At 38.6% G+C, this 144,179-nt stretch overlaps 1 protein-coding gene across 1 annotated transcript; it reads right to left on the bottom strand.

The window, feature by feature from the left end:
• Window positions 1-67,346: 67,346 nt before the first annotated feature.
• On the bottom strand, window positions 67,347-125,935 carry LOC128635916 (uncharacterized). Its single transcript, XM_053689012.1, has 3 exons — window positions 125,738-125,935; window positions 111,515-111,657; window positions 67,347-67,648 (listed from the first exon to the last, which is right to left on the bottom strand). Exons 1-3 carry the CDS (start codon window positions 125,928-125,930, stop codon window positions 67,355-67,357), a joined length of 630 nt encoding a protein of 209 aa, XP_053544987.1. The 5' UTR covers window positions 125,931-125,935; the 3' UTR covers window positions 67,347-67,354.
• Between the last annotated feature and the right edge of the window lie 18,244 nt (window positions 125,936-144,179).

Genomic DNA, 144,179 nt, shown 5'->3' with positions numbered 1-144,179 from the left:
CTGACAGGGGCGTGACCTGCTGCGAGACACAGCACACAGAGTAAGGCTTGCAGCGTGGAAAACTGAACACAGACTAGTGATTGTAAATGAAGCTGTGAGACACGCTGAGTTGTAAGGAGCTGTATGGCACGCTGAGATGTATGAGGCTGTGTGACGTCACATAAAGTCCGTTACTGTCCGGTATGAGAATGTATTCAAAGGAAGTTCATAGAATTAAATAAAACATTCGTTGCAATCAAAGTAATTTCTGAGAGACAAAGTCAGTTTACAAAAGTTCAAAAAGGAAACATGAAATTTGTAATTAGCCGTTACCTAAGGCATCCAAGGTAAATTAGATTTGATACTAATACCGTAGTAGTAGTTGGTAGAATCCTCCTGTTGGAAATTAGATAGCAATTCCTGTAGAGATGAGGAGTTGAATAACTTAATACTTCTTGGAATAGCAATCTTCAGGATGAATGAGACTAGTTGTTATTAGTCCCTTTGTGACCTAACTGCAGCTGGTATTTGTAAATCCAAATGTTAAAGTAGTAGAAGTAAAACTTCTTTTGATAAGTATATAGCTTATAAGAAAGGGAGCACTGGTTTCAGCAAACAATACTCAACAACTAAGCACTTGTTTGGGGCGGGGTGATGCCTTAAGTACAGGTGAGGAAGGTAAGTTGAGGCAAAAAGTAAAAGCAGGACTGGAATCCTTACACTTTCACTGAAAGCGGATAGTGTGCAACTACTGAAAAACAGCTGATACAGCTCCACACAATCAGATGTCGTGGATAGGAGGAGTATTCTTACTATAGACGCCAGCGGAGGCTCAGTTTGGTCCGCAAGCACACCACTCTGTGTAGTTTGGAGGAAGCGGTAAATCGACACAGATACAGTATGGACTAGAGACCGCGAGGACCGCCCAGCTTGAAAAAACAGTCAGCTGCCTTTTTCTTTTCAGCAGTCATTAACTAAGGTACCACTCTCAAATGTGATAAGCTTTGATCCAATACTCATGTGAGCACGATCAACTGCATTTGAGAGCACTAAGATAATAGACCGAGTTCCATTTGCTACACTGGTGGTACACATTATTAACGTTGTTACGCAATCAAGATATGTTTACACAGCTATCTATAATTAACTGCTTGTTTTAACGGGTCATTTTTTACTTTTTTATTTTTCACTTATACATTTATACTTGTACTGGACGTCCAGATTTTAAGTGTTGTGATATACTTTAAGTGTTTTCTATAGTATGTTTAGATTTTATCTTGTTCAGCCTTATCTATTTGGATATATTTAATAGGGAACCGTTCTGCAAGCTACTGTACCTCTCTACTGCAATCTGCTTTTTTGAGCTCATCGTTAGAGTTAGGTTTAACTGCCCTGCATACCCTTTCCCTACTCCCAATATATCTAACGTCATTTTGACTTTTGTTATTAACTCTTAGATTTGATTTTTAGACATTGTTTAGAAGGTAATTATTTTAACTGTGCTCTGTATTGTACTATCATACCCCTATTAAAAATTATTTTAAAGTTATATTTGGACTAGAGTGATGTCTCACTATCTAATTTAGTATAATATAAAGGTATATAAAAGACCTCTGAGTTACTCTTATTAATATACTCACCCTGCTCTTATATTTATGGAATTTCCCCTTAAATTATAGATCATTACCTAGCTGTTAGCGCCAATACTTATTTCGTCCTTTCTGTTCTACACCCAAGGGATTTTTTTGAGAGGGTCCCTACATGTATTTGGAATTAGGTTATAAAACTCATCGGACCACAGGACATGGTTCCAGTAATCCATGTCCTTAGTCTGCTTGTCTTCCGCAAACTGTTTGCGGGCTTTCTTGTGCATCATCTTTAGAAGAGGCTTCTTTCTGGGACGACAGCCATGCAGACCCATTTGATGCAGTATGCAGCGTATGGTCTGAGCACTGACAGACTGACCCCCCACCCCTTCAACCTCTGCGGCAATGCTGGCAGCACTCATACGTCTATTTTTCAAAGACAACCTCTGGATATGACGCTGAGCATGTGCACTCAACTTCTTTGGTCGACCATGGCGAGGCCTGTTCTGAGTAGAACCTGTCCTGTGAAACCGCTGTATGGTCTTGCCCACCATGGTGCAGCTCAGTTTCAGGGTCTTGGCAATCTTCTTATAGCCTAGGCCATCTTTATGTAGAGCAACAATTCTTTTTTTCAGATACTCAGAGTTCTTTGCCATGAAGTGCCATGTTGAGCTTCTATTGACCAGTATGAGAGAGTGTGAGAGCGATAACACCAAATTTAATGCACCTGCTCCCCATTTATACCTGAGAACTTGTAACACTAACGAGTCACATGACACCGGGGAGGAAAATGGCTAATTGAGCCCAATTTGGACATTTCCACTTAGGGGTGTACTCACTTTTGTTGCCAACGGTTTAGACATTAATGGCTGTGTGTTGAGTTATTTTGAGGGAACAGCACATTTACACTGTTATACAGGCTGTACACTCACTACTTTACATTGTAGCAAAGTGTAATTTCTTCAGTGTTGTCACATGAAAAGTTATAATAAAATATTTCCAAAAATGTGAGGGAAAAACTCACTTTTGTGAGATACTGTATATAGATAGAAAGATAGATAGATAGATAGATAGATAGATAGCTGAATAGATATACATACATATATATCCATCTTTAGACATGTATATGTATGTATCTCTGTGTTAAAACCCTTTGCCTGCGGGGGCGGAGCCAACTCTCGCTGAGAGGACGCATATTCCAAGAGCTCTTATATTATTTAATAATTTCTAAATAGATCTATGCCCTAATCTGCTAATTTCTATCCCACATCGGAGACCCAACTAGAGAGGTGTCTTTCTGCTATTTTGGAGTCACTTTGGTAGCGCTATCTACTTTGGCGGTTCCTACTTTCTGACCCATGCAAGCACCCCAGATGGAGGACAATGTGGCCGAGCTCATCGCGCAAATGAAGGAGTTGTTGGGCAGTTATGTTGGAGCTTGTATGGTAGAGAGGATTGTTCCTCTTCAGATCCCCATTGCTCACACTATTGCTCCGGTCACTCTACCACACTGGGAAGTGAAGTGTGCAACAGGCATACAACACCCGCGGCTGTCGCCATCTTTGGAGCCTCAAGCAGCAAGTCCACTACTGCCCTGCGCTGCAGGGATAATAGCTGAGCTAAATGATCAGGACACACTAGCCGGAGTCCCTAAGCCATCCGCATTACAACGGGCTAAGACTTATAGAGGAGCAAAACTATTGCCTGAGTCACTTCAACATGTTACTGGAGGGCCCCGGGGGAGAGCACTGTGTAAGTTGAGAGAGACATTGCTAGTGACCCGCATGTCAGAAGGTATCTTATGCGAGCTTCAGAACAGATGTGATGACATTACAGCCCTCTACCTCCCTGTGCATTCAGACCTACTCGGCTGGCTAGCGTGGTACACTGGAGAGGTAAGCTTGCACAAACGTAACCGCCATCGGAGTTACCTCAAGCCCAGTTATTTCTGGCTTCGGGCCAGATGCATCACACCATCGGCTCAACAACCCTGCTGCTCGATACCTAGAGGCATAGGCTAAAAGGTTAACCCTGAAATCTACTAAGCCCTTTGCACTTATTATGGACTTTTGCAGCGACTAAAACTTCCTTGTTATATATCAACATTTTAGAGGTTTAATGCATAGGCATTTATTCTACTCAGCGTTCTCATTCCTCCAATCTATGTTACTACCAAGCCTTATAAGAGCTCTCTATCTGTTATGCACAAACACCCCTATGCTTATGAAGGCACCAAGAAACCGGCTGAGAGACTGAACTCCTTGGACTATTTAACCCTTTGGGACACTCTGTTGGTGTGATGGACATTTCACCTATAAGTGATATTTATACATATACTCATACATAGGATGTATTATGGTCCTCCCCTTTTAGTTTTAATGCATTATATAGTAGGCATGTTTTACTGCATGATAGACCCTGCAAAGCACAGGATTTTCTCATATTACTGAATATGTAAATGGAGTCTTCGTACATAGCTTGATTACAGTTACATAGTCTGTAACAAATAAACAGCACATGTAAAACGGCAGTTTTGTACACACTGTTTACTGTTCCTCAAATTTTACTTTCTTTAAGGAGGTCATCAATAACATACACCTTATGCTGACGTTTATGGCAGGGATCCCTCATTTCTTTTATTAACCCCTACTAGTATTTGGCACATTTTAGTTGTTGGGGAACTGCTAGGTGTAGACTTACATATCTGTAATACTCATATTGAATCGGTATGGCTACTGAGATATGTCTGCTTTTAACATAGGTGTTGCCTGCGGCCGAGGCGGCGCCATTTTATCACACACTGTCCAGTAGCACTGGCTTCTACAGCGTATATTTTCTTCAGTCTCCTTCCCACAACAAAGATAAATTTAGCTTAATGCTTTGGTATGCATTTTCATAGATCTAGAGCCCAATTAATATCGCTGACTATCTACAAGCTCTAGTCGTGAGCCGTATTCTGTAATACTCGCAATTTTTTCACAGACAATTTCACATCTTATAATAACAACGTGTTTCTAATTGTTTGAACTGGGCTAATATTACTGCAACTAACATATAGTGGCTGTCCAATTTAGTATATATGTTGTGCTCCTGTGAATTAGACCATGAGGCTTAGACCGTACACATACTGGGTGTTTGTTTCTATGCATGGTGTGATGTACTATATTCTATAACTGTTATATTGTCTTGTTGGTACCCCACATCAGTTTTTTTTATGTTCCTCAATATGATAATAACAGCAATGCCTCAGAACCCAAGAATAGATTGCTCACCTAACCATATCTACAGCCGTTGAGCTGCACTTATGATCACACTGACTATCCAGCCCCTGGGGTTCACAAAAGTAACCACTAGTATCACAATAATTAGAGTAGCATGTTGCATTTAAACCTCACAGCAAGTGATGCATGTTTTCCCTCTAGTCATTGGGTATTTACCTAAGGCTAAGACATACTTGTACTGGGTATGGGGCCCGTACCCAGCCAGTAGAGTTGACCATGTTACACCATGTTTGGATATGGACACGCTAATATCCTGTTTGCTTTCATAATCTACATTCTACGGCATCCTGCTGATGCATTGATTCCTGCTCTATTACATTCTGGCTAACAATCCCTTACAAGGGGAATGATTTATGTGAACCCGAGTGCTAGGCAAAAATACCCATTTAACTAGCCCTTCCTTGAAGGCCCTATATAGCCCAGGTTCTAGTGCATCTCCCATACTAGCTGGGGCGCTTCACTTATCTATCTTGCCTACCATACTTTCCCTATCACCTTCTCCCATCGGGTCATAACTTATGTTTCATGGGGGTGGGCTGCGTGGTTTTCCTAACCAATACTATACCTTAGTTTAATACAGGGTCTTTAGAGCAGGCAGGTCCTGCATTATTATTATTCCCATTTATTATTCGAGACATTATCCCAATTCAGACGCTGCGAACACAATTACACATCTAATATACCCACTCCACCACCTCCCCGGCTCCCACCCATTCCTTTTTCTTTTTTATAATATTCCTCTTAATTTAGGAGGTTGAATGGAGCGATCTATCTAGCCTATATCACATCTTGCCTTCCTTTCTTAGACATGTAATTTACAGTGTTATACAACATTGACTATCCCACTTCTATATACATAATTTATCCCCTATCCCCTATTTCCCAATTTGTCCACTGTATGTAACTTACCACCTCCCCCCCCCCCCTCAACATACCTCCTATTTCTAGGAGAGTGAATTATGTGGTTTTTCTTGTCAATACCACACCTTATTTTCCCCTTTCTACAATTATATCTTGCACTACAAATTTCTATCGATACTACTTTTCCCTCCAAGCTGTGCAGGATTGTTTAGTACTATTTTTTGTAGAGTCTTACTTACAGTTTTCTATTACTATACCACCTTGTCAAATTAGATTAACTTACTTAAGTGCATTTTATACCAATCCTATAGCACAACTATACTAAAATTTGAGGTTTTCATGATGAGGTCCAACATGGGCCTCTTATCCTTGGAGCTACCTTCTGTTATAATTGATTAATATTGTTTATTATGTGGCCCAAGAGCAGCCCCTTAGATAAATATGAAGGTACTATACTTTTTTTTTATTTTTTTGGCATTACCGTGAACTACTGTATTACTTGTCTTTTATCCATGTGACAGATGAAGATGTTTTACGTCTTGCTTAGCGCGATTGAGACCACATGTACTGTTTATTATAATAGAATTCACACATTGTACCCCGTTATAAGCAATTCTATTTTTCCTATTGTATACTGCTGCAATTTTTTTTCTGTTTGTATGCCAACTTTTCACCTCAATAAAAATTATTATAAAAAAAACAAAAAAAACCTTTGCCTGCCTTTTTTTTCTAACACCTGAGACCTCATATCTGTGAGCCCTTATAACTTTTGTGTGCAATATATTTGTTAAACAGTTTTCATTAGATGCTGTTGTATTGAGTGTAACTGTACTTTGTAATGTATCTTTCATGTGTTTTGTGCAACTTTTATGTTTTGCAAATCAGTTAACCAGAGCTCTGCAGTCGCAGTAATCATTCTAGCGTAAATCGTGATTGTGCTCAGTAGATGCAACCTGTAATACCAGTAGTAAGCCTGATGCGTGCAAACCCCCGATAAACCACTTATCGCTCGGGCATAAACGTTTACGCTCCACTCGTTATCTGGCCTATTATCTGTTATTGATATTATAATAATCTAATTACCTGATATATTATGGCTGTGCGCAAGTTCGAATGAGCATTCTTTGTTAAACCTTGTGCAAAGCCAATAGGTGCCCAGTGTCTGGATGATGTTCATATGTAGTGGCTCTGGCAAGTGAGAAGTGTAATTATTCCAGCCAATGTCAGAGTCTGCAGACAGCAACTTGCATGGTGAAGTTACAATACACAGCAATAGGGAGTTAAGTAGAGAGCTGAATATAAATGTTCAGTTGTTTAGAGGCTTAAGGATTAAATTACTCCCATTAACCCTTTCTTTACCTAACCATTATAAATAAATTAGACCAACAACAGATTAGGAAATAACTGTTTGGGTTGTATTTATTGAATTAACACAGTAAATAAAGGTAGCAACAATGTCCAGATGGTCAGTGGCTATTTGTTGTCATTTAACTCTCCTTCTTCCATTCTGGAGACGTCATCTTTCATCATCTTCCTTAATTTGAAATATCTGTACCTGCAGAAAAGTATGAGAATTTTATTGTTTTTAAAGAGTGATTTCCATTAAAAAAAATACTAGAAATTTCCTTATATAATTTATTTATTCGCCCGTTTCTGAGCACTGACACCAAAAAAGAGAATAACTCACTCACATGTAATTTCCCAACTTGACTACTGCAATAACCTACTCACTGGCCTTCCTCTCTCCTACCTATCCCCATTCAATCCATCCCAAATTGCCCCTGCCAGGCTAATCCACATTTCCCATCACTCTGTATCTGCTGTCCCTTCACTGGTTCCACAATCACAGGAGAATTAAATTCAATATTCTCCCCCTGACCTACAAAGCACTTACCAATTCCACTCCCCACTACCTATCCTCACTAATCAACAAATATACTCCAACCCACCCACTAAAATCCAACAATGACCTGCTCCTTGCATCTTCTACCATCACCTCTTCCCATGCTAAACAGCAGGACTTCTCTCATGTGCCACCTACCCTCTGGAGCGCACTCCCTCACACTGTCAGACTTTCCCCTAATCTGCCTTCTTTTAAATGCTCCCTAAAGATATTTTTGTTCAGGGACAACTATCACCAACTCAGTAACAAATTAATCCCACTTACCTAATAATTACCCTCATCTAACTCTATATAAACATCACTCTCACCCTTGCAGTCATCTCCTGTTTTTCCCCCTCCTACCCTTCTACATTGTAAATTCCCACAGGAATAGGGCCCTTAATTCCTCCAGGATTTGTTTGTCAAAATTTGTCTTTTCTGTTACAAGTTTTGCATAATTGTTTTATATAAATACATTTTACCCATGGACAGCGCTGCACTTTATAAATAAAGTATTATAATAATCGTAATAATAAGAAGCATTATTAATTTGGCTTAAATGTATGGCTTTAACTTACCCAAAATATATTCCTAACACAATTACTGCTATGACGATGATAATGGGAAGTCCATAAGAAACCAGTAGTAAGTTTATCCTGGAACCTTTCTTCAGTTGCTGGTAAAGTTTTACCAAAGGAAAGTAATCTGGGGTCAGAACATCACCGTTATCTGGTTGTCTGGCCCTGGACTTCACTTCTTTACTTTCCATTTGTTCTTTGTTGTCATTGTCTGTAAAGTTCTCATGAAGTTCTGCAGCAGAAACAAAGATTGTTAGATGAAATAACCCTGCAGGATACCTGACTGTCCCTCTATACAACACATAATGAGATTATTAGAAAAAGTCCAAATTTAAAGGCCCATGAAACTCAACATTTTTCCTTCATGATTTTTAGTGAAGGAACAATTTTAAAACCTTTCCCTTTATCTCTATGATCAACTTTATTCTCTCTGAAACCTTTGTTGAATTATATATATATTGTTGTAAGTTTGGCTTTTTGTGCGTAAAAATCATACTTCTAATGGAAATGCTAAACGCTATTAAGCGGGTGTCTTAAATATTACTTCACTTGTAATCTGGCCCAAAATCAGGTATTTGTTAGATATTTTAATGCACAGATGTTTCGTGTATGTATGTTCGCTTGCTGATTTTTTTATCGTCAGAGACATTTTTACTATAAACAATTTTATAGATACCCATAGAGCAAATCTATACAGATAATGTTTGTTCTGTAGGTGACTGTGTGTGTTTTGTTGCTTATTATCTGTATTATATTGTGCAGCCGCTACCAGTACTGTATAGCAAGGTATAATGATTACATGTATGTCAGTGCCTAACTGTACTCCCACACCGAGATTTCCCTGATTAGCTTTTTCTTTTAATGTTTGTTCATCTGACACTCAAATGACTGAATTAAATAAATAAAAAAAATACATTTGGCACTAATGAGAATATAGATAGCAGAACAGCATTAGTGTCAAATCCATATATGTCTTAGTGTCCTACATAAAGCTTATAACTTATAATAAAACTAACATGTATCACTGTAACTCTCCTAATCCATATCAAATAATCTGGTAATTTGTTAATTATGTTAACAATTGCATCTCTAGAACTTACCTTCATGTAGAACTTTAAGGGTGGCATTTAATGATCCTATAAAAGGTACCTCATCAGCAATAACACGCACCCCATAAGTGCCTGAATCATTGAGGTACACAGGATCAATCACCAGAGAGCAGTTGCCAGCAATAAGTAGAGACTCAAACATATGAGCTCTTTCATTGGGTGTCACCATCTGCTCCTCCCTGGTGGCATACAGTATCAGAACTGGTGGAGATGTTACTGTCCTCTGGGGTAAATTCCCATGCCACAAACATAGATTTGGGCAGTTCAGTTGAGTTGTTCATGGAAAATGAACAAGGGATCATAATCCCTGATCCAGAATGAGCAACCATCTCCGTCTGCTGCAGGGTCAGGTTTGTAATCACCAGTGCTAGAAGAAAAAACAAAAAGGACATTTACTATGTGTGCAGGTTAACTCTGAGTGTTTGTGTTTTATGTGTTAGAAGAAAAAAAATGGAAACCAATAATAGTTCCAAGCAACTCACCTGATGCCAGCTGCACACACAGAAGTCCATACAAGATTAAGAACATTGTAGCAAATCTCTGAAGCATTCTTCTCCTAGACTATAACTAGACTCACAGTAAAATCAACTCTTTCCAAGCAGGAAAAGAACAAGAATAAGGAACTTTCGGCTAGATTTAGAGTTTGGCGTTAGCCGTCAAAACCAGCGTTAGAGGCTCCTAACGCTGGTTTTGGGCTACCGCTGGTATTTAGAGTCAGTCAGGAAAGGGTCTAACGCTCACTTTGCAGCCACGACTTTTCAATACCGCAGATCCCCCTACGCCATTTGCGTATCCTATCTTTTCAATGGGATCTTTCTAATGCCGGTATTTAGAGTCTTGGCTGAAGTGGGCGTTAGAAATCTAACGACAAAACTCCAGCTGCAGAAAAAAGTCAGTAGTTAAGAGCTTTTTGGGCTAACGCCGGTTTATAAAGCTCTTAACTACTGTGCTCTAATGTACACTAACACCCATAAACTACCTATGTACCCCTAAATCGAGGCCCCCCCACATCGCCGCCACTCTATTAAAATTTTTTAACCCCTAATCTGCCGACCGCACACCGCCGCCAGCTACGTTATCCCTATGTACCCCTAATCTGCTTCCCCTAACACCGCTGACCCCTATATTATATTTATTAACCCCTAATCTGCCGCCCCCAACGTCGCCTCCACCTACCTACAATTATTAACCCCTAATCTGACGACCGGACCTCACCGCCACTATAATAAATGTATTAACCCCTAATCCGCCTCACTCCCACCTCAATAACCCTATAATAAATAGTATTAACCCCTAATCTGCCCTCCTTAACATCGCTGACACCTAACTTCAAGTATTAACCCCTAATCTGCCGACCGGACCTCACCACTACTCTAATAAATTTATTAACCCCTAAAGCTAATTCTAACCCTAACACTAACACCCCCCTAAATTAAATATAATTTAAATCTAACGAAATAAATTAACTCTTATTAAATAAATTATTCCTATTTAAAGCTAAATACTTACCTGTAAAATAAACCCTAATATAGCTACAATATAAATTATAATTATATTGTAGCTATTTTAAGATTAATATTTATTTTACAGGCAACTTTGTAATTATCTTAACCAGGTACAATAGCTATTAAATAGTTAATAACTATTTAATAGCTACCTAGTTAAAATAATTACAAAATTACCTGTAAAATAAATCCTAACCTAAGTTACAATTAAACCTAACACTACACTATCAATAAATTAATTAAATAAAATACCTACAATTATCTACAATTAAACCTAACACTACACTATCAATAAATTAATTAAATACAATACAATTAAATAAATTAACTAAAGTACAAAAAATAAAAAAGAACTAAGTTACAAAAAATAAAAAAATATTTACAAACATTAGAAAAATATTACAACAATTTTAAACTAATTACACCTACTCTAAGCCCCCTAATAAAATAACAAAGCCCCCAAAATAAAAAAATGCCCTACCCTATTCTAAAATTAAAATAGAAAAGCTCTTTTACCTTACCAGCCCTTAAAAGGGCCCTTTGCGTGGCATGCCCCAAAGAATTCAGCTCTTTTGCCTGTAAAAAAAAACATACAATACCCCCCCAACATTACAACCCACCACCCACATACCCTTAATCTAACCCAAACCCCCTTAAATAAACCTAACACTAAGCCCCTGAAGATCTTCCTACCTTGTCTTCACCACGCCGGGTTCACGATCCGTCCACCGAAGTCTTGATCCAAGCCTCCGAAGTCTTGATCCAAGCCCAAGCGGGGGCTGAAGAGTGACGTCCATCCTCCGGCTGAAGTCTTGATCCAAGCGGCGGCTAAAGAATTCCATCTTCGGACAGAAGTCTTCATCCTATCCGGGCAGAGGAGTCGATCCGGACCGGCAAACATCTTCATCCAAGCCGCATCTTCTATGTTCTTCCATCCGATGACGAGCGGCTCCATCTTGAAGACCTCCGGCGCAGATCCATCCTCTTCTTCCGACGACTAGACGACGAATGAAGGTTCCTTTAAGGGACGTCATCCAAGATGGCGTCCCTCGAATTCCGATTGGCTGATAGGATTCTATCAGCCAATCGGAATTAAGGTAGGAAAATTCTGATTGGCTGATGGAATCAGCCAATCAGATTCAAGTTCAATCCGATTGGCTGATCCGATCAGCCAATCAGATTGAGCTCGCATTCTATTGGCTATTGGAATTCTTTAGCCGCCGCTTGGATCAAGACTTTAGCCGGAGGATGGACGTCACTCTTCAGCCCCTGCTTGGGCTTGGATGAAGACTTCGGAGGCTCTTCTGGACCGATCGGGACCCGGTGTGGTGAAGACAAGGTAGGGAGATCTTCAGGGGCTTAGTGTTAGGTTTATTTAAGGGGGGTTTGGGTTAGATTAGGGGTATGTGGGTGGTGGGTTGTAATGTTGGGGGGGTATTGTATGTTTTTTTTTACAGGCAAAAGAGCTGAATTCTTTGGGGCATGCCCCGCAAAGGGCCCTTTTAAGGGCTGGTAAGGTAAAAGAGCTTTTCTATTTTAATTTTAGAATAGGGTAGGGCATTTTTTTATTTTGGGGGTCTTTGTTATTTTATTAGGGGGCTTAGAGTAGGTGTAATTAGTTTAAAATTGTAATATTTTTCTAATGTTTGTAAATATTTTTTTATTTTTTGTAACTTAGTTATTTTTTATTTTTTGTACTTTAGTTAGTTTATTTCATTGTATTTATTTGTAGGTATTGTATTTAATTCATTTATTGATAGTGTAGTGTTAGGTTTAATTGTAGATAATTGTAGGTATTTTATTTAATGAATTTATTGATAGTGTAGTGTTAAGTTTAATTGTAACTTAGGTTAGGATTTATTTTACAGGTATTTTTTTAATTATTTTAACTAGGTAGCCATTAAATAGTTATTAACTATTTAATAGCTATTGTACCTGGTTAAAATAATTACAAAGTTGCCTGTAAAATAAATATTAATCCTAAAATAGCTACAATATAATTATAATTTATATTGTAGCTATATTAGGGTTTATTTTACAGGTAAGTATTTAGCTTTAAATAGGAATAAGTTATTTAATAAGAGTTAATTTATTTTGTTCTATTTAAATTATATTTAATTTAGGGGGGTGTTAGTGTTAGGGTTAGACTTAGCTTTAGGGGTTAATACATTTATTAGAGTAGCGGTGAGGTTCGGTTGGCAGATTAGGGGTTAATACTTGAAGTTAGGTGTCAGCGATGTTAGGGAGGGCAGATTAGGGGTTAATACTATTTATTATAGGGTTATTGAGGCGGGAGTGAGGCGGATTAGGGGTTAATACATTTATTATAGTAGCGGTGAGGTCCGGTCAGCAGATTAGGGGTTAATAATTGTAGGTAGGTGGAGGCGACGTTGTGGGGGGCAGATTAGGGGTTAATAAATATAATATAGGGGTCGGCGGTGTTATGGGCAGCAGATTAGGGGTACATAGGTATAATGTAGGTTGCAGCGGTGTACGGAGCGGCAGATTAGGGGTTAATAATAATATGCAGGGGGCAGCGATAGCGGGGGCGGCAGATTAGAGGTTAATAAGTGTAAGGCTAGGGGTGTTTAGACTCGGGGTACATGTTAGGGTGTTAGGTGCAGACTTAGAAACTGTTTCCCCATAGGAAACAATGGGGCTGCGTTAGGAGCTGAACGCTGCTTTTTTGCAGGTGTTAGGTGTTTTTTCAGCTCAAAATGCCCTATTGTTTTCTATGGGGGAATCGTGCACGAGCACGTTTTTGAAGCTGGCCGCGTCCGTAAGCACCGCTGGTATTGAGAGTTGCAGTGGCGGTAAATTATGCTCTACGCTCCCTTTTTGGAGCCTAACGCAGCCATTCTGTGAACTCTAAATACCAACGGTATTTAAAAGGTGCGGGGAAAAAAAAGCCAGCGTTAGCTACGCGGGTCGTTACCGACAAAACTCTAAATCTAGGCGTTTGTGTGTTGTCCCAGTAAAAATATAGAGTCACTGTGATGTCATAAATATGATGTCATAATACAACAGAGAAGGTGTATAGAATGTTCAGTAAAATATACATTTTGGTTTGCTATTTAGCTGTTAATGGAACAGTTCAGTAAGATTTGTAGTCATACGTGAAAGAGTAAGCGTTAGCACAAAATTAATACTGCTATATTCATGTTCAGCCACTGTTAGGGACAAGTCAATATTGTTGGGAGGGGATAAGATTCTACAAGGATAACTAGAAAATTAGTAATCAGTCCAGGACATGAACATTTAAAAAAAAAAAAAAAAAAAAAAAAAAAGCCTGAAATTCATATTAAGTTCATTGATTTTATTGGACTTGTTCTCTAGATGCCTTTTTCCCAAGTAGCCTCTGCAACCAAATTTTCCTGCTCCACAAGGGTTGGTGGGAGAGAAATATTTAACCTTAATGTGTAAAAAAGTGCCTAAACAGCAATCAATCACCAGGAAACTTTGCACAAGCAAAAGTTTATCACTGCCCAAACATGTGCTAGAAGTTTCACGAGTTTCCCACACTGAAAATAAATCACATTAAGCACATTTTTTGCTTGCTTAATGTTGCTTAAAGGGACAGTCTACACCAGAATTTTTATTGTTTATAAAGATAGATAATACCTTTATTACCCTTTCCCCAGTTTTGCATAACCAACACTGTTATATTAATATATGTTTTACATCTGTGATTACCTTATATCTAAGCTTCTGCCCCCTTATCTCAGTTCTTTTGATGGACATTTTATTATTATTATTCTTTATTTATAAAGCACTGACAGATTCCGCAACGCTGGCCATGGGTACAAGGATAACAGTACAATGGAGAAACAATACGATAAAAGACAAAAATGTAGCCAATCAGTGCAGACTCCTAAATAGCTCCACGGGAGTGAGCACAATGTTATCTATATAACACACATGAACTAGTACTGTCTAACTGTGAAAAACTTTCAAAATGCTCTGAGCTATGAGGCGGTTTTCAACAGTTTAGATATCAGTTGGAGCCTACCTAGGTTTAGCTTTTCAAAAATACCACCAAGGGAACAAAGCAAGCTTAATGATAAAAGTCAATTGGAAAGTTGTTTAAAATTGCATTACAATTCTCACCAACTGAAAAGAAAGATGGCCGACTCCTTATTTCACATTATAATGATTGTAATATTAATAATAGATATATATGTGCAATGGGAAGATGTGCAAAGGAACCATTAATGGAGCTAAGTGGTGTATTTTTAACTACTTTCTGGACTAAATCATCATTCTATGGCTTATGTCAATAATAAATTAGCTGCCTTGTACAGTTCTTTAGGGTGAGAGAGACTGAACAGACCTGTGATTTTTCGTTTGTTTTCTTTTATTTAACCCCTTAATGACCACAGCACTTTTCCATTTTCTGTCCGTTTGGGACCAAGGCTATTTTTAAATTTCTGCGGTGTTTGTGTTTAGCTGTAATTTTCCTCTTACTCATTTACTGTACCCACACATATTATATACCGTTTTTCTCGCCATTAAATGGACTTTCTAAAGATATAATTATTTTCATCATATCTTATAATTTACTATAAAAGAAATGATAAAATATGAGGAAAAAATTGAAAAAAAACACACTTTTTTTTAACTTTGACCCCCAAAATCTGTTACACATCTACAACCACCAAAAAACACCCATGCTAAATAGTTTCTAAATTTTGTCCTGAGTTTAGAAATACCCAATGTTTACATGTTCTTTGCTTTTTTTGTAAGTTATAGGGCCATAAATACAAGTAGCACTTTGCTATTTCCAAACCATTATTTTTCAAAATTAGCGCTAGTTACATTAGAACACTAATATCTTTCAGGAATCTCTGAATATCCATTGACATGTATATATTGGTTTCTCACTGAAATTATTTACAAACAGCTTGTGCAATTATGGCTTAAATGGTTGTAAATTCTTCTCTGGGATCCCCTTTGTTCAGAAATAGCAGACATATATGGCTTTGGCGTTGCTTTTTAGTAATTAGAAGGCTGCTAAATGCCACTGCGCACTACACGTGTATTATGCCCAACAGTGAAGGGGTTAATTATGGAGCATGTAGGGAGCTTTTAGAGATAATTTTAGCTTTAGTGTAGTGTAGTAGACAACCCCAAGTATTGATCTAGGCCAATTTTGGTATATTTCATGCCACCATTTCACCGCCAAATGCGATCAAATAAAAAAAAACATTCCCTATTTCACAAACTTTTTCACAAACTTTAGGTTTCTCACTGAAATTATTTACAAACAGCTTGTGCAATTATGGCACAAATGGTTGTAAATGCTTCTCTGGGATCCCCTTTGTTCAGAAATAGCAGACATATATGGCTTTGGCGTTGCTTTTTGGTAATTAGAAGGCCGCCAAATGCCGCTGCATTTCACATGTGTATTATGGCTCGCAGTGAAGGGGTTAATTATGTAGCTTGTAGGGAGCTTGCAGGGTTAATTTTAGCTTTAGTGTAGAGCTCAGCCTCCCACCTGAAACATGAGACCCCCTGATCCCTCCCAAACAGCTCTCTTCCCTCCCCCACCCCACAATTGTCCCCGCCATCTTAAGTACTGGCAGAAACTCTGCCAGTATTAAAATAAAATCTATATTTGGGCTTTTTTTGTGGGTTTTTTAAGCATATTTACATATGCTGTTGTGTAGGATCCCCCCTTAGCCCCCAACCTCACTGATCCCCCACCAAACAGCTCTCTAACCCTCCCCCTCTGCCTTAATGGGTGCCATCTTGGGTACTGGCAGCTGTCTGCCAGTACCCAGTTTAGTAAAAAATGTGACTTTTTTTTAAAAAAATTCCCTTTTCTGTAGTGTAGCTTTCCCTCCCCCCCAAGACCAACCCCCCACCCCTTCCAGATCCCTTAGCTGTTTATTTACAGCTTTCAAAACTTTTTTTTTTTTACTTTTTACAGCTTTATTTTTCTGCAGTGTAGCAGTTCCCTCCCGCCCCCGCCCCGTGCGCGCGCCCGCCCGCCGCCCCCGTGCACGCGCGCGCTCCCGTGCACGCTCCCGTGCACGCTCCCGTGTGCGCTCCCGTCTGTCCCGCCCCCCTCCACTCCACTCTGCACATCGATGGCCGCCCACCCGCCTCCCAGACTTGCTCCCACCCACCAACGATACCGGCCACCGATGTCTTGGGCTCTCTCTGCATCGGATGGACAAGGGGGGTTATTGCAGGATGCCTCGATATCGAGGCATCACTGCAATAACCGGAAAGCAGCTGGAAGCGAGCAGGATCGATTCCAGCTGCTTTTCAGACCAACAACGTACGCCACACGTCCTTGGTCATTAACTGTATTTTTTTTGAGGACATGTGGCGTACGTCCTTGGTCATTAAGGGGTTAAATAAAAAAAAAAGTCTATGTGAAATCTCTTTCCAAAGAATCTGTGCCACTGATATTTTGTTCATTCTATTGTCAAATATAAGGATAATTTGCTGTAAAGAACATAAAAAGGAACATATGATTTATTCTTTTTTTGGCAAGAATTAAGCTGTAAATAAAATATCAAATATATTTATAAAAAATAAAAAAAATAAAAAATTGCATGTCCTTTCTGAATCATGAAAGTTTAATTTTGACTAGACTGTCCCTTTAACTTACAAAAATGACCTTTCATTTCATTCAATTGCCACCACATTACAATATTTCAATGATACTCATGTGTACAGAAAATGTGAGACCTTTAGGCGAAATATACTTAAAGTTATACATATTTTATTTTTTTTGCCAATTCTAAAATGTTTAAGGAATACTGCACCCGATTTTTTTCTTTAATGGTTCAGATAGAGCAGGCAATTTTAAGTAACTTTTGAATTTATTCCTATTATAATTTTTTCTTCGTTGTCTTGGTATCTCTATTTGGAAAAGTAACGGCTAGATTTAGAGTTTGGCGTTAGCCGTCAAAACCAGGGTTAGAGGCTCCTAACGCTGGTTTTGGGCTACCGCTGATATTTAGAGTCGTGTAGGTAAGGGTCTAACGCTCACTTTCCAGCCGCAACTTTTCCATACCGCAGATCCCCCTACGCCATTTGCGTATCCTATCTTTTCAATGGGATCTTTCTAATGCCGGTATTTAGAGTCTTGGCTGAAGTGAGCGTTAGAAATCTAACGACAAAACTCCAGCCGCAGAGAAAAGCCAGGAGTTAAGAGCTTTCTGGGCTAACGCCGGTTCATAAAGCTCTTAACTACTGTGCTCTAAAGTACACTAACACCCATAAACTACCTATGTACCCCTAAACCGAGGCCCCCCCACATTGCCGCCACTCTATTAAAATTTTTTAACCCCTAATCTGCCGACCGCACACCGCCGCCACCTACGTTATACTTATGTACCCCTAATCTGCTGCCCCTAACACCGCCGACCCCTATATTATATTTATTAACCCCTAATCTGTCGCCCCCAATGTCGCTGCTACCTTACCTACAATTATTAACCCCTAATCTGCCGACCGGACCTCACCGCTACTCTATTAAATTTATTAACCCCTAAAGCTAAGTCTAACCCTAACACTAACACCCCCCTAAGTTAAATATAATTTTTATCTAACTAAATAAATTAACTCTAATTAAATAAATTAATCCTAATTAAAGCTAAATACTTACCTGTAATAGCTACAATATAAATTATAATTATATTGTAGCTATTTTAGGATTAATATTTATTTTACAGGCAACTTTGTATTTATTTTAACCAGGTACAATAGCTATTAAATAGTTAATAACTATTTAATAGCTACCTAGTTAAAATAATTACAAAATTACCTTTAAAATAAATCCTAACCTAAGTTACAATTAAACCTAACACTACACTATCAATAAATTAATTAAATAAAATACCTACAATTATCTACAATTAAACCTAACACTACACTATCAATAAATTAATTACATAAAATACCTACAAATAAATATAAATAAATAAACTAACTAAAGTACAAAAAATAAAAAAGAACTAAGTTACAAAAATAACAAAATAATTTACAAACATTAGAAAAATATTACAACAATTTTAAGCTAATTACACCTACTCTAAGCCCCCTAACAAAATAACAAAGCCCCCCAAAATAAAAAAATGCCCTATCCTATTCTAAAATACAAATAGAAAAGCTCTTTTACCTTACCAGCCCTTAAAAGGGCCTTTTGTGGGGCATGCCCCAAAGAAAACAGCACTTTTGCCTGAAAAAAAAACATACAATACCCCCCCCAACATTACAACCCACCACCCACATACCCCTAATCTAACCCAAACCCCCCTTAAATAAAACTAACACTAAACCCATGAAGATCATCCTACCTTATCAACTACTGGATCAGCCAATCAGATTAGGGCTGGTAAGGTAAAAGAGCTTTTCAATTTTAATTTTAGAATAGGGTAGGGCATTTTTTATTTTGGGGGGCTTTGTTATTTTATTAGGGGGCTTAGAATAGGTGTAATTAGCTTAAAATTGTTGTAATATTTTTATAATGTTTGTAAATTATTTTTTTATTTTTTGTAACTTAGTTCTTTTTTTATTTTTTGTACTTTAGTTAGTTTATTTAATTGTATTTATTTGTAGGGATTTGTATGTAATTTATTGCTAGTGTAGTGTTAGGTTTAATTGTAACTTAGGTTAGGATTTATTTTACAGGTAATTTTGTAATTATTTTAACTAATAATTATGAACTATTTAATAGCTATTGTGCCTGGTTAAAATAAATACAAAGTTGCCTGTAAAATAAATATTAATCCTAAAATAGCTACAATATAATTATTATTTATATTGTAGCTATATTAGGGTTTATTTTACAGGTAAGTATTTAGCTTTAAATAGGAATAATTTATTTAATAAGAGTTAATTTATTTCGTTAGATTTAAATTATATTTAACTTAGGGGGGTGTTAGGGTTCGGGTTAGAGTTAGCTTTAGGGGTTAATACATTTATTATAGTAGCGGTGAGGTCCGGTCGGCAGATTAGGGGTTAATTATTGTAGGTAGCTGGCGGCGACGTTGTGGGGGGCAGATTAGGGGTTAATAAATATAATATAGGGGTCGGCGGTGTTAGGGGCAGCAGAATAGGGGTACATAGGTATAATGTAGGTTGCGGCGGTGTACGGAGCGGCAGATTAGGGGTTAAAAAAATATGCAGGTGTCAGCGATAGCGGGGGTGGCAGATTAGGGGTTAATAAGTGTAAGGTTAGGGGTGTTTAGACTCGGGGTACATGTTAGGGTGTTAGGTGCAGACTTAGGAAGTGTTTCCCCATAGGAAACAATGGGGCTGCGTTAGGAGCTGAACGCTGCTTTTTTGCAGGTGTTAGGTTTTTTTTCAGCTCAAACTGCCCCATTGTTTCCTATGGGGGAATCATGCACAAGCACGTTTTTGAAGCTGGCCGTGTCCGTAAACACCGCTGGTATTGAGAGTTGCAGTGGCGGTAAATTATGCTCTACACTCCTTTTTTGGAGCCTAACGCAGCCATTCTGTGAACTCTAAATACCAGCGGTATTTAAAAGGTGCAGGGAAAAAAACAGCGTTAGCTACGTGGGTCGTTACCGACAAAACTCTAAAACTAGCCGTAAGAATGTAAGCTTAGGACCCGGCCCATTTTTTCCCAGCACCCTGCATAGTGGTTGCTGATTGGTGGCTACATTTAGAACAAATAAAAATGTATAATTGAGTAAATTAGAAAGTTGCTTAAAATTGTATGCTCTGGGGCCGAATCAAGCTCTGAACTACGCTGTCAGCATTTATCGATGTGCAGCGGACATGACACGCTACATTGCATCATGTCCGCTCACACTATGCTCCTTTATCTTATTCACACTGCAATTAATTTAAATGTAATTTGCTTAATGTAAAAAAAAACCTTAATGAGCCAAATAATTCCTAAACAGCAATCAATTGCCACAAAGCTTTGAACAAGCAAAGTTTACCACTGCCCAAACCTATTCTATAAGTTAAGTGAGTTTTGGATTTCCACAGTGCAAATAAATTGCATTAAGCATATTTTTAAGGCTATTTAATGTTGCTTAACATACAAAAATGACTTTTAATATCACTCAATTGACGCCAAATTTTCCACATTACAGTATTCCAAAGAGTATCACTGCCCAAGTCTATTCTAGTCTATTCATTAGTTTTTTTAATTCCCACACTACAAATAAGCTTGCAGTAGCAATTAGCACTCCAAAAATTATCTCTGGTTAATTTTAAAAACGTCCCATAATTGCCCCCAAAATACCGTGTAGTGTGTCTTGATAAAATAAAAAAGTAGCTTTAGTTCATTAAAAAATAACTGCACAAAGCAGTTATAAGGGGTTAATATAAGCCTTTACATTGTGGTTTATGGGAACTGTGTTTTTTTGCATAAATATATATGTATATGCTTATGTACATATATATTTATGTGTTAATATGTGTATAAACACATAAATATATATACTGTATGTATATATTCATATACATATACAGTATATTTAAAATGTGCTGCCTATTGCAACGTGATTTACACCCTTCGCTGCGCTAGATTCTCTGCCATGTCTCACAGCATGAGAACGAGACTCCCATTGGAGACTATGGAAGCGAGCTTTCGTGACCGCAAAGCTTCCCTGCAACGCGAACGCAACCTCGTGTTCGCATTGCGCTGAACCTGTAATACCAGCACAAATTTGCGTGCGCAGGTATTACAGAGTGAAGTGCAAATATCGTGCTTGTGAAAGCGCAATTTTGAGCTCCAATTGTAATATTGCCCTAAACGTTATAGAATTGTCAAAAAGAGTAAAATATGTATAACTTTGAGTGTGTTTTACCTAAACATCTGAAATCTTTTGTGCACATGTTTGAGGTTGAAGTATTGTAATGTGAGAAAATTGGTGGCAATTGAGTAATGTTAAAGGCAATTTTTGTATGTTAAGCAACATTAAGCAAGCAAAAAATGCGCTTAATGCTATTTACTTGCAGTGTGGGAAACTTCTAGAATAGACTTGGGAAGTGATCATTTTTGCTTGTGCAACTTTTCTGGGCAATTGATAGTTGTTTAGGTAATTTTTTATTTATTAAGTAGATATGTGCATGATCGAAAAATTTGTTTCGTTTCGGTTCGGATCGATTCAGAGTTTTTCGAATTTTGTTTCAGATCGATTCGAATTCGGAAAACTTTGAATTAATTAGTTTCAGATTCGTTTCGGATTCATTCGGATTCGAAAAAATTTGTCTGGATTCGGTTCGGAAATTCGGAATTTCGGTATGTGTGCTGTGTATTAGACTAGTATTATGTACTGTATATTAGGTGTAACCCATAGCAGAGTGATATAACCTAATATACTGTACAATACTAGTGTAATCCATGCCATCCGAATTTACCGAATAAATCCGAACTAATTCGGATTTATTCGGTAAATTCGGCAGTATTTTAATTCAGAAATTCGGATCGATCCGAATCTCCGAATTTTCCGAATTTCCGAACCAAATTGCACATGTCTATTATTAAGCGCTATTTTCCCATTAAGCAAATTACATTAAGGGCTAGATTACAAGTGTAGTGCTAATTTATTTCACACACGCAAATGGGCAAATTCACCCGTTTGCCGCGCACAATAAATAACCAGCCATTACAAGTGGCTGATTATTGCTAACACAAGTTCGTGGTAGCAATTAGCGCTCAGAAAATTAACCAGAGATCAGATCTCTGGTTAATTTTCTAAAATTGTAATGTGGAAAATTTAGTGGCCATTCAGTGATATTAAAGGACATTTTTGTACGTTAAGCAACATTAAACAAGCAAAAAATTAGCTTAAGGTGATTTACTTGATGATTTACTTGCAGTGTGGGAATTTAAAACTCATAAACTTTTAGAATAGGTTAGGGCTTGTGCAAAATTTTGTGGTAATTGATTGCTGTTTAGGCACATTTTTGCACGTTAAGCAACATTAAGCAATTTCTACATTAAGAGCTAGATTACACATATAAATACATAAATACATATATACAAATATATATATATATATATATATATATATACATACACAAACACATCCATCTTTAGTCATGTATGTATGTCTACATTAAAGCCCTTTCCCAGGTTTATTCCCAAATCTAAAATATTTACCTGAATTTTTTTAATGATTCTTCTGTGGCTTTATCCATTAAATAGATATCTATTTCCTTTTTAATTTTAAGGAACTCTTTCTTATTTTGGGAAGAAGGTCTCTCACAAAACTTAATGTATTCTTTAGTTAATCTTTCCTTTAACTCTTCAGGCTCCATTTATGAAGCAAACCTGAAACGGAAGTTAAGAAGCAGCGGTCATAAAACCGCTGCTCCTTAACCTGTCTACCACCTTTTAGGTGGCGGATTGAAATCATCCTGATCCGATCAGGATTATTGACAGCCCCTGCTAGCGGCCGATTGTGAACAGGGGGCAGTATTTAGCATGTGCTTTTGGCATTTAGTGATGTCGAGCGGACATGATTCCCTATAACGAATCATGTCAACTCGACATATGGTAAATTTAACCCCTTTATCTTTTTGAGCCCATTTTTTTCCTAATTGTTGCTGCATATGCTATTATATCAGATTGTAATGTAACTAGCTGCTTCCCAATGAACAATTGGATCTCTACAAGATTGTTCATTATTCATTTTATATTCCTCCCACTTTTTTTCTAAATATTGTAAAAATTATTTTGAGGAACTTAAATGTCTCGGATATATAAAATAATTACCAAGAGGTCTATTTTTTTGCTCCCAAATTTAATAAAACTAGAGATCAGATATTGTAATATTTTCAATTTCAATGACTTTCTGTACTTAGTGACTAGTAGGGATGGGCGAATGTTTCGCAACATTCGAAAAATCAAACAAATTTTAACACATTCGTTCATTTGAATCGAATTTTGAATGTTTACATAACAATATAATATTCGATTTTCGAATGTTCGGTTTCTAATTTTACGATTACATTTGAAAATATTCGTTTTGAAAAATTTGAATTTATATATTTGTAATAGTATTTCTAATGCGTTCTTTAAATGTCATATTCCAATTATGCAATATCCGAATTCGAAAAATTTTAATTTATATATTTGTTATAGTATTTCTATAATGCTTTATTTAAATGTCATATTCGAATTATGCAATATTCAATCAAAATAGAAACATTCAAATTGATATATTTGTATCTATTATGTATCAATTTACTAGATTTCCTACCACATGAACTATTGAACTTAGAATAGAATGTTAAATTAGAAATTTCGAATGTGGACATTCGATCTAATTATAAACATATGAATTCAAAAGTGACATTAGAAAACTGTAAATAGCATTCGATTATAGAATTTTTAAGAATATTTGTTCGTATCGGCATTCGTATTTATAATTTGAATTTCAGTAATAACATTCATTCTAACATTCGAATTTGGAAATTTACACATTTGTCCATCCCTAGTGACTAGCTCATTTGAAATTAATATTAAATCCATTTGAGACATTGTTAAATGGAAATATAAGTATATTCTCTTTTAATTGGATATAATAATCTCCATATAGCGATTGTGTTCAATGAATTGTTTGCTACCTTAAAGGGACACTAAATACTAAATAAATGCCAGATAGAATGATGCATTCAAAGAAAAGATTAGTCTGAGAATAACATGTAAATGAATTTTTTAAAGTTTCAATAGCTGTTTAAATATTGACAAAATAAGTGCAAAGTTTTAGAGGCTATAAAACAATGTAAGCTGCCATGTTGTAACTTAGGTTTGTGCAGCCAATAGCTGTGTGGAATATAACAAGAAATTACAGGAAAATTGGACAAAATAAATAATTAAAGTATATTGCAGACTTTTTTAATACATACAATTTATCATTTTATATGACCATCTGAAAGTGTTTAATGTCCATTTTTTAATATATTTTCTTCAAATCTTTTTTTTTTTTTAAATATATTTTTATTTTTCAAACAGAGAAATACAACAAATCATACATGCAAACAAGTACAGAATTATTACAAATTTGGCTTAAGAATTATTTAGCAGAAATAGACAAATGCCCATATAGCTAACATATCAATCCTTCATTGACATTTCATAGCAGTGGAAAATCAACTTAGAAATAGCTATTACATCCTAGCAAATACATCAAAAATTACACTTCTTGTCAATCTTCAGAATAGAAAGAGAGAGAAAAAGAAAAAAGAAAGAAAGAAAAAAAGCAATTTGATATGATTCAACATTGATTACTCCTATCTATTCCTGCCTGGAAGCTGTACATATCATCTATATTTTAGATTATAGTGCTTTACTGGATTGTATTATGCTAAAACTATGCATATCATCCATTCACCATATCCTGCACATAAAATTAAGAGATTAAAAACTCAGAAGAAAGAAAAAAAAAAAAAAGGGGAAAAAAGTCCCTTCCCTCACCCCCCCCCCCCTCTACCCAATAGAATCCTTTATCCAACATCCAGGGAAACGACCCACAAGAATGTTTTGGATAACGAAGATAGAGGTACTAAGTGGTTTAACCAATTGGATTTGAATATTATTCGGAAGAGATTTGATAACTCTCTCCCATTTTAGAAAAAACATCTGGACCTGATCCACATTTAGATTCTGTATGCTATATTGTTCAATTGTGATTTGCATAATAACTGCTTTCTTGTATTCTGGGAATTTTGGGGCATACGTCGCTTTCCACGTTTTAAGTATCAAGTTACGAGCAAGTATTATTAAGGTATTAACAAGTTTATATTCCTTACCTCCAGTTGCATATCTTAACAGAAAAACAATATCTTGGGGTCCTATGCTTATTCTTATATTAAGTATCCAGTTAAGCCAATAAATTATTTTGCTCCAAAATTGAAAGATCTTGGGGCATGACCATAAACAGTGCAGTATATCTGCCTTCTCTTGATTGCATCGTGTACAGAAATAGGTATTCCCTGACCATTTCGACCTTTTACTTGGCGTAATATAAACATTATATAGTATTTTGATGTGTGATTTGCGCTATGCTGTAGGTACCCAAGACTCGTTGGATACTCTAATACTTCCCTGTACATCTACTATGGATATGCTTGAAAAATACCTTAACCATGTCAACTGTATATATGTAATTTGTTTTAAATTACTATTGGTGTTTAATATATTATAGAAGGTTGCAATTGAGAATCTCCCGGCTTGATATATTTTGATTCCAGCCATTATAGGGCCCAGAGACAGTCTGGTCTAAATTCTTTTTGAATATCTGCTATATAATGTCTGATCTGTAGATATGCGAAGAAGTCTTTGCTATGTATTCCATATTTAGAGCAAATAGAATTAAAGGCGTCAATCACGCCATCTGGTAACAGAAGTTGCTTCACATATTTTAAGCCTTTCTCCTCCCACCCCTGAAAAACTCGAGAATCATAACCTGGTTGGAATTCAGAATTGCCCTGGATTGTTAAAAATTCTGTTGCGTAGGGATTAATCTGAATTTCAAAACAAAACTTCTGCCATGCATGGATAATGTTCTTAAATGTCATTAAATTATTAACATTGCAGGGTAGTTTCCTGATTGGGCAGTGCAGCAATGCGTTCAGAGAGAATGGGGCAATGATGTTAGATTCACACTGATATAGAGTGAGATAGTCTTTTTGTGTGATCCAATCCACAGCAAATTTAACTAGAGAGACCCAATTATAAAATTTAATATTGGGGAATGATAATCCTGCTGCCATCTTATTATTCATTAACCTAGTTAAGGCGACCCGTGGTTTCCCCCCTTTCCATATGAACTTAGTGCACATGGAATTGAATTTCCTGATATCCCTGTTTTTGAGCATTACAGGAATATTTTGCAAAAGATACAAGATTTTAGGGAATATTATTGTTTTTATCAACATAATGCGTGGTATCAGCGATATCGGTAAATTAATCCAACTGTCCAATTGTTTCTTGCACTTCCCCTAGACAGGGTGAGATATTCATCTCATACCAATCTGATGGATTATTAGTTAGGACAATGCCTAAATAGGTTATATGCTTTGTTTCTTTAAAGGGATGTTTCGTATAACTATTTGTTGGTTTAGTTATCCACAGTAGTTCTGATTTATTGAAATTAATTCTATATCCTGGCACTGCGCCAAAAAGCCGCATGATTACTATAAGCTTCGGCAGATTAACTTCAAGATTATTTAGAAAGACTAGTAAGTCGTCCGCATACAGTGAGAGGATAAACTTTTGCTTTCCAATACTGATACCATCTAGCTGGTCACGAAGTAATATGGCCAGCGGTTCAAGTGAGATATTGAACAACAGGGGAGATAATGGACAGCCTTGCCTGGTGCCTCTATGCAGAGGAATAGACTCTGTAATTGTGTTATTTATGATAAGGGCAGAAACTGGGTTGCTATATAGTGACTGAATAAAATTGCTGAAATGTCCCCTAAACCCAAATTTTTCTATTGTCTCGAACAAGTGACCCCAACCTATGTAGTCGAATGCTTTTTCTGCGTCTAAAGATAAAATAGCTGTATCAACTCCCTTTCGATTTATTGCTAGTGAGTTATTACAAAGATAATCCAGAATGATCATGGTCTTCCTTAGATTCTTTATTGGGCTTCTCCCCTGCATGAAACCTACTTGGTTTTCATGTATAATATCTTTGATTACTGGCTGTAATCTGCTAGCTATTATTGATGTTAATAATTTATAATCTGCATTTAGCAGGGAAATAGGTCTGTAAGACTCTACTAGTTCTGGGTCCTTTTTTTAAAAAAAAAATTAGGACAACATTGGATGCAGTAAAGTATCTAGAGCATCTTACTTGTGAGCTAAAGTATTTATTAAATAGACGACACAATGTTGGGGTCACTTCCTCCTGGACAATTCTATAGAACTCTGTGGGGAGGCAATCTGGTCCTGGGGCTTTGTTAAGTTTAGCCTGTTTAATAGCCAGCTTAATTTCCTGCTCTGTAATTGGTGAGTTTAATTGCTGCAAATCTTCTTGCGAGATCCTGGGAAGGGTTAACTTAGACCAGAATGTCTCCCTATCTATTTGACTAGGGGTTTCTGTATTGTATATTCCCGTGAAATAATTATAGAAAACTTTTTTAATCTCCTCAGTCTGGATATATCTAACCCCATTCTGTCTGATAGCAGCTATCATATTGCTGTCTTTTGGTTTAGCAATTCTAGATAGATATTTAGCAGCCCTACCGGAAAACCCCCTGTAGAGGGCTTTTTGTTTTAATCCCTCTTGTATAGACTTTTGTTTTAAGAAGATATCCCAGTGTGTTTTGGCATGTCTGTATCTATTCCAATTTTTGCTTGATCTAGAGGAAATATAGGCATTATACATATTTCTGACTGTATTTGAAAGTTGTAATTCTTTTTGCCTAATTTTTTTTTTAATCTGCACATATATTCCTTTATTTGCCCCCGGAGTACAGCCTTAGCGGCTTCCCAATAGATTTCTGTATTCTCCTGATATTGCCCATTAAAAGTTTGATATTCTTTCCATTTAATTTTTAAGAAATTTTGGAATTGACTATTCATTGCTAAATATTTAGGAAAGAATAAGATGTTATTATCCCTTTTCTTGAATATCTGCCCGCCAAATTCTAAGGATATAATTGCATGATCTGACAAAACTATATCTTTGATATCAGTCCTGCATTCAAGCCCCATCAAGACCTCTGCTACTAGGAATAGATCAATCCTGGATAAGCTATGGTGTCTTGACGACATACAGGTATATGCCTTAGTGTCCGGGTGTTGGACCCTCCATATGTCTATAACCCCCAATTGGCTGCATATTTTTTGGAATATGCGAGTCTTCGTATCACTCCTGTATAAATCCTTCCTACCAGTCCTATCCATATTAGGGACAGGTGTGAGATTGAGGTCCCCGACTATTATCAAGTTTTTCCCCACATATTCAAATAATTTATCTATAAATCTATTCCAGAATTGGATATCTACTCCATTGGGCCCATATACATTACAGATAATAAACAAGATAGAATTAATTCTTATTTTAAGTATTTGGAATCTGCCTCCAGGATCCTCATCCAAGCCAATTAGTTCATAGACTAGATGTTTCTTGATTAAGATTGCCAAACCTTTCTTCCTATCCTCCCCAGCTATTGCAATGATGTCCCCAACCCACTTCCCTTTTAGCTTCATTATTTCTGGTTCTTTTAGGTGGATTTCCTGGAGCATTGCAAGATCAGGTTTATACAGACCTAATTGTTTAATAATGGCTTTCCTCTTTATCGGCGAGGTTATTCCGCCCACATTCCAAGATAGAAGATTTAAGGAATTTACATCAAGGCTTTTTCTGGCTGTTATAACACTAGGAGCAGGTATCTGGATATCTTAGACTTAAAACCGAATAATATATTGAGTGGGGAATAGTAAGCTGAACCAGCGGAGGGAAGGAGAGGGAGGGGAAGAGAAGAAGAAAGAAAAAAAAAAAAAAAGGAATAGCGACGAAGCCCCTATAAAAATGTGGCAAGAGCCCATTAAGTGTATCTTCATCTCAATTATAGTACAAATTCTTAACAAGTTTGAGATAACTACTGCTGAGATTCCTTTATCATTGTATGCCCTGCTCATTACAGAAAGCCTGCGCCTCTTTACTTGAATTTAGAATAAATTGTGTCTCATCTATCATTACAACCAACTTTGCAGGATATATCATTTTGACATCATAATTTGCATTTAATAATTTAGAGCAAAATGGGGACATTTCCTTTCTGCTTGCTGCCGTCTCACTGGAGAAGTCTTGAAAAATTAAGATTTTATGTTGGTCTATGATGAGTGGGTATACTTTTCTATATTGTCTGAGAAAATGTACTTTATCTTGGAAGTTCAAAAACTTTAATACAATAGGTCGTGTGGAAATATTATCTTTTCTCATGTGTCGCACTGGGCCAATTCTGTGTACCCTCTCAATAGGTATCGTGACATCAGTATTAATTTTTAGACTCTGAGGGAGGGTAACCATGGCAAAATGCATCAGGTCAAGATATTTACTACCTTCTGGAAGACCGATAATTCTAAGGTTATTGCGTCTAGATCGGTCTTCCAGATCCTCCACTCTGCTCTGTAATTTGGCAATTTTCTTGATATGTTCAGCATTGTTAGCTTCAACTATGTTTAATTTGTCCTCAGTCTCAGATATTCTAGCCTCTGCTTCGATCAGCCTTGTGGAAAACTGTCTTACTTCTACCACAAGGGAGTTTATGTCCTGCTTGATCTCTGTTTTCATGCTATCTAGTTGTGGTGTAAAAATCTTAGTTATCTGTGTAATCAATTCTTGTATGTCAAAATGAGGTTCATTTTGTATTTGCGATGTCTCTAATACCTGTTCAGTGCGTTTTGTCATTTTTTTTTCTCTTTGCTTGGCAGGCATAGTAGGAGAATTCCTGACTGATGCCATGAATTTGTCCATATGTAATGGAATTCTGAATCCCACTGTGTGGGCCAGGTGCGAATCAAGTGCTTGTGAACCAAAGAAAAACAAGACAAATAAGGAAAATAAAAAAATAAAGATAAAAAATATAAGAGGTGAAGTATATTGTGCTTGTGATTCTGTCTTCTGATCCCTGAGATCCGGGAATAGATATGGATAAGAAAGAAGAAAGATAGCGCTGAGAGCAGGGGGAAAAAGGTGTGAGGGGACTAAGAGTGATGAGTGCAAGTGATTGTGTGAACTGAACTTAGAAAATTCAGCGTGAAGTCTAGTGAAAGAAAGAAAAAAGGAAAAAAAAGGTGTTCAAATAGAGGGGTGAAAAAATGGCCTATACAGTAGGAGCTATACTCTAATTATTTAGGACTTAATATACAATCCGGCAAGATCTATACGTATCCCTTCCAAAGCAATTCTACATATTCCTTGATTAATAACAAGGGAGAATGATTACAGACATACAATCCACATTGTTAGCATTAGGCATTTCTTAGTGTCTTATAATTTCTGAATATCCTCCTAACACTTAAGAGCTCTTATGCACAACCCTATTGGAGAGATTCATACTCCCTTATCTGCTTCACTTGAAACCAACAGTATCAGGCCAAAAATAAACACGAGAGGTTTTTTGTTTCGTTACCTCAGCATAAATAGGCTCATACTCCATTAGGAGTCCATAAACATATCATACATTTGTATTTATCAAATCATAGCCACATTTTCTATCATTGTCCCAATGTCCAACTGTTAGTATGTAGATAATTATAGAAATCTTTTTAAGCATATATAATTAGCCAGCAAGAACAAAAAGAAATAAATAAAATAGTGGTACTTAACGTGAGTTGCAAATCTTCGATCAAGTTCCATAAAGCGCCTTGACAGTTTAGGCCGCTTAGGCAGAAGTTATACCTTGTCTTGTGGGGGCCCAACTGGCTTTAAGAACCGCAACCCTTCTGGTAGTACGCCGGCGGAGTAATACTCGGGAGTATCTAACAGATACCCGCTAGCGTGCGTCCGTACACTGCCGACGTGCCTGAGCTCCTCTCCAGTCACATGCCAAGGTCGTGAACAATCCTTCTTCCCGTGACTGCTAGTCGAAAATAGGCCCTCCGGACTTGAAAACCACCGCTACATCCACCCTCAGGTCTCCCGGCTCACCCACAATCACGAATATTCTGCTCACAATCCCGGAGACGTCAGCGGCGCCGGCACTCTCCTCAGCCAGCCACCGCTCAATCCCAGGTATGTCCTTTAAGACAGGGCTCTATGTGCTCGCCAGGGAGCAATCATAAGCCTCCAATTCAAGTTTGCGGGTTAAGCGGGGCTCTGTGTACTCATCAGGGAGCAATCGGGTACGTTGAGATCAGATATGTCAATTAAGCAGGGCTTTGTATGCTCACCAGTCAAGTGCCTCCGATTCAGATTCGCTTGTGATGGGTCAAGCGGAGCCCTGTGTGCTCACCAGGGAGCGATCAGGTATCTCCGGTTTGGCTGTATCAATCCAATAGGCGTCTGTATGCTCACCAGGGAGCGGTCGAGTGCTACAGGTTCAGGTGAATTAATTAAGCGGGGCTCTGCTCGCTCAACAGGGAACTCTCCGGTCTCTAGGTAAGACGCTGGTATAGATAATATATGTTGAGAGCCTGTTAAAGCATGGGATATTTCGAGTTGCAGTTTCCCTTTGATACCCAGAATTAGATTCGGCGCCAGCTCAGCCTTTTCCGGCTTTAATTTGGAACTTAAATACTTTCTGCGAGTATACAATGTATCTTATGTTCCTTCTGATACAAATTGATTGACTTTGTATCTTTACAGGGGCAATACTTAGGACATGTTGCCAAGATTACTGCAGATTTGTAAAGTTTGTGCAGCAAATTGCTTCAGCCACGAAGCTAGTAGTTGCCTGGATAGGACTTCCACTTCATGGGCCAAGCAGCCCAGTGTCTGGGCCGGTAAACTCTTCGGCCAAAGAACGCTTGAAGTCGGGAGTAGGTGGATAGAGTTACAAGCATGGGAGCCACAGCGTGCAGCACCTTACTTGCTCCTCCCTCTAACGGAAGTGTATTTTCTTCAAATCTTGAAGCATAATCTAATTTCTTACCCCTAGAATTATTTAGATACTTAGATCGCTCCAGTATTGAATTAGGGGAAATTTTAAAATTGCCTGCTAATATGATTTTAGAATCCAAATATCTTGATTTTAGTCCACATTTTTTTATGTTGGGGCCATACATATTGTAGATTGTATAGATTTGATCCTGAACCTGAATTTGTAATATTAAATATCTTTTTCCTTCATCTGTTTTAACCTTTATTATATTAAGCTCAAAATGTTACTAAAAAGTCTCTTTTTGTTTTGGTACAGGACAATGATATTACTTTTTTAACCCATTTTGACTTCAGTTTGCTATGTTCATTTATACTCAGATGTTTTTCTTGTAAGGATGCGAAGTCAACATTAAATTTATCTAATTGTTTTTTAGAGACTTTCTCTTTATGTGGAAATGAATTCCTCCAACATTTCAAGTTACAAAATTAAATGTCAAAAATATAAACAAAAATCAAGACCAATAAAACCTCCACTAAAAACAATTATTTCCCGTCTACATTTAAGTAATCAGCAGCAGCTTTGGGATTTAAAAAATATACAAAACCTTTCTTAGTCATAAGCTTCAATTTAGCAGGATACAGCAATGGACAATACATTCCCCTCATTATATTACTGTGTACAAATCTGTGAAAAAGATTTTCTTTTTTTAGGGAGTTCAGTTGTATAATCTAAACAAATAAATAAACGTTGCTTTTCATGAAGTACATACATTTTTATTAAATTGTGTATTACTGGCAGCCGAGGGATAAAATAACTGCTTAGTTGTGAAAAATATACAGAGTAAGATAAAGAATGGAACCTAAGGTAGAGCTTTGGTTGGGGGGGGCCATATGTGACTCCACAAGCCAATATGTCCAGTCACCTATAGATTGATCAGTATTTTTTCTAAGGGCAGCTGGCAACCCTACACTACGTTTTGTAACAAACTTTGTCTTCAATTTTGAGAGGTTAAATAATCCCTTTAAAATATTCTCCCTTTAGGTAAAGCACCTAAACACCCCCTGAGTTTGGGTGATCAAAATGAAATAAAATTATGTTTACACCACAAAAAATGACATAATATTTCTGCTGCCATTTTAACTTTAAAAAACTGTTATCTCTGGAGGACATTCACTCTGATGGTTAAAGGGACACTTTCATGATTCAGATGGAGCAACAATTTTAAACAACTTTCCAATTTATTTCCATTAACAAAACGTACACAGACTTTTTACATTTACACTTTTTGAGTCGCCAGCTCCTACTGAGCATGTGCAAGAATTCCCAGAATATACGTATATGCATTTGTCATTGGCTGATGGCTGTCACATGATACGTAATTAAAAAATTTCAGAAAAAAATCTAAAACTGATTTGAAGTTTAGACTAAGTGCTATTGCATTGTCTTTTTTTATCATGTATTTGTTGATTATACAAACCTACTGTATTTACTGTCCTTTAAGAATACTGATGATGAAGATTAAAGGGACATGAAACCCCAAAAATGTATTTCATGATTCAGACAGAGCATGCAGTTTTTGAACACCTTTCCAATTTACTGTTATTCCCAAATGTAGCAATCTTTTCATATTTTTTATTGATGGAGCACAATTGGGAGATAGCTGGACATTAGATGAGTCATTAACAAAAGGCATATATGTGCAGTCACCAATCGCCAGCTAGCTCCCAGGAGTGCATTGCTGCGTCTGAGCCTACCTAAGTATGCTTTTAAAAAGAAATTACTCCAAGAGATCAAAAGCAATTAGATAGCAAAAGTTAACTGGAAAGTTGTTTAAAATTGCATGTGCTATCTGATTCATGAAAGTTTAATTTTACTTATTCATCCCTTTACGTTTCTGTGGAAGATTTCCGGAATAATTTTTAACATCAAGAAAGTTGCAACATGTAGCCGCAGATGTTTTACAGACTTGCAATAAGGGAGTCTAGAAACAGATCTGAGTCTCCTGGTTTAGACCTTGACATTAAATTTAAAGGGACAGTCTACTTGAACATGTTTAAAAAAAAAAATGTTTTTTGTTCAAAAAGATAGATAATCCCTTTATTACCCATCCCCCAGGTTTGTATAACCAACACAGTTATATTAATACACTTCTTACCTCTGTGATTACCTTGTATCTAAGCCTCTGCAGACTGCCCCCTTATCTCAGGGCTTTTTTATTATTATTATTATTATACTTTATATATAAAGCGCCAAAAAAGTGCTGTCCATGGGCGAGATTACATATGCAGTGTCGCCCGCAAAAGCCGGCGATGCCAGTTTTTAGTCCGGTATTGCTATCACATATACAGTGCCGCATATAAATGCAGAGCGTATATTTTACCCGTCGCCCGCTATTTTTACTCCTATAAACTAGCATAGAACTGCCTCACAAGTCGGTATCACATATTCAGTGCAAGGACTTACGCAGCAAAAATGGAGAAATACTTACATTTTCACCTCGCCACTCATAGGTAGGCGCAGCAAGCCTTGCTCTGAAAATGTGAGCACCGAAACCCCCTGAAAATATTAACTAACACCTAATGCATGCGCAATATCTATCTACCTGTCAATCACCATCCCCCACCGCAATAACTAATAAAGTATATTAACCCCTAAACCGCCAACCACCACATCACAAATTACCTAATAAATTTATTAACGCAAATATATATATTAAAACTATTAACCCCTAATCCGCCATCCCCCCACATCACAATCTACCTATAAAAACTATTAACCCATAAACCTCCATCCCCCACCAACGCATTAAACCTAATTAACCTATTAACCCCTAAACCGCCAACCCCCCACAACGCAAATAACTAATTTAATTACTAAGCCCCCTAACCTTACACCCCCTAAATTAAACCCCAATTACATAAAATAAAGAAAATACTAAGTTACAATTAAAATAAAAAACCTGGGGGCATGTCCGGGCGGCGACCATACTAGGACGCAAAATTAGGAGCTCCTCACACTATTTCAATAATCCGCCGATTATTACAATATAAAACTGACATCGCTACTATATCTATCACCCTCGAGCTACAACAGAAATTACTTCAACGATTGATACAGATATTGAGCAAATCGCCCTGTGTGGAGTCCTAATCCGGATCATTGAAGACTTAGGGAGTGGCCTTCATATTGCCTTTAATTCCAACACGGTCACCCGGGTAAAGCATTACAATACGATAACAAGACTACAACCAGTATTTGCTAGGATATTACATATTTGCTAGCCCACTATCATTAAGATAACTATTACCCTATACTTCAAGCACTCTTGGATGACTTAGAAAAAAAATTCTATGATCAGATGGATACCCTGATTCTAACCCTGAAGATGGGTGAAGAGAATACAGATCAATCATTCCCAGAATCGGCGACAAAAGGTTCACCTTTGGCTGCAGATTGTATTGTGAAGCTGGGAGGATTAAAAACTTCTGTCCCATTCCCGCTGGGTAGCCTTGCATGAATGGGAGAGGGGTGGAGTAAAATCCCCCATGGCGATCACACCATAAAAAATTCAAAAGACAGCAGGGTCTCATGTAAACAATACCAGAAGTAGTCTTTTCCTGAAACTTGCTCAGGTGGATGCGGCCGGTCTGCTGTGGCAAGATGTCAAACAACCGATGAGAGGAACCCTGCATGGAAGTATTATGGAGATGCCACTTACCCCTTCTCACACTCGCAGAACCCACTATGACATTGACGATGACAACTCCACACGGAGACTAAAGGAGATATTTCTGTCTGACCGCTCTTTATAGATCTCTTCTAGTCTAGTGGGTGCCTACCCGGCAATACCTGAAACCAGAACTCTCCTTGGGCTACACTCTAGTCTTATGCAAATTCAGACTCAGTTCACTATCTCTGGAGTGGGATAAATGGGATTTATTGACTTTTGCATTTTGATCTACGTATTATATATTGGTCTGTTCTTCATACTAATTATGCTTATTATGTGATCCGTTATACATGTTTAATTTTCTTTCCTAATCAGGTTGATAGGGGCACAGAGTAAATGGCAAACAATTTGAATTAGCACCAGTGGCATATAGTTTTGCTATTCATACATATATACACGGTTGTACCTTTATTTACTCTGCAACAAACATACTGTATACTTTTGGCTTTTGCTTTTTGTTCTTTTCTTCTCCCTATATGCATAGTGTGATGACCAAGGTTAACCAACCCTGCGCCAGTCACTTGTTTGGCACAGAAAGGGTTATCAGACCCCTTCTACTGTCACTAATATGTCACAATCTAGCCATGTCAGGCAAGCTTATGACTTAGTTCAGTGGGTGCAAGGGTTAACAACACTCTCTAGTCTGTACTAGATGTAAAAGAAATGCCCCAAACTCCACTTTAATGCCACCCACACTAAAATAAAAACCATATAGCTCCAAGCTGCCACCACTTATGATTTATTAAAGGGAAAATCCTAAGGAAAAACCAAGACTTACACATTAACTCTCAAAATACAATAAAGCAGAAAATAACCTAAAATATACAGTTCTAATACTCCAGTCTCTTTCAGTAATGTGGTTCAAATATTAGACAAAGGCCAAAACTTAATAAATGAATTATTTATTATGCCAAAAATTATTATGCACAATGTATTATTAATAAAAAGTTGTTACAAGTAAACTTACACACAAGCAAACAGTTTTTTAAAATAAAAAGAAGAAAAATAGAAACCATATACTGTACTAGTCTTTGGGATCTGGTGTGCCAGGGAGATGGCATGAAGCAATGGGTCCTTACTCTGTAGAACAGCTTCCCTTGTAAGAATGACAATTTCAGTGTTAAAACACAAGACCCTTATACCTTTTTTCAATAGTTCAGGTTGCCTGACCTCACCCCCTTTGCAGGGGCTGGCTGGGAAACCCCCTATCTTTTACAACAGTCAATAAACTTTAAGTACCTTTGGCTGACTTTAGAGAACACATTATAATTTTCTGCTAGATACATCCATTTTCATATAGACAGAAAGGCAATCTCTTATTTGCATTGTGAGAAACAGTTTAATACCAAATATGACAGGGTTGTCATATTTCCCTTCATCTAATGTCATAACCTGTTTTAAACACACATCTTACATTGTACCAATGTCCTTTTATTGACCTCATCAGGATATGGGGAGAGGGCACTGCTTATTGTCTCTAGAACCAACACTTTTATGGGCTTGCTGCCTTAATGACTATACAATAACAGTTGTTCAAGTGGAACTCTGAAACAATTTATAATGGGGTCTGGATTTATCACAAAAACCAAACAACATAAACACAGGACACAGTTCTTCTCGAAAAAACTAATGTTTTTTTTAGCTCATAGGCTAAAGAGAATTAACCCCTTGGCAGCTAAATCATGAGGTATTCGTGACACCTCCCCCGATAAGAGACGCAAAAGGGGGTGGCCAAAAGCCACTCCAGATGCATATCAAAGGGAGCGTCCCCTTGCGGTGAGAAAACCATTGCCAGACAAGTTGCACATAGCAGTTTTGCCATCATGATGCCCTCCATTTAAAAATCACACACTAGTTGTTCTACCCAGCTGATTTAATATATTGCAGGGACCATCCCATGCAGCCTGTAGCTTGTTCTGCTTCATGGGTGTTAGTACAAGAACATTTTGCCCCATCTCATACACTCCCTCTCTGGCAGTAAAATCCTGCAACTGTTTTTGTAGGAATATGGCATTGGCATCTCTGGGTTTTGCAGGTACCTCCCCCAATAAGGTGTGCATCTTGTCCCTGAATGGTACATAATCCCCTGTTACAGAGGTGTCTGTGAAGCCTAGGGTCCTGCTACATATTGTGTGCTCTCTGAACATATTGTGTGCTGTCAGTTGCTGCTTAACTACCCAGGGCTCTTGCCCTTCCACTGGAGTAGAATTCCTGTACTCCTGCACTTGTTATGGTTGGTAGGGGGTTGCCTAACTGCCCCCCTCTTCTCCACTGTGGGTCCTCTCTGCTGAGCCTGCTGGGGACTCTGATTCTGCACACCTTTTAGTGTATCTGCTGAATGGCACTGTGGGGCTGTGTAAATACATTTCTCTGTACTCCTCCCCCCTGTGTCTGAAGTCTGTGTCTGTCTCTGTCCCCTAGTCTGTGCAGTCTGTTTATAGGTCACAGCTGAGGTTACTGGGGTCTCTGTCACCCACAATCTTTCACACTCACTCTGGGGATCCCTAAAAGAGTGTCCTGTGCCCTCCTCCCCCATACACTCTGGATTCTGGGGCTCTGCTGCTTCTGTTATAGAGGGGGCTACATTCTCCCCCGCTCTCTCTCACATTCATTCTGCCACTTCACATACTCACACAGAAGTTGGGATCCTTCTGACACTGGTGCAGACAAGCACATATCTTCCTTCTGCCATTTATCCCATATATCCTGTCTTTCCACAGGGGACTCAATTGGTTCTGGCACATCTGCCTCCTCTCAAAGACAGTTTCTCCCTGTACAGTTAAACTCGGTTCAGGCACAGATAGACCCACATAGTCTATCTGCCTTTCTCCCCAGTCAGTCTCACACTGTACAGTTAACTTTAATTCTGCAGATGCTGCTGGTTCAATCACAGGCAGATGCACACCATCTATTCGTCTTTCTCTCCAGTCAGTCTCTCCTCTTACAGTTTCATGTCTCAGCACAGACACCCCCAGTTCAGGCACAGCACTTTGCACACATGCACTCTGTCCTCCCTCATGGTCAGAATGTCTCTGAGCATTTTTACACACAGCCCTTTCCACATAAGGGTCTACAGCTAATGTCACTAGGTCACATGTAGCATTGTCAGGCACATAAAGAGATAACAATCTACCCAGATCAGTACCCAGTAAAACATCATTAGGAATATTTTCAGATACCCCCACATTTCTTAAACCTCTCTCCGCTCCCCAATCAAGATATACACGTGCCATAGGCACTGCAAGTTGCATTCCCCCAATCCCTTTAACTGCTACAGTCCTGCCAGGAACAGTGTCCTTAGAGCTCACCAACCCTGGACGTACAAGAGTCACTGCGGCACCTGTGTCTCGGAGCCCAAGTGTTACGTTAGTTCCAACCAGCACAGGTTACAAGTTCTCCTGGTTGCTTTCCTCTGGACATGTAACGAACAAAACAGATGCTGGTACTTCTGAGGGATTGCCCACTCCAGCTGATTGCACCAAGTTAATCTTTTCTGGGCAAGTGGAGCTCATGTGGCCCACTTTGTTGCAAGCAAAACACCTGCGGGTATCCCCCTGCCCAGGTGCAGCACTTGTCCCTCCTTTCCCAGAGGGAGCAGACACATTAAACAATGGCACAACAGGTTTTGTGAAGGGGGGTCATGCAGAAGCTCCTTTCCAGGTGGATCCCCCCTTAACAAAGGATTTTCTCCCATTTCCTGGGGACCTGTTGGCTGTGTAAAAATCGGCCAGCTCACCCGCTTCCAATGCGGTTATGGGTTTACGATCCAAAACCAAACTTGGACTTCTGCTGGGCACAGCTGCATAAATTGCTCCTTCACCATCAGATCTTCCAGCTCTTCTATAGGGTCAAACTTTAGCCCTCTGATCCACTGTTTAAAGGCTGTCATTAGGTTTCCAACAGCTGCAGTATAGCTCTCTGACGTACCTTTCTGCAGAGAACGGAATTTCTTCCTGTACACCTCAGGAGTAAGATTATACCTCCTCTGCAGTGCAGCTTTAATGGCATCATAGTCCTGATCAAACTCTGGGGGTAGTTCAGCAAAAGCCTCCAGTGCAGTACCTTTCAAACCAGGGGTAAGATACTTGGCCCACTGCTCCCTTGGCAGCTGGAACTGTCTGTAAATTTTCTTAAAGCTACGCAGAAATACATCCACATCGCCATCTTTCTCAAGAGTGGGAAAATTCTCTGCACGCACTTTGGGAATAGGTTCACTAACAGGTGAGACCATCTCTCTCTCCAACCGTACAAGCTGCAATTGATGTTCTCTCTCAGATTGGTGTTCAGCAGCCTGTCTTTCAGCTACAGCAGCCTGTCTCTCATAAAATTTTGCAATCAGCTCCATGTGCAAACTTGCATCCACTGAGCCCATATGTTTCAGAACAGTTTGCAAATAACAGTCCAATGGATCCCCAGATCCTGATGAATCACTGCCCACAGCTGCAGTGCAGACACTTCTCCTGAGGCTTCAGCTGGTGTGGCCTGGCTGTTATCATATTCGGTAAGAAGTTGTATTAGTCCCTCTTTGTTCTTTCCACGAGATGGGATATCTCGCTCCTGGCATAACAGTGCCAGTATTTCCTTGGTCCGCTGCTGATATGTCTCCATAGTAAAAATAAAATAGAAAAACAGAATAGGGAAGGGGACTGTTTGCAATGTGTGACTATATAATGCACTGAGTTTTAGCCTTTGGAAATTGTGAGAGTCACAATTTCTTTTTAGTACTGGGATTTTTACACTAGCAAATCCACGAGCACTAAAATCTAATAAATTTTTTTTATCTACACCGCTGCCCACCAATTTGTGACGACCAAGGTTAACCAACCCTGCGCCAGTCACTTGTTTGGCACAGAAAGGGTTATCAGACCCCTTATACTGTCACTAATATGTCACAATCTAGCCATGTCAGGCAAGCTTATAACTTAGCTCAGTTGGTGCAAGGCTTAACAAAACTCTCTAGTCTGTACTAGACGTAAAAGAAATGCCCAAAACTCCACTTTAATGCCACCCACACTAAATTAAAAACCAAATAGCTCCAAGCTGCCACCACTTATGATTTATTAAAGGGAAAATCCTAAGGAAAATCCCAGACTTACACATTAACTCTCAGAATACATTTTAGCAGAAAATAACCTAAAATATACAGTTCTAATACTCCAGTCTCTTTCAGTAACGTGGTTCAAATATTAGACAAAGGCCAAAGCTTAATAAATTAATTATTTATTATGCCAAACCTTATTATGTACAATGCATTATTTATAAAAAGTTGATACAAGTAAAATTACACACAAGCAAACAGTTTTTTAAAATAAAAAGAAGAAAATTAGAAACTGTATACTGTACTAGTCTTTGGAATCTGGTGTGCCAGGGAGATGGCATGAAACAATGTGTCCTTACTCTGTAGAACAGCTTCCCTTGTAAGAATGACAATTCTTATACCTTTTTTCAATAGATCAGGTTGCCTGACCTCACCCCCTTTGCAGGGGCTGGCTGGGAAACCCCCTATCTTTTACAACACTCAAAAAACTTTAAGTACCTTTGGCTGACTTTAGAGAACACAATATAATTGTCTGCTAGATGCATCCATTTTCATAAAGACAGAAAGGCAATCTCTTATTTGCATTGTGAGAAACAGTTTGATACCAAATATGACAGGGTTGTTATATTTCCCTTCATCTAATGTCATAACCTGTTTTAAACACACATCTTTCATTGTACCAATGTCCTTTAATTGACCTCATCAGGATCTGGGGAGAGGGCACTGCTTATTGTTTCTGGAACCAACACTTTTATGGGCTTGCTGCCTTAATGACTATATAATAACAGTTATTCAAGTGGAACTATGAAACAATTTATAATGGGGTCTGGGTTTATCACAAAAACCAAACAACATAAACACAGGACACAGTTCTTCTTGATTTTTTTTAGCTCACAGACTAAAGAGAATTAACCCCTTGGCAGCTAAATCATGAGGTATTTGTGACACATAGGTCTATGTAATCTGGGATATGATGATATAGTGACTATATCTGATAAGATTAACCCCCTATTTACAGACTGACTGTATAGCTATATGCAGATCATGTTAATGTACTTTGAAGCTCTCAACTTATATTTACTATGTCAGAAACCCATAACACCCCTTGTTAGTTAGATATATTAAGGGGTTAACCCTCTCTATTCAACAGTTTAGAATTGCATTTAATTATAGTTGGGCTCACTTTACACTTAGCTATTCAACCACAATGTCTAAAATAATAATACTGGGGGTTGTAGGCTAAAATCATACAGCTCATGTTGGTCAGTTTGTATAATAGACTGTAATATTTACATATATCAATTTATTATATATGTTCATAAAACCTAACCTAGTTCATGATATATGTATTAAAGGGACATAATACTCATATGCTAAATCACTTGAATCTGATGCAGTATAACTGTAAAAAGCTGACAGGAAAATATCACCTGAGCATGTAAAAAAGGAAGATATTTTACCTCACAATCTCCTCAGCTCAGCAGAGTAAGTTCTGTGTAAAAAGTTATACTCAGCTGCTTCCAGCTGCAGGTAAAAATAAAAAAAAAATGAAGAAATGAACAGCAGCCAATCAGCATCAGCAGTGCTGAGGTCATGAACTCTTACTGTGATCTCATGAGATTTGACTTAACTCTCATGAGATTTCATAGTAAGCTTCCTTTACCTGATTGGTGAAATAATATGAGAGTTCACAAGGCTCATCCCCTAAGATGTCCCAGGACAGACACACTAAAATGCTGCTTAGAAATCCTTTACAATGGGAGGTGGCTACTGAGGAACTTTTGAGGTAAAATATCTTTCTTTTTTTACATAGAGATGTTCAGGTGATATTTTCTAGTCAGCTTTTTACAGCTGTGCTGCATCACTTTCAAGTGTTTAAACATTTGGGTATTATGGCCCTTTAAGGTCCAAGAGTGGCCATGTCAACTGCTAATATTCCTTATCTGTATATCATTAAATTGATTTGGTCCAAGAGTGACCTTCTTAGTTGTAGGAAGAACATTTGCCAGGGAAAATGAGGTTTCAGGTATATATGTATTTTACCATATTGTGGATACGTATGTCAAATACTGTTACTACTAGAATTTCAATTAATATATTTTAACCGTAAGATATCACTTTCCCTATTCTAAATGTTGTAGTTTGTCAGGAGGGTATTTATATTCTCAGATAATGTTATATATATATATCCTGTTTCATGATTATTGTTATGTATGAATATTCCTTACATGTTGTATAAAAACCTGAATAAAATAAATATGATCTAAAAAAAATAAAAAAATAAAAATAAAAACCTAACATTATTGAACCCCCCCTAAGATTAAATTAAATCTAAAATTACAAAAAATAAAAAAGCCTACAATTACAGAAAAAAATAAACCAAATTATCAATAATAAAAAAATAAAACCTAATCTAATACCCCCATGAAAATAAAAAAGCCCACCAAAAATAAAAACACCCCTTAATCTAAACCAAACTACCAATAGCCCCTAAAAGGGCCTTTTGTAGGGCATTGCCCTAAGTTAAACATCTCTTTTACATAAAAAATACTAAGTCCCCCCTAACAGTAAAAGCCCCAACCACCAAACCCCATCAAATCAGCCAAAAGGATTTCAGTAGCTCTCATCCTATTGGCTGATTTAAATTTTTCAGCCAATAGGAATGCAATGTACCCCATATTTAAATGGGAACCTTGCATTCAATATTCAGTGTACGCGGCGATCATACGAAGAGGATCCTTCAAGCTGGATGGCTACGCAGTCGCCGGTCCTGTTCCGCAGTCACCTCTGCTTCGCTCCACCTTGATCCTTGAAGATAGAAGAGGTCCTCATTCTAGAAGAAGATATCATTGCTTGGAAGAAGACTTTCTCCGCCGGACTTCAGGAATGGTGAGTACCTATTTGGGGGTTAGACTTAGGCTTTTTTAATTTTTTTTTATTTTTTAGATTAGGGCTTTTAATGGGCGCAAACTAGCTGAATGCCCTTTTAAGGGCAATGCCCATACAAATTTAGGGTCATTGGGTAGTTTAGGTTTTTTTTAGTGTTAGGTTTTTTTTATTTGGGTGGTTTGGTGGGTGGGGGGGTTTACTGTTTGGGGGGACTTTGCATTTTTTTTAATGCAAAAGAGCTGTTTAACTTAGAGCAATGCCATACTAAAGGCCCTTTTAAGGGCTATTGGTAGTTTAATATTAGATTAGGGGGTGTTTTTATTTTGGGGTGGCTTTTTTATTTTCATAGGGGTATTAGATTAGGTTTAATTTTCTGGTTTATTTTTTTCTGTAACTGTAGACTTTTTTTGTGTAATTTTAGATTTATTTAATTTAATCTTAAGTTTTGTTTTTAAGTAATGTTAGATTTTTTATTTTAATTGTAACTAAGTATTTTTTTATTTCATGTAATTGGGGTTAATTTAGTGGGTGTTAGGTTAGGGGGCTTAGCAATTAAATTAGTTATTTGCATTGTGGGGGGTTGGCGGTTTTGGGGTTAATTAGGTTTAATGCATTGTGGGGTTGGCAGTTTAGGGGTTAATGGGGTTAATAGGTTAATTAGGTATATTTGCGTTGTGGGGGGTGGCAGTTTAGCTGTTAATAGTGTTGATAGGTACTTTTGCGTTGTGGAGGGTTAGTGGATTAGGGGTTAATAGTGTAATTAGGTAGTTGGCGTTATGGGTGAATGGCGGGTTAGGGGTTAATACATTTATTAGGTAGATCGCGATGTGGGTGAATGGTGGATTAGGGGTTAATACATTTATGAGGTAGATTGCGATGTGGGTGAATGGCGGATTAGGGGTTAATACATATATTAGGTATATTGTGTTGTGGGGAATGGTGGTTTAGGGGTTAATACATTTATTATTAGTTGCGATATGGGGGGATGGCGGATATAGGGGTTTTGACGTGTCAGTTTATTTTTGGAAGGCGGGTTAGACTTTTACGGGAGAATTAACTTTTTTGTTGAGAAAGCAAAATTGAAGGTTACCGAGCAACAGTACAAAACAGAAGATACATATCACAACAGAAGGGCTCAGCTATCTTACTCGTTTCACGCCGTAATGCGCTTACTCATAGATACTGAGCACAAGTAAAACCTCCAGTACATTTAAAGGCTGGATCACCAATCAGACAGGGTCTATAAATGACGTAATCTACAGATGTCATACAGACAAATATATATGTGGTTGACCACTGCTATTACTTGCTGGCTCCACACTGCCCCTGTACCTGGCTGGGACTGTTTTTCCCTTTTCATCCACACCAACGGAGGTTCTCTGTAGCGGCACTTTTTTTCTTTAATTAACCTTTTTTTGTTATTTTCTTATGCGCCGGCAGTCTCTAAACTGCCGTAAGTCACTGGCGACTCCAGAAATGTGTATTTACTCACATTTCTGGACATCGCTAGTTTATCTTACTTACGGGAGTTTATGAACTGCCAGTGGGGTTTATGTGATTCCCAGATGAGCAGGGTGAAATTACGGGTGACGTGTATTTCAGCAGTTACACACACTCTCATACAACACATACACTTTCATACAACACACACCACACACACTAATACAACACACACCACACACACTCTCATACAACACACACACACACCACACACACTCTCATACAACACACACAGCACACATACTCTCATACACCACACACACCCTCATACAACACACACACTGCACACTCATACAACACACACCACACACACTCTCATACAACACAAACACACCACACACACTCATAAAACACACATACACCACACACACTCTACTACAACACACACACAAGTCATGACCCAGTTAACATCGTTTGAAGAACCCTGGAATAGTACTGTCGTGTAGTAAGGTACCGTTGAGCTGTGTAGTATGGTACTGTTGCTTTGTATAGTATGTTACTGTTGCATTGTATAGATTAGTACTGTTGAATTGTATAGTATGGTACTGTTGAGAGGTATAGTAAGGTACTTTCGAATTGTATAGTATGGTATTTTGTGTATAGTAAGGTGTATAGTAAGGTACTTTTGAGTTGTATAGTATATTACTGTTGGTTGTATAGTATAGTTATGTTGCATTGTATAGTATGGCACTGTTGAGTTTTATAGTACTTTTGTGTTGTTTGGTATGGTACTGCTGAGCTATATAGTATGATACTGTTGAGTTGTATAGTATAGTACTGTTGCGTTGTATAGTATGGTGCTGTTGAGTTGTATAATATAGTACTGTTGTGTCATTTAGTATGGTACTGTTCAGTTGTTTAGTATAGTACTGTTGCATTGTATAGTATGAGACTGTTGAGTTGTATAGTATGGTACTGTTAATTTGTATAGTATAGTACTGTTGCATTGTATAGTATGGTACTGTTGAGTTGTATAGTATGGTACCTTTGCATTGTATAGTATGGTACTGCTGAGTTGTATAGTATGGTACTGTTGAGTTGTATAGTATAGTACTGTTGCATTATATAGTATGGTACATTTGATCTGTATAGTATGGTATTGTTGCATTGTATAGTTTGGTACTGTTGTGTTGTATAGTATGAGACTGTTGAGTTGTATAGTATGGTACTGTTAATTTGTATAGTATAGTACTGTTGTATTATATAGTATGGTACTGTTGAGTTGTATAGTATGGTAATGTTGAGTTGTATAATATAGTACTTTTGCATTGTATAGTATGGTACTGCTGAGTTGTATAATATGGTACTGTTGAGTTGTATAGTATAGTACTGTTGCATTATATAGTATGGTACAGTTTATCTGTATAGTATGGTATTGTTAAGTTGTATAGTATGGTATTGTTGAGTTGTATAGTATGGTACTGTTAATTTGTATAGTATAGTACTGTTGTATTATATAGTATGGTACTGTTGAGTTGTATAGTATGGTAATGTTGAGTTGTATAATATAGTACTTTTGCATTGTATAGTATGGTACTGCTGAGTTGTATAGTATGGTACTGTTGAGTTGTATAGTATGGTACCTTTGCATTGTATAGTATGGTACTGCTGAGTTGTATAGTATGGTACTGTTGAGTTGTATAGTATAGTACTGTTGCATTATATAGTATGGTACAGTTTATCTGTATAGTATGGTATTGTTAAGTTGTATAGTATGGTATTGTTGAGTTGTATAGTATGGTATTGTTAAGTTGTATAGTATGGTATTGTTAAGTTGTATAGTATGGTGCTGTTGAGTTGTATAGTATGGTACTGTTGTGTTGTATATTATGTACTGTTGAGTTGTATAGTATGGTACTGTTGAGTTGTATAGTATAGTACTGTTGCATTATATAGTATGGTACAGTTTATCTGTATAGTATGGTATTGTTAAGTTGTATAGTATGGTATTGTTTAGTTGTATAGTATGGTACTGTTGTGTTGTATATTATGTACTGTTGAGTTGTATAGTATGATGCTTTTGAGTTGAATAATATAGCACAGTATGATGCTGTTGTGTTGTATAGTATGGTACAGTTGTATAGTTAGATACAGTATGTACAGTATGGTACTTTTGTTGTGTAGTATGGCACAGTTGAGTTGCATATTATGACATTGTTGAGTTGTATAGTATGGTACCGTTGAGATGTACAGTGTGGCACTGTTGTGTTGTACAGTATGGCACTGCTGTGTTGTATTGTATAGCACAGTTGAGTTGTATATTATGGCATCGCTGAGTTGTATATTATGGGACTGTACATTTACATTTACTGTAGTAAATGTACATTTGCACTGGTTTATGTCCTGTGACAGTACAATATGTACTGCATGACTTGCAGATGTATTTAAAGGGACATAATACTCATATGCTAAATTACTTGAAACTGATGCAGTATAACTGTAAAAAGCTGACAAGAAAATATCACTTGAGCATCTCTATGTAAAAAAGGAAGATATTTTACCTCACAATCTCCTCAGCTCACCAGAGTAAGTTCTGTGTAAAAAGTTATACTCAGCTGCTCCCAGCTGCAGGTAAACAAATTTAAAAAAATGAAGAAATGAACAGCAGCCAATCAGCATCAGCAGTGCTGAGGTCATGAACTCTTACTGTGATCTCATGAGATTTCACTTAACTCTCATGAGATTTCATAGTAAGCTTCCTTTACCTGATTGGTGAAATAATATGAGAGTGCACGATGCTAGTCCCTTCAGATGTTCCAGGACAAACACACTAAAATGCTGCTTAGAAATCCTTTACAATGGGAGGTGGCTACTGAGGAACTTTTGAGGTAAAATATCTTTCTTTTTTACATAGAGATGTTCAGGTGATATTTTCTAATCAGCTTTTTACAGCTATGCTGCATCACTTTCAAGTGTTTAAACATTTGGGTATTATGGCCCTTTAAGGAAGCAAGTGCTGTCACTATATTACAAACATTTTACTAAACCTACAACATACTTGCATATTTCTACCCGGGTTACAGTACTGTAATGTCTTGCATTGTACTGCATTACTGTATATATTACATTTAATTTAGCAACCTTTTTAATACTTTTGCAAGCATTTAACAACATGATGTGCTCTGCTGACAGTATGTTTACAACTAGTATATGTGTTTCTTTACTTAACCAATGTAACTTTATTAATTAATTTTACCAAACCAATTAACCATATAAAGCGAGAGATACCTAATAGTAATAAAAGTGTTTCCTCATATCTGATCATGGAAAAAGAATAAAAAAGCCATTTAATTCTTATTTTGAGAAGCAGCCCCCTGTGAAAATAGTTATAAGGGGGACACTTCCCAAGGCCCAGCATTGTTGTGGGTGTAGCCATAGCAGGAGGAGTTGAGCTGGCAGTCAGTAGGCGGGTGAGGTTGGTAAGTGGGTGGATTAAGGATGCTTGGTGTGTAATAGGTTGGGATGGCATGAAGCTAGGGAAGCCTGGGCAGTATGTAACATAGTAACATAGTAGATAAGGTTGAAAAAAGACTGAAGTCCATCGAGTTCAACCTATATAAATCTAAAATACTTACAAAAAGCTCCAGTTAAAGTTAAATAATCCCACTATAAGGTGACTTATTTAATACTAGCAATCATATCCATGAATTTTGTTTATATACAGAAATGTATCCAGACTATTTTTAAATGTATCTAGGGTATTGGTATTCACTACCTCCTTTGGTAATGGGTTCCACAATTTTATTGCTCTTACAGTGAAAAAACGTTTCTGTTGCAGGAGATTAAGGCATCTATTTATCAAGCCGTCAACCGCAAATACGCTGGAATTCCGCAGCGTATTTGTGGCGAGCCTGATTCCCCTTAGTTATCAAACCCTACAAACCGGAAAAAGTAGAAATCTGTGATGTAACATACGATCCGCCGGACTCAGTCCGACACAGATCGATGCTTACGTCATTACAGATGTTCCAAATGCAAGTTCGGCACAATCTGACTACTTTTGCTAGTTATCAAATAACTACCAGGTACGCTCTGCACCATTCTGGCCCAGCGTACCTGGTTTTCAATACGCCGCCCTGGAGGATGCCATAGGAATCAATGGGAGTCTGAAAGCAGCGAAAGCTTATGTTCGCTGCTGCCCGATATCCCATTGATTCGTATGGGAACGTTTACACCTAACACCCTAACATGTACCCTGAGTCTAAACACTCCTAATCCGCCGCCACCTACATTATACTTATTAACCCCTAATCTGCCACCCCTACACCGCTGCCACCTAAATAAAAGTTATTAACCCCTATCCCGCCACTCCCGGACCCCGCCGCAACTAAATAAACTTATTAACCCCTAAACCGCCGCTCCCGGACCCCGCTCCAACTAAATAAACTTATTAACCCCTAAACCGCCGCTCCCGGAGCCCACCGCCACCTACATTATACTTATTAACCCCTTATCTGCCCCCCACACCGCCGCCACCTACATTATACTTATTAACCCCTAATCTGACCCCCCTACACCGCCGCCACCTACCTACATTTATTAACCCCTAATCTGCCGCCCCAATGTCGCTGCCACTATATTAAATTTATTAACCCCTAAACCTAAGTCTAACCCTAACACCCCCTAACTTAAATATAATTTAAATAAATCTAAATAAATATTACTATCATTAAATAAATTATTCCTATTTAAAACTAAATACTTACCTGTAAAATAAACCCTAAGATAGATACAATATAACTAATAGTTACATTGTAGCTAGCTTATGGTTTATTTTTATTTTACTGGCAACTTTGTATTTATTTTAACTAGGTACAATAGTTATTAAATAGTTATTAACTATTTAATAACTTCCTAGTTAAAATAAATACAAATATACCTGTAAAACAAAACCTAACCTAAGTTACAATTACACCTAACACTACACTATAATTAAATAAATTCCCTAAACTAAATACAATTAAATAAATTTAAATAAAATTATCTAAAGTACAAAAAAAACAAACACTAAATTACAGAAAATAAAAAACAAATTACAAATTTTTTAAACTAATTACACCTAATCTAATCCCCCTAACAAAATAAAAAAGCCCCCCCAAAATAAAAAAAAGCCCTTACCCTACACATAATTACAAATAGCCCTTAAAAGGGCCTTTTGCGTGGCATTGCCCCAAAGTAATCAGCTCTTTTACCTGTAAAAATAAATTACAACCCCCCAACATTAAAAGTGGTCAAAAAGTGGTCCTCCAGACGGGCAGAAGTCTTCATCCAGATGGCATCTTCTATCTTCATCTATCCGGCGTGGAGCAGCTCCATCTTCAAGACATCCGACGTGGAGCATCCTCTTCTGACGACGTCTTCTTGAACAATGATGGTTCCTTTAAGTGACGTCATCCAAGATGGCGTCCCTTCAATTCCGATTGGCTGATAGAATCCTATCAGCCAATCGGAAATTAAGGTAGGAAAAATCCTATCAGAAAAATCCAATCAGCCAATAGAATGCAAGCTCAATCCTATTGGCTGATTGCATCAGCCAATCGGATTTTTCCTACCTTAATTCCGATTTGCTGATAGAATTCTATCAGCCAATTGGAATTGAAGGGATGCCATCTTGGATGACATCACTTAAAGGACCCGTCATTGTTGAAGAAGACTCCGGATGAAGAGGATGCTCCGCATCGAATGTCTTGAAGATGGACCCGCTCCGCGCCAGATGGATGAAGATAGAAGATGCCATCTGGATGAAGACTTCTGCCCGTCTGGAGGACCACTTCTGCCTGTCTGGAGGACCACTTCTGCTGGCTTTGTTGAGGACTTCAGCCCGGTTGGGTGAAGACTTCTCAAGGTAGGGTGATCTTCAAGGGGTTAGTGTTAGGTTTTTTTAAAGGGGGATTGGGTGGGTTTTAGAGTAGGGTTGGTTGTGTAGGTGGTGGGTTTTAATGTTGGGGGGGTTGTAATTTTTTTTACAGGTAAAAGAGCTGATTACTTTTACCTTTTAAGGGCTATTTGTAATTTAGTGTAGGGTGGGGCTTTTTTTATTTTGGGGGGGCTTTTTTATTTTGTTAGGGGGATTAGATTAGGTGTAATTAGTTTAAAAAACTTGTAATTTGTTTTTTATTTTCTGTAATTTAGTGGGGGGGGGGTTTGTACTTTAGATAATTTTATTTAATTTTATTTAATTGTATTTAGTTTAGGGAATATATTTAATTGTAGTGTAGTGTTAGGTGTAATTGTAACTTAGGTTAGGTTTTATTTTACAGGTAACTTTGTATTTATTTATTTATTTATTTATTTTTTTCAAAAGAGCTTTATTAAAATATAACCGGGTAGATTACAACATGGCATGACATACAATGTATAACAATGTTGAACAATGACAGTTACAAAATCTACTATGTCCATGAACGAAATCCATTTCTTAAATCATCGTAAGCGCTCTTGTCAGTTTTTTCTTTTTTTAAATCAGCAATATAATCTAAAACACTGGTAAGATAAGTGTTTAAGAGTGATCTAAACAGTAATAATAAACAGTTAACATTTAACAATTAACTCAGTGGGTGTCGTCTTTGGGTATATCCCACAAAAAAAAAAAATCACACACCAACACCACTCGATAATATGCGGACGGGAGAAGAAGAAGGGAAAAAAAAAAAAAAAGGGGGAAAGGGGGGAAGAGGGATGAAGAGAGGGTCCAAGGGAGTGGGGTATTATGACAAAGTGTAGAGGGGGGAAACAGCTGTTATGGCCTCAACCAAGGCCTAAGTCCAAGCATAATTCTACCTGGGCATGATGCATGTTCTATGCATCAGCCTCGTTCCTCAGGGCACCCTGCCATTTTACTAGCATTAGTTCATGTGTCTCTGCTCTGTCTGTCTCCAAGTAATGCTTTCTGTCTAGTGTAAGAGTGAGTGTAACCTGAGCTTTCCAGAGATGCAGACTTGGGATCGATGTCAACTTCCACTTTTGGGGGATGAGTGCTTTGGCGCTGTTTAGGAAAATTGTAAGAAGTAATTGAAGGGGAATCTCCCTAACCTCCGGTAAGGAGTGAAAAAGCAGTATGTCCGGTTTTACCGGCAATGTGATTGAGAAAGCCTGTTTAATAAATGCAATAATCTCCAACCAAAAGGGAACTATCCTATCACATCCCCACCAAATGTGTAGTAGATCGGCCTCCTCCCCACATCCCCTCCAGCACTTCCCGTCTGTATATTTGCCTTATCCTGCATGGGGTCATGTACCAGCGGGACAGGAATTTAAAATTCATCTCTTGGGTGGTGACAGAGATGGATGATTTTTTGTGCTTAAGGAAAATAGCTTCCCAGTCTTTTGGGGGTATATCTATGTGCAGATCAGAATGCCATTTATGTGTAAATGTGGGTAAAGCATCAGGTGGTATTAGCAGTTTATATATTTTAGATAGCATGTGTCTTGCAGGAGAGTCTAGCATACAGAGGCTATCGAAAGGTGTGAGATGTCTAGTCAGTAGGGACCTCTTGGCATGGGAGTGGACAAAGTGGGTTACTTGTGCATACGAGAACCAGGAGGTAAAAACAGTATCTTCCATTTCCACTAACTCATTCTGCGGTATCAACACACCATCTCTTATCAGAGATCCTATCGCCCTGCTCCGGATATGTGCTGTCGGCCTGTCTGAGCGAATGCTTGTAAACAAGGGTATCTCAGGGTTCCCTCTGAAGGGTGTCAGGGGAGATGGGGTGGAAGATATATGTATTGAGGTATTCAGTGTCTTATCCCACTGTACAAAAACCTCGTTTATCAGTGGGTATAACTTGATCAAAGGGGATCTATTTTGTGGTAAGAGCCATGCGAGGGCTCCCACATTTCCCACCTCCAAGATATCCGAATCCAGGTGGATCCATTGTTTTTGAGCCGATTGGGTGCACCACTCCGGTATCCTCTGTAGTAAGGTGGCTGTTCTATAGCGCACGAGGTCTGGCACGCCCAAGCCCCCCCTCTCCCTAGGCAAGCAAAGGGTTTTCTTTGAGACTCTAGGTCTGCATTTGTTCCAGATGAAGCTCTCTAACCTAGATTGTAGCTTATCAAGGTATTGGTAGGGCAAGGGTAAGGGAATTGTCTGTAAAAGATAGAGTATTCTAGGTAGAACATTCATCTTTAGTATTTGGATTCTGCCGAACCAAGAGAAAAATTTACTGCTCCATCGTGAGAGATCATTTACTATTTCATTTTGGATGAGATTATAGTTGGCCTCTATCATGTGCGCTGGGTCGGCCGTGAGGTAGATGCCTAAATATTTGAGTTTTCAGGGCTGGATCTTAAGCGGGCAGTAAGTGACAACATTCTCCAACTCAGTGTGTGAGATATTAACATTAAGGACTTCAGACTTGGTAAGGTTGAGATGGAAGTTGGAGTATCTGCCATATAATCGGAATTCGTCCAGTAATGCAGGAATGGAACTATCTATGTCGGTCTGGGTCAGTAAAATGTCATCGGCGTAAAGGGCCGCCTTGTATTCCATGTTGTGTATTGTGACCCCCCTAATCTGCTTATTAAGCCTGATTCGATGTGACAAGATTTCTATGGAGAGGGCAAATAGCAAGGGGGACAAAGGGCACCCCTGGCGTGTACCGTTTCTTATGTGGAAGGGATCTGAGAGTATACCGTTTACTTTAACTCTTGCCGTGGGGTTTGAATATAAAGCAAAAATCTTTTCTATAAATTTATCTCCTATATTCATAGAGGACAGGGCAGTCCTGAGAAACTGGTAACTTTGTATTTATTTTAACTAGGAAGTTATTAAATAGTTAATAACTATTTAATAACTATTTAATAGCTATTGTACCTAGTTAAAATAAATACAAAGTTGCCTGTAAAATAAAAATAAACCTTAAGATAACTACAATGTAACTATTAGTTATATTGTAGCTATCTTAGGGTTTATTTTACAGGTAAGTATTTAGTTTTAAATAATTTATTTAATGATAGTAATATTTATTTAGATTTATTTAAATTATATTTAAGTTAGGGGGTGTTAGGGTTAGGGTTAGACTTAGGTTTAGGGGTTAATAAATTTAATATAGTGGCGGCGACGTTGGGGGCAGCAGATTATGGGTTAATAAATGTAGGTAGGTGGTGGCGGTGTAGGGGGGGCAGATTAGGGGTTAATAAATTTAAATATAATGGCGGCGACGTTGGGGGCAGCAGATTAGGGGTTAATAAATGTAGGTAGGTGTCGGCGGTGTAAGGGGGGGGCAGATTAGGGGTTAATAAATGTAGGTGGCGGCGGTGTAGGGGGGCAGATTAGGGGTTAATAAATTTAATGTAGGTGGCGGCGGTGTAGGGGGGCAGATTAGGGGTTAATAAGTTTAATGTAGGTGGCGGGGGGCGGCGGTTTAGGGGTTAAACACTTTATTTAGTTGCAGCAGGGTCTGTGAGTAATATTTATTTAGATTTATTTAAATTATATTTAAGTTAGGGGGTGTTAGGGTAAGGGTTAGACTTAGGTTTAGGGGTTAATAAATTTAATATAGTGGCGGCGACGTTGGGGGCAGCAGATTATGGGTTAATAAATGTAGGTAGGTGGTGGCGGTGTAGGGGGGGCAGATTAGGGGTTAATAAATTTAAATATAATGGCGGCGACGTTGGGGGCAGCAGATTAGGGGTTAATAAATGTAGGTAGGTGTCGGCGGTGTAAGGGGGGGCAGATTAGGGGTTAATAAATGTAGGTGGCGGCGGTGTAGGGGGGGCAGATTAGGGGTTAATAAATTTAATGTAGGTGGCGGCGGTGTAGGGGGGCAGATTAGGGGTTAATAAGTTTAATGTAGGTGGCGGGGGGCGGCAGTTTAGGGGTTAAACACTTTATTTAGTTGCAGCAGGGTCTGTGAGTGGTGGTTTAGGGGTCAATACATTTATTAGAGTTGTGGCGGGGTCCGTGAGCGGCGGTTTAAGGGTTAATACATTTATTAGAGTTGTGGTGGGGTCCGTGAGCGGCGGTATATGGGTTAATACATTTATTAGAGTTGCGGTGGGCTCCGGGAGTGGCGGTATAGGGGGTAAACAGTATAGTATAGTGTGAGTGTTTAGTGACAGGGTACCAATAAAGCTGTAAAAAAGCCGAAGAGCAGCGAGATCGATGACTGTTAGTTAACAACAGTCCTCTGCTCATCGCACCGTACTTGGTGCACAGCTTTTTGACAGCTTTTTTTATCATTTTGGAGAACGTACTCAGGTCCGCGGCAGCGATGTTAGGCAATCTTAGGCGAGTGTATTGGTGCCGTCGAATGCAAGTAAGTTGACGGCTTGATAAATAGATGCCTAAATCTCCTTTCCTCCAACCTTAAATTGTGACGTCTTGTCAGAAACAATTTTCTTGGAATAAACAGAGCTTCTGCCATCTCTGAATATGGGCCTTGAATATATTTATATAAAGTAATCATGTCACCTCTCAAGCACCTTTTTTCTAAAGAAAACAGACCCAGTTTGGCTAGCCTCTCCTCATAGGTTAATTTCTCCAATCCCCTTATTAGCTTTGTGGCCCTTCTCTGAGCTTTTTCTAGTTCTGCAATATCTTTTTTTGCGATCGGTCCCCAGAACTGCACTCCATACTCAAGGTGAGGTCTTACCAGGGCATTATATAGTGACAGAATTATGCTTTCCTCCCTTGAATCAATGCCTCTTTTAATACATGCTAGTATCTTATTAGCCTTTGAAAGTATGGAGTGGGAAAATAAGGGCCAATCGCAACTGAAGGGCACATGGGGGGCAACTAGTGCCCCCCGATACAGAAACAATGGCTACCCCTCTTGCCATGCCTCCCATTTATCCCAGGATTGTCTGGGTTGGGATGTCTTCCTGCTGTCCATCACAAAGATTGCCCCATTAGGCTAAATATCCTGGTTTCCAAAGACTATTCCTGCTGTCACACCAAGGACACACCCACAGTCCATCCTCTTGTTGTGGCCTAACCCACAAAACACTCCCTGTCCCAAAAAGTCTCAGGAGAAATGTTGGGATAGCTGATATGTTTAGCTTTGATTTGTAATCTGGCCAACAACTCTAATTAATATGAACTCACGCATGAAAATATTATATAGCCGTTTGTGGGGGGTTTTATTACTATTATTAATTTCATATCTATTCTAATCGAAAAGAAGAGTCACTGTTTGAATTAGAAAAAAACTATTGAATTAGAAAGCAATATGAACAAAACAATCCAGCACATGATAAACAACTGTAAAACTATAAGAATAAAAGTGTATTTTGGGTTTGTCATCTGAGTACTTGGAAAGATTTCCACAGACATTCATGGAAGCAAAAGTTACTAGATCAAAGCAACAGTAAAAGATGAAGGGCAATGGGGGTGGGGAACAAACAAAAAATAATTGCCCCAGTACAATTATATAAGGGGAACAGGGGCAGCAAGAGACATTGCTTAAAAGTAGCAGTAAAATAAAAATTAAACTTCAGATAGATGTGATTTTAAACAACTTGCCAATTTACTTCTATTATCTGTTTTGCTTCATTCTTGGTATCCTTTGTTGAAAAGCATACCTAGATATGCTTAGGAGCAGCAATGCACTACTGGGCACTAGCTGCTGTATGGTCGCTGCACATATATTCCTCTTGTCAGTGGCTCACCTGATGTGTTCAGTTAGCTCCCAGTAGTGCATTGCTGCTCCTTCAACAAAGGATATCAAGAGATAGAAGTCAATTTGATAGTAGAAGAAAACTGAAAAGCTGTGTGAAATTGTATGTTCTCTCTAAATCATGGAAGAAGAAATGTGGGTTTTATCTTCCTTTAACGTACAAGTGAGATGCACATGGTTTTACTGAAATATTGGAATGAAACGGTAAATCAAGTTAATACTTACACTTGTATATAAATAACAAATTCCAGGTGTTCATGCAGCTAATTAATTCAATATTGACCATGGCAGTCTAATGTATTTGAATGTAAGTATACCTCAGTATATTTATAGCTATTCTTCATGAGTGCGATTATTACTTTCAAACACTTAAAGGGACATTAAACACTAAATAAATGCTAGCTAAAATGATGCATTCAAAGAAAAGATTAGTCTGAGAATAACATTATTATTATTATTATTATTTATTTATAAAGCGCCAGCAGTTTCCACATCGCTGCCCACTTTGGGTACAAAGATAAAAGTACAATGGAGAAACAATACAATACAAGACAACATTTTACAGATAAATACAGGGGGAGTTGAGGGCCCTATTCCCGTAGGAACTTACGATCTAGATGGGAAGAAGGATGGGAAACAGGAGGTGGGGACTTCAAAGATAAGAATGATGTTAAGCATCGATAGTCCGTTCCTCCCGGTAGGGAAAAAAAACAAACAGACCCCGTGGTAACCCTATGGGATACTTCAATTAGGCGTTCACATAGCAAATATAAATAAGCAAAAATGTGGAGACTCACCCCCTTCTTCACGGCTCTTCGTTGTGTTGTGCACCTGTTGTTTGTAGCCGTTAGGTGTAGCACTCTCTGCGCATTAGCCAGACTCTGTGTATCGGCCTGGAGCCTCCACGCTCTGACAAGCCTCACATCGGTCGCTGTCGCTCTGACTCACCCGGCCTACAGGCGTGACGTCATCCTCCGTAGCCGACTTGCTGGGGGTAAGGAGACTCGGATTATTATGTTCAATCCTCACTCGTCCACCTTGTAAGTATCCAAATTGGAGTTTCTTGTTTTTTATTTTTGGGAACTGAAAGCAAACAATTGCCGACTCCAAAAAACGGTGTTATTCAGAAAGGGAGTCACAATGGGTAATCTATTAGCTCCGACACAATTAAAAAATACACGGAGGGAGCAAAACAGCTCCTGGCTCTGGTTCAAAGGAGTTTATAGGTGCAGTAACCAATCTTGCAAAGCATGTGAACATCTCCTAATAGGAGAGGGATTCAGATGCAGTGCCACCAATGCACTTTTTAATCACAAACAGTGCATGAATTGCAGAAACAGTTTTGTGATTTACCTAGCAGGTTGTGTCATGTGTAACCTACAATATATGGGCATGACTACAAGAGAGACAAGGGAGCGGATCAGGGAAAATTTGTTGGACATCAAAGCGGGCTCTCTGACCACCCCACTCGTCCAGCACTTCAAATTGTTCCATAATAAGGATGGTACACACTTTAAATGGACAATAATAGAAACAGTGGAAGCTGGGCGAAGGGGTGGGAACAGAAAATCCGTACTTGCAAAAAAAGAAGTCTTCTGGATCTTTAAATTAAAGACAAGATACCCTACAGGACTTAATTCAGCCTATGATCTCATTAATCATTGGATCTAAAATAGTTTAATTATATATATTGTCACATAGAAGACTTAGGCAAGGCAAGGTTATATGTCCAAATATATCCCCACTTTTTATCTATTAAATTGATCTTTACTCAGTAGGACTAACTGCTTATAGGTCCCCAAAGATAAAATACTTTTGGTTTAGGCCAGCACCAACACTGATATTAATAATGAGAATTATATAATTAGATCTTATTTTCAATATGAAAGGTGTTAGGAGTACACTATTGATATTAAGAATATGCAGTGATTGCAGCAAGAAGGTACCCCAAAAGAACAAACATAGGATAACGAAATAGGAGACGCAGGAACCTTTAGGGTCAGCAGAAGGGTCTAGCATTTTAGTTGATACACATACTAGGACCCACATAGGATGAGTAAATTAGACATTATAAAAAGTACACTTTGATTAAGTAAGTAAGCAAATAAAATAAAATATATAGATCAATTTAAGTAGATCACACACTGAGCACTGACACACTCAATTATTACAGGCAGCGTAGATAGGTCTTTATTATAGTATAGTATATACAGAGACATCAAGTACACCAGTTAAGGAAGAGTTAAACTGGTCACAGCCTCTCAACCAATAGTTTGTTTTTAACCCCTTTTTAAGCCCAAGGTAGGAAGGGAGTGATTAAGCTATGATTACGGCATAACTGCCGAAACGCGTAAGCTTGTACACCATGGAAGGGCTGTTACTTTTGTGACCTATTTTACCGGATGAAAATAAAAATTGTAACCACTTTACAATTGCGACTCCAGCATCTTTTTTCCCAGTTAAGAATGATGTTAGTGAGGAGTTAGATGAGGACAATTATTAGGTAAATGTAATTAATTTGTTACTGAGTCGGGTGATTAGCTTCCCTGAACAAAATGGTCTTTATGGAGCTTTATGGACTTTAAAAATGCATGGGACAAGCATAGGGCTATCCTACGAACTAGATAAGTTTATACTGTTAGGTAAGGTGGGGCAGACTTGCTGGGCCTATGGCTCTTATCTGCCGTCAATATCTATGTTTCTATGTTTCTATGTTTCATTTAAAGAAGGACAGGTTAGGGGAAAGTCTGACAGCTCGAGAAAGTGCGTTCCAGAAGGTTGGTGCCACACGAGAAGTCCTGTAGTCTAGCATGGGAGGAGGCAAGGAGCAGGTCATTGTTGGATCTTAGTGGGCGGGCAGGAGAATATTTGTTGATGAGTGAGGACAGGTAGGGTGAAGAAGCATCGGTGAGGGTTTTGTAAGTCAGGGTGAAAATGTTGAATTTATCTTTGCTATGAATGGGGAGCCAGTAGAGGGACTCATAGAGAGGTGCAGCAGATACAGAGCATTGGGAGAGGTGGATTAGCCTGGCAGAGGCATTTAGGATGGATTAAAACATACATGTAGAATGGATGTTTTAAAGTTCCATTAGCTGTTTAAATATTGACAAAGTAAGTGTAAAGTTTTATTGACTATAAAGCAATGGGAGCTGCCATGTTGTAACTTAGGTTACTTTCTCTGCTGTGGGCAATTAGGGGCAGTTATAAATAGGTCACTAGAGTGTGCAGCCAATGGCTGCGTGGAATATAACAGTGTTCTGCACTTCAATTTCTAATAGGAACTGAAATGCTTACAAGTTAAGAATGGAATTACAGAAAAAGGAGACAAAATAAATAATGAAAGTATATTGTAGGGTTTTTAATATTTAAAGGAATTGTGTAGTCAAATTTCTTCTTTCATGATTCAGATAGAGCATGCCATTTTAAGCAACTTTCTAATTTACTCCTATTATCAATTTTGATTTGTTCTCTTTATTTGAAAAAGCAGGAATGTACTGTAAGCATAGAAGCCGGCCCATTTTTGGTTCAGCACCTGGGTAGTGCTTTCTGATTGGTGTCTAAATGTAGCCACCAATCAGCAAGCGCTACCCAGGTGCTGAACCAAAACTGGGCTCCTAAACTTACATTTAAATAAAGATACCAAGAGAACAAACATAATATATGTAAGAATTTACCTGATAAATTAATTTCTTTCATATTGGCAAGAGTCCATGAGCTAGTGACGTATGAGATATATAATCCTACCAGGAGGGGCAAAGTTTCCCAAACCTCAAAATGCCTATACATACACCCCTCACCACACTCACAATTCAGTTTAACAAATAGCCAAGTAGTGGGGTGATAAAGTAAAAAGCATCAACAAAGGAATTTGGAAATAATTGTGCTTTATACAAAAATATTATAACTACCATTGAAAGGGTGGGCCTCATGGACTCTTGCCAATATGAAAGAAATGAATTTATCAGGTAAATTCTTACATAAATTATGTTTTCTGTCATGTAATTGGCAAGAGTCCATGAGCTAGTGATGTATGGGATAGTAATACCCAAGATGTGGAACTCCACGCAAGAGTCACTAGAGAGGGAGGGATAAAAGATAGAGAGGGAGGGAAAAAAATTAATCCACAACCCAAAATATAAATTTATTCTCATAAATGAAAAGAAAAACTTAAAACATAAGCAGAAGAATCAAACTGAAACAGCTGCCTGAAGAACTTTTCTACCAAAACTGCTTCCGAAGAAGCAAATACATAAAAACGGTAGAATTTAATAAATGTATGCAAAGAAGACCAAGTTGCTGCTTTGCAAATCTGATCAACTGAAGCTTCATTCGTAAAAGTCCATGAAGTGGAGACAGATCTAGTAGAATGAGCTGTAATTCTATGAGGCAGGGCTTTACCCGACTCCAAATAAGCTTGAAGAATTAAAAGCTTTAACCACGAAGCCAAGGAAACAGCAGAAGCCTTCTGACCTTTCCTAGAACCAGAAAAGATAACAAATAGACTAGAAGTCTTCCTGAAATCTTTAGTAGCTTCAACATAATATTTCAAAGCTCTTACCACAAGAATGCAAGGATCTCTCCTAAGAATTCTTAGGATTAGGACACAAGGAAGGGACAACAATTTCTCTATTAATGTTGTTAGAATTCACAACCTTAGGTAATAATTTAAATGAAGTCTGCAAAACTGCCTTATCCTGATGAAAAATCAGAAAAGGAGATTCACAAGAAAGAGCAGATAATTCAGAAACTCTTCTAGCAGAAGAGATGGCCAAAATAAACAATACTTTCCAAGAAAGTAGTTTAATGTCCAAAGAATGCATAGGCTCAAAAGGAGGAGCCTGTAAGGCCTTCAAAATTCCATGGAGGAGAGATTGATTTAATGACAGGCTTGATATGAACTAAAGCCTGTACAAAACAGTGAATATCAGGAAGCTTAGAAATCTTTCTGTGAAATAAAAGAGAAAGAGCAGAGATTTGTCCCTTCAAGGAACTTGCAGACAAACCCTTATCCAAACCATCCTGAAGAAACTGTAAAATTCTAGTAATTCTGAAAGAATGCCAAGAGAATTTATGAGAACACCATGAAATATAAGTCTTCCAAACTCGATAATAAATCTTTCTAGAAACAGATTTACGAGCCTGTAACATAGTATAAATCACTGAGTCAGAGAAACCTCTCTGACTAAGCACTAGGAGTTCAATTTCCATGCCTTCAAATTTAATGATTTGAGATCCTGATGGAAAAACAGTCTTTGAGACAGAAGGTCCAGCCTTAATGGAAGTGGCCAAGGTTGGCAACTGGACATCCGAACAAGATCCGCATACCAAAACCTGTGAGGCCATGCTGGAGCCACCAGCAACACAAACGATTGCTCCATGATGATTTTGGAGATCACTCTTGGAAGAACTAGAGGCTGGACAATATAAGCAGGTTGATAACACCAAGGAAGTGTCAACGCATCCACTGCTTTTGCCTGAGGATCCCTGGACCTGGACAGGTACCTGGGAAGTTTCTTGGTTAGATGAGAAGCCATCAGATCTATTTCTGGAAGACCCCACATCTGAACAACCTGAGAAAACACATCTGGATGGAGGGACCATTCCCCCGGATGTAAAGTCTGACGGCTGAGATAATCCGCCTCCCAATTGTCTATACCTGGTATATGAACCGCAGAAATTAGACAGGAGCTGGATTCTGCCCAAGCAAGTATCCGAGATACTTCTTTCATAGCTTGGGGACTGTGAGTCCCACCCTGATGATTGACATATGCCACAGTTGTGATATTATCTGTCTGAAAACAAATGAACGGTTCTCTCTTCAACAGAGGCCAAATCTGAAGAGCCCTGAAAATCGCACGGAGTTCCAAAATATTGATTGGTAATCTCGCCTCTTGAGATTTCCAAACCCCTTGTGCTGTCAGAGATCCCCAAACAGCTCCCCAACCTGAAAGATTCACATCTGTTGTGATCACAGCCCAGGTTGGATGAACAAAAGAGGCCCCTTGAACTATACGATGGTGATCTAACCACCAAGTCAGAGATAGTCGAACATTGGGATTTAAGGATATTAATTGTGATATCCTTGTATAATCCCTGCACCATTGGTTCAGCTTACAAAGCTGAAGAGGTCTCATGTGAAGATGATCAAAGGGGATTGCGTCCGATGCTGCAGTCATGAGACCTAAAACTTCCATGCACATAGCTACTGAAGGGAATGATTGAGACTGAAGGTTCCGACAGGCAGCAACCAATTTTAAATTTCTCTTGTCTGTTAGAGACAGAGTCATGGACACTGAATCTATCTAGAAACCTAAAAAGGTGACCCTAAAGGAATCAAATAACTTTTTGGTAAATTGATCCTCCAACCATGTTTTTGAAGAAACAACACTAGTTGATTCATGTGAGATTCTGCAGAACGTAAAGACTGAGCTAGAACCAAGATATCATCCAAATAAGGAAACACCGCAATACCCCGCTCTCTGATTACAGAGAGTAGGTCACCAAGAACCTTTGAAAAGATTCTTGGAGCTGTCGCTAGGCCAAAAGGAAGAGCGACAAATTGGTGATGCTTGTCTAGAAAAAAGAATCTCAGAAATTGATAATGATCTGGATGAATCCGAATATGAAGATATGCATCCTGTAAGTCTATTGTGGACATATAATATCTTTGCTGAACAAAAGGCAGAATAGTCCTTATAGTCCAGCTGAGCTGGAATGAGGTCCGCACCTTCATGCGGACTTGGGGACTGGCTTTGGTTTCTGAAATGGCTTGGATTTATTCCAATTTGAAGAAGGTTTCCAATTGGAAACAGATTCCTTGGGGGAAGGATTAGGTTTCTGTTCCTTATTTTGTCGAAAGGAACGAAAACGGTTAGAAGCAAAAAAACTCCCTTCCCTCCAGTGACAGTTGAAATAATCGAATCCAACTGAGAACCAAATAACTTATTACCTTGGAAAGAAAGAGATAGCAATCTGGACATAGAAGTCATGTCAGCATTCCAAGATTAAAGTCACAATGCTCTTCTAGCTAAAATAGCTGAAGACATAGATTTAACATCAATTTTGATTATATAAAAAAATAAAATGATTAGCATGTTGAAGCAAGGGAACAATGCTAGACAAATCAGAATCCAATTCTTGTTGTGTTAAATTTTCCAACCAAAAAGTTGATGCAGCTGCAACATCAGCCAAAGAAATTGCAGGTCTGAGAAGATGACCCGAATACAAATAGGCTTTCCTTAGATAAGATTCAAGTTTCCTATCTAAAGGATCTTTAAAAGAAGTACTATCTTCCATAGGAATAGTAGTACGTTTAGCAAGTGTAGAGATAGCCCCATCAACTTTGGGGATCTTTCCCCAAAACTCCAATGTAACTGCTGGCAAAGGATACAATTTTTTAAACCTTGAAGAAGGAATGAAAGAAGTACCAGGCCTATTCCATTCCTTAGAAATTATATCAGAAATAGCATCAGGAACTGGAAAAACCTCTGGAGTAACCACAGGAGGTTTATAAACAGAATGTATAAACGTTTACTAGTTTTAATATCAAGAGGACTAAATTCCTCAATATCCAATGTAATCAACACTTCTTTTAACAAAGAACGAATATACTCCATTTTAAATAAATAATTAGATTTGTCAGTGTCAATATCTGAGGAAGGATCTTCTGAATCTGATAGATCCTCATCAGAGGAGGACAATTCAGTATGTTGCAGGTCATTTGAAATTTCATCAACTTTATGAGAAGTTTTAAAAGACCTTTTACGTTTATTAGAAGGCAGGATGGCAGGCAAAGCAATCTGAATAGATATCAGCAATAAATTCTTTTAAATTCACAGGTATATCTTGTACATTAGATGTTGAAGGAACAGCAACAGGCAATGTACTATTACTGATGGACACATTGGGGCATATGTATCAAGCTCCGAATGGACAGTTATGAAGCAGCGTCACAAAGACCGCTGCTCCATATCCTGTCCGCCTGCTCTGAGCAGGCGGACAGACATCGCCGGATATCAACCCGATCGAGTACGATTGGGTTGATTGACACCCCCCTGCTGGAGGCCTATTGGCTGTGAGTCTGCAGGGGGCGGCGTTGCACCAGCAGCTCTTGTAATGCTGAATACGGCGAGCGTATTGCTCGCCGTATTCAGCAAGGTCTGTCGGACCTGATCCGCACTGTCGGATCAGGTCCGACAGACCTTAATAACTAGAGGCCATTATCTGCATGTAAAAGTTTATCATGACAACTATTATAAACCACAGCTGGAGATATAATCTCCACAAGTTTACAACAAATGCACTTAGCTTTGGTAGAACTGTTATCAGACAGCAGGGTTCCAACAGTGATTTCTGAGACAGGATCAGATTGAGACATCTTGCAAATGTAAGAGAAAAAAAACAACATATAAAGCAAAATTATCAATTTCCTTATATGGCAGTTTCAGGAATGGGAATAAATTCAAACAGCATACCCCTCTGATAGAGAAAAAAGGCAAGAGGCATATAGGAATGGGGTTTTAAATAATGAAAATATTTGGCACCAAGAATGACGCACAACACAAACAGAAGAATTTTTTTTTTTTGGCGCTAACAACATCCGGAAATGACACACTCGCGTCATTGAAGACGCAACCTTGTGAAAGGACTCGACGTCAACTAAGACGCCGGAAGTGACGAATTTGCGTCATTGAACGTAACTTTGCGCCAAAAATATATACTTTGGCATTTTGCGCCCTCGCGAGCCTAATTCTGCCCGTGACTTTAAACTGACAGTCAATTGAAAAAAAGACTATACCCCAGGTAAGAATTTAGAACTATATAAATACATAAAGTGCCAAACCATAGCTGAGAGTGTCTTAAGTAATGAAAACATACTTACCAAAAGACACCCATCCACATATAGCAGATAGCCAAACCAGTATTGAAACGGTTATCAGTAGAGGTAATGGAATATGAGAGTATATAATCGATCTGAAAAGGGAGGTAGGAGATGAATCTCTACGACCGATAACAGAGAACCTATGAAATAGATCTCCCATGAGGAAAACCATTGCATTCAATAGGTGATACTCCCTTCACATCCCTCTGACATTCACTGTACTCTGAGAGGAATCGGGCTTCAAAATGCAGAGAAGCGCATATCAACGTAGAAATCTTAGCACAAACTTACTTCACCACATCCATAGGAGGCAAAGTTTGTAAAAACTGAATTGTGGGTGTTGTGAGGGGTGTATTTATAGGCATTTTGAGGTTTGGGAAACTTTGCCCCTCCTGGTAGGATTGTATATCCCATACGTCACTAGCTCATGGACTCTTGCCAATTACATGAAAGAAATATGATGATAGAATTAAATTATAAAGTTGCTTAAAATGACATGCTCTATCTGAATCATGACAGTTTAATTTTCACTAGACTATCCCTTTAATTTAGAGATGTGCAGGGAAGAAAATTTTGTTTAGAACAAATTTTTCGTTTTGAATATTTAGGGAAATTAGTTTCCCTGATTATTCTGCGGCTGCACTATTTGGTTTTTATTTAATTTAAGACGAATGAAAACTGATTTTTCGGCAGTTAAATTTGTTTTCGTTAAATGAATGTAAATGTTTTAAAGCTACAGGTGAAATACATTTTTTTTAATGTTCTGTTTTTTCCTTGGTGCATTGATTTGAATTTTCCTTTTGTTAAAACAAAACAATGTGCATTTTTCCAAAAACGAATGTGCATTTTTCCAAAAACGAATGTGCATTTTTCCAAAAACGAATGTGCTTTTTTCCAAAAACAAATGCACATCTCTAAGAATTATCATTTTACATTACTGTCTCAAAGTTTTTAATGTCTCTTTAAATTCCAATAATGAACACTTCAATGGTTGTAGTTAAATTATATGATTTGAACGATATTTTAAATTTAAAATGTTTAACATGTGAACTGAGCATGTGCAAGTATTTTCTAAATATGGATCATAAAAAAGATCTGGCTAAATATGTTTCTGTCCCAAATAACAAGAATACATAATGCATAACTATATGTTTGTGTACAGTATGTATATATATATATATATATATATATATATATATATATGAAAGAAAATATCCTTTTTTCTTTAATCAGTTTAACAAATATATGAACTAAAACCCATTTATTTTTAACAATTTTTCCTTTTTATTGTTAACATATTTCAATTTGACTAGTCACAAACAAATTGTTGAGTAGAATGGATTATCATGTTTTTATTAAGGATGGTTGTCTCAGTAGAAATGCTGGTGGTGTTATTTGAGAACACAGTCATGGTATAAATAAAGGTTTTACTTCCTCCTTGGCAAAATGTGTCAGGTTATTAACAAGAATATATACATCCTTCAGAATGTCAGTATGCTTGGCCTCAGCTGCCAATTTTCTCAGGGATACCAGTTCACTAATATCAGATTGTGGCTGGTCCTTCACGCAAGGTTCTACTAGATATTCAGAGAGGATGTCCTCATACTTTTTAAGACGGTTCATTATTTCTGTATAGTGTCTTTCCTTGTCAGATCTTTGAAGAAAATCATCCACACTGTTTGTCAGCTGGCAGGAAGTGTCCTGTAGAGAAAAGAAAACAGGGAGTGCTTTAGAACAGGGTTTTTCAAACTTTTTTTCCCCAGGACCCAGTGCCATAATACCTCATACCTTTGCGACCCTATTTTTATGCTTGTTCTGAAAATGGCTGAAGTAATAAACAACAAAATAGCTGCAATTTTACTAAAATGTTTGTGTATTTTATTTCTTGATTGTAGTCAAATTTGAAAGTGTTGTAAAGGGTAATGAAATAAAATTAAAGAAACTGGGCTAAGAAATTGGGCTAATTTTTGTGCACCCTACTCCCTGTACTTCCTGTGTAATAGCACTCAAGCAATGTGGTGCTATTCTTGAGCTGGGACGTTCATAAAGGTTACACATTGGGTACTCTCCCACCTCTATTCGGTTTGCTCTTGGTAAAAGGTAATAACACACACACTCCTACGACACATACATACCACATACTCTCATACAACACACACACATTGGGGCCGATTTATCAAGCCCCGTACGGCCCCATTTCACCTTCAGGCTTGCAGGAAACAGGAGTTAAGAAGCAGCGGTCTTAAGACCGCTGCTCCTTTACTTGTCTGCCACCTCTGAGGCTGCAGACATCAATTCACCCGATCGTATACGATCGAGTTGATTGACACCCCCTGATAGCGACCAATTGGCCGCAAATCTGCAGGGGGCGGCATTGCACAAGTAGTTCACTGGAACTGCTTGTGCAATGATAAATGCAGACAGAGTATGCTGTCAGCATTTATCGATGTCTGTCGGACATGATCGCTACAGCGGATCATGTTTGCCAGACAAATGATAAATCGGCCCCATACTCTCATACAACACACACACTCTCATACAACACACAAAGACACACACGCCACAGCATTCTCACACAACACACACACACCACACACTCTCATACAACACACACCACATACACTCATGAAACACAGACACCACATTCTCATACAACACAAACACAGCACATACACTCTCATATAACACACACACATACAACACAAACACCACACACACTCTCATACAACACAAACACACCACACACTCTCATATAACACACACACTATCATACAACACAAACACCACACACACACTCTCATACAACACACACACACCGCACACGGTCTCATACAACACACAAAGACACACATGCCACACACAATCTCACACAACACACACACACCACACATTCTCATCAGTGACGTGCAGTCACAGGAGGCAGGTGAGGCAGTGCCTCCCCTGGCCAATCTATGTAATTACAGCATTTATTTAAAATAAAAAAATAAAAAAATTAGATTTTTTTTTTTCATATTTTTTTTTTTATAAAATAAGGTGACCCCCCCTACCCCCCCACCCCTCCACCAAAATCAGGATTCTGTTTTTGTCAACACTCACTGTAAATTTTATTAAAACCGACCATAATATACTTATTACATCAATACATTCATATTGCGCAAAACAAGGACAGCCGGCTGTCCTTGCATTGCGCAATATGAATGTATTGACTACTGTGGAAGTGTATGGGACGCTGAGAGACTGCCACCAAGAGGAGAAAAGGTGCTAATGCAGTGCTCTCCAATGCGCCCCATACGCTTCCACAGGAGGCTAGCCTCCGTCCTGGCCGCCTCTCAGTCTCACTACTAGTCTCAGACTCTCAGCCAATCAGATTCAGAATTCAGAACTCGTCTGAATCTGACTGGGGCTGGCTGTCTCTGAGTGCCGGGCGGGAATGAAATAGATCCTTCCGCGTGCGGTCATGTGTCAGAGCAGCTCAACGGCGCAGACTAGAGTCAGACGTGGTGGGTGTCAGTCGATCGCTCGAAGTGCTGCACTGAGCACTCTGCTGTGTTGTGTTGACGGCGTGACCCGGGCCCTGGCCGACTGTGAGTGATACTGGGACAGGAGTGGAGTCAGGGGCGCAGGACCTGGACAGGACGTCACTCAGGACAGGAGCAGGACTAGGAGCCGGAGGAGCGCCAGAGGTAGGTGCCGACTGCCGTTGGAATGTTTATTTAATTAATACAAATACATACACAACAACCTAAGTCATCTAATAAATCTGAGAGCCATCAGCCAGATCGCTATAAACAGGCCCCGACTGACCATGGCATAGGGCATGCATTGCCGGGCATTTGCCCGGTGGGCTGCCAGTTACCAGAGCCCCGCCCACTATTAGAGCACATACTGGGTGCTTTCAAATTTCAATGTGACAAGGGCCGTTTCCAAGCGGGGACAGACTGAGCTGTTTTTTGCTGAGGTGCTGCAGTGGGGAGCGCAGTGACTTGGGAGCTCTCTCTTACTTTTCTTTTTTTATAAGTTTTTTTTTTTATTGTTGTAAATTTGTAATCCAGGGCATTGGGGGCAAGAGAGCTAACCAGGCTGGTCCTTTGAGGCCTCCGCACTCTGCTGCATATGGTTAGGACCAGAGGAGCAAGAATCACGTTAGCTGGCAAGCTGTTTCAGCATTTACACCTAATGGCATCTGCAGAAAATCAAAGCCTCCAGACGCGTAAAGCAGAGAGGTGCACAGACATTACATAGCTAAAGTTACTTTGCAAGTTGGTTAATTGATGGCATGCCGAGAAGGAGAACAGCTAAAAATGTCATAGCAGAGTTTATTACCTCCATGCCGATGCACGGGCTTCTGTGGAGACAAGGAGAAGAAGGTGGGCTGAGCAGAGCAGTGTAGCAGATGCCGGCAATAGAAGAGCTGTCACTTGTGATTTAATACAATTTAAATTGACCCCTCTACATAGGTAAGAGACAATCTTGAGCACTGTTCACTTTTTGTGTACAAATAAATAAGTGCAGCTTGTCAGGTCAGATGTTTGCTTTTTACAGCTTCCCTGTGTGTAATCTATGCATGCTGTGACCCCTGATAACAGAGGGCAGACATTTTATATCATTGTTTTGTTTTTTAACCCCTTGTTTTCAAAAGTGTAAAGTACAGTGAGGCTATTTGCCTACAGGATTTATTTTATTATGTTGCTGTAGGACTAATTATTAATATTTCAAATAGGTCTTTTTTTTTATTATTAAAAAAATGCATTGAAGGTAATGAATTTGTACCCCTGGAAAAAAAATTAAATCTACTATATAAACTTTAAAAAAGCTGAGAGCAAAATGTTAAATGTATACTGTAGAAAGCAGCTGTTGATTTTTAGATGTAATAGTTTTGGGACACAGGTTTTAAAATATATACTTACAACCATGTTTCAAGTGACCTTTGGGTCCTCTGTTTATGTATATCTGATGTAACTTGTGTATATATATATATATATATATATATATATATATGGTATTAATGCATATGAGTGTGTGTGTTGTGTGCGTATCTGGGTGTATGTGTGGTTTGCATGCACATGAGTGTGTGTGTGTATGTGTTGTATGCGTGCGTGTATGTGTGGTGTATGCGCATATGTAAGTATGTGTGCTGTGCTTGTCTATGAGTATATGTATGCGTGGTGTGTGTTTATATGTGTAATGTGCATGCATGTACGTGTTTATATGTGTGGTGTGTGTGCATTTGAGTGTGTGTATGTGGGCGTTTAAATTAAACATGGGGGAGGAGTGGGCTGTTTTGCCTTAAAATGCCCGGGCCTATTTTTGGTCCCAGTCCGGCCCTGGCTATAAATTAAAAATGGCACAGAAATATTTACTTAAATCTGCTGGACGGACCCTGACAAACTGAATGGTATCTGTGAATGTGATTGATTCATTGTGCAATAATAGTACAGAACAGAAGCAGCCATAAACGTGTCAGGGTCAACACAGTCACACAGTCAGTGAGTGGTGCTTGAGTGGTGGTGACAGACTCCAGTGGTCAGTGCTAGCAACAGTCTGCTTAGGTGAAGTGAGTGTTTTTTATTATATAAATTAGAGGGACAATACATGACATCCGAATCCGATCACAGATCAACAGAACATTTGACACTGACAAGTTTCGTGCCCAACTGCTACTGCAGTGCCCACTGCCCACTGCGTCACGTTACTATTAACAGCACTCTAAGCACTGTCTTTTCTGCCACATGGGAATAAGTAAAAAATGAGGTCTCAATTCTCAAAATTGCATTGCAAATATACCTGCTGCTTGAAGCCTTGAATGTGTGTGGGAACAAGGTGACTTTATTAACACTATATGAAGGGGGGGAAATAAATTAAAACATAAATTTTAATATGCAGATAAAGATTAAAGCTGGAATCACTTTATTAAAAACACACTTAGGAATTCTCATTAGCTATGTACTGTTGCATAGTAAAGGTAATAGTGTGCTAGCTTTAGGTGCTTGGTTAAATCACATAAAACTGACATATTGCCATTTGGGTATAGCAAGTTAATGTAAATAACCTGAGAATGTCTAAATAGCAGAATTGACATTGACATTTCTGCTATTTAGACATTCTCATGTTATTTATAAAGGTTATTTACATTAAATTGCTATACCCAAATGGCAATACGTCAGTTTTATGTGATTAACCAAGCAAGCACCTAAAGCACACTATTACCTTTACTATGCAACAGTACATACCTAACAATGAGAAATCCTAAGTGTGTTTTTACTAAAGTGATTCCAGTTTTAATCTTTATCTGCATACTAAGTTATGTTTTAATTTATCCCCCTCCTTTCATATAGTGTTAATAAGGTCACCTTGTTCCCACACATATTCAAGGTATATTTGCAATTTTGAGACCTCTTCATTTTTTAGTTAATCCCATGAGTGCTGTTAATGTAGTCCAACATTTTTATATTTACAGAATAATGAAGGAATCTATAAGCATAATTTGCAGCATTAAAGTAAAAAATATGTTTTAAACATATTTTAATGGGCCTGGATTTCTAGATCTCATAATCAGAGCAAGCATTTTGTTATCTGGCAAGAGTTTCTGTTACAATCCTTTAGAATAAAATCAGATGTTTACTAAGTTGACCAGTTTTCCAAGACACCATTTAAAGGGAGATGAAACCCATATGTTTTCTTTCATGATTTAGAAAGAGCATGCAATTTTAAATAACTTTCCAATTTACATCTAATATCTGTTTTTTGTCATTCTTTTGATATCCTTTGTTGAAAAATCATATCTAAATATGCTCAGTAGCTACTGAGCATATTTAGATATGATTTTCAACAAAGGATATCAAAAGAATGAAGAAAATCATATATCCTTTGTTGAAAATCATATCTAAATATGCTCAGTAGATACTGATTGGTGGCTGCATATAGATTCCTCATGTGATTGGCTCGCCCATGTGCATTGCTATTTCTTCAACAAAGGATATCTAAAGAATGAAGGCGTATCCGATTCCTAGCCACTGGCTCACCAGCCTCTGAAGTCACCGCACATCACTGATTCTCATACAACACAAACACACCACACACACTCTCATATAACACACACACATACAACACAAACACCACACACACTCTCATACAACAAACACACCACACACTCTCATATAACACACACACTATCATACAACACAAACACCACACACACTCTCATACAACACAAACATACCACACGCACTCTCATACAACACATACTATCATACAACACACACACACACTCTCATACAACACACAGACTCTGTCATACAACACACACACCACACACTCTCAAACACACACTCTCATGCAACACACACACACTCTCATTCAACACACACACCACACACACTCTCATACAACACAAACACACCACACACACTCTAATATAACAGACACCACACACACTCTACTGCAATACACACACAAGTCCTGACCCAGTAAGCATGGTATTGCGACCCATTAATATGTCCCGACCCATGGTTTGAAGAATCCTGCTTTAGAATATATAAATATGTAATTATAAGGCACTCCAAATAATTTTATAATGCCATTAACGTATAGGCCTTATTAGAACTTTGTACTCCACATTTTTCTATCATGCTTAAAAGTCAACTAATGTAAAAATAAAATTTTCATGATTCATATGAAGCATGTTTTTTAAAAAACATATATACTTTGATTATCAAAACAGTATATACAGCACGTATGTGCATTTTGTGATATGCTGATGGCTGCCACTTGATACAGGAGGAGAAAAAATTGGATTAACTTCATAATTTGCTAGAAAATATTCTACTCCTCATTTAAACTATTTAGTTATCCTTTAAGAAAAGGCAGCTTTACACTTGTTGAAAATATATTTTGCTTGAAAAAAAATCTTACATAAAAGATTTCTCCAGTCTTATTCTAACAAATAATAACAAGCATCTAACTCTAGGCTTACATGAAGTATTAGCAGGGTTGGACTGGGAATAAAAAGCAGCCCTGGAAAAATATGAAGACCAGCCCTATATTCTGTTGAGTTGGTAGAATGCACAGGCCCCTTTTCTCTCAAAGGGATTACTGGGATACTCCTTCCCCAATATTTTTTTCAGAATTAAATTATATTACTTTGCATTAAATAAAAATTCCAGATTGATATTACAGTATATATGCACCCTAAAACCCAATTGCATCCATTAATCACCCCTTTAAATTGTAGCTTTCCAGCCCCATCTGCTGCAGCCCACCGGGAAATCTCCTGGTATCCTGGTAGGCCAATCCGTCCCTGAGTATTAAGTCTTAGAACTTTATGCTTACATAGGATAGCAAACCATAAATCCTATACTTACAGCAGGCCTTAGTCTCTGTGCCTAAACAAAGCAAGCATCCTCAGACCCATATGATTTAACGAAGCAATAGAGTTAGAATTAATAGGAGATGCAGCAAGAAGTTAAAGATAAAACTTTACTTTTATTTCTCTTTAAAACGTGGTAACATAATTACAGCATACAAACGAAGCCCATAGCAATCTCTTAAGCAGCTTATGCAATTCGGCTACAATGCCCCACTCATAGCTTGCTCTATACACCTCCTGAGCTGTGTGCTTCTTAAAAAGGAGTTAATAACATACTTTTGGTAAATAAGTTAATGATATGGGCTATCCAACTTAGGTACAATTCTTAAAGCTGTATTACCTATATTGGGTTATTACAATTGTGTCTAATTATCTATATGTTTAATTACACTGTAAAACGATACTATTAGTTCCATATTGCTTATAGCCACTTCACAGGTATACAAGGTTATCTACATGTGTGCATAGATATACATACAAGTGGTGTCAGCCTTATCCTATGGGACATACTAGACATGGATAATAATCACATTAACTAATCTAGAATATATCTCCCCAAGTGCTCACCCCTATATTACTTTATAGTCTCAATTAAGCTTATATATGGTCATATATATATATATGCTAGATCTTGTATATACATAAGATGTACATTTTCTGCAAAAAATAATATATATATATATATATATATATATATATATATATATATATATATATCTAACACTTTCATTAATACCAAGAAGTATATCATAAAATATGTCCTAAAATATATTTTTATTTTTAATGCCAGAAATGTATAAGGTCGTACTCTGAGTTAAGACCTTTTGGGTATCTGGTCTGTAGATGGAAAATCCAGAATACCTTCCTCTTGGCTAATGTATGGTCTTTATCACTTCCTCTTTTACCAACACCAATGGTTTCCATTATGGTCCATTTGAAACTGGAGGGATATTTGTTATGGACCCTATTGAAATGTTGAACCAATGGAGTAGTAAGTGTTACGGGAAAAAGAGGTAGCAATAGCACTACACAAATATAGGAGTTGCTCTATATATAATACTGAGACTTGAATTTATTATGAGCTAGAGTGCTTGTGCACAGGAACAATTGCCAAGTTAAGTCTAAAGAACCCTGGAGGGGGTTTGGACTCAAAAGAATGCACTTAATTAGCACTTCTGTTACCCTCTTAAATTAGAAACATCATCCTCGAAAGGCAAACAAAGAGTAGGGGTTTAATAAATTAAAACTTAACTTTTATTATTTGTTTATGTTTCTATAAAATAAATGTGTATGTGTGTGTGTAAAGTGGTTAAAATTACAAAGAGACTCGGATTTGCATCATTTTAATAGAGTTTGAACACTGGAGTTTTACACAATAGTGAAAAGTGAATCCAATATTTAGGATTCACTCCCAGATTAGAAAGGAGAGTTATTTCTTAGCTTCTGCTGATGGTTGATACTATAATGTCCTATATATATTGATGCTAATCACAAGTGTGTGTTTTACACTAGTCCAACTTATAAAATACTTGATAAGTTATAATAAAGGTGTATATTGTGCACTGGTATATCTTTATATTATTGCTTGGTAAGTTGGTGTGCCCAGTTTTGTCATGTCTGTATTTTGCACTAGTCCAACTTATAAATTGCTTACTAAGCTGTAGTATGGGTGTGTAGTGTGTACTTGTGTACTGGTATACCATTATATTATTGTTTGGTAAGTTGGTGTGCCAAAATTAGTCATGTCTCACTTTGTCTTATAATTTGAAGTGTTCTTATAATCGAGCACTTATTTGATTAAAGAAGGTCTTAAAATCTGGCACATTATATTTCCAACGTTAAAGTTTCTGTGATGATTATCAAATTTTATGCAGTACTCTCTCTTAGCTAGCGTAGAGCCTTGTTGTTTCTTAGGGGCTATTATGTTATAGCACCTTTAGCATAAATATGTATATATGGTACTTGGGTACAGGTGGGTCTTATTTAGTAAGTTGGTGTGCCCAAAAATTCTAGAATTAAACACTTATTAAATTGATGAGGATCTTAAAATTTGACACCATATGTTGTTAACGTTCGGATTTCACAAAGCTTGTGTATACATTTAGTAGTCATACATACTCATTGTACAAATAAGGATGCTTTGTTTAATAGGTTCTGTAATCTTTCAGATACTATGCCTGATTTTATTGCAGTTCGTAATTTTGTATTGAGATCAAATATAGAAATATAAAGGGTTGAGTACTGTTGGCTATTTTGACTATCCTAGATTTAAAATTTAATCATACATCAGTTGTACTTTTTATACCCTCTATCGTGTACTTATAAAAATGGTTGGTGTGTACTTTTTCACAAAGTGGATAACAGGAGATTACAGGAGATTACAAAGTCTCAACATTAATTATTGAGACTATATCTATACGCAATTGCACTTGCTAAGTGATGCTTGGCTAGATGCCAATACAGTCATTGCGGTATACACAGTGTGACTAATATCTTGTATCGTTTAGTATTCACACTCTATCAGTGATAATCTATATGGTTTTTCAATTATTCTCTTTATAGTAATTCGTATATTCACTTGTATTTAAGAGTATAGTAATATAATAGTATATTTAACCACAACTGAAGCTTGTCATGTATCAACTCTAATTATTAAAAGTCTATGAGGCCTAGTTATCAAGCCGTCAACCTCAAATACGCTGGAATTCCGCAGCGTATTTGTGGCGAGGCTGATTCGCCTTAGTTATTAAAGGCTAGAGACGGGCACAGATCGATTCTTACGTCACTCCAGATGTTCCGCACACAAGTGCGGCACAATCTGACTACTTTTGCTAGTTATCAAAAAACTAGCAGGTACACTCGGCACTTTTACGGCCCAGCGTACCTGGTTTTCAATCCGCCACCCTGGAGGCGGCGGATCCCATAGGAATCAATGGGAGTCTGACCATAGCGAAAGTACAAGTTCGCTGCTGCCAGACATCTCATTGATTTCTATGGGAGATGTCTGCACCTAACACCCTAACATGTACCCCGAGTCTAAACACCACTAATCTGTGCCCCCTACACCGCCGCAACTAAATAAAGTTATTACCCCCTAAACCGCCGCTCCCGGAACCCACCGCAAGCTACTCTATACATATTAACCCCTAAACCGCCGCTCCCGGAGCCCACCGCAACTATAATATATGTATTAACCCCTAAACCGCCGCTCCCTGACCCTGCCGCAACCTATATTAAATTTATTAACCCCTAATCTGCCCCCCCACACCGTCGCCACCTATAATAAATTTATTAACCCCTATCCTGCCCCCCATTACACCGCCGCCACTGTAATAAATTTATTAACCCCTAAACCTAAGTCTAACACTAACCCTAACACCCCCCTAACTTAAATATTAATTAAATAAATCTAAATAATATTTCTATTATGAACTAAAATAATCCTATTTAAAACTAAATACCTTAAATAAACCCTAATATAGATACAATATAAATAATAATTATATTGTAGCTATCTTATGGCTAGATTTAGAGTTTTGTCGGTAACGACCTGTGTAGCTAACGCTGGCTTTTTTCTGGCCGCACCTTTTAAATAACTCTGGTATTGAGAGTTCACAGAATGGCTGCGTTAGGCTCCAAAAAAGGAGCGTAGAGCATATTTAACGCAACTTCAACTCTCGATACCAGAGTTGCTTACGGACGCGGCCAGCTTCAAAAATGTGCTCGTGCACGATTCCCCCATAGAAAACAATGGGGCTGTTTGAGCTGAAAAAAAACCTAACACCTGCAAAAAAGCCGCGTTCAGCTCCTAACGCAGCCCCATTGTTGTCTATGGGGAAACACTTCCTACGTCTGCACCTAACACCCTAACATGTACCCCGAGTCTAAACACCCCTAACCTTACACTTATTAACCCCTATTCTGCCGCCTCCGCTATCGCTGACCCCTGCATATTATTTTTAACCCCTAATCTGCCGCTCCGTAAACCGCCGCTACTTACATTATCCCTATGTACCCCTAATCTGCTGCCCCTAACACCGCCGACCCCTATATTATATTTATTAACCCCTAATCTGCCCCCCACAACGTTGCCTTCACCTGCCTACACTTATTAACCCCTAATCTGCCGAGCGGACCGCACCGCTATTATAATAAAGTTATTAACCCCTAATCCGCCTCACTAACCCTATAATAAATAGTATTAACCCCTATTCTGCCCTCCCTAACATCGCCGACACCTAACTTCAAACATTAACCCCTAATCTGCCGACTGGAGCTCACCGCTATTCTAATAAATGTATTAACCCCTAAAGCTAAGTCTAACCCTAACACTAACACCCCCCTAAGTTAAATATAATTTAAATCTAACGAAATAAATTAACTCTTATTAAATAAATTATTCCTATTTAAAGCTAAATACTTACCTGTAAAATAAATCCTAATATAGCTACAATATAAATTATATTTATATTATAGCTATTTTAGGATTTATATTTATTTTACAGGCAACTTTGTATTTATTTTAACAAGGTACAATAGCTAAAATAGTTAAAATAATTACAAAATTACCTGTAAAATAAATCCTAACCTAAGTTACAATTAAACCTAACACTACACTATCAATAAATTAATTAAATAAAATACCTACAATTACCTACAATTAAACCTAACACTACACTATCAATACATTAATTAAATACAATATCTACAATTATCTACAATTAAACCTAACACTACACTATCAATAAATTAATTAAATACAATACCTACAATTAAATACAATGAAATAAACTAACTAAAGTACAAAAAATAAAAAAGAACTAAGTTACAAAAAATAAAAAAATATTTACAAACATCAGAAAAATATTACAACAATTTTAAACTAATTACACCTACTCTAAGCCCCCTAATAAAATAACAAAGACCCCCAAAATAAAAAAATTCCCTACCCTATTCTAAATTACTAAAGTTCAAAGCTCTTTTACCTTACCAGCCCTGAACAGGGCCCTTTGCGGGGCATGCCCCAAAGAATTCAGCTCTTTTGCCTGTAAAAAAAACACATACAATACCCCCCCAACATTACAACCCACCACCCACATACTCCTAATCTAACCCAAACCCCCCTTAAATAAACCTAACACTAAGCCCCTGAAGATCTTCCTACCTTATCTTCACCATACCAGGTTCACCGATCGATCCAGAAGAGCTCCTCCGATGTCTTGATCCAAGCCCAAGCGGGGGGCTGAAGATGTTCATGATCCGGCTGAAGTCTTCATCCAAGCGGGAGCTGAAGAGGTCCATGATCCGGCTGAAGTCTTCTATCAACGGCATCTTCAATCTTCTTTCTTCCGGATCCATCTTGCAGACCTCCGACGCGGAACATCCTGCTGGCCCGACGGACTACCGACGAATGAAGGCTCCTTTAAGGGACGTCATCCAAGATGGCGTCCCTCGAATTCCGATTGGCTGATAGGATTCTATCAGCCAATCGGAATTAAGGTAGGAAAATTCTGATTGGCTGATGGAATCAGCCAATCAGAATCAAGTTCAATCCGATTGGCTGATCCGATCAGCCAATCAGATTGAGCTCGCATTCTATTGGCTGTTCCGATCAGCCAATAGAATGCGAGCTCAATCTGATTGGCTGATCGGATCAGCCAATCGAATTGATCTTGATTCTGATTGGCTGATTCCATCAGCCAATCAGAATTTTCCTACCTTAATTCCGATTGGCTGATAGAATCCTATCAGCCAATCGGAATTCGAGGGACGCCATCTTGGATGACGTCCCTTAAAGGAACCGTCATTCTTCAGTTGGACGTCGTCGGAAGAAGATGGGTCCGCGCTGGAGGTCTTCACGATGGAGCCGGTCCTCATCGGATGAAGATAGAAGATGCCGCTTGGAAGAAGATGGTTGCCGGTCCGGATCTACTCTTCTTCCCGGATAGGATGAAGACTTTGGACCCTCTTCTGGACTTCTTCAGCCATCGGATGATGGATGTCTAACCACCGCTTGGGCTTGGATGAAGATTTTGGAGCCAGGACGCATCAGTGATACCCGGTGAGGTGAAGATAAGGTAGGAAGATCTTCAGGGGCTTAGTGTTAGGTTTATTTAAGGGGGGTTTGGGTTATATTAGGGGTATGTGGGTGGTGGGTTGTAATGTTGGGGGGGTATTGTATGTTTTTTTTTACAGGCAAAAGAGCTGAATTTCTTGGGGCATGCCCCGCAAAGGGCCCTGTTCAGGGCTGGTAAGGTAAAAGAGCTTTTCTATTTTAATTTAGAATAGGATAGGGCATTTTTTTATTTTGGGGGGCTTTGTTATTTTATTAGGGGGCTTAGAGTAGGTGTAATTAGTTTAAAATTGTTTTAATATTTTTCTAATGTTTGTAAATATTTTTTTATTTTTTGTAACTTAGTTCTTTTTTATTTTTTGTACTTTAGTTAGTTTATTTCATTGTATTTATTTGTAGATATTGTATTTAATTCATTTATTGATAGTGTAGTGTTAGGTTTAATTGTAGATAATTGTAGGTATTGTATTTAATTCATTTATTGATAGTCTAGTGTTAGGTTTAATTGTAACTTAGGTTAGGATTTATTTTACAGGTAATTTTGTAATTATTTTAACTATTTTAGCTATTAAATAGTTCTTAACTATTTAATAGCTATTGTACCTGGTTAAAATAAATACAAAGTTACCTGTAAAATAAATATAAATCCTAAAATAGCTATAATATAATTATAATTTATATTGTAGCTATATTAGGGTTTATTTTACAGGTAAGTATTTAGCTTTAAATAGGAATAATTTATTTAATAAGAGTTAATTTATTTCGTTAGATTTAAATTATATTTAATTTAGGGGGGTGTTAGTGTTAGGGTTAGACTTAGCTTTAGGGGTTAATACATTTATTAGAATAGCGGTGAGCTCCAGTCGGCAGATTAGGGGTTAATGTTTGAAGTTAGGTGTTGGCGATGTTAGGGAGGGCAGATTAGGGGTTAATACTATTTATTATAGGGTTAGTGAGGCGGATTAGGGGTTAATAACTTTATTATAATAGCGGTGCGGTCCGCTCGGCAGATTAGGGGTTAATAAGTGTAGGCAGGTGGAGGCGACGTTGAGGGGGGCAGATTAGGGGTTAATAAATATAATATAGGGGTCGGCGGTGTTAGGGGCAGCAGATTAGGGTTACATAAGTATAACGTAGGTGGCGGTCGGCAGATTAGGGGTTAATTATTGTAGGTAGCTGGCGGCGACGTTGTGGGGGGCAGGTTAGGGGTTAATAAATATAATATAGGGGTCGGCGGTGTTAGGGGCAGCAGATTAGGGGTACATAAGTATAACGTAGGTGGCGGTCGGCAGATTAGGGGTTAAAAAAAATTAATCGAGTGGCGGCGATGTGGGGGGACCTCGGTTTAGGGGTACATAGGTAGTTTATGGGTGTTAGTGTACTTTATAGCACAGTAGTTAAGAGCTTTATGAACCGGCGTTAGCCCAGAAAGCTCTTAACTACTGACTTTTTTCTGCGGCTGGAGTTTTGTCGTTAGATTTCTAACGCTCACTTCAGCCACAACTCTAAATACCGGAGTTAGAAAGATCCCATTGAAAAGATAGGATACGCAATTGACGTAAGGGGATCTGCGGTATGGAAAAGTCCAAATACCGGCGGTAGCCTAAAACCAGCGTTAGGAGCCTCTAACGCTGGTTTTCACGGCTACCGCCAAACTCTAAATCTAGGCCTTAGGATTTATATTTATTTTACAGGCATCTTTCAATTTATTTTAACTAGGTACAATAGCTATTAAATAGTTATTAACTATTTAATAGCTTACCTAGCTAAAATAAAGAAATGTACCTGTAAAATAAAAACTAACCTAAGTTACAATTACACCTAACACTACACTATACTTTAATAAATTATTCCTATTTAAAACTAAATACTTACCTTTAAAATAAACCCTAATATAGCTACAATATAAATAATAATTATATTGTAGCTATCTTAGGATTTATTTTTATTTTACAGGTAACTTTGTATTTATTTTAGCTAGTTAGAATAGTTATTAAATAGTTATTAACTATTTAATAACTACCTAGCTAAAAGAAATACAAAATTACCTGTAAAATAAATCCTAACCTAAGTTACAATTAAACCTAACACTACACTATCATTAAATAAATTAAATAAATTACCTACAAATAACTACAATTAAATACAATTACATAAACTAACTAAAGTACAAAAAATAAAAAAAGCTAAGTTACAAAAAATAAAAAAAATAGGTTACAAACATTTTAAAAATATTACAACAATTTTAAGCTACTTACACCTAATCTAAGCCCCCTAATAAAATAACAAACCCCCCCAAAATAAAAAAATGCCCTACCCTATTCTAAATTAAAAAAGTTCAAAGCTCTTTTACCTTACCAGCCCTTAAAAGGGCCATTTGTGGGGCATGCCCCAAAGAATTCAGCTCTTTTGCCTGTAAAAGAAAAATACAACCCCTCAAACATTAAAACCCACCACCCACATACCCCTAATCTAACCCAAACCCCCCTTAAAATAACCTAACACTAATCCCCTGAAGATCATCCTACCTTTAGTCGTCTTCACTCAGCCGAGCCACCGATGGAACTGAAGAGGAGACCCGGACCGGCAGAAGTGATCCTCCAAGCGGCGCTGAAGAAATCTTCCATCCGATGAAGTGATCCTCCAAGCGGCGCTGAAAAAGTCTTCCATCCGGGCGATGTCATCTTCCAAGAGGCGCTGAAGAAGTCTTCTATCCGGGCGATGTCATCTTCCAAGCCGGGTCTTGAATCTTCATCCCGCCGACGCGGAACATCCTTCTTTACCGACGGACTGCCGACGAATGAAGGCTCCTTTAAAGGACGTCATCCAAGATGGCGTCCCTTCAATTACGATTGGCTGATAGGATTCTATCAGCCAATCGGAATTAAGGTAGGAAAAATCTGATTGGCTGATTGAATCAGCCAATCCGATTCAAGTTCAATCCGATTGGCTGATCCAATCAGCCAATCAGATTGAGCTCGCATTCTATTGGCTGATCGAAACAGCCAATAGAATGCGAGCTCAATCTGATTGGCTGATTGGATCAGCCAATCGGATTGAACTTGAATCTGATTGGCTGATTCAATCAGCCAATCAGATTTTTCCTACCTTAATTCTGATAGGCTTATAGAATGCTATCAGCCAATCGGAATTGAAGGGACGCCATCTTGGATGACGTCCCTTAAAGGAGCCTTCATTCGTCGGTAGTCCGTCGGTAAAGAAGGATGTTCCGCGTCGGCGGGATGAAGATTCAAGACCTGGCTTGGAAGATGACATCGCCCGGATAGAAGACTTCTTCAGCGCCTCTTGGAAGATGACATCGCCCGGATGGAAGACTTTTTCAGCGCCGCTTGGAGGATCACTTCATCGGATGGAAGATTTCTTCAGCGCCGCTTGGGGGATCACTTCTGCCGGTCCGGGTCTCCTATTCAGTTCCATCGGTGGCTCGGCTGAGTGAAGACGACTAAAGGTAGGATGATCTTCAGGGGATTAGTGTTAGGTTATTTTAAGGGGGGTTTGGGTTAGATTAGGGGTATGTGGGTGGTGGGTTTTAATGTTTGGGGGGGTTGTATTTTTCTTTTACAGGCAAAAGAGCTGAATTCTTTGGGGCATGCCCCACAAATGGCCCTTTTAAGGGCTGGTAAGGTAAAAGAGCTTTGAACTTTTTTAATTTAGAATAGGGTAGGGCATTTTTTTATTTTGGGGGGTTTGTTATTTTATTAGGGGGCTTAGATTAGGTGTAAGTAGCTTAAAATTGTTGTAATATTTTTAAAATGTTTGTAACCTATTTTTTTTATTTTTTGTAACTTAGCTTTTTTTATTTTTTGTACTTTAGTTAGTTTATGTAATTGTATTTAATTGTAGTTATTTGTAGGTAATTTATTTAATTTATTTAATGATAGTGTAGTGTTAGATTTAATTGTAACTTAGGTTAGGATTTATTTTACAGGTAATTTTGTATTTCTTTTAGCTAGGTAGTTATTAAATAGTTAATAACTATTTAATAACTATTCTAACTAGCTAAAATAAATACAAAGTTACCTGTAAAATAAAAATAAATCCTAAGATAGCTACAATATAATTATTATTTATATTGTAGCTATATTAGGGTTTATTTTAAAGGTAAGTATTTAGTTTTAAATAGGAATAATTTATTAAAGTATAGTGCAGTGTTAGGTGTAATTGTAACTTAGGTTAGTTTTTATTTTACAGGTAAATTTCTCTTTATTTTAGCTAGGTAGCTATTAAATAGTTAATAACTATTTAATAGCTATTGTACCTAGTTAAAATAAATTGAAATTTGCCTGTAAAATAAAAATAAATCATAAGATAGCTACAATATAATTATTATTTATATTGTAGCTATATTAGGGTTTATTTTAAAGGTAAGTATTTAGTTTTAAATAGGATTAATTTAGTTCATAATAGAAATATTATTTAGATTTATTTAATTAATATTTAAGTTAGGGGGGTGTTAGGGTTAGTGTTAGGGGTTAATAAATTTATTACAGTGGCGGCGGTGTAGTGGGGGGCAGGATAGGGGTTAATAAATTTATTATAGGTGGCGACGGTGTAGGGGGGGGCAGGATAGGGATTAATAGGTATAATGTAGGTGGCAGCGGGGTCTGGGAGCGGCGGTTTAGGGGTTAATACATTTATAAGAGTTGGGGCGGGATCTAGGAGAGGCGGTTTAGGGGTTAATTCATTTATCAGAGTTGCGGGAGGGTCTAGGAGCGGCGGTTTAGGGGTTAATAACTTTATTTAGTTTCGGGGGCTCCGGGGGCGCCGGTATAGGGGGTAGAACAGTGTAGTTAGTGTGAGTGCTTAGTGACAGGCTAGCAATAAAGCAATAAAGCTGGGAAAAAGCCGAAGAGCAGCGAGATCGGATGAGTGATAACTCTCACAGTTCGCTGCTCATCGCCCTGCGGCTTTTTGACAGCTTTATTTGATAACTTAGGCAAAATTTTTCAGGTCCGCAGCGGCGATGTGAGGCGAGCTTAGGCGGGCGTATTGGGCCGGCGAAGGCAGGAAAGTTGACACGTTGATAACTACCCCCCTGTGTATGTTCGGCTGCATTTGCTAAGCAATGCTTAGCTAGACGCCATTGCAGACGTTACAATATATACAATGTGACGAGTATCTTGCTACATTTGATATTGATACTTAGTCAACAGTATTCTGTATAGTACTGATTTTACAGTGTCTACTTAGTTATTCTTAAATATATTTGCATTACGAGTCTTTTTGCTAATTTAAAATACCCTCCCTTAACATGTTTCGCCGACTTGATCTCGGCTTTTTCAAAAGGTGACGCGCGCCGGTGTCTGCGGGTATTTAAGCATTAAGCTCCACCTTTTTTTTACTTTGCTGCCAATCCATTTCTTAGACGGCTCAGTTATATCTTTCTATTGGACCTTTCGTCTGTGCAAGAGGCGGAGATATCTTGGGAGTAGTAAGTGTACCTGATTTTATATTAGACAGGTGTTCACATATACGTGAACGTACCTCCCTAGTATATCATGTTTAGTTTTTAAGTTGGAGAAATAAAGGCAGTTTTTTACACTTATATGGATCTTGGGACCGCTTTTTCTTTTTTCTATTACACATGCAATTAGGATTACAAGGAATCCTTCATAGGTACCCTCTATCCACGAGTATACAAGACTACCATTGGCGGATCAACTCTGAAAACTCTCACGGAGCTCCACACATTTGGGCGTTAACAGCTGTGCTGAAAGAACGTGCACTGTCTTGGATTGGATTGCCGCCTACCACGTGACCTCGCACTCTGACTCCCATTTGCCTATGGACCTGTTCGTTAGTCCCATAGAGGCAACCCGAAACCGGCTAAACGAAGAGCCGCAAAGCTGTAGTCGCTGCAGGAGCAGGACGTGACTGGCGGTGGCTGAAAAGTTTTGACCGCATCAGGGACCAGAGGACGAGCATTTAGAGCACCTGGTCAGCTCTATCTCTGCGCAGAGTGGATACTCGTCAGAGGCATACACTGGTCAAGTGTGGGTGAGTCCAACATTAGTGGAGACGGAACAAACAAAGTATAGGTGTCACGCTTGTTATGGGAGTATCTAAAATAGAGATAATATACTTTAATATGATATGGGATCACAACTGCTGAGATAGGTTAAAATAACAATTTATAAATTAATTTTGGAATGTAGCAAGAAGATACTGAAAACCACAATAGTCACAATATAAGTGAAGATGGTTTTCATGTATCAGCAGGCTGTAATTTATGTATAGGAAAGGTAAGCGTATTAACCCTATTGCTGCCTGTTGCAATGAATACACTGAAGTGACAGCAGGGAGAAAGTAAGCTTATTTTTCCCTTGGAAAAGAGTAAGGAGGACACTTATGTAGAAACTTACATGTAAGATTATTAAAGTTACTGAACTTATAGAATATAGATGGCACCATAAATAAGTTAGGGTAATAATAAGTACTTAAACTACAAATAGAGAATGAGATATGGATCTAAATGGCGGTAACAGCAGATTATGAGAAACTGATAGCAGGAGCGGCACACAGGCTTTTGAAACAAACAGTCAATGTGAAATAGCTCTGACAAGCATAGGGAGTGTGAGCATCAATATTGCAGGATGAAACTAGTTTCCAAACTTACAGTTTGTAGAGAGGAGCTGGCCACAGGAGTTTGCCGAGCGGGGGAGCAGCTGGCGTGTGACGTCACCGCGATGAGAGCGGAGGTCCGTAGTTGCGCTGTATAGTGTGTAAACAGCAGCGGCAAAGGAGAGGTGAGAGTAAATTCAGAAACCGGATGATCCTTAGTATAGGCAAAGACTTTAGAGTGGATTTAGCAGGGGAAATCCTTCAGGAACAGCGGAGCATATGAGCCCAAATTTTAGATTCAAAAGGAATAAGATTGCAGCAACAGATTGTGAACAGCGTTCACAAAATCAAGGCTCTGGTATTGTAGAGGTAGACTTCAATACTAAGCAAGGTATGAATGCCTGAGGTGTGCCTTAAATAGGGTGGAGACAAGGGTGCAGGCAATGATTTGTTAAAGGGACAGTATAAGATAAGATTGTGTATTTGGTTATGAGCTTAATCGTTACAGGATCCCCCCTTCAAGGGAGCGACTCCGGAGCTCAGGGCCCAGGAGAGTCCGGGTGTTTTTGATGAAAGCGAGAGACCAACCTGGGAGCAGAGATGTTAACAGCGGGTTCCCAGGAGTCATCATCCGGTGGGTATCCTTCCAGCTAACTAGGTACTGTAGGGTACCACGTAGGATACGAGAATCCTTGATAGAACGGACCTCATATTCCATGTTCGGGTCAATAGAGACAGGAGGTAAATAATGAAGCGTAGAAGAATCCCTCACAGCGCGATAGGGTTTAAGCAGAGAGACGTGAAACGTCGGATGGATCCTCAAAGTATCAGGCAAAGTGAGGCGTACAGCGTTTGTATTGATAACATGTTCTATCAGATAAGGACCGACATACAGAGGAGACAGTTTTTTGCAAGGAGTGTTCATTCTCAAATTCTTCGTGGAGAGCCAGACCAAATCACCAACAGCATATTTAGGTGGAGGTGTTCTACGTCTATCATAGTACTGTTTGTATATTTTCTTAGCGTTCTCAATTGAGGATTCAATATGGTTGAAGTTAGAGGAGATGCTGTCAGAAAGCTCAGCGATGATAGGAGAAGAAGAGTCTTGAGAAGGATACAATTGAAATGTAGGATGAAATCCATAATTTGAGTAGAATGGAGTTTGCTTAGTGGTAGAATGTAGAGTGTTGTTATAACAAAATTCAGCGTATGGTAGTAAGTCAGCCCAAATATGTTGTTGAGTGGAACAGAAAGACCTTAGGAACTGTTCCAGCCATTGATTACAGCGTTCAGTTTGTCCATTGCACTGGGGATGGTAGGCAGTTGTGAGGCGTCTATCGATGTGAAAAAGTTTACAGAATTCCAACCAGAGTTTACTGGAGAATTGAGCACCTCTGTCGCTGAGAATAGTCTTTGGTAAACCGTGTAGCTTGATGACATGAGAGATGAGAAGGTGGACAGTTTCTAGCGATGTTGGTAGTTTGTTGTAGGGAACAAAATGACACATCTTTGTGAAAAGATCCACTACAACCATGATAGTATTGTTCTTTGAGGAGAGCGGTAGGTCGACTATAAAATCGAGGGCTATTTCTGACCAGGGTCTCTTAGGAGTTGGTAACGGTAGCAGGAGACCATATGGAGGTTGTTTTTTCCTTTTAGAAACAGTACAAACGGTACATGTGAGTACATGTTCTGCAACATCGGTAGTCATGTTTGGCCACCAGTAATACCTTTTTGCTAATTCCAAGGTTTTTGTGGTACCAGGATGGCCTGCGAGCGGAGATTCATGAATCGATTTTAGTAAGGAGAGTCTAAGTATCGGTGGAATGTATAAGCGGGTGCCATGGTAATAACAACTGTCTGGGTTCAACTTCAATACGTGCATTGGTTTTGTAGCATCCATCTGCTGTTCTTTTCGGATAATGGGTAATGTGTCATACGTGAAACAAAGGAAGTTTTGTGATGGAATGACACTTTGTTGACTTGGCAGAGATGAGGATTCTGATGGAATACGAGATAATGCATCGGCTTTCTGATTCTTACCTGAGGGTCGATAAGTTATGAGAAAATTAAAACGTGAGAAAAACAGATTCCATCTGACTTGTCGAGAGGACAGTGTTCTGGTACTTTTCAAGTATTGAAGGTTACGGTGATCAGTGTAAATGAGAGTTGGGTAGGTCGTGCCTTCTAAAAGATGACGCCTATGTTCAAGGGATAGTTTTATAGCGAGTAATTCTTTATCCCCAATAGGGTAGTTTTGTTCAGAGGTATTTAAGGTCCTGGAGAAGTAGGCAACGGGATGCAAAGGTTTATTTATGTTGTCTCTTTGAGACAATACCGCTCCTATTGCGAAGTTAGATGCGTCAACCTCTAGTATGAATTGGAGTTTGGGATTAGGAAAACGTAGAATGGGTGCAGTAGTGAATTTCTGTTTAAGTGTATCAAAAGCTGTTTGTGAATCTTGGGACCATTTAAATGGGATATTGGCTTTGGTGAGTGTGGTTAAAGGAATAGCTAACCTTGAGAAATTTTTAATGAACTTGCGGTAGAAGTTTGCGAACCCCATATAACATTGCACCTGGCGTTTAGTTTTAGGGGTAGGCCAGTTCAACACTGCATCAATCTTTTTAGTCTCCATACGAATTCCAGAGGGGGATATCTCATATCCAAGGAAAGATATGTACTGCGAATTGAAGACTCATTTTTCAGCTTTTGCGTATAGGTAATTGCTTCTGAGCCGAGATAGAACTTGCCTCACATGTAATATATGTTGTTCGTAGGTTTTCAAATAGATGAGAATATCATCTAGGTATATAACGATGTATACATCGAGGAGGTTTCTAAACAGATAATTTATTAAGTGCTGAAAAGCAGCAGGGGCGTTACACAATCCGAATGGCATGACGACGTATTCTAACAAGCCATAGCGAGTCCGAAACGCAGTCAGCCATTCGTCCCCAGATCTTATTCGGAGAAGATTGTATGCACCCCTTAAGTCCAACTTCGTGAAAAACCTAGCCCCCTCCAATCTCTCTATTAGTTCCGGTATGAGGGGTAAGGGGTAGCGGTTCTTAACAGTAATTTTATTTAACTGACGGTAATCGACTATAGGTCTAAGGGTACCGTCTTTATTCTTTACGAAGAATATACCGGCTCCTGCGGGCGAGGTGGAGGGATGGATAAACCCTTTTCTAAGATTCTCGTCTAGGTAATTTTTTAGATGTGTGAGTTCAGTGTCAGATAAAGGAAATATGTGCCCGAGAGGGATTTCTGACCCAGGGAAAATCTCAATGGGGCAGTCATATTTCCTGTGTGGAGGTAGACTCTCCGCCTCCGTTTTACTGAAAACATCAGCAAAGTCTTTATAAACCTCGGGTATGAGGGGTGTTTCTGGTGAGACAGAAGTTTGTAAGATAGAAGGGGGAAGACAAGTATTTTGGCAATATGTGGAGTTGTAGGTAAGAGTTGAATTAAACCAGTCTATCTGGGGGATATGTGTATGCAACCATTGCATGCCGAGTACCACTGGAGAGATTGGAGAGCATATTACATCAAAAGACACATATTCTCTATGTTGATCTTGAGTGACTACAAGTAAAGGTATTGTATGGAATTCTACAGGCCCTGAGGAAAGGTTTTTTCCATCCATACCTCTCAAGAAGACAAGAGACCGTTTCTGCATCAGTGGTATTTTATTTACAGTGGTAAATTCCTTATCTATATATGATGCTGTAGCACCGGAATCAATTATCGCGGAGGCGTGAAGGCGCAGCTGTTCCCACTGTAACAGAAGAGGGAGTTTTATGTAAGCAACAGAATTTTACTGAGTAGTACAACAATAAGAATCTGAATAGATCTTACCCTTATTTTGTCTCAGAAGGGATGGGAAGTCTCTCACTGTGTGCTCTTCTGAGGCGCAATATAAGCATAGATTATTAGTGCGTCGTCTAAGCTTTTCTTGAGGGGTCAGAGGACCCTTGATGAAAGTGATGTCCATAGGTTCAGGGGAGCTTTTGTTTGAGGAAGAGGCATGTGGACTGTAAGCTGGTTTCTTAAGGTAAGATTCATGGCCTGACTTTTCGTGGTGCCTCTCCCTGAGGCGTCTATCAATTGTAATGCTCAGGGTCATGAGCTCTTCTAGAGTAGTGGGTAAATCTGTGCGTGACAACTCATCCTTAATCCCATCAGATAGTCCCAATCTGAACTGGTTCCTGAGGGAAAGATTGTTCCATTGAGAGTCTTTGCCCATTTTTTAAATTCTGTGATGTAGTCTTCTACTACTCTCTTCTTTTGTCTAAGACTCCGCATTGCATTTTCAGCTGTAAGCTGTTTGTACGGATCTTCATACAATTGACCCATTGCAGCAAAAAAATTATCTAGGGAATTCAATATATCTTCATTATTTTCGAAATAGGTGTTTGCCCATGTACGGGGTTCACCTCTAAGGTAGGATATGGTCGTGAGTACTCTGATTCTATCGTTTGGGTAGGTATGTGGTCTCAATGCAAACATTAATAAGCATGCATTTTTAAATTCTCTGTAGAGAGACCTGTCTCCGTGGAAACAATCTGGAGGACTAACCTGAGGTTCACATATAGGAATTCTTTTGTCGACCACATCCCTAATATATGCTTTGAGGTTATCATTCTCTGCTTTTAATGTATTGAGGCCATTAGTTAATAAATCTACCCTTTGAGTTAAAGCCTGCATATGGGTATTGATCTCAGCTGGATCCATGGTTGTAATTGGGCTTAGTATTCTGTCACGCTCGTTATGGGAGTATCTAAAATAGAGATAACATACTTTAATATGATATGGGATCACAACTGCTGAGATAGGTTAAAATAACAATTTATAAATTAATTTTGGAATGTAGCAAGAAGATACTGAAAACCACAATAGTCACAATATAAGTGAAGATGGTTTTCATGTATCAGCAGGCTGTAATTTATGTATAGGAAAGGTAAGCGTATTAACCCTATTGCTGCCTGTTGCAATGAATACACTGAAGTGACAGCAGGGAGAAAGTAAGCTTATTTTTCCCTTGGAAAAGAGTAAGGAGGACACTTATGTAGAAACTTACATGTAAGCTTATTAAAGTTACTGAACTTATAGAATATAGATGGCACCATAAATAAGTTAGGGTAACAATAAGTACTTAAACTACAAATAGAGAATGAGATATGGATCTAAATGGCGGTAACAGCAGATTATGAGAAACTGATAGCAGGAGCGGCACACAGGCTTTTGAAACAAACAGTCAATGTGAAATAGCTCTGACAAGCATAGGGAGTGTGAGCATCAATATTGCAGGATGAAACTAGTTTCCAAACTTACAGTTTGTAGAGAGGAGCTGGCCACAGGAGTTTGCCGAGCGGGGGAGCAGCTGGCGTGTGACGTCATCGCGATGAGAGCGGAGGTCCTTAGTTGCGCTGTATAGTGTGTAAACAGCAGCGGCAAAGGAGAGATGAGAGTAAATTCAGAAACCGGATGATCCTTAGTATAGGCAAAGACTTTAGAGTGGATTTAGCAGGGGAAATCCTTCAGGAACAGCGGAGCATATGAGCCCAAATTTTAGATTCAAAAGGAATAAGATTGCAGCAACAGATTGTGAACAGCGTTCACAAAATCAAGGCTCTGGTATTGTAGAGGTAGACTTCAATACTAAGCAAGGTATGAATGCCTGAGGTGGAGACAAGGGTGCAAGCAATGATTTGTTAAAGCGACAGTATAAGATAAGATTGTGTATTTGGTTATGAGCTTAATCGTTACAATAGGGTAGCGCTGGAGCAGCTTAGAGACTTATCAGATAATACTAGTGTTCAAATAGCACGGATAAGTATATAATACCACTGGGAAGGGAGGGGACTAAAATACTTTAGGAACACAGTACAAACTATAAATTATCTACTAATGAACAAGGGGTCAGGTAAAGCGTTAATTGTGAAAGCACTAGATGCAAAGAGCGTTGAAATGATCTCTAATATTAAAACTAAATAGAAATGTACACCAAGTCTAACATAACAGTATGTTTTAATCATAAATAAAATCATACACAAATACTGAAGGTGTATAAAAGGTGCCGGCACCAGATTGGAAAGAATTAAAAAAGCATGTTGCAGTCTAACATCAAAAACATAAAAGACTAGAAAATACAATTGGTGATTAGATACAATATGTATCGCGGACAATATCAACAAACATATGTTTCCTAATTAAAGTCTGTCTCGTAAGCAGGATGTTTCAAATGACAAACATATGTTTCCCAATTTTGTTGGTAGTGTTTACCGTACTAGTGTATAGGATGACCGTCCTCAAATGTTAGATAGACTTGTATAGGGAAACAGAAATGTTTATGGCCGTAGATGGTGAATGGAAACCGCTCCGGCGGTAATGTCCGATGCGATGTGGGTGGCAAGCGGTGTTGCTAATAGACTGCAGTTGCAAAGTGCAAAATCCTACTGCGTCTGGATAGCCTGTATGTTGCCGTGGCTAAGTTGCAGGTGAGTCCTGGGGCAGAGGTATTTTGCTGGCAGCCTAGACTTAACTTGCAGGCTGTACCTCCAGGTCCTATTACCTGTTCCGGTGTGGGTGATCACAGGCTTGGAGATCCGTTTAGTAGGTATAATAGTTCATAGATAGACTTAGTGAGAACTCGGTAGATAGATCCTGGGTGAGGAATTACGCACATGTATACACCGCTTACAACTTTAAAACGGCTTTAATGCACCTCACCTACTATAACCGGGTTCTCCAAATAAATGGTGTGCAGATGAGCAAATCTACGCGTTTCAGCCGGGTAGGCCTTTATCAAGATGCTCATTGTGGTGTGGAACAGATTTAAATATCCTCATGTTTTTCTTGATAGGTCAAAATTTGACTCCCACAAGGTGTGTTGTATTTGTGAATCATCTGTCTTGTGATTGTTGATTAGCATAAAATTTGCGTGACAATTGGGAAACATTAGAGAGATATACAATCTAAGCAGCAGAAATTATTAGAAATAAATACATTTTACAATGCTAGTAAAAATTTGAAAATAATGCTAATAAAAATTGAAAATAAAAATGTATGCAGTTTAAAAACTTACAATGTTTTAACTCGACTTGGTGTACTTATACTTTTTTATTTCTCTTAGATTTACCAGAGTGTATATTAATGCTTGAAATTAGGATTCTGAGAACAAGAGGTCATGTTAGTACAGTGTCTAGGAGATAGAATATTATATTAAAAGAAATTTATAGGCTAGTGATGGTTGACTGATCTAGATGTATAAGGATGCTCAAATATACTAAGAGTATAGTAAAATTAGGCAGGTTTACCGAAAAAGTTTTTTAAATTTATATTTGTTGTATAATATACTGTGTCAATTTATGTGCTCCTTAAAGGTATTTCTAGATACGTCTTCACTTATATAATGGAAAAAATAGTGTCCACGTATGGTTAGTCAATTTATACTTTATAGGATAAAATGTGACTAAGGAAAAGAAGCAAAAGAAAAAGAAAAAAAGAAAGCAAGAGTGCATGTTAATGATAGAGATTAAAATTCTGGGAACAAGAGGTCATGTTTATATAGTGACTAGGAGATAAAATCTTCTATTTAAAGAGATATATGGGCTAGAGATAGTCGACTGTGATCTAGATGTTGGGATACATACATCCATTTTGAATATAGTGAAGTTAGACAGGTGTAGTGAACTAACATTGAAAGTGATAATGTAAAGATTATTTAATGTAGTAATATACATATGGATAATTGACGTAAACTTTCAGGGGGATGAATTAACCCTGAGTAAAAAATTGGACACAAAATAAATGTAAAGAAAGGTGGAATTGACCTTTACATAAACAGTGATTGGTTATCTTAGAGGATTACTAAGATCTCATAAGGGGACAAGGATTTGACAATATGGTCAATTGGGCTCAGAGGGACAAAAAACAACAAGGACAAAAATTAAGCACATAGTGATTTGAAACTAGATCTCAGTATATATAGAGATCTAGGTTTAGAAGCTGCATGAATGTCATTTGAATAGTAATTCTACATTTGCACAAAAACCAATTTTAACTTAAAACGACTATATTTGTTTAGTTTTTTGACTTAGCAGGAATAGGTTTGTTTAGTTTCTTTAACAAAAGTATGTTTATTTGGTTTTTTAACTTGAAAGAGTTATGTTTGTTTTGTTTTTTAGATAAGTGAATTCAAGTCTAATTCAGAATTAAGACCGTCTGGGTAGAGTGTATTGTAATGAAATATGTATTCGGCTTCCTTTTTAGTGAGAAGGGTGTTCATGTTTCCTCCCCTTTTATTTAGCTTGAGTTTTTTTATTCCCCAAAATTTAAGGTGTTTTAGGTTACCCTGATGAACTTCTTTAAAGTGGGAATAGAGTTTGGTGTCTGTGGCTTCATGTTCTAGCTTTAACAGATGTTCTCGAATCCTATCTTTTAGCATTCTACTAGTTTGTCCAAAGTAGAAAAGTGTACAAGAACACTGTATACAGTAAATGATGTTTTTATCTATACATCTGATTATTTCTTTTATTTTAGTGTAGTATTTGGTTGTAGGGGAATGGAGTTCTTTTAGTTTTGTACTGTACTGGCAGGATTTGCAGGTGATACATGGAAAGTAGCCGCTAAGTTGTTTACCTGACAGGTCTCTATCAGATGATTGATTATATTTTTTAAACTCACTAGGTGAGAGTATCATTTTTAAGTTTCTTGCTTTCCTGAAAATAATATCCGGTTGTTTTTTTATATTATGCCCTAAGACTTGATCCTGTTTTAAAAGATACCAATGTTTTTTTTTAAATTTTCTTAATTTCTACATGTTGTGAACTGAAATCCGTTATGAATGGTATAAAAAGGTCATCATGTTTATTATTTAAGTTATTGTTTTTTTTTCTTTGATCTAGTTGTCAGTAGTGTATCTCTATTTATCTTTTTATTTTTTTTGTTTTATAATTTTTATTCAGTTTTAGATAATTTCACAACATAAACAAATAGTCATCAATCCTCGACAAGAGTAAATATACATTAAAAAAAAAATCTCATTTTAGAGAACATGAGGATAGATGGAAATAAATACCTTGTAAACATAATATAGCATAATAGAATTCAACAGTTTTTAGAATACACATATAATTAAAGCCATTAATTTTCTAAACAGAATTTCAATTCATCCGTTGTTTATGTAACAACTACGGGGGGTAGGGATGGGGGAGGGCAAAAAAAAAAAAAGAAGGAGGCCCTTCTTTACCAACACCCTAGTAAAACTGTCTCGGAATGTCTAAGGGGATATATTAAATTATCTATTTCTTCCTGGGGGAAGATTTTAATGAATCTGGCCCATTTCTGGAGAAAAATAATTATTTCCCTTTCGGAAGTCAAGGTTATATCCATCTGCTCAATGATACATTGCTTTTTCATGTAATTTTTAACTTCTGATATACTCGGAGTTGAGGTGTCTCGCCATTTATTAAAAATTAAGTTCCTTGCAGCCAAGATTGTCATATTCATTATTTTTTTAGAGTTATGAGTAGAAGGGGATTCAACAAGAAAAACTACTTCTGCCAAAGAGAGAGAGAGAGGAGGCAATTTTAACGCCCTAATAAGCCAAAATTCTAACTTCCGCCAAAACTGCGTTAATCGAGGACAAGTCCATATCATATGGACTAGGTCTGCCGCTGGGAAGGAGCATTTTGGGCAAGCATTAAAATTGAAATTATGCCATTTAAATCCTTTAAGTGGAGTGTAATAGGTTCTATATAACAGCTTAATGTGTGATTCCCTCCAACTAGCAGATAGAGTAGTTTGTGTTATCGTGGCTATAGACTTTTCCACCTGGTTTGGCCCAATGTCTAAATCTTGAGACATTAGATTCCAATTTTGCGATATGTAATCTAAATTGAGTTCACCCTTTTGGCTGACCAACAGGTCGTACCAGGTAGAAATGGAAAATAAATTACTTTTAACAAGGATCGGCCAGCAATCTAACTTCCCCCAAGACCAAGACCAACCATATTTATCGATAAGTGAAAAGAGGTAATGTCTAGCCTGTAAATACGCAAAGAAATCCTTATTGCTTAGTTTAAATTCCTGCTTTAGTCTCTCGAAAGTTTTAATTAGATGAGTCTCCTGATCTATGAATTGTGTGAGGTAAGTCAGTCCCAGGCTATTCCATTTCTGGTATCTCTATTTATATTGGCCACTTCGGATTGTGTCTTCTTAATATTAACTGGATCATACCCTTTATCTATAAACCTATCTGTGAGGATTTGAGATTGCAACTGGTAGCTGTCTTGAGAGGAACAGTTCTTTTTAATCCTCATAAATTGGCTTTTGGGAATATTAGATTTCCATTTTGTTAAATGACAGCTTTCAGAATGTATATAGTTGTTGGCATCTATATCTTTGAAATATGTTCTTGTCTGTATTTGGTTATTAGTGATCTCTATTTCAATGTCGAGAAAATGGATTTTACTACTACTGTATTCATGGGTAAAAGATAAGCCCATGTCATTCTTATTTATATCAGTGATAAATAAATCTAATAATTCAGTGTCTCCTTTCCATATTAGGAAAATATCGTCGATGTATCTGCAATAGTGCACAAGGTTCGCCCCCCATGGGCCGTTATTAATATAAAGTTCTTCAAAGTGGCCCATGAACAAGTTGGCATAACTGGGGGCGAACCTTGTGCCCATTGCAATACCCTTTATTTGCAAGAAAATGTCATCATTAAACAGGAAACTACTATTTGTTAAAATGAATTCTATACAATCGAGAATAAATTTGTTTTGTTTAATTGGGAGTATATCATCCCTATCTAAATAAATTTTAACTGCTGATAGACCTAATTTATGGGAAATGTTGGTGTAAAGTGAACTCACGTCACAGGTGACGAAAATATAATTATCCTGCCAGATGAAGTTTTTTATTGAGTTAAGAAAGTGTGTTGAGTCTTTGAGGTATGATTTCAGATTTACCACATATTTCTGAAGGAAAAAATCTACATACTGTGATACGTTGCTAGTAAGTGATTCTATCCCTGATATGATAGGGCGGCCTGGAGGTTTGGTTCTATGTTTGTGTACTTTTGGTAAAAAATAAAAAGTGGGGGGTCTTAGGGTGAGTTATAACTAAAAAATTAAATTCTGACTGGTTGATGATGCCCTCTGTACTGGCATTCTTTAAAAGAGTGTCTAATTGTTTGGTTTGTTTCTGAAGTGGATTCATTGATAGCTTCTTATATGTGGTTTTATCGTTTAACAATCTATTAGATTCTTCTATATAATACTCAGTGTCCATAACTACAATCCCTCCCCCCTTGTGAGCTGGCTTTATCACTATCTCTTTATTATTTTTTAATTCGGTTAGTACTTTAGTTAGATTGTTCCTCAGTGGTTTGGTCTGATCTAGTGATATCAGATCTTTCTTAATATTTTGTTCATAGAGTTTGATATGTTCGCTTTTCTCATTAATTAGATAAAAGGCAGACTTGGGTTTATATTCTGTATGTAAATAGTCATCTTTATCAGTTATTGATTTGTATTGTACCGGATTTTTTAGAAAATATCTTTTTAGAGTGATCTTACGTATATACTGATTAATATTGATTAGCGTTTCGAATTTATTCAACTTGCATGAAGGGGCAAAAGTGAGGCCTTTACTTAGGACTTCTTCTTGTTTTTCGTTCAAAGTCATTTGACTAATATTAAAGATACCAGATTTAATGTCTGATTTAGTTGATATTATCTTTTTATTGTTTTGTTTAGAGGTTCCTCTCCCTATTCTACCTCTAGTCTTCTTTTGTTTTGTGAATTTCTTTGTGTTTTTGCTGTTTCTTGTAAGTTTTTTGATGTCCCCGCTCTTGCGGGGGAACAAGTCCAACATTAGTGCTGACATTTAATATACCATTACATGAGTGCTGTGCGGCAATCTTGCTCAACAGTGTCTTGGGGACACATGCTTAACAGTGCATTCTGTATCGCCTCTCTGTTTTGAACTTATATACAGAGCTGTGGACTGCTTTATTAATATTTTTTCGGTTAATCACGGGTTTTCCACAGAACTAACTTTTGTTTATATTTTGAATTCCTTTACTCTGGGGTTACCCGAAGTATTACCGAATCTGGTTTGCCTGATACTCTTTATAGCTTTATAACATGGAGAATACACTAGAATGTACACAGTACTATTCACTTTTAAGCTTAAATGATCAAGATTTAGAAGGATTGGAACTTGAGGATTTTTTCTCAGCAGCATCAATATACATCAAGCTGGGGGACTTATTTCACAATTTAGAGATTTTGAGACTTAAGGAGATAAGATTGAAGTTGGACTCTTGGATTCTGAACAAATATTTAGCCCTACAAATGATCCCAAGGGGACTAAGAGTAAAAGAATTCCCTAATTTCGAAGTATCTGGTCAGAACTTTATCAGAGAATGGAACAAGATACTTTCTGAATGTTCCCTGAGACTTATGAGTATGCTGATTAAATTCAAGACTGACCAATTGATTGTAGTTAGAAGTAATATTGCTAAGCTACAGACTGAGTTAAATAATTTTAAGTCAAGTGATGAATATGTGGGTTTTGATGTAATGCTAAGAGATGTTGTTGAGTCCTCTAGACAGGACTTAATTTCTATAAAACACACAAAGTTTCTAAGAGATCAAAAAGACTATTTGGATAATCAAGTCTTTATTTGGCAGAAAAATAATAAGCGCCATAGAAGAAACTTTAATAACAAGCGCATCACCAAAGCCAACCAAAAACAAAATAAAACCACCCACACTAATTTAAACACCTCAGGTGCCAATCAGGGTTTAGTTGTACAAACAGAAGTACAATCCTTTATCCCTCACCACAAGAAGAGAAAGAACAATAAGTCTAAAAAAAGAGTTACTTTCGCTGACCCTGAAACCACGGATGATGATTTATCATCACAGGGGGCATCCACTTCTGGTGATGAGGGATCTGGTAATGATTATTATAATAATGATTTAGAGGTGGAGGGCGAAGAAGCTGAATCCACAACATCCAATGACATACCATCAAATTTGGGTGCTAGACCTAAGATTGCTCAGGCCAAGAAACATGATAGTCCTATTGTTCAGCAGTATGCACATTCTGAAATTGGTACACAACAACAGGAAACTCCAATACCGCAGGTTTTTCATGGGGCACAAAAACACATGGGGGGCGGGGGGAAACAAGTACATACCCCCAAACACAGGTATACCCTGAGAGACCCCAGGCTGACCAAATGATTCCATCGAGTAGTGTCATAAATTTGTCCTCTTATACACTAAATAAAGCAGAACTTAAGATTTTGGAACTGGGTTTGGGCTTTTGTCCAAATAGAAAGTTCAATCTTTTTCAAACGATTATTGATCTTAATCGTTTTATTAGAAAAATAACTTTAAACAAACATTTTGATGTGTCAGCTAAAACCGATGATGTAGGTTCATATCCAAATGATATTATGGAACCCACATGTCTTTTCTCTCTTAGCTTTCAGAAGGCCTGCAGCGTTGCCTCCTTGGAAAGTTTGGAAAGGGAATCTACATCAGTCAATCAAGAAATAAATACGAACTTTCCAAAAAAAAAAGTCACCTCCAATTTTTACCCTATACACCACAGAGATAAATCCTTGGAGGTGTTTCATAAACGTGTAGTCGAGGACTTACATAAATTAAGTACATCAACCACACCTACCACACACAACCTCTCTAGGTCAGAAAAAGAGGCTATTATTTCAATACAGAACAATGATTCAATTGTCATCAGACAATTAACCGTGTGCATTATGTCAATGAGGCACTACGCCAATTAACAGACTCTGACACATATTCGGTTTTGGAACAAAATCCCACAAAATGTTTCCAATATGAGCTTGGGCAGATGCTGGATGATGGGGTGGAATTGGGAATCCTGGATCAGCAAACAGCGGATTCCCTTTATGTGAAACATCCCATCATCCCCATCTTCCATCATCTGCCCAAAGTTCACAAAAGTGTGACCAATGTCAAAGGTCGTCCCATTAAATCAGGGATAGGTTCTCTTCTAGAGCCTTTGTGTGACTGGCTAGATGGAATACTCCAACCTTATGTCCTAGCTTTGCCAAGTTACATTTGCGATACCTCTCATGTGTTGGGTATGCTGGAGTGCATTGAATGGCAAGAACACTACAGCTGGCTAACCATATATGTGGTTTCTTTGTATTCCAGCATACCCCACGACATGGGGTTGGAGGCGATTGAATATTTTCTAACATCTAGCGCAGATCTGACTACAGACAATATCATGTATCTCTAACATATCACTAAGTACTTACTTGAGCATAACTACTTCTGCTTGAGGGGGTTTTTTAACCTCCAAAAACAAGGTACAGCCATGGGGGCAAAATTTGCCCCCTCTTATGCGAATTTATTCATGGGCTGGCTTGAGCGTTTTTTTATCTTTGGAGGTGACAGCCCCCTCAGAGCAGAAGTGGTGTTTTACCGTCGCTTCATTGATGACCTTATTTTTATATGGTCATCCACTGAAGAACAGGCAGTCACATTTTTTCAATACCTAAATGACGCAAGACACGGTCTCAAATTCACATATGAGTGGCATAGTCAAGTGGTCAATTTCTTGGATGTTACCCTAATAGGAGACTCAGCAACACATAAAATCAACTCAAAACTGTACAGAAAACCCATCTCAGGGAACACAATCTTACACCGAAAAAGTGGGCACCTGCCTCATGTGTTCAATGGTATCATGAAGAGTCAGTTTTTACGAGCCAGGAGAATTTGCAACAAAGATAGTGATTACCTTGAGGAGTGCAGGGAAGTTAAGCAGAGGCCAAAAAATAGAGGATATCCATCAAAACAGTTTAACAATATAGCCAGCTATAGTACAGCTATATCAGAAAAAAATCCCAAAAAGTTTCAAAGAAGTGAGAATAGGGAGGACAGACCTCTCACATTTATTACCCAATACTCCTTAGACTTTTCCACAGTATGTAACATCATTAAAAAATACTTTCTCATTTTATTGGGAGATGTACACTTAAAATCAACTGTGGAAAAAGGATTTAAATGTGTATATTCGAAAAATTTTACTTTGGGTAATCTCTTATCCCCTAGTCTTTTACCTTCCAACAAACAGAAAAAGAGTTCTTGGTTGCAGGTTAATGGCACCTACAAGTGCGGGATCACAGATGTAAAGCCTGTGATTCCATCACTGAGAGTAAAGAATTCTACTCATGTACCACTTCACAAAAATTTGCCACTAGAGGATGCATTAAGTGCTCCAGTACCTATGTCGTGTACCTCATAGAGTGTCAAGCACACTCCAAACAGTATGTTGGAATGACCAGCAGGGAGGTGCGTACACGAATCCGTGAACACTTAGGCTACATCAAATACGAAAAGCCATGTTCAACATTATCAAGGCACTTTATAGAGGTACACGGCAAGGACACTGGATCCTTTAGATGGAGAGGCATTGAAACTGTAAAATTACCACCCGGGGGGGGTGATAGAGATCAACTTCTAGCGAGACAGGAGGTGTACTGGATCATGAAGCTCAATACTCAGGTTCCTCAGGGATTTAACTCTGAGTTTGATATCATCAACCATTGGAAATAGTGGGTTCATGGTCCGGAACATCCATGTCTTACTTTAAGTTCAATCTCAATTTTATATACACAAATTGTACTATCATCCTGTCTATCTCCTTGCATACATACACTCATCTTCCTAAATATCAAATAATCATAAAAACTATGAAACCATCAAAGATGCGAAATGTGCCTATTACAGAGTTGTTTATAGACTAACTGTAATATTCTCAAACCTTCATATAGATCCAGTGTTCATCTACACACCAATAGTATATCTAAAAGGTGAATCTCAGTTCAAAATATCATTGTTTAATTGCTATAGTTACAATAACAAACTATTTTGTAGCACCCATGTTATAAAACTAATTGTTTTCAAACTTGTTTGGTTAAGATATTACTTATTTCGAAAATGTCTATTTAAAATCAAAACTTGTTTATATGTGTGCATAAAACGTAACATGGTTTGCCCATACAATATTTTTTGTAATGTTTTGTAACGCAATTTTTATTGAGACCGTTTAAGAAATTGTTTTCCTTTTATCTGATATTCACTATTGCTAATACAAATGTAATCGTGTGTCTTTTTGAACTTACTTGATCAAACAACTGCTTTAATGAGTGATACTGTTTGTGTTCATTTTGTAACTAAATGGTTAATAGGGGTCTGCATTCACACCAACCAATAGCCATTCAGGTTGTATCCTTTTAAAGAAGGCACTTACCTGTGTCTAATCAGGTTTATGAGTACGGCACCAACCGAAACGCGTAAAACCCGATATTTTTACTGTGTATACCATGTTTAGTTTTTAAATTGGAGAAATAATGTATTAGCTCCTTTATAAGCCGGTTGGAGCACAGAACAGAATCACTCTTGACAAAGTCTGGGCGAACCCAGACGAAACGCGTAGAGACATTGTCATCATATTCTAAGACTATCTGCATTAACACTGCATCCACTGACACCACTTGGAAGGTGTTTTCAACAAGTACAGTGTGAATTTTTGCGGCAGTCTTCACCTTGGAAATTGCTTTAACACATGCTTTGAATGTTTTAATGTTTGTAAGTAGCCACTTGTCTTGTGCACTTACTGTTCAAATAAATTGTATTTCACTTGAGTCAGGCTGCGCCTGTCCCATTCTTTCTACTTTCAGTTCTTCTTTGATGCGTTCCACGGACATCCATTACCTGTCACAGGCAGCAACTGATCACCCTTGAACCCGGAAGGAGAAAACTCGCAACGCTGAGCTAAACAGCTTGAACCATCTCTCCTCCAGCTCAAAGGAGAAACACCGGCTTTTTCACCCCCATAGAAGTTCCAGGACCGTAAGCGCCAAATTTTTGGCTCTCTTTGCCTAACTGTATTCTTTTTCTCTTGTTTCGTTAAATTTTTGGCTGCTTTTTTAGTCCTGGAAACATAATTTACTTATACATCTCATCAACTGTCAAAATTTCGGCACTACATTGGATCTAACTGAGCTTATCATTTTGGGCATACATTGTTTGCTAACTGATGACTATTGGCTGCATGGAGTTCTGTCGAATCTAATTACAAAGCCGACTCAGTTTTAATTCATCCGATAACACTGATTACTCCACTGACTAACAGTTCTTTGCCATTATATCAATTGTCTTCAGTCTAATACTGTTAGCATACATTGTTGTATTCCAACCCCTAGCTATTCATTGCATAAAGTGTTTGTCGGAACGAAGCAACAAGCCGACACTGCTGAGCACTCACAAATACAGTCACTTAACTCACAGGGTGCTAGTCGGCAGTAATCTCAAAACCGACACTGTTTAGTATACATTAGCATTCTGTTTATCTTCAGTTATCTAACTCACAGAGTGCCGGTCGGAATTAATATTTAAGCCGAAACCATCTAATAATATCAGCATCCTGATCACGTGAGTAGCTATATACACACTCGTTCTCAACAAACATTAGATCATATTATTGCTTGACTGTTTGACACTTCATTTGGTGTGCATATCTCTGTTACTGGCAAGTCACACGTTGTCAGAACGTACTTTATTGTTTGTACTATTCATTTCCATTAGGGTGTTTTGTGTTTTTTATATATATATATATATACATAATTTTTTTTTTTTGTTTCTTTTACTTTTGGTTGTCAACCTAACATTACAGATACTATTTATAGGTTATATCAGAACCATCTTAGTATAACTAATTCGCCCATAATAGTCTCAGTATATGGTTAAAAACACACTCGAATTATAATGAGTACCTATAACTTTGGAGATTGTCCCAATAGACACTATAGAAAGCGGGCTATGGATTTATTAGCCCAGACAAATGTGGTTACCAATAATTTGGAACAATTGGATCCTAACACTCTTTTCAAAGAATTAGAAAAGTTATTAAACAATGACACCAAGGAGTGGCAGGATCTTATTCTTCTAGACAATTATTTATTACATGATATAGTCCCCAGGAGTTTAAGATTATACAAAAAAACAGCCTTCGACCTTGAAGAGGTTGAATACAGCACAGAGTGGGATAAAGCTTTCCACGACTGTTCTCTAACCCTTATTAGGATTTTAACTAGATATAGAGAGCACAAATTAGATAAAATCAAGAGCTCTCTAGACAATCTACTGCCCAAAACTTTCAAACAGATGAATATTGGAAAAAAATAAATGACAGTATTCAGGAGAGAAACAAAAAATATGGTTCAGATCTCATGAAAGCCAAATATAAAAAATTATGTAGGGATAAAGACGACTACCTACACGATAGAGTACACACATATAAAATCAAAGATGACCCTACAAGTGAGGTAGAAAACACAAACATGTGTCAACAGACACTTAGGAATAGGGAAGATTCCACCTCATCTGGCATGTCCAAAAGAGTACATTTTTCAACTCCAAGAAACATAGAAACAACACACAAAAATGGAACCAGACAAAACACCAATACATATAATTTTCCCCATCACAAACAGGAGACACGTCAGATTTTTAATCATAATGGGAATAGCCATAGAGCAGAGACTTCTCAGACATTTGAACAAGACAGAAACCATCTGTAAAAATGCACCTCACATTTCATATGGAGGGTCTAATAGATCAAACGATAGGGGATATACAAATAAAAATCATAACCAGGTAACCCACTCAAACCATCAAGACACATACAAACCAGCATATAAGAATAGATTCTCAAATACCCCAAAACAAAACACTTGGAGAAAGAATAATTCCAATTGCTTCACACCTCCTTACATGAGAGAAAATAGATCTATTGATAATTATGGACATCATGCTTCGGCAGTTCCAACTTATAATAGATTTTATACATTGACCAATCAAGAACAGGAAATTTATCAACATCCCAATTGGCACACTCAAGGGGCAAAACCTAAGATGGCACAAAATTTGAGGAATACTAATAAAGAAAGGGATCAAAGCAATAGAAGTCACGAATTACATTTTTTAGACCTAGCAACCTCCCCAACAGGGAGATTTTGGAACTCCACAGAAGCAATAGAACAAATAGGGGGGAACACGAGAATCACACCAGGCAAATGAAGAAGACCAAGCGGGGATGTAGAGGGGGGAGACAGATTCAATTACTCAAATACGAAAAGAATTAAGTAGAAGAGAATAAAGCCAACATCTTTAATCTTTCAGATACAGTTCTGGGCAGTAAAGAAATTAATCTTCTAGCTAAGGGTCTCAATTTTGCCCCCAAAAAAGCACCGGATAAATTTCAAACTTATATAGATCTTCAGAAATATATTAGAAACCTTACACTAAAAAGATATTTTTTAAAGTCCACACCTATTACATCTACACCTATGGTCACTACATTAGATCATTCAGATCAATCGACTCTAGAAATACTCAATGATCTAATCACACGTGAGGAAAATTTCACAACTCTCTCACAAAATCAACAGGATCTCTTAAACCTAAGTGTTTATGAGTATGAAGAAACTATCCAACACAGTCACTTTAAATGTTAATCCAGTTTTTATCCCTATTCAACACAAGGGGAATTCATAACCACATTCAATAAATTAGTTTGCAGCGATCTCACCAAACTTTGGAATAAAAAAGACAAAAATTGGACAAACAAATACAATGACAACCTTTCCAGAGATGAAAGGAAAACTCTAAAAAATTAGCAAAGCAATCAGGACATAGTGATCAGGGCAGCCGATAAGGGTGGGGGGCTAGTTGTGCAAAATAGAGGGGACTATTTAACAGAGGCTCATAGGATCCTTAATGACCCAATGACATATAAAAAATTAAATTTTGATCCCACTCTTAAGTATAAAAAAGAGTTGAACAACATCCTGAAAGAAGCAAAAAACAATAATATCTTGAATAATGACAAATTCAACTTTTTATCTGAAAATTTCCCATCTATACCCACATTTTACCACCTGCCAAAGGTTCACAAAACCTTAGATTCACCGCCAGGCAGGCCAATCATCTCTGGAATTGGCTCTCTAACAAACAATCTTTCAATTTACATAGACCACTATTTACAACCAGTGGTACAAAAAACTAGGGCATATCTCAGAGATACCATACACACCATAAATATTTTTGAAGGAATGAATTGGGAAAGTGACTACTTATGGATTGCATGTGATGTATCTTCATTATATACATGCATCCCACATCATCTTGGCATAAAAGCAATAAACGAGACCCTAAATAGAGATATCAAGTCCATGATACACTTAGAATTCATTCTAGAAAGCATTAGCGTCATACTTTCGCATAATTATTTTGTTTTTAATGAGCAATTTTTCAAACAGATACAAGGAACTGCGATGGGGACGACTTTCGCCCCATCTTATGCGAATCTTTATATGCACAACTTTGAGGACAAATACATCTGGTCCAATAATCCATACATTAATAATCTCATTTGTTATTACAGATACATAGATGATGTAATTATAATATGGAAAGGCAGTGAAGTTAAGAGCAAAGAATTCATAAACCATATGAATTCCAATACTTTCAATCTTAAATTTGTATCCAAGATTGATAAAAAACAGATTGAGTTCTTAGACTTAGTATTATTCGCAGATGAAAATAACAAGGTGGCAGTTAAGAATTTTCGCAAACCCACAGATAAGAATGGCTTCCTTAACGCCAAAAGTGGTCATTTACCCAGGTGGAAAACCAACATACCCCTGGGTCAATACCAGAGAATCAAAAGGAACTGTACCAGGGATAGTGATTTTAAATATGAAGCAAATATTTTAGATGCCAGATTCTTGGAAAAAGGCTACGAAGTAGCCACAATCCAACAGGCTAAAGAAAGGGTACAACTAATGGACAGGAAAACATTACTACAACCACGCAAAATAGAAAAACAACATGGTAACAAAGATAATGTTAGATTTGTAACAACTTACAATCAGGGTTCCAAAGAGATCCAGAACATATTAAACAAACATTGGGGGGTATTAAAAGCAGATCCCATTTTAGGAAGGATTTTATCAGACAAACCAATAGTCACGTTTAGGAAAAACACTGATTTTAAAAACATACTAGCACCCACCAAGCTACGCCAAACAGGGAAACCAAAAACAAGTACCACTACCCTACAATGGTTACAACAAAAACCTGGCACATACAAATGTGGGGTAGCAAGATGTGGGATGTGTAAATATATAGACAAGAACATAAATTTTACTAGTTCAGGAGGTACAAAAACTTAAACAAAAATATAAATGCAACTGCAGCACTACATTTGTAGTGTATCTTTTGAGCTGCAGCTGTAAGATGATTTACATAGGGAGAACCAAAAGGAACATACGTACTAGATTTAATGAACACATTAATAATATTAAAAATGGTCTAAAAACACATAGTGTACCTGAACATTTTAGATTATATCACAACTCTGATCCCAAGTGTTTAAAAATCCAAGTTATAGACTGGATCCCGCCAAACAAATATCCTAATAGACTTCTGACACTAAGACGCAGAGAATCCTTTTGGATATACCAACTGGACGCTATGCACCCTGCTGGCTTAAATTTAGAATTAGATTTACAGGCATTTATGTAATTATTTTAATAAAGCCCCCCCCCCCCCAATTAGTGACCCCTTTAATTGATACTAATAACAATACTTTATTTATCAAATATTTAACAAATATTCATTATCTATTTTTTATCAATTTTTAACTGCACTTTTTGATACAGACTAGATTATGTATTTGACAACTTTAACAATTAAATTTGGCTCCACAATGCTGACATCTTTTTGAACCTTTCAGTGAAGTATTACCATTTTAAATTATAGAGTTATTCAATTTTAGAAACATTATCATATTATATTCATTTTTTAGGCTTTTATCTACATAAGATTGCACATTTGTAAACTGTTTTAATGGTTGTTTTTATTAATGTTTTTTTATTAATGTATTTCTATTATTAATGTATTTCTTATGAATGTATTTACTTATTTGCAACACATCTGATCTTAGCATTCAGCTTTGTTATCCTGTCAGGGATTGGAAAACAGGTTGTAACACAGGTGGCATTCTATAGGCTTACCTATGAACTTTACCTGTATTAGCTCCTTTATAAGCCGGTTGGAGCACAGAACAGAATCACTCTTGACAAAGTCTGGGCGAACCCAGACGAAACGCGTAGAGACATTGTCATCATATTCTAAGACTATCTGCATTAACACTGCATCCACTGACACCACTTGGAAGGTGTTTTCAACAAGTACAGTGTGAATTTTTGCGGCAGTCTTCACCTTGGAAATTGCTTTAACACATGCTTTGAATGTTTTAATGTTTGTAAGTAGCCACTTGTCTTGTGCACTTACTGTTCAAATAAATTGTATTTCACTTGAGTCAGGCTGCGCCTGTCCCATTCTTTCTACTTTCAGTTCTTCTTTGATGCGATCCACGGACATCCATTACCTGTCACAGGCAGCAACTGATCACCCTTGAACCCGGAAGGAGAAAACTCGCAACGCTGAGCTAAACAGCTTGAACCATCTCTCCTCCAGCTCAAAGGAGAAACACCGGCTTTTTCACCCCCATAAAAGTTCCAGGACCGTAAGTGCCAAATTTTTGGCTCTCTTTGCCTAACTGTATTCAGTCTAGCATGAGAAGAGGTGATAGTCGCAGATTCAAGGAGCAGGTTATTGTTGGATCTTAGTGGGCGAGCTGGAGTATACTTGTTGATTAGAGAGGATAGGTAGAGGGGAGCGGTGTTGGTGAGCACTTTGTATGCAAGGGTGAGAATTTTGAATTTAATTCTGCTGTGAATGGGGAGCCAATGAAAGGACTTGCAGAGAGGTGCAGCAGATACAGAGCAGCGGGAAAGGTGGATCAGCCTTGCAGAGGAATTTAGGATGGATTGAAGGGGGGAGAGGCGGGAAAGAGGAAGGCCAGTAGGCAGGTTATTGCAGTAGTCAAGTCGGGAAATAACATGGGAATGGATTATTTGCTTTGTGGTGTTAGCACACAGAAGAGGTAGAATCTTTGAAATATTACGTAGATGGTTGCTGCAGGATGTAGAAAGCGACTGGATATGGGGGAAGAAGGATAGATTTGAGTCAAGTGTAACTCCGAGGCAGCGGACTTGGGGCGATGGGAAAATGGTGATGCCATCAACAAGGAAAGAGAAGTCAGAAGTCGGTGTAGAGCTTGAAGTGGGGATAAGAAGGAGCTCAGTCTTGGACATGTTAATCTTTAGGTGGTTAGAGGCCATCCAGGAAGAAATACCAGATAAGCAGTCGCTGACATGAGAGAGGACAGTGGGAGAAAGAGCAAGGGTGGAGACGTAGATCTGGGTGTCATCAGCATGAAGCATAGAGGTGATATTTGAAGCCATAACTGTTGATAAGTTTACCCAGCAAAGAAGTATAAATGGAGAAGAGTAGAGGACCCAGAACAGATCCTTGAGGTACTCCAACAGACAGAGGCATTGGAGAGGAGGAGTCGCCAGCAAATGACACAGAAAAAGATCTGTGAGAAAGATAGGAGTGAATCCAGGAAAGAGCAGTGTCACAAAGGCCAAAAGAGCTAAGGGTCTGTAGGAGGAGGGTGTGGTCAACTGTGTCAAAGGCAGCTGAGAGGTCAAGTAAGATGAGTATAGAGTAGTGTCCAATATTTTTAGCAGAGAGAAGATCGTTCGTAACCTTGGTAAGGGCAGTCTCATTTGAGTGTTTGGGGCAGAATCCGGATTGCAGGGGGTCAAGCAAGGAGTTGACGGACAGGAAGTGGGTTAGGCGATTGTAAACTAATTGTAAACTAATTAAAAGGAACTCCATCTCCTCAAACAACTTCCCAAGTGGGAATTTAGATCTATCAGTACAAAAGATGATGTCAAAGTCCTGTGTACTGTTATTCCTCTCCTGTAGGGATTTAAGTGAAAAAAATGTCCTCTCCTCCAGACTAGCTTCCATATTTGTTTGTATACTGTCAGTTAGTAATAAACAGTATACTTCCAATGAGTGTTGATCGCAATATATCTAAATTCATATAAAGTTCTGTCAATCAATATAGTATAGTGTCCCAGATGTATGTATATTATGTACTATTTGATATAGTGCAAATCCCTAGTGCTCGCCTTTGTCTGGGCAAATACTACAGAGTCTGGTGTGGCCAAACACCGTCAAACTTAGATTAAACAAATTCACCCTCTCGGGTAGACTCTGGATGCACCTATATCAATTTGACTCAAAAGTATACATTAACCTTTCCTAAGTAATTCTTTCATAGTCTGGTCTCATATATACATGTGCATAAACTCAGTATCAATATCATGTCGATATCTTTTTTAGCTGCTTACCCCCTCTTCTATGTTGCAAAACATATAGTAAGGAGCCTCAGACCCAATGCTTAAATAAACTACAAGACCCCAACATAGTCTACCCTTTTCATTGTTTTAGTTTCAGATGAAAAAAATCTTAACCTGCTGAATTTCCTCATGTGTGCTGGATTCAATTAAAACATAAAGTTGTTTGCGTATCAAGGAGGTAAATGAGAGAATAATCCGGTCCAGTTGGAAGGCAATTTCATCGGCTGTTCCGTGGCACCCCTGAAGCTTCTTGTGGTCTGGTAAAGTAAAATTACAGAATTAAAGCCTGGCAGCATACAGAAAATTAATGTTAAGAGTATACCCAAAAGAAGAAACATACACAATCAAGAAATGATAATTATAGCTTGTTCTAGGGCTTGTCACCACCCCTCTTTTTACCCAAAATGTGCCGTTCTTTTCTGCTGTATAACAGTATGGTCCTGCCTAAACAAAACAGTCCAGCCCCAAATTACCAGGCAATCCTCTTCTGAACGAGAGACATGGCAACCTCAGATTAGCAATTTTGGCTTTTTTTGGGTTTCATCAGTGGGGTGCAGCCATACCTGCCATTATCCGTAGAGAGATGCTTACCCAAAGGTCATAATTTGCATACACAAAAAGAGAGGAGAGCTCAACCAGGGAATGGGTAATAATGGAATAGATAATACTATAGGGACCAAATTAAATCAGTGTAATAAGCAAACCCAAAATATGTTGAAATAAAGAGTTGACAAAATAAATAAAATCACACTTTTAAAATGTGTTTATTGATTAAATGTGATCATCTCAATATGATATAAAAATATTAATTGCACACGTGACTACACTGACTAGAACCATCAGAATGACAATAATTTGTGTTATAAAATGTGGCTGACATTTGTATTTGTATTTTCCTTTGAATATAACCCACAATTGTTATGTGTCATTGTTATTTTTGTTATGTTAATTTTTTAAAAATTCAATAAAAAACAATTTAATAAAACATATATATATTTTAATTGCACATGCCATGGGGCCGATTTACTAATGTCTGTCCGACATGATACGCTGCAGCGTACCATGTCTGACAGACATTGCTGAATGCGGACTCCATACGCTGTTCACATTCAGCATTGCACAAGCAGTTCTAGTGAACTGATTGTGCAATTCCGCCCTCTGCAGATTCGCGGCCGCTAGCAGGGAGTGTCAATAAACCCGATCGTATTCGATTAGGTTGATTGCTGTCCACCGCTCAGAGGCGGCGGATACAATTAAGGAGCAGCGGTCTTAAAACCGCTATTTCTTAACTGCTGTTTCCGGTGAGCCTGAAGGCTCGCGCGGAAACAGGGCGAGATGGCCCCATTCAGGCCATCATAAATCGGCGCCCATTAATTAATATTGGGCCAGATTACGAGCGGAGCGCTATTTAGCTGATACGCTAACTGTGCTAGAAGTAAACTTTTTTGCGCGTCAAGTTGCGCTCATTTTACAAGTTAAAAGTAAAACGTTAATGCTTTTGTGCTAACCCGATGCGCACAAAAAGCCGAAGTTAGAATATTGTTTGCGCGATAACCGATTCCCCCTAAGAAGTCAATGGAGAAAAAAAGTGGAACCCCCCCCCCCCCACTCGCGTGCTATCCCAGACCCATTTTCTCAAATGCGGTAACCCAACATAAAAATATGTCTTCACTTAGAAGAATATGTTCTATTTATTCTTAAATAGATATTTCTACATATATCTGATGATATTTTGGTACAATATATATCTATACCTATATTTCTATATGATTATATATAGGTATAGCTATATACAGGTATATATATATATAGGAATATATATGTATAAATACTTATAATATATTCTGCTATGTACAGAACATTGAAAAGTGAAATATTAACAGTAAATACACAGTACAGCACTTTATTAAATATGAATGTTGCATATGTATTTCTGTGTAATTATGTCTGTAAAAACATATTGTATATACACATATAAATACATAAATACATATGTATATATATATATTTCACATACCAATGTTCTTCACATACCAAAATATGTTCTATCTGTCTATATATATATATATATATATATATATATTCCTTACGATAAAAATGCACTCACAGGTCCTGTTTCAGGGTGAAAAACAAAGTCTTGTTTATTGATGAAACGTTTTCAGGGATATCTTCCCCTTCATCAGCATGGCATACAAATGAAACAACTGTGACCAATATATACATACACACACACACAATAAAATCAAAAGTTAACAAATAATACCTGTGTACAATCAGTGAACATAGTCCCCACAGCATCGTGCTGGAACGCAAGCCGTGCGTTCCAGGTAATGAGAAAAAAACGGAAGTGCTGTTTAACATAGCACATCCGGAGTGTGAATATCATTGATCAAAAATAAACATTAGTTCAGCACTAAATGTGTCGAATAATATATTTATGCACTGCATCCACATTAAATTACACATCCGTCTAGGGAATTCAACTCCCACTGTGCTCAAGTATGTATTATACAATTTCTGCGATCAAAGAAAAGTATAGTGGAAATTAAGTGTATACACTATATATTCAAACGTGTATTATGCAGCCATGTATGGCAAATAGTATAATTGAGCCATTTCATGTAAAGACCCACTCGATCTCTCCAAAGGAGCTAAGTATACAGCGATTGTGTTGGTTGCCATAGCAACACATGTACACACATCCCCATATGAACTGCAGCTACGGAATCCAAGCTGGATCAAGATCTTAGGCGCTATGTCAGTTAGCCCCTATTAAGAACGGTGTGTGGTCTGTAAAATAACTTTTAAACTACAAACAAATATACAAAGTAAAAGTTAAATAGAACTTCTACCAAAATAATAAAAAGATCGCTATTTTCTAGTTAGGAACTCACCTAACAACAGTAAACAATTTTGACATTCACTGAATTACTTTATTGCCGATTCTCGGCACACAAACTGCAATAGATTGGGTCCAACCCTCCATAGTAAACCATAATTTGAATATATGAGAAAAAAGGGGTAACCTACTAGTCTTGTAGTAGGTATGTGATATCATATCCTCCCCTCTCCTGTCTTCATCATTGAAAAATGTGAAATAAACTTTTATAACAGATTATGACATAAACTACATTATTGACAGATGTAGAATACATTTTTTTGTATCAGACTATAACACATCCCACATCAAAGTTTCCTAGATTTAATATATATACAACCATCTTATATCTTGACTGCAATAATGTATTTCCATTGCTCGCATCCAGATTGGAAATTAATACATGTTGCAAATTAACCAAATGTCACGTGTGTGCACACATAGATAGACGTATGCCTGAAGGTGTATAGGACCGGATAGGCTCTCTTATTAGGTACAGGAGAAAAATGGGTAACTCACTGAGGAATGGTGTGTTGGCTTAATGATGCAAAAGGAACATAAAAATGACCCAAATGCACCATATGGCCTGGGAGGGAGACAGTTGATCCTCCCCCAACGGGGCTTGATCCACAGCTACCCCAAGGCAAAGTCAACACACATGTCTCACGTACCCCACGTATGTATCTCCAACCTAGATGCGCATCCTAAAGTCCGGTGGTGAATTTAAGCCACCCGGTATTACTGTGCCCAAAGGGTACATCCACTCAGCCTCTCATCGGAGTAGTGTCTTATCCCGGTCACCACCCCTGTCCAAGCAGGGGATGTGGTCAATTAGAATGTATCTAATAGAGGATACTTGATGACCCATTTGTGCACAGTGTCTGGCTACTGGCTGTTCAGATTCCCCAGACGTAAGAGCCAATCGAATTGCCGCCTGTGGTTGGCCATCCTCTCCCGGAGTGTCCCTATACTTTTGCCCACATAGAACCGAGCACATGGGCAAAATAGCAAATACACCACGTGAGTGGTAGTGCATGTGATGGAACGCTTGATAGAAAAAAACTTTATTGGTATTTGGGTGATGGAATGTCTTTGTAGAGATGAGTCCATTGTACGTAGTGCATCCCAAACATCTGTAGGATCCTTTGACATTCGTATATGCCCTATTATGATAGCAATTCTTTGGGTCAGTCTTGACCAGGATGTCCCGCAAGTTGGTACCCCTCTTATATGCTATCATCGGAGTAAGGTCCAGAGAAAAGACCAGTCTTGGGTCTGATTGTATCATGGGCCAATGTTGTCTTAAGGCCCTCCCTGCTTCAGTAGTGTTGGGAACAAACGTAGTGGACATGATTAATTTTTTGGATTTACAAACTGCAGTGCTCTTGTTGAGGAGGCTCTCCTGTGTAGACTCCATTACCTCCTGTAGTATATCATCCACCATTTGTGCCTTGTAGCCTCTTTGAAGAAATTTGTCCCTCATCAATTGCAACTGAGAGACCCTTGATGCTCTGTTAGAGTTATTTCGAATTACCCTAATGAACTGTGACTTAATGATACCCTTAACAAGTGTCGGAGGGTGGCAGCTAGCAGCACTCCGATTGTACACGGGTATTATTTGTTAACTTTTGATTTTATTGTGTGTGTGACACTGTGTGTGTATGTATATATTGGTCACAGTTTCATTTGTATGCCATGCTGATGAAGGGGAAGATATCCCTGAAAATGTTTCATCAATAAACAAGACTTTGTTTTTCACCCTGAAACAAGGCCCGTAAATGCATTTTTATCATAAGGAATATATTCTGCATATTTGCACCCAGGCGGATGTCCCTAGGAGGGTAACACAGCTAGATGGACGGTATTTTATATATATATATATATATATATATATATATATACTGTATATATATATATAAAATACTTTTTTCACAAATAATTATTTATACCTATATATATATATATATATATATATATATATATATATATATATATATATATATATATATAAATCAATGTAAATATTTGCATAGGAAATTAGCACATCTAGGCAAGATTCCCCGCTTGTTTTTCCCCAGAAATACTTAATATACAATGGTACCAATGCACTTCCTATGCAAATATTTACATTGATTTAATTTTGAGACACGGAGGATTTTACTTTCAGTTTTTTTATCTCCCCCCATATTTTTAATGAATTTCAATATATATATATATATATATATATATATATATATATATATATATATACATAATTATACAGTATATAGTTATAGATATATACAGATATGTATAGGAATATCTATTTATAAATACTTAGAAAACATTCTGCTCTTGGAATGTGAAATATTTACAGTAACCACACAGTAAAACACTTTATTGAATATGATTATTGCATAAATATGCTTTTACATATTTTCCTCTACTTAACTGCAAAGGGCTCCAATGCACTATATATATATATATATATATATATATATATATATATATATATATAAGCATACATATGTATACTTATGTATTTATGTGTTTATATATGTCTGTAAATACATATATACACATATTAATATATATATATATATATATAGATAGATAGATAGATAGATAGATAGATATATCAATGTTAAAGCGCTTTGCCTGCCTTTTTTTTTCTCTAACACCTGAGATCTCATATCTTTAAACCCTTGTAACTTTTTGTGCAATATTTTTTTTAGAATACTTTTTTATTATGTTATTATGATTGGAACTGTACTTTGTAATGTATTTTTGATGTTTTTGATGTTTTTTTTGACAATTTTTGTTTCCTGAAACAGTTAACCAGAGGACACGGTAATCATTCTAGCGTAAATCACGATTGTGCTTACGAGTTTACTTTCAACTTGTAATACGAGCACAAACACCCACGAAAAACATCTTTTCACTCACGCGGAAGAGAGAGTGAGTGAGAGAGAGAGAAAGAGAGAGAGAGACAGAGAGAGAGAGAGAGAGAGAGAGAAAGAGAAAGAGAGACAGAGAGAAAGAGAGAGAGACAGTGGAAGAGAGAGTGAGAGAGAGAGACAGAGAGAGAGAGAACGAGAGAGAGAGAGACAGAGGAAGAGAAAATGAGAGAGAGACAGAGAGAGAGAGAATGACAGAGAGAGAAGATATAGAAGAGAGAGAGAAAGAGAGACAGAGAAGAGAGACAGAGAAAGAGAGAGAAGAGAGAGAGAAGAGAGAGAGAGACAGAGAGAGAGAGACAGAGAGAGAGATACAGAGAGCGAGAAAGAGAGAGAGAGAGAGAGAGAAAGAGAGAGAAAGAGAGAGAAAGAGAGAGGAAGAGAGAGAGAGAGAGAGAGACAGAGAGAAAGTGAGTGAGAGAGAGAGAGAGAGAGAGAGAGAGAGGAAGAGAGAGTGAGTGAGAGAGAGAGACAGAGAGAGAGAAAAAGAGAGAGACAGAGAGAGGAAGAGAGAGTGAGTGAGAGAGAAACAGAGAGAGATAGAGAGAAAAACAGAGAGAGTGAGAGAGAGAGAGAGAGAGAGAGAGAAACTTTCACAGCATAATATGTTTATAACACACCAGTATTCAGAGGTGCAAATGTATTGGGCTCAGTTAAAGATGAAAATAAGTAAAAAACAAACACAATTTGCTGTCCACAGCTCAATACTATCTGTTTTGGGGAACTGGTGGTGCAATGCCACCCCCTGCAGATTCGCTGCCAATTGACCGCCATCAACACGATCGTTTTGGATGGGGTTGATTTCCTGCGATGTCTGTCCGCCGCCTCAGAGCAGGTGGACAGGTTATGGAGCAGCGGCCTTTAGAGCGTGGAAACACGGGGCACCAAGCTCCATACGGAGCTTGATAAATATGCCCCTTAGTGTTTGGTAATGTGGCCACTGATTGTTTGCGGATGTATTCTACAGGATATGCTTCCTCTTCTACTCTGTCATTTGCCTATTTTCTTGCTCCTTTTACTGGGACGCTTACTACTGATAGACACACAGGCAAGAAAAAACAACTCGTACCTTGACTTGGATGTGTTTTTAATTGATCTTTATCATCTTCTGTTTTAAATATATGCAACAAGAACAAAAGAATAAAAAAAAATTAGACTTTAAGGTGCACCTTTCAGTAAATTGTAAAAGTACTTAAATGGACAGTCTACTACCAAATTTGTATTGTTTAAAATTATAGATAATCCCTTTAGTACCCATTCCCCAATTTTGCACAACCAACACTGTTATATTAAAATACTTTTTACCTCTGTGATTACCTTGTATCTAAGCCTCTAAAAACTGCCCCCTTATCTCAGTTCTTTCAACTGACTTACATTATAACCAATCAGTGCTGACTCATATATAACTCCACGGGAGTGAGCACAATGTTATCTGCATGGCACACATGCACTAGCGCTGTCTAGCTTTAAACAACACTGAGATAGGAGGCGGCCTTCAAGGCATAGACATTAGCATATGAGCCTACCGAGGTTTAACGTTCAACAAGGAATACGAAGAAAACAAAGCAAATTTAATAATAAATTGGAAATCTTTTTAAAATTGCATGCTCTGTCTGAATCGTGAAAGTTTAATTACCTCCAATCTCATTAACTTTAAGATTAACCCATGATTAGTTTCCCCTTTATTTACGGCTAGATTTGGAGTTTGGCGGTAAAAGGGCTGTTAACGCTCCGCGGGTTTTTTTCTGGCCGCACCATAAATTTAACTCTGGTATCGAGAGTTCAAACAAATGCTGCGTTAGGCTCCAAAAAAGGAGCGTAGAGCATATTTAGCGCAAATGCAACTCTCGATACCAGAGTTGCTTACGGACGCGGCCGGCCTCAAAAACGTGCTCGTGCACGATTCTCCCATAGGAAACAATGGGGCTGTTTGAGCTGAAAAAAAAACCTAACACCTGCAAAAAAGCAGCGTTCAGCTCCTAACGCAGCCCCATTGTTTCCTATGGGGAAACACTTCCTACGTCTGCACCTAACACTCTAACATGTACCCCGAGTCTAAACACCCCTAGCCTTACACTTATTAACCCCTAATCTGCCGCCCCCGCTATCGCTGACCCCTGCATTACACTTTTAACCCCTAATCTGCCGCTCCGTAAACCGCCGCCACCTACGTTATCCCTATGTACCCCTAATCTGCTGCCCTAACATCGCCGACCCCTATGTTATATTTATTAACCCCTAATCTGCCCCCCACAACGTCGCCGACACCTACCTACACTTATTAACCCCTAATCTGCCGAGCGGACCTGAGCGCTACTATAATAAAGTTATTAACCCCTAATCCGCCTCACTAACCCTATCATAAATAGTATTAACCCCTAATCTGCCCTCCCTAACATCGCCGACACCTACCTTCAATTATTAACCCCTAATCTGCCGACCGGAGCTCACCGCTATTCTAATAAATGTATTAACCCCTAAAGCTAAGTCTAACCCTAACACTAACACCCCCCTAAGTTAAATATAATTTAAATCTAACGAAATAAATTAACTCTTATTAAATAAATGATTCCTATTTAAAGCTAAATACTTACCTGTAAAATAAATCCTAATATAGCTACAATATAAATTACATTTATATTATAGCTATTTTAGGATTAATATTTATTTTACAGGTAACTTTGTATTTATTTTAACCAGGTACAATAGCTATTAAATAGTTAAGAACTATTTAATAGTTACCTAGTTAAAATAATTACAAATTTACCTGTAAAATAAATCCTAACCTAAGATATAATTAAACCTAACACTACCCTATCAATAAAATAATTAAATAAACTACCTACAATTACCTACAATTAACCTAACACTACACTATCAATAAATTAATTAAACACAATTGCTACAAATAAATACAATTAAATAAACTATCTAAAGTACAAAAAATAAAAAAGAACTAAGTTACAGAAAATAAAAAAATATTTACAAACATAAGAAAAATATTACAACAATTTTAAACTAATTACACCTACTCTAAGCCCCCTAATAAAATAACAAAGACCCCCAAAATAAAAAATTCCCTACCCTATTCTAAAATACAAAAATTACAAGCTCTTTTACCTTACCAGCCCTGAACAGGGCCCTTTGCGGGGCATGCCCCAAGAATTTCAGCTCTTTTGCCTGTAAAAAAAAACATACAATACCCCCCCCCAACATTACAACCCACCACCCACATACCCCTAATCTAACCCAAACCCCCTTAAATAAACCTAACACTAATCCCCTGAAGATCTTCCTACCTTGTCTTCACCATCCAGGTATCACCGATCCGTCCTGGCTCCAAGATCTTCATCCAACCCAAGCGGGGGTTGGCGATCCATAATCCGGTGCTCCAAAGTCTTCCTCCTATCCGGCAAGAAGAGGACATCCGGACCGGCAAACATCTTCTCCAAGCGGCATCTTCTATGTTCTTCCATCCGATGACGACCGGCTCCATCTTGAAGACCTCCAGCGCGGATCCGTCCTCTTCTTCCGACGACTAGACGACGAATGACGGTTCCTTTAAGGGACGTCATCCAAGATGGCGTCCCTCGAATTCCGATTGGCTGATAGGATTCTATCAGCCAATCGGAATTAAGGTAGGAATTTTCTGATTGGCTGATGGAATCAGCCAATCAGAATCAAGTTCAATCCGATTGGCTGATCCAATCAGCCAATCAGATTGAGCTCGCATTCTATTGGCTGATCGGAACAGCCAATAGAATGCGAGCTCAATCTGATTGGCTGATTGGATCAGCCAATCGGATTGAACTTGATTCTGATTGGCTGATTCCATCAGCCAATCAGAAAATTCCTACCTTAATTCCGATTGGCTGATAGAATCCTATCAGCCAATCGGAATTCGAGGGACGCCATCTTGGATGACGTCCCTTAAAGGAACCGTCATTCGTCGTCTAGTCGTCGGAAGAAGAGGATGGATCCGCGCTGGAGGTCTTCAAGATGGAGCCGGTCGTCATCGGATGGAAGAACATAGAAGATGCCGCTTGGAGAAGATGTTTGCCGGTCCGGATGTCCTCTTCTTGCCGGATAGGAGGAAGACTTTGGAGCACCGGATTATGGATCGCCAACCCCCGCTTGGGTTGGATGAAGATCTTGGAGCCAGGACGGATCGGTGATACCTGGATGGTGAAGACAAGGTAGGAAGATCTTCAGGGGATTAGTGTTAGGTTTATTTAAGGGGGTTTGGGTTAGATTAGGGGTATGTGGGTGGTGGGTTGTAATGTTGGGGGGGGGGTATTGTATGTTTTTTTTTACAGGCAAAAGAGCTGAAATTCTTGGGGCATGCCCCGCAAAGGGCCCTGTTCAGGGCTGGTAAGGTAAAAGAGCTTGTAATTTTTGTATTTTAGAATAGGGTAGGGAATTTTTTATTTTGGGGGTCTTTGTTATTTTATTAGGGGGCTTAGAGTAGGTGTAATTAGTTTAAAATTGTTTTAATATTTTTCTTATGTTTGTAAATATTTTTTTATTTTCTGTAACTTAGTTCTTTTTTATTTTTTGTACTTTAGATAGTTTATTTAATTGTATTTATTTGTAGCAATTGTGTTTAATTAATTTATTGATAGTGTAGTGTTAGGTTAATTGTAGGTAATTGTAGGTAGTTTATTTAATTATTTTATTGATAGGGTAGTGTTAGGTTTAATTATATCTTAGGTTAGGATTTATTTTACAGGTAAATTTGTAATTATTTTAACTAGGTAACTATTAAATAGTTCTTAACTATTTAATAGCTATTGTACCTGGTTAAAATAAATACAAAGTTACCTGTAAAATAAATATTAATCCTAAAATAGCTATAATATAAATGTAATTTATATTGTAGCTATATTAGGATTTATTTTACAGGTAAGTATTTAGCTTTAAATAGGAATCATTTATTTAATAAGAGTTAATTTATTTCGTTAGATAAAAATTATATTTAACTTAGGGAGGTGTTAGTGTTAGGGTTAGACTTAGCTTTAGGGGTTAATACATTTATTAGAATAGCGGTGAGCTCCGGTCGGCAGATTAGGGGTTAATAATTGAAGGTAGGTGTCGGCGATGTTAGGGAGGGCAGATTAGGGGTTAATACTATTTATGATAGGGTTAGTGAGGCGGATTAGGGGTTAATAACTTTATTATAGTAGCGCTCAGGTCCGCTCGGCAGATTAGGGGTTAATAAGTGTAGGTAGGTGTCGGCGACGTTGTGGGGGGCAGATTAGGGGTTAATAAATATAACATAGGGGTCGGCGATGTTAGGGGCAGCAGATTAGGGGTACATAGGGATAACGTAGGTGGCGGCGATTTGCGGTCGGAAGATTAGGGGTTAATTATTTTAAGTAGCTTGCGGCGACGTTGTGGGGGGCAAGTTAGGGGTTAATAAATATAATATAGGGGTCGGCGGGGTTAGGGGCAGCAGATTAGGGGTACATAAGTATAACGTAGGTGGCGGTCGGCAGATTAGGGGTTAAAAATTTTAATCGAGTGGCGGCGATGTGGGGGGACCTCGGTTTAGGGGTACATAGGTAGTTTATGGGTGTTAGTGTACTTTAGGGTACAGTAGTTAAGAGCTTTATAAACCGGCGTTAGCCAGAAAGCTCTTAACTCCTGCTTTTTTCAGGCGGCTGGAATCTTGTCGTTAGAGCTCTAACGCTCACTGCAGAACCGACTCTAAATACCAGCGTTAGAAAGATCCCATTGAAAAGATAGGCTACGCAAATGGCGTAGGGGGATCTGCGGTATGGAAAAGTCGCGGCTGTAAAGTGAGCGTTAGACCCTTTAATCACTGACTCCAAATACCAGCGGGCGGCCAAAACCAGCGTTAGGAGCCTCTAACGCTGGTTTTGACGGCTACCGCCGAACTCTAAATCTAGGCCTTAGTTCCTTAATTACCTTTAAAGTTGTTAAGGGAATATCTTATTATGAAAACAAGTATAAATGCTGTTGTGAACCCTGTTTCCCCTAGTGATGACCCTCTAACCTTCCTCATGAGGATGTCCTTGTGAATATTCTTTCTCTTTCCCCTGGAGATAACGTTAGCGAGCCAGCTGGAACATATTTACGAAGAAGAAACTGCTTCTTTTGCTTTCTCTACCACCTGAGAGGAGGTGAGATCAAACACCCCAACACTCTCTCATTTGGGGTGACTGACATGCCCTGTTCTTGTGCAATTGGCTGCACAGCAGCAGGAGGCAGCATTGCACAAGAATCCTCTTGTGCAATGTTACATTTCCCCATGTGATGCAGCATTGTAAAGTAGTGATTTCAAGCGGACAACTTCACTACTTGCAAACCCGTCCTCCTCCCTCTTCTTGTCTCTTCTACACCTTCCTCCTTGAGAATTCCCTCTGATGACTCTCACCCTTGAAATAAACGTGTATCTTACCCTACCCTGCACTATTAGCAAACCATTATATCCTGAATGTGAAAGAGCACTTTTTAAATATTTTAAAGCATATTAAATATTTTTTGCATGAAAAAAGTTTTAGTTATTTCATTATTTAAAGGGACATGAAACCCAATTTTTTTTTTTCTTTCGTGATTCAGATAGAACATACAATTTTAAACAACTTTCCAATTTACTTCTATTATCAAATCTGCTTCATTCCCTTGTTATCCTTTTCTAAAGGAGCAGCAATGCACTACTGAGAGCTAGCTGAACACATCTAGTTAGCCAATCACAAGAGGTAAATGACCAGCTAGCTTTCACAAGTGTATGATATGTACATATTCTTTTTTAACAACGGATACCAAGAGAACAAAGCACATTTGAAAAAATTTAAATTTTGATACATTCGTTCGTTCAAATCGAATTTTGAATGTTTATATAACATTCTAACATTCTATTTTAGAATTTTCATTTTAGAATTTTTCAATAAAATTTGAAAATATTCGTTAGAATAATAGAATGTTTAGCTATGTATTCATTTAATTTCGAAATGTAATATTCAAATTCAAATGTGACATTCAAATTCGAAATAGTATTTCTAGTCTACAACTACATTTGAATGTCACATTCGAATTTGAAATAGTATTTCTAGTCTAATATTGTGTTTTAAATGTAATATTCAAATTCAAATGTGACAATCGAATTCGAATGTCACATTCGAATTCGAAATAGTATTACTAGTCTAATACTGTGTTTTTTAAATGTAATATTTGAATTTGAATGTGACATTCGAATTCGATTGTGACATTCGAATTCGAAATAGTATTTCTAGTTTGCAACTGTGTTTAATAAATGTGATATTTGATTCGAATGTGATATTCGATTCAAATGTAATATTCAAATTCGAAATAGTATTTCTAGTCTAATACTGTGTTTTATAAATGTAATATTCAAATTAGAATGTGATATTCGATTCGAATGTGACATTCAAATTCGAAATAGTGTTTCTAGTCTACAATTGTGTTTTATAAATGTAATATTCAAATTTGAAAGTGATATTCAAATTCGAATGTGACATTCGAAAACTGTAAATAACATTCGAAAATCGAATTTTTCAGAATATTCGTTTTTATCAACATTCTATTATGTAAATCGAATTTCTACAATAACATTCGTTCTAACATTCAAATTCGAATATAAACACATTCGCCCATTCCTAGTTATAAGTAATGAAACAACGTATTATTTTTATTTTGCCCCCTTTTGATGCAATTTAGTTCTGAAAACTGAGGATTTTCTAATTCTCAGAACTTGAGATGCACCATGCTGATGTCTGAATGCAAACCCTGCTACATATATGTACTTAATTGGATTTAACTGATAAAAACTGCAAAATAATGTGTTTTATACAAGGATTATAATGGTGGTTCGCCTTGTTTGTGGACTAAAGCCCAGATTGGCTCCTCCAAATATGGCAAATGGTGATTGGAGGCTATTGGCAAATAATTCCAGTAAAAAGATTTGATTTGTTATTCTATAGCATCGCAAAAGAAATGTCTTGTAATTACAAGGTGTTTACTGTCTCTTGCAACGGATAGTAAGGTGGACATTAAACTTGCATGATTTAGATAGAGCAGGTCATTTTAATACACTTTTATAGTCACTTCTATTTTCAAATGTGCTTTGTTCTCTTGGTGTCCCTTGTTGAAAAGCAAGCTGCTGATTGTTGTCTGCACACATTTGTCTCTTCTGATTGGCTAACTAGATCTGTTCAGCTAGCTGCCAAGTAGTGCACTGCTATTCGATAACAAGAGAATGAAGCAAATTTGCTAAAAGAAGTCAATTCGAAAGTTGTTTAAAATGGTATGTTCAATCCAAATCATGAAAGAAAATGTTGGGGTTTCCTGTCCCTTTAAGTCCTCCCAGGCTGATAAACAGACCCCCTGACAGTGGACAGTGACATGACTCACAGTCATTGAAACAGTTTGTTCAGTACAGGAATGTTCATTTTACTAAATAAAAAAATAGCAATACTTCTCACTCAGATATGTGACCTGCATTGCCCAGAAGATTGTTTGTGTATATTTTCTTGGCCTTACCTTTGTGATGCTCACCTTCCTTTTTAAAGGGGCAGAACATTGAATCTTGGGTCTTAAAGTTTTTCGGTCCCCATTGCGGCTCCAAGTTCTCATGCATTGGCCTCAGCATTCTGCGCAGCTTCACATTCTCAGACAGCAGGTGCATATTCTTTTTTCTCAAAAATTCCACTTCAGGGCTTTGAGGGATCTCCATATTTTTGTAATTGTTGCTGCTGTTGTCTGTGAATTGTTAAAGCTGTTTTTTTACCACACACAAAAAAAAAGCAAATGACTAAGTTGTGCTTGCCAGTGATTTGCTGGTGTGCCCTCTGTGATGTAATCTATTGTGACATTAGAGAAGTTTAGAGAGGACCAGCAAAGCCTCACAGCCAAATACTAACGTACATTTCTATAAGACGTTAACCCGTTCATGACAAGGTCATAATGCCTACATCGGAACAAAAAAACTTTGTCCAATCTGCTTAAAGGGACACTGAACCAATTTTTTTCTTCCATGATTCCAATAGAGCATGCAATTTTAAGCAACTTTCTAATTTACTCCTACTATCAATTTTTCTTTGTTCTCTTGCCATCTTTATTTGAAAAAGAAAGCATCTAAGCTAAGGAGACAGGCATTTTTTGGTTCAGTACACTAGACAGCACTTGTTTATTGCTAGGTGAATTTATCCACCGATCAGCAAGAGCAACCCAGGTTGTTCACAAAAAATGGGCAGGCATCTAAACTTACTTTCTTGCTTTTCAAATAAAGATACCAAGAGAATGAAGAAAATTTGATAATAGGAGTAAATTAGAAAGATATACTAAAGGAGTAATACAGAAAAGTGGATGAACCAAAATAAGGTACATCCAAAAGACCTGAGATAAAGCACACTCACTTTTCTATAATGAGTTACAGAGACAAGTTAAAAAGTGGCTTAAAATTGCATGCTCTATCTGAATCATGAAAGAAAAAAAATTTGGTTCAGTGTCCCTTTAAGACTGGAAAAGGTTTGAATTTCAGAATATTTGTATATTTTTATCTGTAGATTAGAACATCTTGGAGAGGAATTTTATACATGTAACCTATAGGTAGTGTTATATAATTTTTAAGGGACAGATTACTTGAATTGTTTTTTTTTTTGTTTAAAAATCCAATAGCTGTACATTAACGTCAACAAGAAGTTTTAGTCACATACAAAAGTAAAGAGTAATATGTATATTAATTGCTTTCAATACTACAAATTCTATCAGTACTTAACCTGCATTCATCAGAAAAAGGAAAATTTGAATGTTTAAAAAGATATATAATCCCTTTATTACCCATTCCTCATTTTTGAATAACCAACACTGGGCTAGGGCACAAGCGGTGCGCTTACTGTTGCACGGGAGCGATAAGGGGTTTCATGGATACCAGGCTGCCAAGGCTACCCCCCCACTCCCTACTACACAGCTCACTCCTTTTTACACCACTTTTGGCCTCTTCATGGCTTACATGATCTCCAAGACTCTTCCTATTGCTTATTTTATGATTTTGACATCTTCATGGAAGAGCTGATCTCTGACCGCCTAACCCCTCTCCAGCTGGCCGGGCTCCTGGAACCACCGGTCGGCCACATCACCCCAGACACCCACTAACCTATACCCCAGGTTGCTCCAGCGGCCCTTTGCCCCAGAGCTCTGCTCTTTTGGGGATTGGTACCCCCTAGGGAGGACAAGAGGTGGGGTGATTGTTGGAAGAGAGCTCCCTTGGGAACTTGGGGTTTCAAACCCTCCTACATTCCATACTTACCCTGGCTTTCCTGGTGTACGTTTCATTGCCTGCAGCCCGCAGTTCCGACCCCCAGCAACGGACTGTGGCATCTGGGGACCGAGGGCTTTCCAACAACAGCCTGGAATAAGGGGTGGGAATGGCGGGAGATCTGGGGGTCAGATAAAACCCTTATCAAGATGAGCTGGGTGTATATAAGTGTGTGTGTTTTACAATAAAGATGTTCTTGTTCCACCTGAATGCTGGTTTTGTCTGGTTATTTGGGTGGGCTCTGGCTATAATCACTTCTCTCTGCTCTATAGCTGCATGTTCTAGGCACAGAAAAAACCCTCTTGGCGGAGCTACCCAGTCGGGGTAGCCGGAGTCCGTCACAACTGGTTGGCAGCGGTGGGATGCTTCCGTCTACCTGGAATATGCATACCACCAACTGAAGCTCTCTTCGGATGGAGCAGCAGTACTCTGAGATCAGGAATAGTTCACTCAAAGACCTGTTGGGCAAGTCACTGGCAACAAGTCAAAGGCAGCAATCATCGCCGAGCTGATGAAAGGCGATCGAGCCAGTGACCGGCCCAGTGAGACATCAACCACGAGCACAACCATGTCCAAGCTCCAGAGAGAGATCCAGTAGCGATTGGCTCTCTATGGGACCACCCCACCCAAAGATCACTCGGAAAATCGCTGATGCCTAGAAGTCTATGGGGGGAGCCGTGCCGGTCCCCCTGGAGTCTCCTTCCCCACCAAAGAAGCTACCCCATGAGGCTTTTCAAGCCTTTAAAGACAACGAAGAGGAGATTGATCAATACCTGCAGGTATTCAAGACTCAGTACCAGATGCATGTCTTTGCTGATGCCGACCGAGTAATCATCTTGATTGGGAAGTTATCAGGGAGAGCCTTGGATGCCTTCCAAGCTATCCCCTCAGAGGACCAAAAGGACTATGACCTGGTAAAGGCACACATCCTAACCCGGTATTCCCTCACGCCAGAGGCTCACTGGCTGAAGGAAGAAAGAGGGGCAGTCTTTCATGGAGTGGGCACACCAATTTACCCACTCCTTAGTTACTGGATGCCAAGTAACCACCCTGGCCGAGGCCTCCCAGCTCATTCTACTTGAACAATTTTATGATAACTCCCCACCGGAGGTACGAGACTGGGTCAAGGACCGGAGGCCCGAAACAGTCAACCAGGCTGCCCTTCTGGCTGACAAGTTTTTGGATGCTTGGTGTCGGGTTCGACCCAAACATCGCCCAGTGGGCCACTCCAAGGCAGCTCTGGCTTGCCCACTGGCGGGCCCCTGCTACCCTCAAGCTCTGCAGGCACATCCTCACTCCTCTGGACCCAGTCCACCCCAGCCAACGGAACCTGGTGCTTTGAATGCAATCAGTTGGGGCATGTCTGAGTCAAATGCCTGTCTCCTCCTTTATAGCGGATAACCCCTCGGATGCCTTCCAAGTTAGCACCCGCCATCAAGTCGGACGTCATACCACCGCACACGATCTGGGGATCCAGGCAAGCCACTCCTCCCCAACTCCTACCCCAACTCCTACCCCGACAGCTGACCCGACTTCCTGGGAAGCCCCCACTGACTTCGCCCAGGAGACCTTGAGGAACCCCACATTAGCTTCCTACCAGGCCAAGGCAGGGGCCGATCCAGGGGGGTTAGGAGGAGAATGTTTCAAGTGGGACCAAGGACTCCTATACCGGGTTACCAAGAGGGAAGAATACAGGCAGATGCCCAAGCACCAGCTAGTAGTACCCTAGAAGTATAGGTATGACCAACTGTCCATAGGGCATGACAGCTAGGGATTACTACAACCTGTTACCGGTTAACTAAGACCTTCTTCTGGCCAGGGGTCACAGGAAACGCTAGGAAGTACTGTAGGACCTGTGATGTTTGCCAGAGAGTAGACAAGATAGGAGACCACTCCAAGGCCTCCCTACACCCCCTCCCTATCATTGACAAACCCTTCAGCAGGGTAGTTGTAGACATTTTTGGCCCCTTGCCCCGCCCTAGTACCTCCAGGAAGAAGTATATCCTGACCGTGGTAGACTATGCCACCCTATACCCAGAGGCCATTCCCCTGGCTAATATCCAGGCAGATACAGTAGCCGATGCGCTGCTCCGGATATTTGCCAGGGTGGGTTCCCCCCCCTGGGAGATCATCTCTGACCAGGGAACCCAGTTCACTGTTGAACTCGTCCAGCACTTATGGAGGCTTTGCTGGATAAAATCCATGCCCAGCTCTCCATATCACCCCCAGACTAACAGGCTATGCGAGAGGTTTAACGGGACCTAAATCAGTTGCTTATGACATTCTCGGTCTCTCACAAAGACTAGGAAAGATACCTGCCACACCTCCTGTTCACTTAAGGGAGGTGCCCCAGGAATCCACTGGGTTCTCCCCCTTTGAGTTAGTGTATGGCCGGATGGTGAGGGGACCTTTAGACTTGCTTAGAGCCCACTGGGAAGATTCAGTTGGGAAAGAAGGACACTCCATAGTGTGGTATGTCCTGGAGTTCAGGGATCGACTGACGGACCTCACTACTAGGGTACGAGAGAACCTTCAGGTCGCCCAACATAGGCAGAAGCGGCGGTACGACCAAATGCCCATGACCGCACTTTAGATATAGGGCAAAATGTCCTGGCCCTGAAGCCTGTCAAAACAAACAAGCTACAGGCTTCCTGGCAGGGACCCTACCGAGTGGTAGAGCAACTCTGCAATACGACCTACCTGGTAGCCAAATGTTCAGATGAACGGCTCCACCGGACCTTTCATATAAACATGCTGAAGGCATACCAGGCGAGGCAGGAGGAGGTAGCCGCAATATGCTCTCTGGCCATGGAAGACTCAGAGAGTCTCCCCATGCTGGAGCTACCCAGACGGAGTAGGATGCACACAGGTGTAAGGAGCATAAAGCTAGACGAGAGGCTAGCGACTGTGCAGAAGGAACGGGTCAGGCAGGTCTTAGAGAGCTGACAACAGATGTTCTCCACCCCGGGGCAGGCATCCCTCTGGCAGCTGGAGTACCGGGTCCCTGAATTCAGTTAGGGAAAGTATGCACAGCAAACTCAGGGAAATGTTGGACCTAGGTGTTATAGAGCCATCCAACAGTCCCTGGGCATCCCAAGTTGTCCTGGTCCCCAAGCAGTACGGAACCACCCAATTCTGTGTAGACTATCGTAGGCTCAATGACAGGACCATGCCTACCCCATGCCCAGGGTCGATGACCTACTAGATCGCATCACCTGTGGGAACTTCCTGACCTCCCTAGACCTCTGCAAGGGGTACTGGCAAATCATTCCAAAGACGGCCTTCATCACCCTATTCGGCCTATACCAGTTTAAGGTTATGCCGTTTAGGATGAAAAATGCTCCGGTGACCTTCCAAAGAATGGTAGACTGCATCTTTTGATGGCCTCCAGGATTATGCCTACGCATACCTGGATGACATAGCGATCTATAGCGATACCTGGGAGGACCACCTGATCCATCTGGGTACCATTCTGGACCGCATCAAGGCTGCAGGTCTGACACTCAAGCCGGACAAGTGTATGGTATGTCACTTGGAGGTCCAGTATCTTGGGTACCGGGTAGACTGTGGGATGCAGTGGCTGGAGCCAGCCAAGATTGAGGCAGTCGCTAACTGGCCAACCCCCACAACCAAGACCCAGGTCCAAACTTTTCTAGGGATGGCAGGGTACTACTGCAAGTTCATCCCTAACTATAACACCCTGGCCAAAACCCTGACTGACCTGACCCGCAAACAGTTACCCAAACAAGTCCTGTGGCCCCGGTGTGTGAAACAGCCTTCCAAAACCTTAAGACCGCTCTAACTTCTGCCCCTATCCTGGCCGCTCCTAACCCGTGCAAATGCTTTTGTGTCCAAATAGATGCCTCCATGTTTGGGTTGGGAGCAGTACTAAGCATGGTGGATGAGGAGGGCCACAAGCACCCCGTAGCCTACATCAGCAGGAAGCTATTGCCCAGAGAAGTAGGCTATGCGGCGGTGGAAAAGGAGTGCTTGGCGCTGGTATGGGCCCTAAAGAAGCTTCAACCATACCTCTATGGAAGGCCCTTTACCATCCTCACAGATCACAACCCCCTAGTCTGGCTCAACCGAGTTTCTGGGGACAATGGACGCTTATTGAGGTGGAGTTTAGCCTTGCAGCCCTTCAACTTCACTGTCCAATACCTGCTGGGAAAGATCAATGAGAAGGCTGATGGACTTTCCTGGCAAACCGAATAGCTTGCCGGAGAGCCCCAGGCTACCCGTGTGTGGATCTAGCCGGGTCTGCCTAAATTTTTTAGGGGGGAGCACTGTCACTAACCCCTCTCCGGCTGGCAGAGCTCCTGGAACTGCCGGTCGGCTGCATCACCCCGGACACACGCTAACCTATACCCCAGGTCGCTCCAGCAGCCCTTTGCCCCAGAGCCCCGCTCTTTTGTGGATTGGTACCCCCTAGGGAGGGTAAGAAATGGGGTAATTGCCGGAAGGGAGCTCCCTTGGGAACTTGGGGTTTTGGACCCCCCTACAACCCCTGGCTTTCCCAGTGTACGTTTGATCGCTCGCAGCTCCTGCCCCCAGCAATGGATCTGTGGCATCTCGGGACCAAGGGCTTTCCAAAGACACCCTGGAAGTGCTGCTGATCCCCTGGGATCACCCTGGAATAACCACCTTTGTACCACTGGGACTCTATAGGACTATGGACACTTTGAGGGGTGGGAATGGCGGGAGATCTGGTTGCCTGGCTGCAACCATTACTAGAGCGAATAATCCCAATACTATGCTTATAAAATGTACAGTATTTAGTGTATAATGTCCCTTTAAATGTTGTTTAATGTGCCTTTAACTGGTAATATTACTTAATGATGTACACAAGTAATAATTTTATGTCTTTGAGTAATTCTATATGTTAACATTCTTTAAACGCCCAAACGCTTCATTGGAATAATAAATGTTAATTCTTGTGTACGAGTTACAAAGTTTTAATTAGTATTTTGAGTTATCCTTGAGGGGTTTTTCCTCCATTAAACCAGGAAATTATTGGGTTTACGGTTAAGATTTGTAGTTGGAAACAAGCCAAAAAGTGTTTTCATGGTATAAAAACTGCTCAATTATTGTTGAATTGTAATAAAAGTGTCAAAATATCTCAGTGCAAAGTACTGGTGGAGTTAGTCTGGTATGAAGCAAATATACAGCCACGGATAACTGGTTTTAGCAGGGTTTTAAATGTATTGAAACCCTCATGTGAAAAGATTGTTGTCTCTTTATACCTTTTTTTATTTTGCATGGGTCCTTTTTGAGATCAAGGAGCCGAATCATCAAGCTCTGAATGGAGCTTGATACAGCTGTTTCCGCGCGAGCCTTAACGCTCGCCAGAAACAGGAGTTAAGAAACAGCGGTCTTAAGACCGCTGCCCCTTAACTCGTCCGCCTGCTCTGAGGTGGGGGACAGAAATCTGCCCGATCGAATACGATCGAGTTGATTGACACCCCCTGTTAGCCACCGATTGGCCGCAAATCTGCAGGGGGTGGCATTGCACAAGCAGTTCACCAGAACAGCTTGTGCAATGATAAATGCCGACAGCGTATGCTGTCGGCATTTATCAATGTGCGGCGGACATGATCACTACAGTGGATCATGTCCATGCGCACTTTCATAAATTGGCCCCATAGAGAGCTTTTTTCCACTAACTCCTTGTTCAACCTCACCTGCAAGTGAGTTTTTTTTTCTTTTTAAAGATTTCAACTTTCATTGATAAAACATATTACACAAACATTTGATGACACTCTGGGGCATATGTATCAAGCTCCGAATGGAGCTTGATTCCCCGTGTTTCTGGCGAGCCTTCAGACTAGCCAGAAACAGCAGTTGTGAAGCAGCGGTCACAAAGACCGCTGCTCCATAACCTGCCCACCTGCTCTGAGCAGGCGGACACACATTGCCACAATACAGCCCCATTGCCACAATACAGCCCGATCGAGTACGATCGGGTTGATTGACACCCCCCTGCTGGAGGCCTATTGGCCGCGAGTCTGCAGGGGGTGGTATTGCACCAGCAGCTCTTGTGAGCTGCTGGTGCAATGCTGAATACGGCGAGCGTATTGCTCGCCGTATTCAGCGAGGTCTGGCGGACTTGATCCGCAGTGTCGGATCAGGTCCGCCAGACCTTGTTCCTTATGCCCCATTGAATACACTTTACTGTACAAAGAGCTCTAATTCTTCACTTACAGAAATCTAAACTGTAAGATGTCAAGTAAGTCCAAGATAACAAGAAGTGCAAACACAAATGGTGGGTCATAGTCATTCAGATGGTTAATGTCTTCCTATCTGTCAAATAAGGAGCTCTTTTCGCTATATCTTTATTGATATATGCATTAGATAGTAAAACATTTAGTGCTTGTTTACAAGTGGAGCGCTAACTTGCGGGTGCCCGATAAGTAACCAGCCATTACAAGTAGCTGGTTATTGCATTCATGATCTCGCAGTAGCAATTGGTGCTCAGAAGATTAACCAGAGATCAGATCTCTGAATAATATTCTTAAAGTGCCCCACATGCCCTCAAAAATAGAGTCGTGTAATTTTTTATGAAAAAAAAATGCTACATTAAGCTGTCCCCAAAAAGTACAGCGAATGGGGCAAGCCCACCAAGTGTGTGTGCTGACACAGATTTTTTAAACTGTGACCAAAGGATAATATTTAGCATCTAGAATCTAGTAATGTAATTTGTTGAGCTATAATAAAAGTCAATAAAGCCTTTATCATTGCATCTGGTCATAGGTTCTGTCTCCATTTTTAAATGTAAGCATGTAATATGTTTTCTGTTACAGACATAACTTGCAACTCATGTGCCTAGCGAAAACACATATTGCCGACTAAGTGCCCTGCTCATGTACTATAAGCTAGGCAGTCACCTTTAATTTGAAAAAAGTATGATACATATTGGAACTATTTTCTTGTCAAACGTGGCATAGACAGTATAAACAGTTGGGCTAGATACTTGGGCCTCGATCCGATATCCAAATTTTGCGCTGGTTTGGTATCACATATACGGCGTAACCTAGAAGTTACGCTCAAATATTTCTGCCTTCGGCCAGAGTTTTTTGGCCCATAGACAGGTATACCAAACCAGCGCAGTTTGGTATCCAATATACAGCGTAAGGACTTACGTGGCGAAAATGGAGAAATCCTACTCCATTTTCACCTCGCCACAAATTGCAGGCATAGTAAACCTTACGCTATGTATTGGAGCCCTGTAACTCCCTAAACTGGCTGCAAAATAAAACCTAACGCATGCACAATGTCTATCTACCTATCAACCGCGAACTGCTAAATAAAACCTACCACCTAACGCACGCACAATGTCTATCTACCTGTCAACCGCGATCCCCCGCCGCATCCCTAATAAAGTGTTTAACCCCTAAACCGCCGCTCCCAGACCCCGCCGCCACCTACATTATCTATATCACCCCCTAATCTGAGCCCCCTACACCGCCGCTAGCTACATTAAATGTTTTACCCCCTAATGTGAGCCCCCTACCCCGCCGCCACCTACATTAACTATGTTACCCCCTAATATGATCCCCCTACACCGCCGCCACCTATTTAAACTATATTAACCCCTAATGTGAGCCCCCTACACCGCTGCCACCTATATTAAATTATTAACCCCTAATCAAATCCCCCTATACCGCTGCCACATATATTAAATTATTAACCCCTAATCTAATCCCCCTATACCGCTGCCACCTATATTAAATTATTAACCCCTAATCTAATCCCCCTATATCGTCGCCACCTATACTAAATTATTAACCCCTAATCTAATCCCCCTATACCGCCGCCAGCTATATTAAATTATTAATCCCTAATCTAATCCCCCTATACCGCCGACCACCTATATTAAATTAATTAACCCCTAAAATACTAAAATATCCCTACCACTAAACCTAAATCTAACCCTACAAATAGCCCTGAAAAGGGCTTTTTGCGTGGCATTAACCCAAAGTAAACAGCTCTTTTACCAGCCCTTAAAAGGGCTTTTTGCAGGGCATTGTCACGAAGTAATCAGCTCTTTTGCATCTAATCTAAATCCCCCTACACCGCCGCCACCTATAATAAATGTATTACCCCCTAATCTAATCCCCCTACACCACCGCCACCTATATTAACTATATTAACCCTAATTATTTTAGGGTTAATATAGTTAATATAGTTATTATATTATATATATTAACTATATTAACCCTAATTATATTAGGGTTAATATAGTTAATATAGTTATTATATTATATATATATATATATATATATATATATATATATATATATATATATATATATATATATATATATATATTAAGTATAATAACCCTATCTAACTCTAACACCCCTAACTAAATTCTTATTAAAATAAATCTAATTAATATTATTAATTAAAATATTCCTATTTAAATCTAAATACTTACCTATAAAATAAACCCTAAGATAGCTACAATATAATTAATAATTACATTGTAGCTATTTTAGAGTTTATATTTATTTTACAGGTAACTTGGTATTTATTTTAACTAGGTACAATAGCTATTAAATAGTTAATAACTATTTAATAGCTACCTTGTTACAATAATTACCAATTTACCCGTAAAATAAATCCTAACCTAAGTTACAAATACACCTACACTATCAATAAATTAAATAAACTACAAATATCTAAACTAAAATACAATTAAATACACTAAATTACAAAAAATAAAAAAGATTACAAGAATTTTAAGCTAATTACACCTATTCTAAGCCCCCTAGTAAAATAAGAAAGCCCCCCAAAATAAAAAAAATTCCCTACCCTAATCTAAATTACAAAAGTTAACAGCTCTATTACCAGCCCTTAAAAGGGCTTTTTGCTGGGCATGCCCCAAAGTAATCAGCTCTTTTGCCTGTAAAAAAAACCCACAATACCACCCCCAACATTACAACCCACCACCCACATACCCCTACTCTAAACCCACCCAACCCCCCTTAAAAAAACCTAACACTAAGCCCCAGAAGATCTCCCTACCTTGAGTTGTCTTCACCCAGCCGGGCCGAACTCTTCATCCAATCTGGGCGATGTCTTCATCCAAGCGGCAAAGAAGAAGTCTTCCATCCGGGCGATGTCTTCATCCAAGCGGCAAAGAAGAAGTCTTCCATCCCGGCGATGTCTTCATCCAAGAGGCAAAGAAGAGGTCCTCCATCGGGGCGAAGTTTTCCTCCAAGCGGCATCTTCAATCTTCTTTCTTCCGACCTCCGACACGGAACATCCAGCTGGCCCGACGACTGAACGAAGAATGAAGTTTCCTTTAAATTACTTCATCCAAGATGGTGTCCCTCGAATTCCGATTGGCTGATAGGATTCTATCAGCCAATCGGAATTAAGGTAAGAAAATCTGATTGGCTGATTCAATCAGCCAATCATATTCAAGTTCAATCCAATTGGCTGATCCAATCAGCCAATCAGATTGAGCTTGCATTCTATTGGCTGTTCCGATCAGCCAATAGAATGCGAGCTCAATCTGATTGGCTGATTGGATCAGCCAATCGGATTGAACTTGAATCTGATTGGCTGATTGAATCAGCCAATCAGATTTCCTTACCTTAATTCCGATTGGCTGATAGAATCCTATCAGCCAATCGGAATTCGAGGGACGCCATCTTGGATGACGTCATTTAAAGGAAACTTCATTCGTCTTTCAGTTGTCGGGCCAGCTGGATGTTCCGCATCAGAGGTCGGGAGAAAGAAGATTGAAGATGCCGCTTGGGGGAAAACTTCGCCCCGATGGAAGACCTCTTCTTTGCCGCTTGGATGAAGACATCGCCAGGATGGAAGACTTCTTCTTTGCCGCTTGGATGAAGACATCGCCGGGATGGAAGACTTCTTCTTTGCCGCTTGGATGAAGACATCGCCCGGATTGGATGAAGAGTTCGGCCCGGCTGGGTGAAGACGACTCAAGGTAGGGAGATCTTCTGGGGCTTAGTGTTAGGTTTTTTTATGGGGGGTTTGGGTGGGTTTAGAGTAGGGGTATGTGGGTGGTGGGTTGTAATGTTGGGGGGTGGTATTGTGGGTTTTTTTTTACAGGCAAAAGAGCTGATTACTTTGGGGCATGCCCCGCAAAAAGCCCTTTTAAGGGCTGGTAATAGAGCTGTTAACTTTTGTAATTTAGATTAGGGTAGGGAATTTTTTTTATTTTGGGGGGCTTTGTTATTTTATTAGGGGGCTTAGAATAGGTGTAATTAGCTTAAAATTCTTGTAATCTTTTTTATTTTTTTGTAATTTAGTGGGTTTTTTTGTAATTTAGTTTAGTGTATTTAATTGTATTTTAGTTTAGATATTTGTAGTTTATTTAATTTATTGATAGTGTAGGTGTATTTGTAACTTAGGTTAGGATTTATTTTACAGGTAAATTGATAATTATTTTAACAAGGTAGCTATTAAATAGTCATTAACTATTTAATAGCTATTGTACCTAGTTAAAATAAATACCAAGTTACCTGTAAAATAAATATAAACCCTAAAATAGCTACAATGTAATTATTAATTATATTGTAGCTATCTTAGGGTTTATTTTATAGGTAAGTATTTAGATTTAAATATGAATATTTTAATTAATACTATTAATATTAATTAGATTTATTTTAATAAGAATTTAGTTAGGGGTGTTAGAGTTAGATAGGGTTATTATACTTAATATATATATAATATAATAACTATATTAACTATATTAACCCTAATATAATTAGGGTTAATATAGTTAATATATATAATATAATAACTATATTAACTATATTAATTCTAATATAATTAGGGTTAATATAGTTAATATAGGTGGCGGTGGTGTAGGGGGATTAGATTAGGGGGTAATACATTTATTATAGGTGGCGGCGGTGTAGGGGGATTTAGATTAGATGCAAAAGAGCTGATTACTTTGTGACAATGCCCCGCAAAAAGCCCTTTTGAGGGCTGGTAAAAAAGCTGATTACTTTGGGGCAATGGCCTGCAAAAATCCCTTTTAGGGGCGGGCAATAGAGCTGTTACTTTGGGGCAATGCCACGCAAAAGGCCCTTTTAAGGGCTGGTAATAGAGCAGATTACTTTAGGGGGATTAGATAAGGGGTTAATGTATTTAATATAGCTGGCGGTGGTGTAGGGGGATTAAATTAGGAGTTAATCATTTTAATATAGCTGGCGGCGGTGTAGGGGGATTAAATTAGGGGTTAATAATTATAATATAGCTGGCGGCGGGGTAGGGGGATTAGATTAGGGGTTAATAATTTTAATATAGGTGGCGGTGGGGTAGGAGCTCACATTAGGGGGTAGGTAATGTAGGTGGTGGCGGTGTAAGGGGCTCACATTAGGGGGTAGTTAATGTAGGTGGCGGTGGTGTAAGGGGCTCACATTAGGGGGTAGTTAATGTAGGTGGCGGCGGTGTAAGGGGCTCACATTAGGGGATAGTTAATGTAGGTGGCGGCGGTGTAAGGGGCTCACATTAGGGGGTAGTTAATGTAGGTGGCGGCGAGGTCCGGGAGCGGCGGTTTAGGGGTTAATAACTTTATTAGGTGCGGCGGGGTCCGGGAGCGGCGGTTTAGGGGTTAATACATTTATTATTAGGAGAGGGAGGGGAATAGCGGATAGATGGGTATACGTGTCAGGCTATGTTTGGGAGGCGTGTTAGACAGTACGGGAGATTTAATAATTTAGTCAGGTTTGGTAGGCGCCGGCAATTTCTAAAGTGCCGTAAGTCACTGGCGACTCCAGAAATTTGTACTTACGCAGATTTCTGGACATCGCTAGTTTGTCCGACTTACGGCACTTTAGCAATTGCCGGCGGGGTATATTGGATAGCTCGAGTTGCGAGCTGAAACTATGCTTGCGCCGCACACTACGATGTATATCGAATCGCGCCCTTGATGACTTACATTAATGCATATAGACAGAGGTTCCTCTGGATTACATGAGGCTAAATTAGTGGAAAATAGGCTACTCCATAGGAGAACTAGGTGCATGGTACCATAGTTCCAACAAGCTTTTAAAACCTTTAGGTTAAGACAAATAGTATGATAGTAATAAATGTTGTAATTGCTATAAATAGACAGTTTACAACAAACCATTATATATATTTATATATATATGTGTGTGTGTGTGTGCAGCTCAGTTGGATGTACATGTAACAATTGTCCTGATCTTTGTCAATCACAACTCACAAATTATTTCTTTAGAATGTTATAATTTTTATAACCATTACGTTTTAAAGTAAAATAGAATGCATGAAATAAAAGAGAAGGCTAATGCCTATCAGTATTTTCTAATATATAAGGAGATAAATCCTGGCCTTAAGCCATTACAATCTTGTTTATGGTTGGACATAATAGATAGAAGGTATGTGAGATATTTTGAGGAATGGTAATAGCAACAGATTAGAAAGAGGAATGTTCCAGCTAGAAGTTTACTTTTTGTGGGTGGTGTTTTGGATTTTGAGGGCACCAGTGGTAAGATCCTCATACCACAGAGCAATCCACAGAGTAGACACAGTCTGAAAGAATTCTTGGAGTCAAATGTAATGACAGGAGAGATGTAGGCTTGAGAGTAAATACACTATTGGCAAAGATTTTAGAAATGACAGCAGAGATATAGAGAGGTTGAAGGACTGAAAGGTTTGCTGTTCATGTTCACAGAGCTTTTCAAATGTGTTTCCTTCATCAGTACAGATCAATTCAAACTTCACAATTTCCTTTTTTGCAAATTTGGATCTTCCAAGGTCCAAGAGATCTCCTCTTTTTCAGTAAAGATTATAAACCTTAGATTTCTCTACTTTCTTAGTATAAAGTTTGGGTCACAAGACTCTTCACAGCTGCAAAGAGGTACAGTGGGGCATTATTGTATGTTTTTTTTATTAAACATCAAGTATACTATCTGAATAACTCACAAATATAAAATTTGCGTATCTTAAGTTAACACCATATTGTTCACAAGCTTGTAAATGGGTGATTATATTTTATTGAAATAAAGGTCTTTTGTCAAATGTATTGGGAAATTCCACAGAAAATAATCACTTCTTAACAGATCTGTACTCTTTGAGTTGTCAATAGCGTTTGCAAGACCATCACATATGAAGGCTCCTAGAACTTGGTTTTCACTGTCCCATTAAAGCACCCTTGCAGATATCATACGCAAAAAAAACTACCATCTAGAACACACTATCTTGCATATAAAGGATAATCAGATAGCTGAAATTAAATTTAATCAACAGAATTTTATTGGATACATTTTTTTCTGAGCAGAAATCTCATGTTAGGTCAGTAGAAGTCAATGGATGTTCTAGGTGTGTGCTAGATGTTACTATGCATCATCATCCATTACTGCAGCTCCCCATACCTCAAACCTTACAACTACCCTGAATTTGTGAGGTAGCACTGTTTTTATATGTCAAATACACTATATAGTGAATGTAGGAAGTAGAATGGTAAAAAATAAGAAATAAAGGTAGGAATACATATTAGAGCAAGAGTTCTCCAGCCTATGCACTCAAAAAAAATTATGGTTAGACATGTGCGTTTCGTTTATTTTTTTTAATCAGGCAATAGGAATGAGAGCTGCTTAAATCCTATTGGCTGTTCAAATAAACCAATAGGATTTATGCAGCTCTAATTCCTATTGGCTGATTTAAATTTTTCAGCCAATAGGAATGCAACGGTACCCCAATATAAAAGGGGTACCTTGCATTGAATCCTCAGTGTGCAGCGGACGATTGCATGAAGAGAACCTCCACGTCGGACCAATGGACCTTCGCATATACCTCTGCCTCCGTGCATCGACCGCTCCACCTCAACAGGGAAGAAAATGCCGGTCCTGCGATGGATGAAGATGGTGCCACCTGGATGAAGATGCTTCACTGCTGGGATGAAGATCGTTTGCCGGACTTCAGCAACTATGAGTACTGATTTTGGGGTTAGTGTTAGGGTTTTTTGTTGGGGTAGTTTTTTTTTTAGATTAGGGCTTTTTTTATTTGAATGGGCCGTAAAAGAGCTGAATGCCCTTTTAAGGGCAGTTAAAGAGCTGAATGCCCTTTTAAGGGCAATGCCCATACAAATGCCCTTTTCAGGGCAATGGGTAGATTAATTGTTTTTGAGTTAGGTTTTTTTTAATTTTGTTGGTTTGGGGGGGGGGGGTTTGTAATGTTAGGTGATGTTTGTTGTAATTTTTTTTAGCAAAAGAGCTGTTAATTTTAGGACAATGCCTTACAAAAGGCCCTTTTAAGGGCCATTGGTAGTTTATTATAGATTAGTTTTTTTTTATTTTGGGTAGACTTTTCTTTTTAAACGGGTATTAGAATAAGATTAATTTTTATTATTTTGGATAATTTTGTTTGTTATTTTTTGTAATGGTAGATTTTTTTTTTGTAATTTTTGTGTTTATTATTTTTTGCAATTGTAGTTTTAATTCTTTAGTAATCTTAGGTTTTTTATTTTTAGTAATGTTAGGTTTTTTATTTTTGGGGTGTTTTCTTTTTTTTTTTTAGATTAGGCATTTTTTATTTTTAATGGCTGAAAAAGAGCTGAATGCCCTTTAGAGGGCAATGCCCATACAAATGCCCTTTTTGGGGCAATGGGTAGATTAGGTTTATTTTTATTTTGTGGGTTTGGGGGGTGGGGGTTTGTAATGTTAGGGGGGTTTGTTTTTATTTTTTTTGCAAAAGAGCTGTTAACTTTATTGCAATGCCCTACAAGAGGCCCTTTTAAGGGCCTTTGGTAGTTTATTATAGACTAGTCCTAAAGCCCGTTCACACGGGCCATTTTTTTGCAGTACAGCAGTCCTACCCCTTGCGCTCTCTCCCTCCCCCTCTCTTTTGCTCTCTCTTTCTCCCCCTCTCTCCCCCCCCCTCTATCTACCCCCCTCCCCCTCTCCCCCTCTCCCCCCTCTCTCTATTCCCCCCTCTCTTTCTCTCCCCCCCTCTCCCCCTCTTTCTCTCCCCCCTCTCTCTCCCCTCCTCTCCCCCTCTCTCTCCCCTCCTCTCCCCCCTCTCTCTCCGCTCCTCTCCCCCCTCTCTCTCCCCCCTCTCTCTCCCCCCTCCTCTCCCCCCTCTCTCTCCCCCCCTCCTCTGCCCCCTCTCTCTCTCCCCCCTCTCTCTCCCCCCTCTCTCTCCCCCCTCCTCTCCCCCCCTCCTCTCCCCCCTATCTCTCCCCCCCCTCCTCTCCCCCCTCTCTCTCCCCCCCTCCCCCCCTCCTCTTCCCCCTCTCTCTCTCCCCCTCCCCCCCTCCTCTCCCCCCTCTCTCTCCCCCCCCTCTTCTTTTGCTCTCTCTCCTCCCCTCTCTTTTCCTCTCTTTTTCTCCCCCCCTCACTCTCTCCCCCCTTTCTCTCCCCCTCCCCTCTCTCTCCCTCTCCCCCTTCCCTCTCCCCCCTCCCCCCTCCTCTCTCTCCCCCCCTCCTCTCTCTCCCCCCCCTCTCTCTCTCCTATCTCTCTCTCTCCTGTCTTTCATCTTTCTCTCTCTCCCCTATCTCTCCCCCCCTCCTCTCTCCCCCCCCTCTCTCTCTCCTATCTCTCTCTCATCTTTCTCTCTCTCCCCTATCTTTCTCTCTCCTCTTTCTCTCTCTCCCTATCTTTTTTTTTTTTGTAACTAAAATATTTGTTTTCTACTGAGCTTTCAATTACATAAGTAAGTCCAGAGCAATTTTTTTTTTTTTTTTTTTTTAACTTTGTTTTCTATGTGCTGTGTAGCACATACATAAGTCCGGAGCTTTGAATTGACTGCGTTGCGCTGTTTTATTAATTTTTGTGAAGCCTCACAACGCTTTCAACTGATAGTCACGCGACTACTCGCGCCGGTGTGGATTCAGCTGCTGTCTCACGCTGAGGCTAAGTGTGTGGGTGCGCGCGCGTGCGAGGGTGCGCGTGTGAGGTGCGGCCAAGTTTGTGGGCGAGGGTGCGCGTGCGAGGTATAGGTGCGCGTGCGGCCAAGTTTGTGGGTGCGAGGGTGTGCGCGTGCGGCCAAGTGTGTGAGTAGGTCCTGTCAGTTTGTGGGCGAGGGTGCGCGTGCGAGGTATAGGTGCGCGTGCGGCCAAGTTTGTGGGTGTGTGGGTGCGAGGGTGTGCGTGTGCGGCCAAGTGTGTGGGTAGGTCCTGTCAGCTGTCAGCTATGCGCGTGCGAGGTGTCTTCTCAGCTCGGAGGTGCGCGTGCGAGGATCTAAGGCCAAGTGTGTTTGTCTCTACTGCGCATGACGGCTTCAGACAAACACACTTGGCCTTTTATAATATAGGATTAGGTTTTTTTTTATTTTGGGGTGGTTTTTTTTCTTTTTTTAAAAACAGGGTATTAGAATAGGAATAATTGTAATTTTTTTGGATAATTTCATTTGCTATTTTTTGTAATGGTAGTTTTTTTATTTTTTGTAATTTTAGTGTTTATTATTTTTTGTAATTGTAGTTTTAATTCTTTAGTAATCTTAGGTTTTTTATTTTTGCAATGTTAGTTTTTTTTTATTTTTGTAATGTTAGGTTTTATTAGTGTAAGCTTAAGTTTTATTTTTATTTCACAGGTAAGTTTGTATTTATTTTAACTAGGTAGTTAGTAAATAGTTATATTGTAGCTAGCTTAGGTTTTATTTTTATTTCACAGATAAGTTTGTATTTATTTTTAAATAGGTAGTTAGTTAATAATTGTAACTTT

This window comes from Bombina bombina, chromosome 7 (assembly GCF_027579735.1).
Source record: "Bombina bombina isolate aBomBom1 chromosome 7, aBomBom1.pri, whole genome shotgun sequence".
NCBI classification, from domain to species: Eukaryota; Metazoa; Chordata; class Amphibia; order Anura; family Bombinatoridae; genus Bombina; species Bombina bombina.
Note: the sequence above shows the minus strand (reverse complement) of the source record. Positions and strands in the feature narration are given on the sequence as shown.

What these genes read in the sequence shown, in the direction of transcription:
- LOC128635916 (XM_053689012.1), bottom strand. Translation starts at nt 125,930, where the DNA reads ATGGAGATCCCTCAAAGCCCTGAAGTGGAATTTTTGAGAAAAAAGAAT. An exon ending in GGAAGGTGAGCATCACAAAG is followed by an intron (nt 111,658 to 125,737) that starts GTAAGGCCAAGA and finishes TTACTTTACCAG; the next exon opens with ACCACAAGAAGCTTCAGGGG. An exon ending in CACATGAGGAAATTCAGCAG is followed by an intron (nt 67,649 to 111,514) that starts GTTAAGATTTTT and finishes TTTTCTCTACAG; the next exon opens with GACACTTCCTGCCAGCTGAC.